At 38.8% G+C, this 144179-nt stretch overlaps 5 protein-coding genes and 1 long non-coding RNA gene across 7 annotated transcripts; all 6 read left to right on the plus strand.

The window, feature by feature from the left end:
- Positions 1-3532: 3532 nt before the first annotated feature.
- On the plus strand, positions 3533-5527 carry LOC116720283 (uncharacterized). Of its 2 annotated transcripts, XR_004339365.1 has the most exons (5): positions 3533-3630; positions 3737-3777; positions 3978-4087; positions 4760-5016; positions 5441-5527. It is a non-coding gene; the product is annotated as an uncharacterized LOC116720283 (long non-coding RNA). The 2 variants fall into 2 exon arrangements; XR_004339364.1 differs by having other exon boundaries at positions 3536-3630; positions 4760-5527.
- Positions 5528-8308: 2781 nt separating this feature from the next.
- On the plus strand, positions 8309-21375 carry LOC116720775 (uncharacterized). Its single transcript, XM_032564196.1, has 12 exons — positions 8309-8592; positions 8888-8926; positions 9160-9275; positions 11001-11752; positions 18807-18961; positions 19596-19712; positions 19770-19886; positions 20292-20408; positions 20524-20640; positions 20872-20988; positions 21046-21162; positions 21220-21375. The coding sequence occupies exons 1-12, from the start codon at positions 8470-8472 to the stop codon at positions 21373-21375; spliced, it is 2043 nt and encodes a 680-aa protein (XP_032420087.1). The 5' UTR covers positions 8309-8469.
- An 8819-nt stretch (positions 21376-30194) lies between these two features.
- commd1 (copper metabolism (Murr1) domain containing 1) lies at positions 30195-36040 on the plus strand. Its single transcript, XM_032564197.1, has 3 exons — positions 30195-30425; positions 32409-32699; positions 35017-36040. The coding sequence occupies exons 1-3, from the start codon at positions 30195-30197 to the stop codon at positions 35122-35124; spliced, it is 630 nt and encodes a 209-aa protein (XP_032420088.1). The 3' UTR covers positions 35125-36040.
- A 1448-nt stretch (positions 36041-37488) lies between these two features.
- On the plus strand, positions 37489-43591 carry b3gnt2a (UDP-GlcNAc:betaGal beta-1,3-N-acetylglucosaminyltransferase 2a). The gene is made up of 4 exons (XM_032564071.1): positions 37489-38037; positions 38113-38178; positions 41148-41270; positions 42100-43591. Exon 4 carries the CDS (start codon positions 42115-42117, stop codon positions 43315-43317), a length of 1203 nt encoding a protein of 400 aa, XP_032419962.1. The 5' UTR covers positions 37489-38037; positions 38113-38178; positions 41148-41270; positions 42100-42114; the 3' UTR covers positions 43318-43591.
- Positions 43592-45436: 1845 nt separating this feature from the next.
- LOC116720832 (uncharacterized) lies at positions 45437-71451 on the plus strand. The gene is made up of 9 exons (XM_032564288.1): positions 45437-45563; positions 46688-47274; positions 48738-49152; positions 50209-50250; positions 50688-50788; positions 50885-50946; positions 68747-68913; positions 69147-69302; positions 70521-71451. The coding sequence occupies exons 3-9, from the start codon at positions 48828-48830 to the stop codon at positions 70883-70885; spliced, it is 1218 nt and encodes a 405-aa protein (XP_032420179.1). The 5' UTR covers positions 45437-45563; positions 46688-47274; positions 48738-48827; the 3' UTR covers positions 70886-71451.
- A 57483-nt stretch (positions 71452-128934) lies between these two features.
- LOC116719760 (homeobox protein OTX1 B) lies at positions 128935-138959 on the plus strand. Its single transcript, XM_032562420.1, has 4 exons — positions 128935-129158; positions 131617-131795; positions 134903-135054; positions 137447-138959. The coding sequence occupies exons 2-4, from the start codon at positions 131699-131701 to the stop codon at positions 138227-138229; spliced, it is 1032 nt and encodes a 343-aa protein (XP_032418311.1). The 5' UTR covers positions 128935-129158; positions 131617-131698; the 3' UTR covers positions 138230-138959.
- The last annotated feature ends 5220 nt before the right edge of the window (positions 138960-144179 follow it).

The following is a 144179-nucleotide window of genomic DNA, read 5'->3' on the forward strand; positions in this document are numbered from 1 at the left end:
TGTTATTATTTTAAAACTTTTAACATTTTCAGAACAATTTGAATCAGTTCGTTACTTCACTAGTGTTACGGCCCTGGCCCTTATGGGCTGGGTTGCAGGTGTCTTGTTGTCTGTCTTTGTGCTCCTCCCCTTTACAGGTGCTGCTGATTTTATTCATTTGGAGCACAGAGCATTTAAACCTGGCTGTCTCTACCTTCTGGGTCGCCATCGGCGTCCACTCTGCCTTGATGCTTGCAGTGTTTTGTTGCCAGGCCTCAGCTCCCCTCCTTTTGCACATTTGAGTTTGTTTTTGTTTTTGCACTTCAACAACTCCATATGCACTCATACATCACATCCAAACATTTGCATTACACCACTGATACTGACATCCTCAATCCATTGTTGTTTGTGTTAATAAATATTCCTTTTTATGCACTTTAATCCCTGCATGGTCTCCCGTTATTGTTATGACCTTGAGCCAGTCGTAACAACTAGTTAAATAGATCCCATGCCTTGTCTTGTTATTAAACAGCTGATTTATTGATTTACCATTATAATAAACCTGGTACTCATAACAAAAATCTGTCTCATTAGAAGACATTGCATTTATATACATCACTGTTTGCTCAAAATGAAAACATAAAACTACAGGATTTCAAAGGGACTATGACGGTAAATATTTCAGTCGATTAAAAATGTAAATAACCACAGAAGTGTAAAACCAGAAACAACTTCATAGTATTTACACAGAAGTGTAAAACCAGAAACAACTTCATAGTACTTATGCAAATACTATAGTAGCAGAGAAGATATAAAGATCTCTATTTTTAAGAGAAAAAAAATCTGTCCATTATCAATAGTCTATGTAAAAGACAAAAGAATCAGGACATAAAAACTTGAGATGGGGTGGAAAAAATCAAAAACCGTCTAGAGACAGGAGAGAAGCAGAATGCTTCAGATGAGCATCAACAGATGAACAAACAAAAAGTACAAAAATCATTAAAAACCCCAGTTATACAGGGAAATAAGAAAATTAGTCACAATTATATACAGTTTGAAAGATTGTCTGATTTTTTCTTACTTTTATGAATTATTGTCAAAATTTCCACTTAACTTTATATTATGGTCCATTTGATGACGTCATTTTTAAATATTAAATGATTGCTAATTTGATCATTTACTCAGTACTTGAGTAGACATTTTACTAAATACTGTTTTCTCTTAATTGAGTAATTTCTTGGACGGCTACTTTTTACTTTTACTTGAGTAAAATTTTTACTTTACCCACCACTGCTTTCATTTAAATGTTTTGTGGGTGAAGGTTAAGGGGTCATAAAGTTCAATAAATGTCTTTTTAAAACCCAAAGACAGAAGAGGAGCAAAAATATATACACAACAGAGAGTAAGGAACATACTTATCAACTGACAGCTGTAGGAACTGATTCTGTTTGTCTATTCTTTGCAGGTGCAAAGCAACAACTCTGGTAAATAACCTTCAGAGTTTTAAAATGTTCAATCATCCTCTTCAGAAAATTATTCAGTTTAATTTCAATTCAGTTTTTACTTTCAATCTATCATCAAATCTTGCTTAGTTTACCTCAACTTCTTTGGTAATCATTCAAAAACAAACAAACATGATGAATGCAGATAAAAGATCTTGCGAAAATGTGTTTTGTACTACAGCTTTCTTGAAGGTCATGACCTCATGACGAAGCATTTCACAATTCATATAGAGGGAAACTGCAGCAACATGCCGTTCTCCGTGCAGAGACAAAAGAGGAAATGAACATGTTGCAAAAGCAGCAACTTAATTAAAAGTCATGCATGAATTTTCTACATATCATCCAACTGTCGACATAAAATCTACACTGATGTTGAAATATATATTAGAAACTTTCTTTTCCTCCCTGGTTCAGTTAAATTAGAATAATTTGCATCCAAGTGAAAGTTGGTTTGTTTTTTTTTATTAAAATATGTTTCTGCTAAAGAAGTATACACTCCAAAACAAGTACGTTAAAAATCCTAACAAAACCCAATATGTAATCCTATATCTCTTGACACTACTGTACACTTTTCTTATTACTGATGGAAATTCACAAAACATGCGGTGAATTAATGAAGAAGCTGCTATCAGCTTTGCACATGAAATGGTGACCACAATGGTGAGACCAAAGAAAAGTTTTTAGTTTTTATTTGACTGATGATATCAGTTTTTTGTGGTCAAACCACTACGCAAATAATTGGTGTAAATGTACATTTACATATAGATATGAAAAATTTGCAATAATTCAGTTCTTTCAAAAGAAATGTTCACAAAATGATTTCCCGTTGTTTAATCTCTGCAATAGAAAAAGATTTAAATGCTTTTAAACAGCAAATTTGTTTTACTCATTGCAGGCATCAACAAATAAAAATGAATTTAGGACATTATGCACAGTAACTGATCAAAATATCTTCCGCTAGACAGTTATCTCAGTCATTCACCATTTTCTTACATCAGTCTTCCAGCTGTTAAATGTTTGAGAGGTTTCATGTTTGTAAAGCTTTTGTAAGTCGTCCATGTTTGGGTCATTGTTATGTTGCAGTGTCCAATTCTGCTTTAGCTTAATAATTATTTCTATGGAAAAAGGTCTCATATTTTCCTTAAGCTCCTTCAGGTGATGGAGAGTTAAGGCCATACTGAAAAATTAAAAAGCAAAATGACAAGAATAAAGTTATAAAATCACAAGAATATAGTTGAAACATTAGAATTAAGTTGTACGAGACTAAAGTCACAATATTACAAGAATAAAATCGTACAAAAATAAAGTCATATTATAAGAATAAAATCATAAAAGAATAAAGTCATAATATTACAAGAATAGTTTTAATGTTATGACTATTCTCATAATATTGACTTTATTTTTTTTATTATTTTAACATAATTGTCCTAATGTTACTACTTTATCCTTGTGATATTTTTTTTTTTTTTTCTTAGCTTAGCCCTAACACTCCGCTGTCCTGATGCCCAGTTTAATTAATGGTGGATTTTATTATGGCGAGTAGTTCAGGTCCGGCTGCAGAAAAACTTCCCCACATCATGACATTTCCAGCGCTGTGCTGTTGGTATGAAACGTTTTTGCTTTTTTCCTGCGTTTGATTCATGCCATGTTCTTTGATCTGGAATGCAAATAAATGATTTTAGACTCAGCTGTCCAAAGAACAGTGTTTCTAAAAAGCTGAGTTAGGTGGTTTGGTGTCAACCACCACCAAAACCTTTTTGTTGTTGCATTTATTTCCACATTCAAACAAAAATATAGAAATAGACAAAAGTGTGTATTAAGATGTAGCTTCACACAATCTGTTTCCTAGATCTATCTTTTTCAATCTCCCACCAATAAGCCAACTAATTTAATATTTTAAATGAATTACATTTTCACAAACTTCTAATACTCAAATGTTCTGAATCATTTTCACATTAGCTCCTGTTTGCTTTCTTATCTACATAACAGGAAGGTAGTGAAAAATAACATTTCATCACATACCGATACAAGCTCCAGCATGGGTTTGCTGTGACTCACAGGTTCCTATAAAATAAAGCTCTTCAATGTGCCACACTCATCATCAAGTGGACAAGTGGAGCAGAAAACCTCTGAACTGCATCTGATAAAGGTAGAACATTTAATAAAAACACTTCTTTTCACTCTTTAAATTAAAACTGGTTACTGTTAAAAATAAACAAAACAGAGGGTAAATCTTATTTGTTTTAATCTTTTAGGGCAGCTGGACCAGCGAATTCAGCTGGCTGCAGAAAGGAAGGTGTAATAATTTTTAAAATATTTCTTTATTATGTAATAAAACAAAAAAGCCTATCTGTGAAATAAGCATCTAAAATCTCAAATTAATTGTCAGTTTCTTACAATGCAATACTAAAATATAAATTTAAAACATTTCTTTTGCTACAGTGGTTAGCTTGTTATGTGAATTCAGATCATTTACTTTATTTTTTCTTTGCTCAGATGAAAGGCCTGTTCTGGGTGACTGTGGTCTTCTTCCTGTCTGTTGAAAACACCTCGGCTGCTGTAGACCAGAAATGGCTTACAGATATTGTGCAAACCATCAAGAATAAGTGAGTAATTGATTTGCTTTGTTCTACCTATAAGCTGCAGAAGTACAGAAAGTAAAGCATAGAAAACCATGGCCTTGAACTGATATGAAAATGTGCCAAATGAAACACATTAATGAAATTTGTAGAACTAGATACAGAACATCCACTCCTCATCCTCATGATCCACTTTAGAAAATATTCAAGCTGTGAGAAAAAGCTTGAGATCCAGACGTAGAAAGGGACAAATGAATTTGATGCATTATCTTTAAAGACTTGTTTGTAATATGGCTCTTTTTGTTTTGTACAAACTCCAAAAAGGGGCACATTCCCCAGCTCACCAATGACTTTTTACCAATGGCCCCTTACACATAATACTTTAGGAAACGCTTGCATCCTTTGTTAAGATAACTCTCTATAGTGACAACCAGTGTTGGGTAGTAACGGATTACATGTAACGACGTTATGTAATTTAATTACAAAAAAAGAGTAACTGTAATTCCTTACAGTTACAATGAGAAAATATGTAATTCAGTTACAGTTACTTCCGAAAATATTAAGAATTACAAATTTAGTTACATTTTTTTTAAAAATATGAACAAAAACCTTTGCGAAATATGTAATGATATTTTTATTGCTTTGCGCCCTATATCGCCGTTTCCCGCTACGGCTCCTTGTCTCTATCATATTTGCCAGCTGCAATGCCACTCTGATGTTCCATCCTGTGCTGGTGGAGCCTCCTGGAGGAACAGCAAGCGAGCGGACGGTTCCATTTCAGCTCAAGCAGCGCATCAAAAATGACAGCCTTCCAGCACTGGAAATATAAGGAGCATTTCATTTACATATGTGAAAATGGCTCAAATTTAACCGTGCAGTGCAAGAAGTGTTTGCCGGCTATCAAGAACTTGTCCTCGTCGAAGCAATCTATGTCAAAGCTGAGGAAACATTTAGAGGTAAGTGCAACTCACTGATAGACGAAGCGTATTGTTTTACGAATATTTGACTGTTTGGTGTTGATGCATGACAAACGTTGGAATCTATTCTTTCCCATGAGACATTGTATGCAATGTGCTAGTGTTATGGTTTTCATGATGAACATAAAGTAAACTAGAAAATTCCTGAAGAAATTTAACTGGGGCCTGCCAAAGTGTGCCCGTCGGTTTGGACCCAGCGTTCTGATGCTAAAAATTAGCATCAATGCTAAGCTTAGCTAAATAGTAGTCATTAGCTTGTGGAATTTTATAACTTGCTTCGCAAGTCAGTCACTGCTCTCCTTATGCATTGCTATGGGCAGGCCCCAATTAATGCTACTTTGAACATATAATTATTAATTATAGTATATTTTTCTTCTATCTTTTTTTCTCTCTCTCTTTTCAGAGGAAGCATCCAGGCGTTCTTCTGAAAGGCACGTTTAGTCCATCTGATACTCGGGAAGATGACCTGGCAGGCAGTTCTACCCCAGCAGCTACTCAACCCCCCTTGAAGCAAGCAAGGATCACACCAGCGTCTAGGTGGCAAAATTTTGACTCCATCTCGAAACAGAATGACTGATAGCCACATGGAGCAGGTCCTACTGCTCCGTTACAACAAACAGATTTCAGATTGACTTCATTCTTGACACTAAATGACACTAAATAGCAGTGTCCAGAGTTATAATGCTGCTACACTCAGGTGTATTTTGTTTCAATTGCATTTGTTTAATTGCATCGAGTGTTTAAATGCAAATGTTAAGTGACTTAACTCTTGACACTACGTCGTAGTGTCCACAGTTGTTTTGCTTGTCTAACACAGTGATTGTGTGATTTTGGAAAACTATTGTTTTTCCCGTTTTGATTTTGAATGATATGTTGCAAACACTTCTATTTTTGTCAACATTCCATTGACTGTTAAATGTTCAATGACTAACTTGACTACCCATCGTCCATCTTAATTCTTGATGCACTGTATTGTGCCATGTTTAATTTTACAAGCAAGGGTGTGCAAAGAAAAAATCAAGAAAAATAAAATGTGATGTAAAAGTCTTACTTTGCTTATTTATTACTAAACTAGAGCACTTCATTGTCATTGCACATGTATGAAGTAATGAAATGCAGTTTGGCATCTAATCAAGTGCAACGTGTGCAGATTGTACAGCATGCAGTATTTAGAGATAAAATGCAGTTATTCACAGCTAGGGTAAGGAAAGATGGTTGATAGATTTGTGCAGCAGAATAAATAAATTACCCCTAGGGAAATGCATGTATGTGCAGAGCCACTGTAGATAGGGCTATACAGGTGTGAATTGAAGAGGAACACTGTACAAATGTTGGGATGGTACAGTAAGGTATGGATAGAGGGGAAGGAAAGACTGGTCTTTGGGAAGAGTTCAATAAGGTGACCGCTGTAGGAAAGAAGTGGTTTCTGAACCTGCTTGTGTTAGTCTGCAAACTGCGTAAATGGTAGAGCCTGGGAGAGGAGCAGAAAAGAGTATGGCCCGATGAGAGGAGTCTGAGAAAATCTTACAGGCCTGGTGCTGGCATCTCTTCTTGTGGACCTCCTGTGATTGCCTGTCAGCAATTGCCTCTAAGCTTAGTGCTCTTTTAAGGTTCCCACTCAGTTCTCAAAAATTAAATGTTGAACATGGGTCAATACTCATTAAAACCTCAAAGTAATCAAAAAGTAATCAAAAGTAATTAGTTACATTACTTTTTAAAAGTAATCGAAAAAGTTACACTACAATTACATTTTAAACAAGGTAACTTGTAACTGTAACGGATTACATTTTTAAAGTAACTTACCCAACACTGGTGACAACTGACTTGTGCTCTACAGGGTTCAGAATAAGCTGATATGATCCATAATTTTTTTAACATTTCTTTCATTATTAAGACTGTAGTTTTAATATCAAAGACTCAGCCTGATGCTTCACTTGGATTCTACAGTTTTGCTAAAGTGAAGCCTCTGCAGAACAACTGAAGGCTCATTTTAAACCGTTTTATAACCCGAAGTAAAAACAACCTTTTCTCTGCCATTGCCTTCGGTTTTTGGGGTCGGGGTCTCGGGTGGAACGCAGAGGGTCTTGGGTGGAACGCAGAGGGTCTCGGTCTCGGGAGGAACGCAGGAGGTCTCGGTCTCGGGAGGAACAGAGAGGGTCTTGGTCGGAACAGAGAGGGTCTCGGTCGGAACAGAGAGGGTCTCGGGGGTCGGGGTCTCGGGAGGAACGCAGAGGGTCTCGGTCTCGGGAGGAACGCAGAGGGTCTCGGTCTCGGGAGGAACGCAGAGGGTCTGGGTCTGAACGCTGAGACACGGAAGTGGTCCAGAGTGGACCCTTGGAGCTGGCAGCAGAGGAAGTCCAGAGGGAAGCCTCGGTGTGAACGATATTATTCACAGTTGTTTTGAAGGGATATTCTTTACATTCTGACGTCATGCACAACTTGAATGACACAATGACCCGCAATGAAAATAAATTTTCAAGTTGAGATTCTGAGCCGTTTTTTGGAACCACCACAGCAGTATTGCAAGCCGGGTCAAACTAAGTGTTGCACAAAATCAATTTCTTTCTCCAGCCTTGCCCTTCACATATTGTAATCCTTCAAAAAATTATCTTGTATATTTTTAATGTAGTTGTAAAGCTAATCATTTAAAGCAGCATTCATATAAGAATGTTTTTTGACATCTAGTATGAGGGTGATTTTATGTTAAATCTGTTGATTCTACAACACACATTTAGTGTTAATTGAGTAATTTTTAATCAGCATGGAGATTAAACTGCTTTTCTAAACAACCAACATGCACAAATGCAGAAGTTTAATGCAGCCGTTGTTGCATTTTAGGACATATTTTGCTGCATCACATGCATTCTGACTGATATTAGTAAAACAAGCGATGTGCAGTAATACTGAAGGTTGCGATCAACAATATGTTGATATGGACAATATCATGTCAAAGCTGATCTGATGGATTGAGATCTGCTGACTAGAAAGACCACTGAAGTATAATAATCCTATTGATATACTCCATGCTATAAAACTTCAAACACATAGCAGATCTGTGAAAATGTCGGGTAATAATATATGCAAACTTATGACCATTAACACTTTGGTGCAAGGACGCCTTTATTGAATGATTTGCAAATGTATTGCTTTAAGTGAAATACTTTTACACCTTTTTAAGTTCCTCTTCCCTGAGTTAAGTGGTACAAAATACAAATAATTGAAAGAGGATTATTCATCGTGCATATATTCTTATTACTCCAAATATACCAAGACCCTGAGAAGGAGTATGATAAAAACTTTTTTTTCTTGCTAAACACAAGTAAGATATTTTTGAGCAATCCATTATTTTAGCACAATTCTAGTAAATGCCTCTATCAATGCTTTAGCCGATTCAAGTGTGATAGGTTTGGCCAAATTTGCAGGCGTTGTTCAATGAGGTGTTCATTTCCTGTTCATACATATAATAAAAAACGCTTCCTGTCCGAGCATCACTATAGAAGAACTGGCAATAGCACCCAGAAAAAGTGGACGACTCCTTGTGCATCTAAACGAGAGGTAACAATAAAAAAAAATAACTGTTTTATTATTATAACAATGTAACAATTTCTTGACTAAAAATGCACAACAGCTTGGATTATGTTTGAGTTGCATACTCATTATTTGTGAAAAAATTAGAAAGCTTTCAATTGCAAAAAAGTAGTTTAAAATTTCATACATTTTTAACCAATAACTCAATTTGCCATTAAATAAATAATCTCTAATACAGATAAATGTGGTCTAACAGGAGTAATACAATATTTTTTTAAAATTTTGAACTATAAAACCTTGTATTTTTATTTCATGTCATCAGACTTGGAGCTGGCAGATTCCTCTGGAACTCAGCAGGAAGGTAAAACTATCAATTTATTTATATTTTCAAATTTATTTGATCAGGGACAAGACATCCCTGGTCAAGAGTTTTAAAGGTTAACCTCTAAAACTGATGAGACAAAGAAACCTATTTAAAACTAACGGTAAAATGATACTTGAATTTACATATCAAAGTATAATCATTGCATCACTTGTCATGAACTTGGTTACATGATTTTATTATTTTCTTAATGTTGGATGTGATCCATTCAGATGGCTGTCCTGTGCTGGGTGGTTCTGGTTCTGGCCGTCTTCCTGTCTCCTCAATGCAGTCTAGCCGCTGTAGACGAGGCCTGGCTAACCGACATTATACAAAATCTCAAAAATGAGTAAGTTTTAAATCAGTTTTCATTGTTTCTTGTGTCTTTTATCCTCAAGAATATGGGATTGCATCAACTTATTTACAGGTTATTTGTAATTCAATTTGTTGAATTAAAAAACCAGAGCAGTAGCGATGCAGAGCCAACTTAGATGCTTGGATTTTGCAAGATCGCTGCAAAAAAGGCTACAGAGTGCACTGAAAAGCATCATAAATTATTATTTTAGGGAAAGTTAAAATTATATAGAGTGACTCTCTCAATTGAAAAACAAAAATAATAAAACTAATATAGAAAAAGGGTCAGTGATTGCGTTTCTATCAACATTTTTTTTACTTGCATTTTGAAATATTGCATTAGAAAAGGAAATGTCAAAATCCAAAATAACTTGCTCAATTTCGCAAACAAATTTTTTACACTCCCTTTTAGTTCTTTCTGGCTTTTCCAAAACAGAGTTAATGTGCTAAAAGATAGACAGAAACACATATGCTGAATAAGTTCTGACATAACGTACTTTATGATTCAGGCAAAAGAGTTGCAGTTCTTTTGTACAGATTTTGTGGAAGAGCAACAATTTAGCCATAAAAGGCCAGAAGGTGACAGAACATTACGCTGAGTTGGATACGTTCTGCACTTAAAATCACAACAATCATTTTTAATGGTTTATCATCTGTCTTGCTTTATCCACACTCCATTTAACTTCAAAGAAAATAGTAATTAAATCACCTACAGTGTTTTGGAGAATCGTGGCTTTAGCCACACTCTGGCCAAATGCCACTGCTCTGATGCCACTGTCCTGCACCTGAATCAAATGAGTTGCTTATAAAAACCTGCTGACATGCTAAGGAGGTAATTAAACCTTGTGATTGAGATGTTGAAGCAGGGATGCATCCTAAGGTTGTAGGACAGAGGCACTGGAAATGTAGACCCCCGCTCTGGATGATACACCTCATTAAAATTTTAAGATGTTACTTTAATTGACGTTTCCGCCACCTGGTGGCATCACGTGGTATTTCAGAACTTTCATGGACTTATAATTTTTTATTTTCTTACCAAGTTTGGGCAGAGATTTGATTAACACAGGAATCTGGGAAGGATCAGCTTTTTTATTTATTTATTTAGCTTATTTCTTAAAATAAACAACCACTTAATTTAGTCCTTGCTATACCATTGTTGATATAATTATGTTTTAAAAAATACAAAGTGCTTTTTAAAACACTTGATTTTGTTTGATGAATATTTTTGATACTTTTATTAATCTTTTTCATGCTAAAAGTAAGTATTTTGAAATAACTGTGTTATGTGCATCAGTTTATCAGGGTCATTACATTTCTGCCCAAAATTAAAAATTGTTGAGATCAAACTCTGAAATTTTCTGTAAAAAAAAAAGTTAGAATATTACAAAAAATAGTTTTGAAACTCAAAAATTTCTAAAAAATTTCAGTTTTTCAAACAAATTTTTGACTTCTGGAACTGTACAATGATCCTTGTCATACATTATAGCTTTGCTATGTAGAAATGACGAAAAAAACTCATCAATTTGACTTATAGTAATGATAATAAACAATTTAAAAACAATATAAGCAAATTCATTTTAATATAATGATAACTTGTAGTTTGCAGGTATTTGCTGCAATAAAATGCAGTTGTCAGATTGACTCAAGGTTTTTTTATCTTGTCAAATTATCAGCTGATATGAACTGGAATATTGATCATTTATGTGTGTCTTTTTGATAGGTATGAATTGGGTGACAGCTACAGTCTGGTTGTCAACATCCCTGTGAACCTAGACTTAAGCAGTCTTGCAGAAGTTCTTAAGGATGACCCTGCAGATGCAGTGAAACAAGCTATTTCAACGGGTCAAGGGTACCAAGGCACGAGGGTTGTTGCAGCTGCCCAGTCTGGAGCGCTGGCCCATGTTCTAGAGAAAATACAGCCCCTCATAAAATGCAGTGATGGTAACGTCCTCATCGTCTACTCTGAAGGCTACCCTGATGCACATGGCATTGACAACAAGATCAGTAAAATTGTTCAGAACTGGAAGAGTTATGCTTTTGTGTTTTCTAAAGTAGCTGATGTTGCTGATGCTGACACGCTTGAGAGGGCTGCAATGTTCAAAGAGCAAGAGGTTTCAAAGTTTGGGCTTGAAAACATATTCCGTTGTTATGAGCAAAGCGATTCTTTTCAGTGCACAAACTGCAAAGCAGGCGATAATGTTGCACCATCCTGCGTTGCAGATACAATGGAATCAGATGTCAACGAAGAGACAGCAGTAGGTGCCACAGAGCCGCCTGCAGGAAGTGATGAAAGCACAATTTCAGGTTTAAATAACGAGTCTGACATAGGCACAATCACTGACACTAACCAAGATTATGAGGGTGGAGGGATGATTGATGTCATGGGTGGACAGGAACCAAGAAAGGGCAAAACGAGGCAAAAGGGGAAGAAAGGTGAAGAGGTGAAAGAAGGAGGTAAACGTGGAAAAGGAGGCAAGATGAGAAAATCACGTAGACGTGGAAAAGGAGGCAAGATGAGAAAATCACGTAGACGTGGAAAAGGAGGCAAGATGAGAAAATCACGTAGACGTGGAAAAGGAGGCAAGATGAGAAAATCACGTAGACGTGGGAAAGGAGGCAAGATGAGAAAATCACGTAGACGTGGAAAAGGAGGCAAGATGAGAAAATCACGTAGACGTGGAAAAGGAGGCAAGATGAGAAAATCACGTAGACGTGGAAAAGGAGGCAAGATGAGAAAATCACGTAGATGTGGGAATGGAGGCAAGATGAGAAAATCACGTAGATGTGGAAAAGGAGGGAAGATGAGAAAATCACGTAGATGTGGAAAAAGAGGCAAGATGGGGAAAATCACGTAGATGTGGGACAGGAGGCAAGATGAGAAAATCACGTAGATGTGGGACAGGAGGCAAGATGAGAAAATCACGTAGATGTGGAAAAAGAGGCAAGATGGGAAAATCACGTAGATGTGGGACAGGAGGCAAGATGAGAAAATCACGTAGATGTGGGACAAGAGGCAAGATGAGAAAATCACGTAGATGTGGAAAAGGAGGGAAGATGAGAAAATCACGTAGATGTGGAAAAGGAGGGAAGATGAGAAAATCACGTAGATGTGGGAAAGGAGGCAAGATGAGAAAATCACGTAGATGTGGGAAAGGAGGCAAGATGAGAAAATCACGTAGATGTGGAAAAGGAGGCAAGATGAGAAAATCACGTAGATGTGGGAAAGGAGGCAAGATGAGAAAATCACGTAGATGTGGGAAAGGAGGCAAGATGAGAAAATCACGTAGATGTGGAAAAGGAGGCAAGATGAGAAAATCACGTAGACGTGGAAAAGGAGGCAAGATGAGAAAATCACGTAGACGTGGAAAAGGAGGCAAGATGAGAAAATCACGTAGATGTGGGAATGGAGGCAAGATGAGAAAATCACGTAGATGTGGAAAAGGAGGGAAGATGAGAAAATCACGTAGATGTGGAAAAAGAGGCAAGATGGGGAAAATCACGTAGATGTGGGACAGGAGGCAAGATGAGAAAATCACGTAGATGTGGGACAGGAGGCAAGATGAGAAAATCACGTAGATGTGGAAAAAGAGGCAAGATGGGAAAATCACGTAGATGTGGGACAGGAGGCAAGATGAGAAAATCACGTAGATGTGGGACAAGAGGCAAGATGAGAAAATCACGTAGATGTGGAAAAGGAGGGAAGATGAGAAAATCACGTAGATGTGGAAAAGGAGGGAAGATGAGAAAATCACGTAGATGTGGGAAAGGAGGCAAGATGAGAAAATCACGTAGATGTGGGAAAGGAGGCAAGATGAGAAAATCACGTAGATGTGGAAAAGGAGGCAAGATGAGAAAATCACGTAGATGTGGGAAAGGAGGCAAGATGAGAAAATCACGTAGATGTGGAAAAGGAGGCAAGATGAGAAAATCACGTAGATGTGGAAAAGGAGGCAAGATGAGAAAATCACGTAGATGTGGAAAAGGAGGCAAGATGAGAAAATCACGTAGATGTGGGAAAGGAGGCAAGATGAGAAAATCACGTAGATGTGGAAAAGGAGGCAAGATGAGAAAATCACGTAGACGTGGAAAAGGAGGCAAGATGAGAAAATCATGTAGATGTAGAGGTGGGAAGCGTAGAAGCAAGAGAAGGGGGTAGATAGCTAACAGTGCATAACAATCTGCTTTGCCAAATTTTGAGCAACAAAAACATTTAATATTAGTTTAAAAAATCAGGTACTTTGCAAAAGTGTTTTTACTTCATTTAATCTGATGAAACCATCGGTTTTGTCTGGCTAAATAAACATAATTCATTTATCTGTATTGACATGATTTATTTGAAAGGATGCTGTCGTGTTTTGCTTTTCTATATCACAGAATTCCAACTATTTATGTGGAACCTTGATATTTTTGCTACTTTTGATTAAAGTTTGCTTTAGCATTTTAATGTCTCTTTCTGTCCATCATACTTGAACTCACATGTGTCAAACTCAAGGCCCATGGGCCAAATCTGGCCCACCATAGCTTTTTATGTGGCCCTCTAGATTCTAGACTAAGCACTAAGTGTGCTTAAATATTATGTTATCAAGCAAATCAATGCAGTTTATATCTGTTTACTGCCAACTTATATCAATTAGTCCCTCCAGTTTCTTGAGAATTATCATGGAATTTCATGCAAAATCAAATTCATGCACTTTTTTTAATACATAATTGCGTTTATTGCAGATTTTTCTCAAACAATTGTCAAAAACTTTCTTACTTGTACTAAACAGCTGCCTCAGCCTTGATTGATGTCAGATTGTAGTTTATAATCCATACAACGAGTGATAAAAAGTCGCATTTACCGTCATAAATAAGCGCAAATATTTCCAAATTAGTACCACAAACACTGAAAAATATGTTCAATAATATTTAATTTTAAGAATTTAAAAATGTGAACAGGTTTTATCAATACATTCCGGCACAACCGGCCCTTTAAGAGAATTCATGATCGTGACTTGGCCCAAAACGAAAATGAGTTTGACATCCCTGCTTTAACTGCTTCACTTGTAAAGTAAGAGTATTTGTTTGCTCAAATGTAATATTTCTGTCAGAAAACAGTTCTTCCTTATACATGCGCTTATAAAATACAGTAATTAAATTCAAACCATCATGGTATATAGGTTTTTGTTGCCTCCTTAATTTAAATATTTCTACCTGAGGTCATCACTCGTCTCCTCTACAGCAAATACTATCACTGAGCTCATGTCCGTCTCCTTCAACCCTTGTCTGTGTTGTTCTCTGCTAAGTCATATGGTCAAAAAAGCATTATATTAAAATTATAGATCTTGATACAGTTTAAAAATAAATAAATAAAATTATCGCTTGGGGTTAAGTAGCTGTTCTCTAACTTCCACCTAATATTAGACCGACCTGTTGCCTTTGCCTGTCTGTCCTGATTCTTCATCTTCTCTTCATCCTCACAGCTGAATGACATTAATTTTGTGTTGAGAAGGTTAAAAAGACAGAAGTCAAACCACAATAAAAAAGTGATCAATAGGATAATATTTGTGGGAAATAGATAGGGCATGCAGATATTGGCAGTCTAACAATTTGCTTTGCCAAAAAAATGCATCCCCCTGCTAACTTGGAGAAATAAAGAGTTAAGAGGGATTTCACCTTTCCGACATAATCACACTTGTTCTCTGAGCTAAAGGTATGAGTTTCATATCAACAGGACAAACCAAGGGGATGCAGATATTGACAGGCTCAGAAATTTAAATGCATCCCCTCCTATATAGTAACACTGGACAGTTAAGGGTGATATAACATTTTCTACATAATGGGTCTCTGTTTTCTCATGCGTTAAACTATTATGGTTTTAAAAGAAAAAGCGGGGAATTGTAAACCACTAGCAGAGAACATATTCATTAGAAACTGACTGTAAAACGTTCGACTCCTTTGTCACAATAAAGGTGTCAAAACCGTATTTATTTCAATTCATCAGCAAAATAAAACCCACCATTTTAGGGCTTACATGGTTAAGAAACATGATAATGTTACAAGTATCTTTAAAAGTTGTCTCTACTGTCATATTTCAGTCAATTTTCTCATCATTATGCGTTCTCAAGCTACCTGTGGGGGAGTGGAGAATGACAGGAGGAGAGGTGAAGAAGTGAGGGGCTTTTAATCATTGCCGTTATTCTATCTGTGCTACCTCGTCAGATTTTCTTATAGTAGCAAGGATTGATAGCTACGTCTGTCAGTGCTACCCGTCTAAAACGTCTACCGTCATGTTTACAAACCGAAAACTATAGCGGGTTGTGTTATTGTTAAATATTATCATTGGTAGGCCTGTCACGATAACAAATTTTGCTTACCAATTAATTGTCTCAAAAATTATTGCGATAAACGATAATATAGAAATGACAAGGGGAGGAGTTAAGTTCGCTAACTGCGGTAGTGAAATTGCTACCGCAGTTGATAAACCCGGTAACTTTTCAGCTGTTCTTCGTCAACGTGACATAAATAGGTTAGATTGATTTTCATTCAGTCAGGACTAACACTAGCCACATCCAATGCAGGTAGATTGTAGTAAAGCATTGATTAATGCCTGGTTTTAAAATGAGTTAACTGGACTTGTAGCCATTATTTTGTGCCCATTGTTGGACACCACACGGCACATCGAACCCAATAGAAACGTTATACCTGGTGGTATAACGGCTAATGTTTGATCTCTCAGGTTTTGAAAATGGGCCGACAATCGGCCGACAGCTCTAAGATCGTGTCTTGTGATCTGAGCATTACACTAAGGAAATGAGGAAGGGAGAGTCAGTGGAGTTGAGCCTTTTTTCATTCAGTGTCATCAACAGAAAGGGAACAAGGCCGGAAGAAACGATAAAGCTGATAATTAAAATGATAGTTTTAATTTATTGTGCAATTAATTGATTTATTATTTATTGCGACAGGCCTAAAGATAACATTCTTTGAGTGACAAGACCGAAGCTTAGAAGTTATGCTTAGCTTAGCATTGGAACAACTTATACACGATAAAACCACAAAAATATCACTTCCTTCGTCAGAATATCCTATCCTTTTAAAATGAAAAGCTATCGCAGTTGTATGCACTAATCTATTTTATTAGAATATCCTTTAAAAATATTTAAAATTCAGAGGTGTTTTTAAGAATGAAACCGTAAACAAGTTTTTATTGAAATTAAATAAGGACATCTACAAATAGAGATCACCACAAACTTTTATTGCGCATTAATACGTTTTATGACAGTCTGTTTATTAAATGCAACACGGCCACAATGTGTCTAGTGAACCGAGCTGTGCAGGTTACTAAATGATATGCTTAATATACACTAACATTACACAGCTTCATATATGTCACATAATATTGCTACCAACATGCTCTATTTAACACACTTTTTGCAGGTTTCTTTATTGAGGACGACCGTTAACAGACAAGATATGAAAGCAACAATGAGCATCCCCATTAATTAACAGCCGTTGCAACACTGAATACTCTTTGACCTGCTTCATAATAAATATTTACAACCTGGCATAAATGAATTATTCCACCTTAGCTCACTTCTAGCACACAAACAATTAAAGCAGCACTGTTCTGTAAGGACAGAAAAAAATCATCTGTTATTTTTCTCTCCATAGAAACTACACCTGGTCTGGCTTTCTGATTAGCTGTGGTTGCTTCCTGGAAAAGGGCATTAGCTGACATGATGCTGCCATCACCTAACCGTTCTTCCTCTCCTTTTGATTTCCACAAACATGGAAAGTTCTCCTGATCAGTTGACCTGTTGTGTCTCTGCTCTGTCTTCTCTCAGCTCCAGTCAATCATGGCAGATGGCTGCTGGTACTGAGCCCCGTTCTGGTTCTGCTGTTGGTTTGTTCCTGTTAGAAAGGAGTTCTTCTTCTCCACTGTCACAACATGCATGCCCTGTTTGAAGGACTGCTGTAAAGTCAAAAATTCAACACAAGCAATTTGCTGTCCCCCCCTGCTGGTCAGGAGGAGTGAATGCTGTAAGTAATGACTCCACACAATCTGCTGGGTTTTGTTTGGTACAAACGCTTTAAACTGCTTTATAATTAACTGGACCTAATAAATTGATAACTTGGACCAATAGTAGTCTGACTAAATTGAAATGACTTTTTGTAAAATGCCTTGACAACATTGTTGTGAATTAACGTTTTGCTTACAAGCTTTGAACCTTTTGATATCTAATTTTGGGGTTTGGATTGTTTTTGGTATCTACTTTTGGGGTTTTGAAATCTACTTTTAGAGTTTTGAATGTTTTGGCATCTACTTTTGGGGTTTTGAATGTTTTGATATCTACTTTGGGGGTTTTGAACTTTTTTGTATTGGTTGCTGGGGTTTTTGTTTGTTTTTTTATATTTTTTGTTGGGGCTTATTTGTTAGTTTGAAAGTTAAATTTTATATATTGCCAATTCACAACAAATGTTGTCTCAATGCACTTTGAAATAATTTTAGTTCAATCATACGTACTCCAATTGCTAGTACAATAAGCTCAGTTCATTATTAAAGTAGTTTAAAAAGTTTATACCAAACAAAACCAGCAGATTGTCTGGAGTCATTACTTACAGCATTCACTCGATCTGACCAGCAGGGGGCAACAGCAAATTGCTTGTGTTGAGTTGTTGGCTTTACAGCAGTCCCTCATACAGCGCATGCATGTAGCAACAGTGGAGAAGAAGAACTCCCCTCTACCAGGAAGAAACCTCCAGCAGAACCAGAACCGGGCTCAGTACCAGCAGCCATCTGGCCATGACCAACTGGAGCTGAGAGAAGACAGAGCAGAGACTCAACAGGTCAACTGATTCGTGAACTCGTGTCAGCCAATGCTCTCCTATAGGAATAAACCACAGCCAATCAGAACACCAGACCAAGTGGAGTACCATGTGGTGTTGACAAGGCCTTAAGTCTGTGGAAAGAAAAATAACTGAGAAAACAAAAACAGTTGAAATAAATAATGTAGTAGAAACAAAAAATGACAAACAGCAGCATAAATACAGACAAATCACAATAAATCAGTCTAAGCCTTTCCATAATCAATGCCATAACCATGGTAACACTAAAATGATGCAGGAAAACATTCTCAAAAATCAATAAACATTAAATTCTAACATTTAACACTGAAATTGGAAGACATTCAATTATCTAAAATAATTATACTAATAAAAAAAATATTTATGAAGTCTCTAGACAAAATTGTCAATTTTTTTTTTTAAATTAAAAATGACTAGATGAGGCCAAAGTACCAGACTGAAGAATTATCCAGTTTTTGGTAGAAAGAGAGAGAGGAAAAAAAAGAAAAACTGAAGTCATTTTGATAAATGTCTTAAGTTCAGCATTTTACTCCGTGGGCCAATGAAGGGCAAAATCTGAGACAAAAACAAGATGATCCAGTAGGTTTCCTGAAGGACAACAAGACAGGTGCAGGTTTAAGGTCAATCCTTAACTCAGAATGAAATTTTCACTTTTTAAAAACACGCAAATATCACTTAACAGCAAAATACCTGCAACATTTCTTGAGGAAGACTGCTGAACCCGATGGCAGGGTCGCTAAGGTCATCCATCAGCAGGGTGGCGATGAGGTTCTTTTCCGTTGTCGTTGGAGCAATGATCCAGGAGGGTTCCTCAAAGACAACAGGACAGGAGAACAGGTTGGATGCAGGTTTAACCCTTTAACAACTCAATGAGTAGTCACTTTTTAAAAACTCACACTTGCAAAATATCAAACAGCAAAATACCTGCAGCATTTCTTAAGGAAGAGTACCGAGACCGATGGTAGGGTAATTAACGTCATCCATCAGCAGGGGAGAGAGAGGGGGGAGGCGATGAGGCCTCTTTCGTCGTTGTTGGGGAGATGAGGGCCTTTTCCGTTGGTCGACGGGGGTCCGATGAAGGGCGAAATCCGAGATGAAAAACCAGATGATCCAGGAGGATTCCTGAAGACAACAGGACAGAAAGACAACATGGCTGCAAGTTTAAGGTCAAACCCTTTAACAACTCTGAAATCATCACTTTTCAAAAACTCAAAAGACCTCTTAAATAACAGCAAAATACCTGCAGAATTTCTTGAGGAAAACTTCTGAGCCCGATGACAGGGTCACTGAGGTAATCCCCTATTCCCCTGCTGATGGACGATGAAGGCCTTTTCCTTCGGTCATTGAAGGGAACAGTCGGGACGTGGCTGGGTCAGTTGAGGTGACCCACCCAAAATTGATACTGCAGTATTAATCGAAATTAATACCTCACCTAACCGAAGGGCAACGCTAACCCCTTGCCCGTCGGCAGGGTTCGTTCTCACACAAACCTGACCGAAGGGCATCGCTAACCCCTTACCCGTCGGCAGGCTTTGTTCTCACACAAACCCCGCCGAAGGGCAACGCTAACCCCTTACCCGTCGGCAGGGTTCGTTCTCACACAAACCTGACCGAAGGGCATCGCTAACCCCTTACCCGTCGGCAGGCTTCGTTCTCACACAAACCCCGCCGAAGGGCATCGCTAACCCCTTACCCGTCGGCAGGGTTCGTTCTCACACAAACCCCGCCGAAGGGCATCGCTAACCCGTTACCCGTCGGCAGGGTTCGTTCTCACACAAATCCGACCGAAGGGCATCGCTAACCCCTTACCCGTCGGCAGGGTTCGTTCTCACACAAACCCGACCGAAGGGCATCGCTAACCCCTTACCCGTCGGCAGGGTTCGTTCTCACACAAACCCGACCGAAGGGCATCGCTAACCCCTTACCCGTCGGCAGGCTTCGTTCTCACACAAACCCCGCCGAAGGGCATCGCTAACCCGTTACCCGTCGGCAGGGTTCGTTCTCACACAAACCCGACCGAAGGGCATCGCTAACCCCTTACCCGTCGGCAGGCTTCGTTCTCACACAAACCCGACCGAAGGGCAACACTGACCCCTTACCCGTCGGCAGGCTTCGTTCTCACACAAACCCCGCCGAAGGGCATCGCTAACCCCTTACCCGTCGGCAGGATTCGTTCTCACACAAACCCGACCGAAGGGCATCGCTAACCCCTTACCCGTCGGCAGGCTTCGTTCTCACACAAACCCCGCCGAAGGGCATCGCTAACCCGTTACCCGTCGGCAGGGTTCGTTCTCACACAAATCCGACCGAAGGGCAACACTGACCCCTTACCCGTCGGCAGGGTTCGTTCTCACACAAACCCGACCGAAGGGCATCGCTAACCCCTTACCCGTCGGCAGGATTTGTTCTCACACAAACCCGACCGAAGGGCATCGCTAACCCCTTACCCGTCGGCAGGCTTCGTTCTCACACAAACCCCGCCGAAGGGCATCGCTAACCCGTTACCCGTCGGCAGGGTTCGTTCTCACACAAATCCGACCGAAGGGCAACACTGACCCCTTACCCGTCGGCAGGGTTCGTTCTCACACAAACCCGACCGAAGGGCATCGCTAACCCCTTACCCGTCGGCAGGGTTCGTTCTCACACAAACCCGACCGAAGGGCATCGCTAACCCCTTACCCGTCGGCAGGGTTCGTTCTCACACAAACCCGACCGAAGGGCATCGCTAACCCGTTACCCGTCGGCAGGGTTCGTTCTCACACAAACCCGACCGAAGGGCATCGCTAACCCCTTACCCGTCGGCAGGCTTCGTTCTCACACAAACCCCGCCGAAGGGCATCGCTAACCCGTTACCCGTCGGCAGGGTTCGTTCTCACACAAATCCGACCGAAGGGCAACACTGACCCCTTACCCGTCGGCAGGGTTCGTTCTCACACAAACCCGACCGAAGGGCATCGCTAACCCCTTACCCGTCGGCAGGCTTCGTTCTCACACAAACCCCGCCGAAGGGCATCGCTAACCCGTTACCCGTCGGCAGGGTTCGTTCTCACACAAACCCGACCGAAGGGCATCGCTAACCCCTTACCCGTCGGCAGGCTTCGTTCTCACACAAACCCGACCGAAGGGCAACACTGACCCCTTACCCGTCGGCAGGCTTTGTTCTCACACAAACCCCGCCGAAGGGCATCGCTAACCCCTTACCCGTCGGCAGGATTCGTTCTCACACAAACCCCGCCGAAGGGCATCGCTAACCCCTTACCCGTCGGAAGGCTTCGTTCTCACACAAACCCCGCCAAAGGGCATCGCTAACCCGTTACCCGTCGGCAGGGTTCGTTCTCACACAAACCTGATTGAAGGGTAACCCTATCCCTTTGATACCTGTTTGTTAGGTTTGTTTTCACACTCACCCGACTGAAGGGTAACCCAAGCCTTTTACACTTTGGTCTGGCTTGCTTTCACACTTTTACTCTTTTGTAACCAAGTTCAGAACCACATTTCAAATACTCTACCGTGTTTTTCTTTTCAATCCATTGTGCATAGAATGGATTGTCCCATTCATTGTACTCATTTGTTACCAAATTCCTTGAACTCATCCGATGACTTTGTAACCTTTAGGATTGGTTACTGGAAGTAGCAAACTACATTTCCTGCCGTTGGATTCATGCTCCTGCCTTTCACAGTCTGAGGCCATCTGGTGTCTTCAGAGTCGTCATTCCATCTCAACAAAAACTGTTGATCGGCTTCTATATCTTCCCAGTCCATATACCATGTCCGAATACCATGTCCAAATCTTCCTGGTCCAAATACCATAGCTTCCCGGTCCATATACCATGTGGTGTTGACAATGCCTTAGATTCTCAACCACGAGCTCAAAACTATCATCCACCACCACAGACACTGAGGATGCATGTGGTGACAGTGGAGTGAAAAAAATTCCCAGCAGGAAGACTCCCCCAAAAGAAAAAACTTCCCTTCAACAGGAAGATAAACTGCAGTTATCAAACTTTGATTAGACGTTATGTAAGCTGAAGCAGACACTCATACTGAAGATGTATGCTGACAGTGGATAGAAAAAACTTCCCTTTAACAGGAAGACATTCCAAATATATATATATATATATATATATATATATATATATATATATATATATATATAAATAAATTTTAAAAAGTGAACAAGGAACCAAGTAAGCTTAAGCAATGCCTCCTACTAAGGATCCATGTGGTAACAAGACTTTCCAGAAGACTTCCCTTTAACAGGAAGATTTTCCAAAATAAGGTTAACACTGCAGCAATTTCTTTAAAAGTTAAGTTAAAGCAATGACTCGTACTGAGGATCCCATCCGGTGACAGTGGAGAGGAAAAACTTCCCTTTAACAAGAAGACTTTCCAAAAGAAGTTCACACTGCACCAATTTAAATCCAAGATACACAAGTAAGCTTAGGCAATGCCTCAAAAATGCATGTAGTGACAGTAGAAAGAAAAAGCTTCCCTTTAACAAGAAGACTTTCCAAAGGAAAAGAAAAACGGTTATCAAACATTCGTTAAAAGTTATGAAAGCTTAAGCAATATCTCATGTTGAGGATACATGTGGTCACAGTGGAGAAGAAAAACTTCGCTTTAACAGGAAGACTTCCAAAAAGATGAATACTGCACCAATTACGTATATTCCATTATAAATAAGCTTAAGCAATGCCTCCTATTGAGGACCCACATGGTAACAACAATGGGAAAACTTCCCTTTAACAGGAAGACTTTCCAAAATAAGGTTAACACTGGACCAACTACTTAAATTGGTTAAAGGTTAAGCTAAAACAATGACTCATACTGAGGATCCGATCTGGTGACAGTGGAGAGGAAAGACTTCCCTTTAACAGGAAGACTTTCCAAAAAAAAACAAAAAACACTGCACCAATTATTTAATTTCATTAAAGGTAAAATGAGCTTAAGCAAGGCCTCCTACTGAAGATGCAAGTGGTGACAGTGGAGAGGAAAAACTTCCCTTCAACAGGAAGACTTTCAAAAAAAAAAAAAAGGCTAACACCTCACCAATTATTTAAATTGGTTAACAGTTAAGTAAGCTAAATCAATGCCTCATATTTAGGATGCATGTAGTGACAGTGGAGAGGATAAACTTCCCTTTAACAGGAAGAACCCTCCAGCAAAACCAGAAGTTGGCTCTGTATGAAAGGCCATCTGTCACTACCCCCAGGGGATTTGAAAGGACAGAATAAAGAGAGAGAAAAAGAAAAAGAGCTGCTCCAGGAGTGTTTCTATTGGAGAAAAGAGAGTTAGTTGTAGTAGAAGCTGCTTTGGTGCTTTACCTATGAGAAAGAAATTGTTATTTGCAACAAAAAGTCTGCCAGTTGCTTAGTCTAGGAGAGAAAATGGGTTAAAAACAAACAAATACTGAAGGACAGGTCCCAGTCCATCTTCTCCAGAAGGAAAACATGGAGTTCAGCTGAAAACCTGCAAATAAGAGATGGTGGATTACAGTGTGAACATTACCTCTGTGACCTCCGGCCTGCAGCTCCAGCAGATCCAGAAGAAATTAAGTCAGCTCCAGCAGATCTCTTTGTTGTCGTCCAGAAGGAATGAAATCGCATGACGAAATTGCACGATGCCACGCATTGTTTCGGCGCAAAAAATTAATCGGTTTTCACGTTTAAACGGAGCGTAAATTTGTTTGACTTATTGAATTATTAAAGTATGGACCCTAAATTTCAAACTAAATATTAAGTAGGTACAAAAATATAAAAAAATATTTATGTTGAAATATAAAGACCTCATCTTCACCCAAAAACGAATTTGATATTCATTGGAAAGATAATTATCCTAATGCAGCTATAATGTCAACATAGCCACATTATAATAGTACTAATAAGTAGGTATGTTATCAAGGTATAGTGGTATTTACAAAGCCTAAGATGAATCACTTCCTACAACCTCTAAACTGTATTTGCCAAGTCCTTGGCACCCATCCTTCTTTTTACTGAACTGACTTCAGATTCTAGTTGCACCTAAACCTCCATAGGTCACAAGACCACAGCAAAGACAGAAGGATTTACAACATCAGAATCCTTCTCAGCTCATTGACTCTCAGCAGAGAATCAAACCAAACCAGGCCTAGCGTTGGCCTTCAACAAACAGCATTAGCATCAGCAGCGTAGCAAAACTCGCAACAGCTCCTACCCTGAGATGTCTTCTGGACCCGCCATTGGAACAGTTCTTTGACTTAACCAACCTTTGATGGGTTGGGCGGATCCGCCAGGCACCTTGTAGCGATTCCTCAGCTTGACGGAAGCGATCCTCAGCTTCATTGAAGGGATCCTCAGCTTGATTGAAGGGATCCTCAGCTTGATTGTAGTATATCCATAATTGATCAATTGCTGGCGATCCTCAGCTTGATTGTAGTATATCCATAAACGATCAACTGCTAGCGATCCTCAGCTTGATTGTAGTATATCCATAATCAATCAACTGTTAGCTCCAGGTGCCATTACATCTCCTCAGATGTTTCAGGGACGCCAGCAGCCTGACAAACCGCCGCTGAGAGGCCGTGGTCGAGTCGCTCCTTGTGTGCTGCTATGTTTAGACACACACAAAAAAAGGTTTCACTAACGTAATCGGTGTAAAAAGATAAAAAACTTAGAATAAGGTATCCAAAAAATCAGGCCCGGCAGGATGGGCGTTGCCCGCCCACAGAGTCAACTGTGCCCTCCCTGGACTGGAAGCTGTTTGTTCTTACCACCTTAAAGTGGCCAACTCTCTGTTATTCCTATATCGATTTGATACAATAGGAGCGCCTGCACTTCCTATATCTGTGCCTCCTGTCACTTTTTTCAGCAGTTAAAACTGTTTAATCTGTTGTTAACACGTCGTAACCCGTTTTTCCGAACTGCTTTTAAACGCAACATGAGTGCTAACACACCTGTGCAACAGCGAAGTAGACCTGCTGTTGCTGTGCAGAGCTACTCGGGTGTGTGTTAGAATCATGGCAGCAAACCAGCAAAACGCAAAGAACTTTGCACATTTCCCCCCCCACACTAACAGACCGAGTTCAGGAATGCTGCTGGATATAGGCAGGGGCGCTGCCAAGAATATTGGGCCCCATGACAAAAAATTAATTTAGGCCCCCCCACTCAGCTGCTGTTACAATTTTTTGAGTCTATCTGACCTATAAAATGCGTCACAATTTTAAAGGCTTGCAACTGCTTTGCTTTCTTTGGTCCAATATTGATAACTAGCACAATATTTACTGCTCATGACTTTTACATACAGTCCACATACAGTGTGCAAGTAGGTTGCTTAAATTTTTTCTATAAGTTTTAGTTTACTGAAATGTCTCTCCCCATGAGCAACAGTCATAGGCAACATGCAAAATATACATGAAGCAATCCAGACTTCTCAAAAAGTACTATGTAGTTGCATTTTATTCAAGTTGCAGTATATAACTTTAATAAAATTATGTTTTCTCCATATTTGTTAAAGCTGTCACCATGTGGTGACAGTTTGTTATGAGACAGATAATCTGTGAAAACAATCAATCTCCTCCACCTGCTCCCTGAGCTGCTATTACTGGCTAATGTAATGCAACGTTCTGACCAAAACAACCAATCAGAACCAGTAAGAGGGTCTTAGTGCCGTCAATCAACCTCATTCACTCACTGCTAAATATGCTAATGGTGGAGAAACAACTTATCATTACAGGAAAAATGTTTATTTGCTGTCATTAGCAGATATGCTAACTAGACTAAGCATTCACAACAGGCTGCGCTAGCTACAGCATAGGGATGAGCAGCCACATGAGATTGTGATTGACAGCACTAAAACTCTCCTGTCTCCGATTAGCTGTTTCTAGATAGTACTGGGAGAAGGCAGAGGAAATTGATTTTTCACAGATTATCTCTCATGCCATACTGTCACAACACAATGACAGGTTTAACAAATATTCTCAAAAATTGTTTTATAAAAGTTACATACTGCAGCTTTAATTTCACTCAGGAGAGGACGGGTCAGGAGGGACGTGGGTTAGAGTTGCTGCTGACTGACTCATCTGTTGTTAAGTGGCAAAAGGTACAGGGACAAACTCAATATATGAATATGTTGATCATTTCTTTTCTTAATTCATTAAATGCTAGTGAAAAGGAGGCAAACAGTAGCCTGTAGCTAAGCTAACTATGCTAAATGGTTGATAATCTCACACAGTCTACCCTCCTCTCTTGGAGAAAAACTGGGTTATAAATCGACACTCTTGCCTTTTGCTCTCTCTCCCTCTCTCTATTTTTATTTATTTTGAAAACCTGATTTTATCATTTTTCTTAGCAGCATAGTAACCGCCACAGTCGTTCTTGTTTTCTACTGACTGCTGCTGATCACCGTCACGGTCAAGCGCTCCAAGCAGGAACAACCATTTCATGCAGATCCAGGGGGGTGTTCAGGGCAAATATGAACATTTTGGCCTGGGAGGGTAACATTTAATTTTTACTGCTAAAAACAATTTTAGAAAACACAATATAATTAATTTTGTAATTGACAAGGCCCCATTTTCTTTTTATTTCTATGACCAAAAAAAAAGATAATAATAATAATTGTGGAGGGCCCCCTGTTGGCCCGGTACCCTTGGAACTTTTCCTCCTATATGGCGCCCCTGGATACAGGTAATGTTTGCTAAAGATGACTAGCTATCTAATACATGAATATGTAGACACCTCATTGAGCGCTGAGTCCATCTTGTATGTGGCAGTAGACTTGTTTCAACCGTTTTAAAATACAAACTGGATTAATTGGCATTACCTTTCACAGGTAAGAATAAAAGAAAACAATTTTTACAAGCAGAATTACTTGACTTTGTAGCCAGAAACTAGCTTCTAAACAACAGAGAAATATTTCCTATGAAGCTAGATTGGCCCGAAGTAACCACTGATTATTATTTTCTTAGCATAGCTAACGTTTTCATGCTGTGTTTTCTAATGAAAACAGGAAGTTTCTAATGAATGCTTTAGCCTGTGTACCAGGACTTCTCAGAACTCATTGGACTTCTCCCAGTTTAAGCAGCAGATTGAATCCCCATCTGTGACCAGTGTTCTCAATATAATATAAATAAATTTGTGTTTTATTGCGCCCTTTTATTCTTTCACTTTTTGTGTATTTTAAAAGAAATATCTCAATCCGAAGTAATAGTGGATTAAGACAGTTTATGTAATGAAATAAAAAATTATTTACTCTGTTAGCTTTGTTTCCACCCTATCTTTGCTGTCCATAACAGAGTTGACATATCATACTGTAATAAATATATTTTTCTGGGAAAAAAAAGTAAGAAAAAATATGTAGCAAATGTTTGACAGTGACTGATTTATCAAAGTTTGTCTTTACAATAAAATATCTAAAAATAAAAGGAAACTATTTTTTTCTTCATATCTCGAAACATTAAATGTACATTAAATGATGAAATCATGTAAATATGTTCTTGAATAAAACACTGTACAAGTGTGTGTCTGTTCATCAAAGTCAATATAAAAACTATTTATCAATCATTACTATCAAATAAAAACATTGTGCTCTTTATTCAGAAATCCCCCAAACCAATTAAATAACCACATCAAAAGTTAGGAACGCTGTCTTTAGTGCTTTCTTTGATTACCAGATATATTAGTGTGCGAGAGATAATGCGTCAGTGACGGGTATTAACTTAAAAGGCTTTGTAGAACGGCACTTTGTAAAGTTCGGTCAATTTAATTTTTATTAGCTTTCTGGCAGATAAGCCACGTTCAATATGGCGGACGCTGTGACGTATTGCAGCAATGGCCGACCCGCTCCATGAGGCGTCTACGTATGCTATATCTATACAGCATGTTAAGCTTGTTAACAAATAGCCTATAGACTACTGTTGTTGTTGTCTATGTTCAAAAGTGGGTAGTACTTGTTACATTAACTTGAGTAACTTTTTTGGAAAGGTACTTATAAGAGTAGTTTTACCGCAGGGTACCTTTTTGTTTTACTTGAGTAATGTCATTATTGCTACGTAGATTCATTTTGCCCACCCAAAATAAGTCGATGTCCCCCTGTTAAACTCGTCTGGAGCCGGTGCTGCGAAAAATAACTTACCGAATAACCAACGTAGCGATTTCAAACATGGCGCTCCCGCGGCCTACTTGCCATCGCTGCAGCCTACTCGTAGGCCAAGTACAAGTCGCCAAACTAGGCCTCGATGAACACTGACACGATTTCAATCGGATCCAGTTTCAGTCATAAGGCTGGGCGTCCACTTCGGATTCCGCGTCTTGGGATCAGAAAATATCATTTTTAATCCAGGTCCCAAAGTTCATGAATATCAGACCGACAGTTTCGTGTCTCTGAGCGGCCAGATGCTAGCCACATCTTTTTTTTTAAAAAACACTCACGTAGAAACTGCGTCATATTTCTATCCAGCACGGCGCATGCGCATCACACTCACTAATAATAGCAATGGCTCTATTCTGTTGCCAGTTTTCACATGCTCAACTGCAAAGAAACAGTAGGAATCTAAATCTCGTATAAAACACGTTAATAGTACTACATGTTTTTTTTAATAATCTATCCCTAAAATATTTTTAGAATAATTCAGAGAAACAGCAAAATTTTATATTTATTTTTCATAATGTAGGACTGAAGATTTTTTTTTCAAATATTTTCAAAGTTTCAAAAGAACAAACTAATTTAGAGAAACAGTAAACATGTATTTATATATGCACATATATAACTATATTCATAGTTTTTAAAACTATATGAGGGATAAACTTGCTTTTTATGTTTTCAAAGCTTCATATCAAACTGCTGCTCCAGTATGTCCTGACTCTTACGGAGAGTGAACAGTGTCAAATGACAATAAATAACTTATGTAATAATTATTTAAGTGTGTCATTAATTTATTAAAATTCTTCACTCTCCATAGATCTGTGTCTTTTGATCTGTCTTTTAAAAAATGTAAGTTTTTTCATAAGCAATTCATAAATTGCTTATTTAAAAATGTACAATAAAGTTTTGTAAAATAACTTTTTCTTTATATTTGATTCATTTACGCAAATATAAGTCCACAGATCTTACTTAAACGTTCAGCTTGGATTTAATTTAAATGTAAATCATGAAATTCTTGTCATTTTGATATTTCTTAACTAAGTACATTTTATTTACTGGTCAGAATCCAGAGCTGTGCAGATCAACTGTGATCTCTATAGAAACAGAGACGTTCTGCCTTCAGCAAAACCACCAGTCAGATCCACTTTTCTGTCAAAATTTCTTTTATAGTTTTAACCACATTTATTATCTTTCAAGTCCCTTATTTAACTGTAAGCCATTTACTTAAAGAAAGTTGTGAAATTGCAAAATCAAAACAGAATTTTCCTCCACTTTCCAATTTTTTCTAATGTGTTTTGAAAAATAAATCAACTTAAAATAACAGTATAGCTGAACTGATAATGTGCAGTCTCTATTTTATTACGATACAATTAAATATTAAATGATCAGATATTATTATCAGGGGCTGCACAGTGGCGCAGTTGGTAGAGCTGTTGCCTTGCAGCAATTTGATTCCCGGCCCGGGGTCTTTCTGCACGGAGTTTGCATGTTCTCCCTGTGCATGCGTGGGTTCTCTCCGGGCACTCCGGCTTCCTCCCACAATCCAAAAACATAACTGTCAGATTAATTGGTCTCTCTAAATGTGAGTGTGTGTGCATGGTTGTGTGTCCAGTCTGTCTCTGTGATGCCCTGCGACCTGTCCAGGGTGAACCCCGCCTCTCGCCCGGAACGTTAGCTGGAGATAGGCACCAGCACCCCTGCCGACCCCACTAGGGACAAGTGTGTAAGAAAATGGATGGATGGATGTTATTATCAATTTCTCTGTACTTATGGAGCCATTTCACAAAATGATTTTTAACTCTTATTTGAGTAATTTCTTGGACGGCTACTTTTTACCTTTATTTAAGTAAAAACATGTTGAAGTAGTGCTACTCTAAACTTAAGTATAGAATATTATTATCTTCACACTCTATTAGTCAATCTGATATGCAATAACTACAACTCCCACAATGCCATGCATCTGTATTTGACACGTGTGGCCTTCACACACTCATGTGACCCGCACGTAAACATGGCGGACGTGGAAGTAGCAAAATCTTTGAGCGGTTTACTGAGTGGAATAGCTCAGATGGTGTATTATAATAAAAGCGAAATTACGGAGGAGTTGCTGAAAAATGAGCTGTATCCGGAAATGCCGCAGGAGGAATTCAAAGTTTTGTTCGAAAAAATGAAAGGGCTCATAAAGGTAAGAGAAACATGTTTTCCTGTCTGCAGATACAAACGAACAGCCCAAAACAAGTATCTATGCATTGTCATTACTATTAAAGGTAGCGAAGAATCTTTTAGTGTTAGAAAAACTCTTAATATTAATGTTAAGATAATAAACTATTTGATTCAGGCTCAACATTAGTCTTGGCTTTTAGTACGATTTTACTGCGCCCTCTTTAAAGCTAGCTTAAAATGAATGGTAAACGTTTTAGATATTATTTGTAAATTAACAACAAATAATGAAGTTATTTGCGTACCCCTGCTTCCTTTATTAATGTTGTCAACTGAGGGCAGCATTGCCTGCTAATTTAAACATTACAGCAACAGTTTTGCCTTAACATCTGTCAGAGCTCAAGTTTACCTTTATTTAATTTTAGCATGTAATTTCTTTTCTCATTAAGAGCAAAAGAACTGATGAGAAACATAAACAAAGTGACACACACACACATGTGTTTGTAATTTAAAATATACAAAGGGGGTGGCAAGATCTCAGAAACGTTTTTCTTTTTTTCTAATTTTTTTGTTTCATTTAAAAAATGTTTAAACAGAGACAAGACTTAAAATAAAGTTGCAGCTCCTGGATAGAAGTTTAGAAATTAACCATCAAGCTAATAATAGAAGTAAATATATTTAAAACTGACTGTAAAATACGGATTCAATACAATCAACAGTTTAACCTGTAAAACTACTATATATTAATAATAATTTCATTACTGGTGGCAAACTATTCCAAATTTGGGATTCTTTTTAAATGATGAGGATGTTTCTTGAAATTATGTTTTGTCTGTCCAATTGGCAAAAAATGTGGTTTAAATGCAGAATTTGCATACATAAATCTTGAAATATAAGTCATTTAGATAACTGTTCTGTTGCGACACCTCCAGGCGCTGCAACCATCTTCTGATGTCTATTTATTTCTCATTTTGTACTATTTATTTCTTTATCTTTGTATATTATGTATATACACATAACCTGCATCTTAACTCGAGTCGAGCAAATCTCAATCTCGTTGTAATCTGTTGATGACGATGACAATAAATCTTATCTTATCTTATCTTAACAATTCTCTATTGATAAATTTTGCAGCTCTACTATATTTCATGTAAACAATTTAAAGAACCACATAAAAAAAGAAGAATTTGATCTTTTTCTTGTAGCAGTCTTCTTAGAAAGGTGATTTTAGTTAGGATGCAATTGGAAAAGCCACAATAAACTTTGACTTTTTGTAGAGATTTGACCTTAAAATAAACTACATTTTCTTACATTCTCTGATTACAGGATTTTTCCCCTGTGGTTTACTCGAGATAACTAGTTAATTTTCCGATTGTTTTCTCAAAATAACAAGTTAATTTCTCGATGGTGTTCTCGAGATAATAAGTTAATCTCGAGAATCATGAGATGATTGGTGTGTCTTAAACATGTGTGTGTGTGTTTGAGAAAACCATCAGGAAATTAACATGTTTTCTTAAGAAAATTATTGGGAAAATGTATATGTGAAAAAGAGAATATAAACTCATTATCTCAAGAAAACAATCGGGAAATTAACTTGTTATTTCGAGAAAATTAGCGGGAAAAATGGGAAATTAACTTATTTCAAGAAAATTAGCAGGAAAAATGGGGAATTAACTTGTTATTTCGAAAAAACAATCGAGAAATTAGCTCATTATCTTGAAAAAACCATTGCGAAATAGTATCTGCGGAAAATGTCCACTCTTGGCTTCTGTAATTGGTTCATCAGGACATTCAAATGATTTTATTTCTTTTTAGAAAACAATTGTATACCTTGGTTTATATGACTAAAGTATTTTGAAATTACTTTAGTAATATGTGGTCAAGTAAATATTGTATAGGGAGTACTTCAGCTTGAATGTGCCAGAAAGGTTGAACAGAAATGAACAGTGAAGTTGCAGAATCCAAACACCCATTTTGATCCTCGTTTTGCTCTCTTCGTGCTCTGAAGTCCATTGCCACGGCAGACATGGACCACGCCCAGCTGGAGGCCTTCCTCACAGCTCAGACCAAGAGGCACGGTGGCAGCGGGCTGAGTGCTGAGCAGGCCACCGCTCTCTCTCGCTTCTGGAAGAGCCAGCGAGTACGGGTGAGGGAGAGCCTGTTGGCTCAGCATCGCTGGGAGCCCACCCTCAGGGGCCTCTCCTGGAGAGTGGACCTCCAAACTGGTGACCGTTATGGGAACGCTGACCACAGAGGGCCAGTCGCCCTGATGGAGCTGGAGCTTGGCAGAGCTGGACAGGTTAGCATCACTCCAGTTTTACGAACATATCAGCAGAAAATATGAGGAATATTTATTTATATTTGTCTGAGGGCTGGGGAATATATCTGAAAACACTTTACAATACAGGCATTTCATATCAGTCAATATCAATAATTATTTCACTGCAAAAACATTGAATCTTACCGAGTATTTTTGGTCTAGTTTCTACTGCAAATATCTTATTACATTTGAAATAAGAGAAAACTGACTTGCAAGTAACTTTTCAACAAGATATATGATCTCACAATAATAATCGACTTATTATTATGAGATAATAATAAGTCAATAAAATTATTGAATTTTAAGTCAACAATTCCTTAATATTGATGAAATACTACTAATTCCCTTGGCAGATTATTTCACTAAAAACATGGGGAAAATATTTTGTTATAAGTAAAATTATCTGCTAATGAAACTAGTACTTTTTTTTATAATTTTTGTACAGTTTTGACTTAGTTACTGCTCTGAGGTTGCTATTCTTTCAGCAAATTGCCTTTTTTGAGTCTCTATACTCCTGTTAATCAGTTACTAAATTAGTTGATAATTACTTCAGTAATCAATTGATCATAACTAATTCAATGAATTATTTCAACAATAGATGTGTTGTTTCTAGATCAAGTTTGATCTAAAATCTCAACTAAAATAACTTGTGTTTAACACAAAGATTACCCAAAAATCTGCATATTTATGTGACCTGGATGCTAACTTTATTGTGATACATTTGGGCTACTGACATGGGTGAAACACAGGGAACATTCCTGGTTTTAGACAGCCTGAATTACAGTAAACACAGCTGACAGACTGGCTATGAGCTGGATTAGAAGACAGATTTTATCATGGCTGGAGGCCTGGATCTGAATGTGATCAGATTACATGTCAATTTTAATAAGCCTCAGCCCCATGACGAAACTACATTTGTTTCTCAATTTCACAGAAAGCAGCTTCAGAGGCTCTCCAAGACAAAAATCTCCCAGAGGTTAACCCCTCAAAGGAAATCCACAACATTAATCTAAAGTCAGGATTTATAAATTACTCATGTTCGTTATCGTAAATGACCAACAGAGGTCATGTTTTCCTCTGGTTTTTACATGGAGATGTCACCAGCTGAACATGGAATACTTGTCGTGCTGTTTTATTTACCTGGATATAAGTATTTTACCATTTTCCTAATCTTTGTTGTATTACAGCACTATGACATATAAATAAATACATTTTCAATAAGGTAATACGGATTATTTTTGCCTGTAATTTGTAAATTAATTTAGTAGTATTATGGGCTTTGTTCATAATTACGGAGCTCCCTTAGGGACATGGAGAATTTTTTTTTCTTTTGTGTTCCCTTGAAAAATTTTTGATCAGTGTAATAATGTATGTTCTTTTGGAAATGCACCACAAACCTATGTGCAAAATAAATCAAATTTCAATCAGTTTTTTGCACTAAAAACTTAAGAGCATAGTTTTCACTGAGGCTTTTTAAATGTGTATATATTTGAAATTTTAAATAGACATTTGTGGCTGTATACAAAATAGACCAGGGTGTATTTGCTTATTGCGCAAAAGAATTTTCTTCCCCCATTAACCACAGGGAGCTCTGTACATAATAACTAAAATAAACCATATAATTTTAATATATTTTATCATACATCCTATTTAATAACAGCAGCTGCGTTTCCGTTGACCATATGATTACACAATTTGACTTTTCTAAAATGAATTTGCTTAATGGAAACATGCCAAATTTAAAAAATACAGAAAAAGTTTTTTGATTTAATGTCTTCGTGGTAAGATGAGGTGCTTTTTCATTGGAATTGGTTTTTCTTGCAAAACGGCAATGGAAACACTTTTTTCACACACAAGTCACAAGAGTGACATGATCAACAACCTGATGTTGCCACTGGTGCAAAACATAAAAAAGAAGACAAGAGGAAGTGATAGGAGGATGATGGCGTGTTTTTGTTTTTAATTACTTACTTCGTGAACAAATTTATTTACGTGTGATTTTTAATTGCATTTCTAATTTGATGGAAGCACTGCAATTAGAAAATAGTTTTTTCTCCGCAAAACTTTGCGCACATTTGTGACAGAAACGTGGCTATTGCATGTCTGCTTGTTTTGTTTCATCAATCTGATATGAATGTAGACACATGTAGCTCTGTCATGGGGCTGAGGCTGATATGTAACTTATCCACTGATGAACAGATATACCACAGCTTTCTGCAAGGGAGTATTATAATAATATGTTTTCTATATTAAAATTACTGTTCTTCCTTCCTCCTTTTTTCTTGTTTCCCATCAGGACTCTGAGTTTTTGTGTCTGGAGGTTGATGAGACCAAGGTGGACCAGGTGCTAAAGAAGATGGCTGACATCCAGGAGAGCATAGACAGAATAGTTCACCGTACATAAAACCCCAGAAAGTTTGTCAGTCTGAGTTACTGGACCTTTGAGCAAGTCCAGCTGTATTTTCTGGTCAGACAAGTGGCTTTATATCAGCCTGAGAGAAATGATTGTCTTCATTGGAAGATTACCTGTAAGTAACGCCACAATAGAGCAACGGCTCCAGCTTCATATAAACTTTGCTGCTGCGGTTCCACAATCGCTTTTTTTTTATTGCCAGAAATGCATCTGCTTTGAATTTGTTAACCAGCTTGATATGTTGTAATATTGAAAGAAGCAAATGTAACACTTAACATAATATCATGTAATTTTGATGTTTTCTGTCTAAATGCAAGTAACTTTTTAAAATAAAAATGTAATTGTCCAGTCAGGTCGTAGGTGTGCTCCTTACTTTTGTGGGAGGTGTGTCATTTCTTGGAGAAGAATCTGTGTTGCTGATAAGAACTGTGATGTTCTTCCGTTGTTTTTATATTATTGTTGATCAGATAAAAGGCATAAAGATTATATACATTTAGGACCATGGTGACATCAGTGAGTCCACCTGCTTTCTTATCAATTATTTATGAGTAGGAAAGAAAAACCTATAAACCTGCACAGTGCCACAGTGTTTGTGTAACACTTCCTCTGTGACAGAAAACCTATTAAAGCAACAGTTTAGTTTTTTTTTTTACCATGATTGAATCTGAACGGTATTTTTAAGCTATTTACAGATGGGTTTTTTTTGTCAAATAAACACAGTTGGTACATGATCATTTATTACCGGATTAAACAAGTGTAGTTAAACAAAGTTGTGTTTATTTTCAACTTATTTCTCTGAAACGTTTTAGGATATAGGTCAGGTTACACCAGAGAACTGAACTGTACATATGTATCATATCTGACAAGCAATAAACAGCTCCTGCAATAAAATCATAAGATTTTAAAAGCTAGGCTGTGTGAACTTTGTTCAGAGCACCCGATTGTTTTTACCAGTAATTATCCAACATCAGATTGATTTAGTAATAAATAAGAAATAGTTACATTTCTGGGAGTATATCTTATCTGAGCTTTTCTTTGACTTGAAAAACTTTGTGAGATTTAGGGATATTTGCTTTTTTCCCCCTGTGATTGCCCTTTATTAACCCTAATGATAGGGTGATAGGGTTGCGACATGTCCTCCCACTTGTTGCTGATTGTGTTGAGGGTAAAGTCTGCTTTTGCCGTCTGTGTACGGTCTGACCCACTGAGGCCTGTGATGGTTTGATAAGATTTCCAGAGGTGAGTGCCTTCTTGATTTACACCTTTGCTGTGTTTTTACTTTAGACATTCATTATCAAAGAACAAACTCTCGGTATTCGAAGCTTTAAATGTGTTGTAGACTGAAATCATGTATGTAACAGCAAAATGCAGTTTATGTGAGTAGTTATTTTTTTAAAACATTAGGCTAACACTGCATATTGATTCATTCTAGCTTAAATAGACCCATATTTTATGAACTACTGACAACATGTCTCTGAAATTCCAAGCAAAGATTTAGTATTTATTTGCAGAAAATGAGAGTACTGAAAAGGATGCAGTGCTTTCAGACCTCAAATAATGCAAAGAAAACAAGTTCATATTCATTTAGATACAATAAAACTAATGTTATAAGTCAGGAAGAGTTCAGAAATCAATTTCTGGTAGAATAACCAGGAGGTTTTCAGTGGGGTTCAGTGCAGTGGGCTCTTAAGTTTTTCCAGAGCTGTATATGTAGATGTTGTAAGTTTCACATTTGTCTCAGTCAAAGGTTGTGCTGGTGGCTAAATAAATACTTCTTTTTGAATTTCAAACTGTTTTAAAGACTCATTGAGTGTGGCATAATCCCCCTGAAGTTTGATCATTTGAAAGTATTGGAACTTTTGAACTAGATTTGATCAAATGCAGTTCAAATTATATAAAAACATATTGAAATAGCCCTTTAATTCATCACCAAATAGGATTCTCAAAGTAGATCTGCTACTGAAAGTTGAACTGCTACTGAATCATTGCTGTCCAGTAACAGCTCAAAGTTATATTTTATTGCAGTGCTTGAGCATAAAACGTAATTAAACAATAGGAAGCTCAAATTGAACCTCAAACTTTTACTGCCTGCAGCAATGACAGCTATATGGTGTTCAGATATGCAATTGCTTTATTGGAAAATGTTCCTGTTGATCTTCATGTCTTTTTCATTGCAACTGAACCCTTTTTATTGTTTAAGTTCCTAATGATTTAAATGTTTTAGCAGAAACAAATTTGATCCAAATTGATGGATGTTGCATATTTTTCTTAATACAAGAAAATCAATTATTTGAACCCCATATGGGCGGCAGTGGCTCTTTGGTAGAGTAGTCATCTTGCGATCGGAAGGTTGTAGGTTCGATTCCAGCTTCCTCCTCCCACATGTCGATGTGCCTCTGTTCAAATTGCCTACTGATCTGTGCATAAATGTGTGCGTGAGTGCGACTGGGTGAATATAGTGTAAAGTGCTTTGAGTGGTCAAAATGACTGGAAAAGCGCTATATAAGTTCAGTCCATTTCCATATGCCATTCAATCTGCTAACTAGATTGATGGAAGGATTTTATAGCAACATTTCTGTTGTGAAGAAAAAAATACTCTATAGATAATCTTTGCAATAAATTGTAACAGAAATTAAGCACATTAAAATATGGAAACAATATGAATTGTTGCACAAAAAGAGAAACTGCACATCCTGCATTGCTTAACTTAAAAACCTTTTGCCACACGACTGTTCTGCAGTTTAGCCCAGAGTCTCAAATAGTTTCAATCCGCGCCTGAAAAAAAATCCAGAGCACGTTGGAGCTTGAGAAAAACCGAACAAGGGAGGAGTCACGAGGCGCAAGACACAGGAAGGCAGGACGTACATTCACAGACTACACTTACGGAGTGGCGGTAACAAAACTGTACGTTTGGTTACGTTAGGTGACTGACATAGAGTTTATTATCCGATTTGGATTACTCACCATCCGAATCTACAGAACCACCGGCCGGTCCGGAGGTGGAATTGGGTCTGCGCCGAAGGAAGGCTAAGGAACCAACCACAGGTTGGTACCAAAACTAAACAATGCTTTTTATTTGTTCGGCTAGTTTACTATTTATAATGTTTAATATGTTTGTACATGAAGGTATTTAGAAACAAGGCCAAATATATATTTTTCCGTAACTCCAGTCGCGGATTTCAGCAAAAATCTATAACAAGTATTCATACCCTTTATATCTTTTTACAGTTTGTCACGTTGCAGCCGCAAAGTTTCATATATTCTATTACGAATTATTGTGAGAAACTGAAGGATAATCTGATAAGCTTGACGTGCGTATATCACCTTTTACTCCGATACCCTTAGATAAAATCCAGTGTAATCAGTTACCTTAAAAAGTCACTTAATTTTTAAACTGGTTCCACCAGTGTGTAATTTAACCTTAGCATAAGTCATCCTGTTCCTTGAATTTGTCAGAGAGTAAGCAAATACGAAGAACAAGGAACACACTATAGGGAATAAGTTTAAAGGTTAGATTATAAATCCCAAACTCTGAACTTCTCTCTGCCTGCTGTTCAATCCATCATCTGTAAATGTTAAAGACTCAGCTGCTAATCTACCAAAACATGACCTTTCACTTAACAAGTAACTCTGTAACTCTGGGAAAGATGTGAGAATCCACATCAGAGGCTGGAGAAGCAAAATAAATAAATAAATAAATAAATAAAAATCATTAGTTTTTCACTCCATGAATATGGCTTTTATGTAAGAGGTGAAAAAAACGAAGCCATTGTTCAATAAAAAAAGCTTAAAATGTTCATCACTTTGAACACAGAGCTCTCTCAAGCATGGTGGTAACAAATGGAAAGGTTTAGATCAAAGCAGTCAGAGTCCAGACTAAATATAATTAACAATTTATGGGAATATTTGAAAGTTGATGTTCATAAACAGTTTCTATACAATCTGACAGAACTTAAGATATTTTGCTAAGAATGGACAAATATTACAGTTTCTAAATGTACAAATCTGGTGAAAGTGCACCTGAAAAGATAGTTCCACAAAGTATTGACACTGGAGGCATAAATACAACTGCATGCCACACTTTTCAGTACGGGAAGCGCCCTTATAAAAACTTGGGCTGATATCTGATATAAATATTGCTGTTTTGGCTGATAACTGATATTTATGTACATCACCTATGTAGATAAATATATCTTTATATTTTACTCCTCATTTGACACCTTGAAACAAACAACCACATCGCTAACTTCACCACTGCTTCTCTGCTTCTGTTAAACTCAGATGTTACTATCAGCCCAGTTTTATTCAGTGGACTGATGCCAATATGTTACACAATGACTAATATGCGTCTCTACTTTTCAACTTTTTCTTGTAAAGCAAATGAAAATAATTTTTGTTTTTCTATCATCTTTACAGTTATGCACTTAAATGTGTGTTTATTTATCACATAAAATCCCAGTAAAATTAAAGCTTGTGGCTATAATGTGACAAAATGTGGAAAAATTAGAAGGCTTGGAATCCCTTTACAAAGTGCTTTACGGAGTTAGAATCGTTTTTTTTTTTAAAAAACTGAGGATTAGAGGTACACAATATATTGAATCATAATCATCATTGCAATACCACTGTGTGCAACTGTTGGGTGCAATATTTGCACTATTTAGTAAGATATTTTTAAGTGCCACGCATACAAATCCTGCAGGCAGATAAAGTCTTTTTATCTGTTGAAAAGGCGACCTGCCCTCACTGCTGACACTTGTGTTTGTTGGCTTAGATGCTACAACTCACAAACAGTGATGTGGTCATTGTGAGTCACAAAAACGTAGATTAATATTATACCAGTAAGAGGTATAATGTTGCAATTATACTTTTTACTGATATTATGCAGCCCTACTGAGGAACTACTGGCCTATAACTCGTTTTGTGACATGTTGACACAAAGGTAAGCCATCCACTGGAGCTACAGGCTTAGCAAAATAATAAAATTAATAATAATAGAGTAATTGTTCTATTGAAAACACATATCCACCAGATAAATGAACAGATAAATACAAAACAAAAGGATCGGCCCAAAAATGACTTAATTAAGGAGAGGATTTCCTCCTCACACAGGTAATGTGTTGCCTGAGATAATGCAAATAAGTAATGTTTTAATAAATAACCCTAAACAAATTACAAAACAATAGCTCCCAATGAGCAGCTGACAGCAGTTAGAGGCAGTTAACATTTGTAAAATTAAACATAGCTAAAATGGACAACCTTAATAATGATAACAGTTAAAGGCGTAAACAAAACATAGCAAAATTACTCATGAAACACTGAATGTTATTAAATTTGCCTAAAGTATATGTTAAAATATAACATTTGTAAAGAAAGCTCAGATCTGATAACAGTTACAGACACAACAGAAAAAGGGGGGAGGAGCTGTCAGTTACCCGTTACTATGGTAACCAGCAGAACTTAAAACACCAATAAATGTCTGAAGAAACAACTTGTTGACTAAACAAAATAAATTCAAAGAATAAATAAACAAATTTTGACAATCTCCACATCTACAATATTGTTAAATAAAACCCTGTTACACTTAGACGTAACTCAGAAGATTTCCGAAAGTTGAAGATTTTTGACCCTGGAGCTTTTTCTAGAACATTTCTGAGATTAAATCTTAAAAGATTTTATTTTCTTTCGACAATGGCCTTAATACGCTGTTGTAATTTCCTCATGTGGTTTATGACTAGACCACACCACGAAACTTTCTACAGGTAGTTTTGTGTCTGTATCTTTTTGCACTTAGTGGCATATTAACAAAATAATTAACCCATTTAACATCAACATTTATGTTGTTTGAATATCAGCCAAACACGTCGAAGATGATGGCACATTTTGCTGTGTGTATTTAATAATAAATCACATTTAACTTTGAATAAACATTTACTAGGTCTACTGAGGATAATATGTGTGATGAATGATCACATTCACTTTAACAAAAACATTTCTTACTGCTTTAATGTTTACAGTTTGAATTCCTGATGGCTGCAGAAAAAACAGAAACAAGCTTCTCCTCGCTGCAGAGCATTCATGTGAAACCGGGGGTAATGTGAGTGACACCCACAACCAGCAAGCTGTCAGCCTATTCAGAGGTATGCAACAAGTTGTGCTACTCTTTGGTACAATACTTGCTCGGGGCACAGTCTATACTGTAAGAAAATGTGTTTCTCTGAAGAAAAAGCACATCTATTATCTTGCAAAATTTATACTTTGTAACTTTTCCACATTTTATCATGTTACTGTATGAAACTTCAATGTGTTTGTTGGGATTGTTTGTGATTGCCCAACACCCTGCTTAATTGTGACAAGTGATGAATTACTCTCTTGTGTAAATGTGCTACACTTTATTTGAACTGCACAGCCACGTAATAAAGTTCTAATATTTTACAAACTTTGTACTTATTACCTAAGATGGAGTAGCTTTCAACAAACAAGCAATTTCCTCTTGGGGCTCAATAAAGTATATTCTATTTTATTCTACTCTATTCTAATATTAATCCCAGCCATGTGGCCCCTTGTGTGTGCAGTCTAAGCCCACTGAGCCACTGCTGTCTGTAAAATGGTGTCATGTGCATGGCTGAATTGGAAACGTATGATTCCTGCTTGCCTGTCTTTGTTACGGAGAAAGTAGGAGGGATTAGAGAAGGGATGAGGAAAAATTGTTCCTGGGGAATTAAGAGGGAAAATGTGGCCTTGTATTCTGCAAGTTTAAGCTCTAAAACCAAACTTCGGAGGATCAAACTTCCTGTTGACCTTCTTGTTACATATTTCTCCCAATCCTTTCAAAGTGGGCTATTATGTTTCTGCATATTCCTATTCATTCTGCCTTTACTGTGAGTCTTGACATGGCACTCCAGATCTTCTGGTTTTTCATTTATTTGCTGTTGTTTTAGTTTATTAATATATTGTCTTTTTTTCTAGATTCACGGTGCACACATGCCATTGGGCCGGAAGAAAGGAAAGGCCCTTTGCATGTTGATGATGATCAACATCTTGATCTGTGTTCTGGTGGGCGTTTCGTGGAAACTTGGGCATAAAGGCGATCCGAAGGGGATTCGGATTCCATCCAAGAGGTTCTGGGGCCGAATGTTAATGAGCAAATCCTTCTGGAACAAGGAACAGCAGCGCTTGGACGTGATTAACAACCCGCTTATCAACTCTGAACTCTTTGGAGGCTCCTTCATTGCTCTGCCGGATTGGCTTAATGATACCGGACCTCTTGACCCATGTGAAGCGGATTACCGGGTCGCAAGGCAGGTTTTGGACTACAACATTCTACCAAAGCGGTTCCAGGACTTTCTTTTACACATGCGCTGTAGGATGTATCCGATGCTGATAAACCAGCCCCACGTCTGCGATGAAAAACCCTTCCTTCTGCTGGTGGTCAAGTCACTGATGCCGCATTTCGACCGGCGCCAGGCCATTCGCCAGACATGGGGACACGCTGGCTTCTTAGCCAATCGGAGTGTGGTGACAGTGTTCCTGCTTGGCAGAACTTCATCTGTGGACAACTTCCCCGACCTGCAGGAGATGCTAAACCATGAGGCAAAGCTTCACAAAGACCTGCTGCAGTGGGACTACAGGGACACATTCTTCAACCTCACCCTTAAAGAAGTCCTTTTTCTAGAGTGGTTCAGCACGCACTGTCCTCATGCTCAGTATATTCTCAAGGGTGACGACGACGTCTTTGTTAACACCTTACAAATCATTGACTTCCTGGAAGGCTTGTCTGAGGGCAAAGGCAAAGATTTGTTCATAGGTGATGTTATCAAGAATGCAGGTCCCCACAGAAACAGAAAACTGAAGTATTTTATCCCTGAGAGTGTATTTGTGGGGCAGTACCCACCGTACGCTGGCGGTGGAGGCTACCTGCTCTCTGGGGATTTAGCAATACGTCTTTCCAACATTTCTCAGGAGGTGGTCTTGTATCCCATTGATGATGTCTACACTGGGATGTGTCTGGAGAAGCTGGGCCTGGTGCCTAAAAAGCACCCAGGATTTAGGACGTTTGACATTGAAGAGAAGTACAGGGACAACCCATGCATCTACAGAAGCCTGATGCTGGTTCACAGTCGAACACCACAGGAGATGCTGGAGATCTGGCCGTGGATTACTCACCCTGAGCTGAGCTGCCAGTGACCTGTTTCAACTGGTTTTAAAGTTGTCAGATAATCTGCTTCATTTTGTTGAGTATTTTAAATATGTTTTTACATATTTGTTAAAATGGTCACTATGCACTGAAATTATGAGATAATCTGAGAAAAATGTTTTCCTTCTCCCAGTGCTCCCAGTTCTTGATGCTCCATCAGAAATAACTAATCACAGCCAGGAGGAGGGTCTTACTGCTGTCAATCGCCCTCATATATGAGCTGCACTCACTCTCCCCCTTTCTCTCTGCTACCACAAAGGAGCATAAATATGCTAGTTATGCTAGCATGACCTAGCATAACTAGCATAATTGGTTATGCTAACTATGCTAATTAGCATAGCCAAGCAGTTTTTCTGTAACTGTAAGTTATTTCTCCAATATTAGCACATTTAACAGAACGTACATGAGGATGATTGACAGCGCTAAGATACTCCTCCTGGCTTTGATTGGTTGCTTTTGACCAGAAACTGTGCATTTATGCTGATGGTGATTTTAGCTTAGAGAAGAGATGGAAGAAATTGATCTTTTCACAGACTATCCGTCTTATGCTGTACTGTCACGACAGCTTTAACAAATATGTAAAAAAGCATATTTTTGCAAAAGATACAAAATGCAGCTTTAAAGTAATTATACTATTTTATTGATTTAAATAGGTGGATTTCATTAAAGTACAAGAATTAAAATGTTACCGTGTGAATTATTGGTTTTGTAATGAACTGGAGGAGGTGACTGAGGATGATGAGGTCTGAGAACATCGCTAAGAATTTCATGTCAGTTGATATAGATAATTATTGATTATTTTTTTGTTTTAAATATCTGAAATACTGCCAAACTGGTGGCTGATACTGCAGCTGTGCAATTTACTCAACAGGTTGTTGCTAGGTAACCAAAGAGTGAATGAGTTAGTTGATACCATCAACCTTGGTCAGCTCAGCTAAAGCATTTACTCTGCTTACATCCCCCAGAATGCCATGAAGTTCAGTGGAATTATTATACTGTCTATCTATTGATATTGATCACAGGTTTATTGTTGTTGATTTATTTCCCAGCCCTAACGAGGCCTAAATAAAACACAACCAAAAACAATAGATAAACAGAAATAAAAGCCACTTAATCAAAACCATAAATGAAATGGATTATGAAGTCTCTGTAAGCAAAACTGCCCTTCAAAAAATATTAATAATCATAAAGGACATAATCAAGCTCATTTTAATTATCATGTGGTTAATTAATACCTGCTTATTGCAACAGGCTTGATAAATAGGCCTATCATGAAAACAAACACTGCTGGATAATACACTGTCCCAATAATTATTGCGATAAATGATAATATTGTTTGTAAAGTAATATAATGATAAAGGCCTAATGCAAGTTTGTTTTCTTAGAGACTAATAAACTTTAATTTTGTAAGGAACATGTAACACTGGAACTGGATAATATTTCAAATAATCAAAATAAACATCACTCAACCAAAAGCAATAAATAAAATTGAAATAACACACAACCGTAACTATAAATAAAATGAATTATGATGTCTCTGTAAGCAAAATTGCCATTGAAAAACTATTATTAATTGCAGTGGAAATTATTGAGAACATTATAATTTATCATGTGATTCGCTTTTTGCGACAATCTTAGCTGCAAATTGTATTTTTATTGAATATTGTTGTTTTTGAATCCCTAAAACCTTTAATTTAAAAAAAGACAATTATTTAATTGTTGTATTTTACTTGTTTAAATAAGTAATTCGACTAAAAACTTCAGGAGTACACATGTAAAGTTCCTAACCTACTGGTTGTGGAGTAAAGACGTCCATCCATCACCGGATCAAATTTGCAATACTACAGCGACATCTGCTGGACGGAATAATCCCAGCAGCCGGTAAAAGGAAATTCAATCATCTAGTTGATGAGGTTCACCTGCGCGGACAGGAAAGGAAAAGGAGTTTGACTGAAACGGAGAAGTTTTCTTTGACTTGGTTATTTTTTTTCTTACTCGAATAAAAAAGTTGAACAGTAAAGGTAAAGGTAGTAAAATGCCTAAAAGGAACAGCTTGAACTTTCCAAGCACGCTGCTGGTGTTCCTGTTGACATTTGGGGAACTTTGTGAAGCACAGGTTTGTTAAGGAGACATTCCTCCGAAAGCGGCTGGTTCTGGTGTAACTCTTCGTGTTACTGTATTTACACGACTGTCTGTTTTCCGCAGGGGAACACAGGAGGAGTCAACAGGCTTCCAGGTGAGAAAATCAAGTTCTTGAACGGTTGGCATTTAGTAATTAACTTGTACAGTAAAAAATATTGTGCATAATTATCTGGTGTAAAAATACAGCTTTTTTTTTAAATACAGTAAAGTTTCTGTTTAATTTAAAGCGGGGTTTACAGTTTTATTGTTGTAAAAATCCATTCAGACTGTTTATTTCTGTAACTGATGGCATGTGGCATAAACCAATGATCTGGTAATATGTACATCAAAAAGTAAAATCTGAATTCTCAAAGATTTGCGCAATAAATTCGGTGTCACGTGACGTTTGATGAGGACAATATGTCTGAACAAGCGCATTATATGAACCATAGGACATTAAATTCATAACAACTAACAGAATCTTAGGCTCCTGAAAATATTTTTTTGTTTTATTTTTAGCTAAATTTTAAAAAAATGTGAAATTACATCTACTACAGTATGCTGTGATGTCTTGGTTGCTTTCCATCTTAACAAAGACTTATTTATCTCAAACCATAACTCTGGTGTAAGCCTGTTGCAATTAATCAATTAATTGCATGATGAATTGAAAGGAGCTTGATGATTTTCATTCTGATGATTACTATTTTTGGAAGGGCAATTTTGTTTAGAGACATGATCCATTTTATTTATGGTTTTGTGTAGTTTTTTATTTCCATTTTAGTTATTTTGGTTGTCATGATAGTTAAAATATCTCCCAGTTCCAGTGTTCAATGTTCTTTACAAAATTGTAGTTTATTGGTCTTTGAGAAAGGAAGTTTTGGTATTATCAAAATTGTCACTTTACTAAATAATGGCAAAGTAATTTTTGCCAAAAGTGATTTATTTTTCTTTTCTTTTTTTGGTGAAAAAAAGTTGGGGATTTTTAAATTTATTTTTTGCCAAAATAATTTTCTGTCAAAAGATTTATTTAGTTTTTTGCCAAATGCACTTTTGGTGACAATTATTGAATAAAACGGTCTCAAAACAACAATGTCATTGCATTTTATCATCCAGTAACAGACCTACATATGTGACAATAATATGTATTGTCACATATAAATATTATGTAAAATGTTACAAAAGCATGAACATTTTGTAAGGCTCTGAGCGTTAATGCATGGTTGGTTTTCTCTTCTTCAGATGGCCCTAAAGGGGGCAGCGGTGCTTTCTTCGCCCTGCGGAGTTGCCACCAGTTGTTGAACAGCGACAGCGGCGAGTTTTTCTCCCCAGACTATTTGTGCTCCAACCCTCCTCTGTGGTGCAACTGGACCATTCAGGTGGATCCTGGGAAGAGGATTCATCTCCGCCTGGAGGACTTGACCCTTGAAGAGGCCTGCTCACTGAAACAGGACCAGATCCATGTGGATGAGCCTGGCGCCCAGTCAGGGGGCCACAAGGTGCTGCAGAAGTGCTGGCAGGAAGCCAAGTACACGTCGTCCTCCAACACTCTGTATGTGGTGCTCCTGATCGGCGGCTGGCCTGACCCTCCTTACCGAGGTTTTTATGGCCACTACCAAGCATTTGGACCACCGGTGGTTTACAGCCCACAGGAAGGCTCAACAGGAAGAAGCAAGAAGTCGGAGCGTTCTCCTGGACTGAGTGAATTTGAGCCGTTAGTGAACAATGTGGAGCTGGAAAACGATGATCTGGCGTATGACTATTATGATCAGCAGTTAGCGACGGCTGGGCTGCCCTGGGTGCCGCTGGGTGGAGACAGAGGTGCAGAGGTGAGTGTTCTCTCACACATCCATGCGTTTTCACACAAATTCAATGGAAAAGCAATGAAACATGTTAGGATTATGTCAGTAGTGACATTGTAAGATGTATCTCGCACTTTTATGTCAAGTTGTATAGAATATTTAAGCAACAAAACAGTTCAAAGTACTTTTATTTCACAAAAATCTAACATAGTAAAGTATGAAACAAGCAATAAACATTATGTTCAGTCAAATGCCTTCATCAAGCAAATATATTAATTAATGCTCCAGTTATTAATCAAAAGCAACTCTAAGCAGCTGGGTTTTAGTTTAGACTTAAAGGAGCTCAGTGATTCAGCTGTTTTGCAGTTTTCTTTTAGTTTATTCCAGATTTGTGGTGCATAGAAGCTGAATGGAGCTTCTCCATGTTTGGTTCTGGAGATGCAGAGGAGAACCAGAAAACCTGAGAGATCTGGAGGGTTGATGCAATGTATCGTGGTTCTAAGCCGTTCAGTGATTTATAAACTACCAGCAGTATTTTAAAGTCTATTCTCTGAGCTACAGGGAGCCAGGGTAGGGACTCTAGAACTGGGTGATGTGCTCTAACTTCTTGGTTTTAGTCAGAACGCCAGCTGCAGCGTTCTGGATCGACTGAATCTGTTTGATAATTTTTTTAGTTTTTTAGGCAGACACAGTTGCAATAGTCAATGCGACTACAGATAAACGCATGGATGAGTTTTTCTAGATCTTGCTGAGACTTTAGTCCTTTAATTTTGGAAATATTCTTCAGGTGATAGACGGACGACTTTTGTAACTGAGACCCAAATTGAAGTAAATTTCATCTTTCAGGCCGATCGCTGACTACAAATTTCTGAATGCGTCTGACCTGCCGATTCTGATTTTGTCTGAACTGTTGCTAAATGTAGCAAGAAAGTTAGTGAAAGTGAGGTGACTATTGTTAACTGCAAACATGCAGACATGACCTTGTGGGCCGACCTGTCGCTCAAACTTCTCACAAAAACGAGGACAGTGGCTGATTTTTAGACCTTGTCCGAGGTAAATAAGATTGATGGATGAGATCAGCTTCACGTGTAAGAATCGGCCGATCAAAAATCTCCCAAAATCTTGGAAATCGGGGCCAAATTATTGGTGCTCCTCTAGCAAAAAGTGAATTAATGGGTCCCCTCAAATGTATTGTTTTCCATCCTAATTTGTGTAGTCAATAACCGAGAAGCATTAATATTCTTGCAAGCCTTTTTTAAAATAAGTCCCACAGTTGAAGTCACAAATAAAATAATTTTGATAAGCTCAGACCTCTATATTTAAATATCCTAGACTTTTGCTAAAGTCTACAACATTATACGCTGTGAAGCTGTAAGAAGAGAAGCCAGAACTACTAGAATAAAAATGTTTTTGGTTGTTTTGAATTTATACTATCTTTACATCTTAAAGATAGTATAAATCTTTAAAGCTGAAATCTTATCCGCTCTCAGGCAGTTAAAAACCTCTATCCATCACTGAAGAACCACTCCCATGTCTACCAGTCTGTGGCTGCACCCACGGCACCGACGTCCACGCAGAGGATGTTCCGGTCAGGAAGAGGAGCCACTCGCAGCCTTTCCAGCCAGGCCGACTCGGCCGGTCGCTCTGTAATCCTGCCAGCACAGCAGCGTGATGAACTCAAACCTGGCAACAACACTCCAATAGCAAGAAAAGGGAAAACGGTGGACACTGTGTCTGCAGATGAGAGCAGCCTGAATGGTCAGGTCTCTCCTGATGGTTTGGAAGAAGTTGCAGACGACAGACTGCGGATCAGTCAGGCGTCAGACCAGCAACCATCTTCTTCTGATGACCACAAAACGGACCACAAGCATCACCACCCTAAAATGGTGGAACCCAAAGGGAACTGTGAGTGGATTAGTCTGTCTGGATTCTGCAGATCTTTGGTTTACGCTTGCTTGTTCACTTATGACGTTGATGTATGGTTATTTGTCTAAATAATCTTAATTTCTCTTTCAATAGAACCGAAAAGGTCCTAAAGCAGTTCTAAACCCTGAAATCAAATTGATTTTCTGCAGCTATAAAGGATTTTAGCTGGACTATTATTTCCTTAAATCTTCCAGGTTTTTGTATTTGATATAAGAATAGAAATGGCTTTTATTGTATAGCAGTATCGGATATATAGGTTCACATCACAGGGCTTCACACCAAATAAAATGTACTCAGTCCATGGGATGTGCAACTAAGTAGGATGCATTTTTCTCAAATAAATTGCACATGTTTTGAACTTTAAAAAACATAACAGACTACTTACAGTACAGTGTATTAATAGCACAGAATCAAAAGTAAAAACGGGTCTGTTGTAACATTTCAGTGTTATACCCCATTTTAAATGTCAAAGTTTTGACAAAACAGTCTCTCTGAGTAGCTTGCTAGCTTCCACTACACAGAGGAGTTATTTGCCATTTTAAAAAAATCTATTTCTGATGATTTCTCTGAACCTGACTTCAGATAATCCAAACTCCCCTTTCATGACCTTCCCCACTCCTGCTGTCGACAAAGTACTGAAGTAATCGTTGCTCAAACTACATTTTAGATGAGCTACCCTGGAGATTTGTGGTGTTGAGTGAATTCTTAACCATAGAAACTGCTTTTACTTGTTTAATTTATCTCTGTACTTTTTCCACCTCTGCACACAAAACAAAAAGATTTGGACTTTAAAACAAAAACCAAGAATCCATAATATGTCCTCGAAAGCTCCTGGTTTCATTTTTTTACTTGACTACTTTCAGGAGTTACTTCTGAGTACAGAGGTGGAGAGAGCTGGGATTTAAACATTTAAACAAAGCATCCTAATGTCAATGTAACTATAAGGTTTGGAGATCTTAAGTTACAGTACAAAAGAACGGACTGTATGTTTAATGCTTTAATCTGACGATGTGTTTTCTTCTGTGCGACTCACAGCGAACATGAAAAATAAATCGGAGGGTCCACATCTGCCTGGTGGTGAGTAGAACTTAAAGTAAAAAATAGCAGATTAAAAATTTGTTCTTCACAAATAATTTTGTAGGATCCTACGACAGCATATTAGAACCATTGTCAATAATTTAAAAAAAGTAAATTGTAAATTTCTGCCCAAAAACCCTGAAATTTTGAGATTAATCTCAGAAATTTTCTACAAAAAACTTAGAAATGTGAGTTTCTAAAGTCTACATTTTAAACTTTTTAAAGTAACATTTTTTTCTAGGAAATTTATGAGATTAATCTCAAAATCTTTTCTATGTGCGATTACTCTAATGCCCTTCTGTAGGATTCTGCTGCATTCTAAATAAAAGCAGCTTCTCAGATGTGTTTTGGGGTAGTTTGACATCTATTTGGGGGTAGTTTAACAAATATTTTGGGGTAGTTTGACATCGGTTGCAGTGTTTTGGGTCTCTTGGCAGATCACCTGTTTGAAGTGGCTGTTGAGGTGAATTTCAGTCACGATTTGGAAGATTCCTGGGACAATCTGGCTCAGCTGCTGCTGCTGTCAGTAAAGACTTTGGTATGTTGTTTCAAAAGAAAAGTTTATGATCTAAACACAAGAGACAGGATTTGAAATGATATGAAACAAGCTCCCTTACCTTTTGTGTTTCTGCAGATCAGCAAACAGCTGGAAGCTCTTCACACACGACTTTCCCTCTCGTCAAAAAGAATTAAGAGGTTTGGTCACAACGGCCGGTTTGGCTACGTTCACACAGCATGTTTTGATGCTCAATTCTGATTTTATTTGTATCTTTTTGCTGAAATCCATTTCTTTATCTTTTTTTTTTTTTTTTTATGGTATTCATAAGTGATGAACTAATTAAACCCGACTGCAATCTGACTTTCTTGCCAACGGTTTACAACACCAAAGCGACTTGCATGCGGGTGACATCAAGAACGTTGATGTCACACAACAGCGCGCTGTTTATGGAAGTTTATAGATAGATTTTAAAGCTTAGTCAACAATGGGAGCCAACAGTATTGTGACAAGATTATAACAAGATAAAGTAAGCTAATAAAAAGAAAGTACAACTATCGGCAATGGCCTTTTGTGGAGCAACTTGACATCAACTTCTGTAGCGAAATCTGTATGAATATGTAGTCAGAACTATGAGTGGTGGGATTTTGATGTGATGCACCTGAAGGTTATCCTGCAATAGTCAGCCCCGCCCACTCCTCACTACTTCACAGGGCTGCCTACTGACCAGTTCTCCGTCTAACAGGTCCGGAAAATCTCTGAGACCTGGGTATTACCCTAAAAGTACTCTATAAGAGATATTCTATTTAAACTGGTGGCGAAAGTGATTCGTCTAGCTCTAACTACCTCCAATCCAGAAGTTATGACCCTTTACAGTTAAGAAACAATCAGCTGAGTAGCCCTCGCAGCTGCATAATTCCAATAACCACTTCTGTTAACGGTAGCCCACTTTCTAAATCATAACTTGCACTTGGAACCGGCTAGATTATGTTTAGTGACTTAGATGTAAGTCCCAGGGTCATTATTTACTCTCACCAAAGGAAATTATGAAGCCTCCTATTTACTGGAATCATGTATATTAGTTTTACCTTAATTGAAAGAACTGGACAAAGATTAAATGACTCTATTAATTCCAATGTCCACCAACCTCATTAGAATTTTATAGTATAAATTTATTAAGCAAGCTTAAGCAGGGATATGCGACATACAAATCAATAATCAATCGTATATAATTCAAAAACAGTGTAATAAGATTTACATGCACAATCATACTACCCTATCTCCTTTCCCTAATTTAAGTCGCACTTTCTGAAATGGAATTTCAATGAGCAGATTCAACTCATACCCAGATGATGGTGGATCTTTTGGCAACAGGAATTTCTTGCATCCTTGGTTGAGGTCTTTGCCTTGTGTGGAAAAACCCTCCTTAGAAAAGAAACAAAGCAGAACGGGTCTGAATCCTTTGCAAAACCCAGTTCCTCATCCCTGAGGGACCTTTGTCCTTCCTCCAAGTCTTGTTGCTGAGTTTGAAGTTGCTGGGTTGAGACGAGACCAACGGTCGAATAAGAACCAGAGAAGGGGCGATGGGACCCAGTCCTTTCTTAGCGGTGTGAAGTTCGAGCTTCCCCGTGGTTCTGAAGTGCGGTCCGTAGCTCAATCTGCTTCTGCAAGTTGTCTCTCCTTCTGCGCCGCTGGACTGAGAACCACTGGTTCCTCTTTTCGGCCCGTTTTTATGCATTTCTCCACCATGTGTGTGTATGGGGAGGTTTGGTCTACGTGACTTTCTTCACATCTGCTGTCTCTCATGAAAAAGTCCTCACATTTCCCAACCTGTTTTTGCTGACCGTAGTGGAAGTTCCCGTACTTCCCTTTTTTCCGTTGCCTCAGCCAAACTCACCACACCACCCATCCTGTGCGCCCTGGCCATCTGTTCAGAACTGCTTGCGACATTTCCTGTTATCAGGGCTCTGCATTCCTCTCTTTTCTGTAACTCACTATCATTTATTATAACTCATTAAACACATTCAACTTGTTGTTAAACCTGTTTGAATTGATTTCAAATGATCACAACTTCACATTCATTGACAATAAATCACATCTTTTTCTTATTGTTAATCCTTAACATAATCATTACATAGTTAAATCATTACAGATCATTTAATCAGAGATTCTTTGCAGAAAGTTATGGAGTGATTACTTATACACATATTATTCAGACTTATTCAACTTAATTAACTTTTAATCAAACTACAGGATTACTTTATTTCTTCCAAGCCATTATGCATCTTTTTCTGCGTGTGCCTGGAAAGATCTCATACCCTTATGCCAGTTTTCTTGACACCCCCTCCATGAGATCGGACGGTGCTTCGCAGAAAAGACAGAGTCCAAAGTCAAAAGAGATCAAGTCCATCACCACAAGTGGTAGTGAGGATATCCCGCTCATAGCAGGTAACCGGAGACGATGAAGGTGTCCAGGAATCCACAACCACATACTCCGTCAGGTTGGACGGCGGAGAAAGCCAGAGTTCTGCGCCCAAGTCGTCGTCTAGTGTAGATCCACCTGAGACGGAAAGGGTGGGATGTTCCAGCGGAGGCTGCAGAGGCGAAGGCAGGTCCATGTCGAAGTCTGGCAGTGTTGATGGGTTGTTGCAGTAGCCGTCCAATTCTGCCAGCAGATCCTGGAAATCCATATCACTTGGTGATGGAGATGAAGGGGAAAGGATGTCCTCAGTCTGGCATGCTTGGGGAGATGAACTGAGGTTCTCAGTTTGGGTACTTCTGTCGTTAGTCGCACTGCTGGCTTGGCATCCGACGTCAATAAACAAATCCGGAGACACGGGACGTGTAGGCGGAAGGTAGTCGCCCACCGCCACAATTCGGCCATCCAACAGATGTAAAGTTGGGAGACATTGCCGAGTAAGTTGGTGTTCCCATAACTTATGAATCACGGGCAGCCGTAGTCCCGTATACAACGGAGATGCTGTAAAGTCGTCGTCTTCCAGGCCAAACGCAGAGGTCCACACGATTTTGTGCACCCGTTCCAGGGATCTAGATGTGGAATCCGCTATGTAGGGCAAATCCTCCAGCCCTGTGGCGCAGAGGATTGCCGTTACATTGCTAAAATGGCTGCTCACGCATTTGTGACACCAGCGGGAAGACGATGCAACCCAAATGAATCCATAAGATTCTGCAGTGATTCCACACCCCACACAGCAGGTTGATGCCTGAGGAGAAACAGTAACCCAGGTAACTTCATGATCAGTGGTTATTGATTAACTACATTTACTTACAACGACGAAAAGGCGAAAGCGAAAGCTGAGAGAGTAGGCTGGTTTAAGCCCGTGTGCCGGCTTGTTTTGCGAGCCAAGGTGAATTAATCACAGGAGCCGGAATGTCATGATCTGGAGCGGGTTCACCTCGATCATAGACATGAGCTGAATCATGGAATATTGCCGCGTAGGTCATCAGCCATACAACAATGGCCAGGTCCGAGGTCTCACGAAGCCAGTAGAGGACCACCAGGATCCCCCAAACCGTTGCCCAAAGAGCCAGAATTATCCACTTTTGCATCCAAATTCGCCGCCCCCGACCCTTGATAGACAAGGCCTGGCGCGCTAAGTAGATGAGGATAGATACTGCGAATAGCCCTTCTAGAATAGCTGTGAGGATCTTAAATGGAGCGGCTCGGGTAGCTTGTCTGCCCCCAATGACCAATTCCAATATCAGGGCTGAGGTATCGGTGATGAGCCATAAGCAGACCACAACACCCCTGCGCCAATTGATACGGGTACGGCCCATCAGGTAACAAGCGAAGAGGGATGAAGCCAACCCCCATTTGTGGAGTACGATGGGACGGAGGATAAGCTTGGCATATCCTTGTAGCGCTACGAAGATCCTCATAGGATGTCCCCTGGGCCAAGGACCGGTGTGGCAGAAGACTACCCAGGCCAGGGTAATCCCCAAATGCTCAAGGGTACTCACTTGAATCGGTGCAAAAAGTGAGTTGGGATTTGACGAGTTGGTTGAAGAGTTAGTTGAAGAGTGGGTTTCCATGATGTGAGATGATGGTCGCTCTGGATCAGGTCCTGTCGGCAGCTGCGGTGAAGGTTGAATGGTCCGCAGGCACACGGCAGCTCTCTCTTATGCAGAAGTAGGCTCCTCCTTAGGGGGGAGGGGCTGGTAGTTCCTCTTTTTGCAACGACAAAGTGCTTTCAGCCACGCCTCCAAGACGATTTTGCCGATGAGTATTGCTACGGCCACGCCCAGGAGGCCCAAAAGATATGGCCATAGCACGCTCAAAGCGTCTAGCAGCCACTGTTCAACAATGTTGAGGCCTTCTTCCACCACATGAGCAACTTCTTCCACAACCTCAGTGGCGACGGCCACCAAAGTTGCTCCCAAAGTCTCATACCAGAAACAGTCATGTTTATTAGAGCCTTCTCCACATTGCTGCCAATTCTCCGTAGTGGTGGAGCAGGTGAGATTGGAATACAACAGGTTGGGTCCTACCCACTCGAACCCTGAGTCTATGTTCCCCTCACACAGACTTTTCCGGAAAGCATGCCCTTCGGCGATGGCTATAAGGGGATTTGGAATGAACGGAACGGGTAGTCCAAGAATGCTCTTGCGCTTCTGGAGATGATATCCAAGGATTGCGTCGGTGCATGTCCCTCCGCTCACTATCGCCCTTCGCCATTGTCCATTGATTTTTCGCCAAGTGACCTCAGAAGAGTGAGTGTCATACTCATCTGCATAATGGTCTTTGCAGTAGCTTTCCCACCCCCGGACAGTTCCGCAGGGTCGTCTGGCCAAACTTATGACGCATTCAAGAATGTGTTTGGTGTTATTCTTACAAGTCATGCGCCAAGGTCTGGGGTTGACATAGCTGTCAGGTCTCCAAAAAACTCCAGGCCAAATCATGCGGTCTTTAGAATAAACCGTGGCGATGTACTGGTACTGGACCCAATAGTTAGTTGATTCTGCAAGGCACGGTGTCACCCAGGCTTCAAACTCATCTTGTTGGAGTCCCCACCACTCGTAGTCCCAATTTCGAGTGTAATCCTCGTACCAGGCCCGCAAAGCCCACTTGGCCGTAGGTGCTTTGTCAGGATCAGGGCAGTTGTACCTCCAGGTGGAGTGAAGAGCGTTTCCAGTTTGCCAGAGGTCACAACGTGGCGACGAGTGGGTTTTCTTCCAACAGGTGTCATTTAGGCTCTCGAAAATTCTTTTGGCGACACATTTGTCAATTTTTGCAAAGTCCGTTTTAGGAGCGCTCAGAAGGTCATCAGGAGTTGGAAGGCGTTGCGTACGCAAGTTGGCAATGTGTAGCTCAGTTAGTCCAGTATGGGAGCGAACTGTCCCCTCTGGGAAGTCTCCCATAAAGAACGTCTGGTCCTTGGCTATGTATGTCCATGGGAATGTGTTGTTCAGCCAGGTTTCAATTTCCGTACGGACTGATCTCACAGAGTGCCATAAATCAGCCCAGGATTCTTCCACGGCCAAAACCATATAATTCGTCCCCACACATCTGATAAACTTGTTCCAGAGGCAAGGGTTCAACCAAAGAAAGTGGTGTTGGTAACAGTGCTTTTGCTCATCCTCATACATAAACCGTCTAGGTCCTTGTCTGATCAGGAAAGCCGTTACGTTAGTCAAATTGGCTGGTGTAGGCGAAATCGTTGCCTTGACTGGAAGATTACCTCGGGAGGCATTTCGGAAGGTCCAGTTCCCCGTTGGTGCTGTTGGAATGGTGTCATCCTCTCTACAGTTGAGGTGATAGTCTCCCCAAAACTCTCCTCGTGGGAGCCAGGCTCGACAGCCTGAGGACCTGTGTGGGGCTGGGTATACTACTTCGGTATCCCAGTACCCTTGACTTGGCAACAATAGCAGCGATCGACAAGCCATGTTGCAATGCCATTGTGGCATACCTCGGTCCGGGTGAATCCAGTTGCATCTGACGGTCCGTCGTTCTTTGTTCTGCAGAACCCGTATCCAGCAGAGCACTCCGGTGTCGAGGAAGTCATAGTTGTAGATCTCCCAGGTTCGATTCAGAAGGTCGTCCAGTGTGGAGTCGTTCAATCCGAAAGCTCGGCGTTCCACGTACTTTTTCCCGTTGTCCTTGGCGAACAGTCCGGTTCGGTTCTGGACAGAAGTTTCGTTGTCCCATGGCACAAAAATAGCCGTGGTGCTTGTATTCCAACAATTGAAGTTAGCGTACTTGGAATGTCCATAGGTGACTCTTGTATGCGTAAGATACCATGGTCCAACTCCGATGAAGTAGAAGATAGTAGCAAGAACAGCAGCAGCAAACAGCAGGGCAAGAAGCGTTAGCAGCCCTTTCAGGCATAGGGATTTTCCGGTTATCGTAGTCGTTTTCCGTAGCAAAGGTTCGTTAGAGGTTTCCGAGTCGTCGTCAGTGTCAGTAGAGCCGTCTGATTCCGATGTAACATCCAGCAACTCCAGGTCTGTAGGCCGACGCTTCATGCCGATAGCATCCATCCTGGCCAGATTAGTGCTTCTCTGGGGTCCGATGTATCAGGCTTTGCACAGATTTTCCTCAAAGCCTTGAGGTGGCCCTGGTTGGCAGGGCTCTTTCCAACCCGTCTGGTGGCCCTTCTCTGCTGCAGGGCTGTAAATATGGGAGAGGGGTAGGGTAAGTCAGGCTCCAACCCCCTCCACACCCACTTCCAGTGGAACACCCTCCAGTAGTCCGGCCGAGGAAACGCGCCTTGGGCGGTGCCAGTTTTCAGCGCCTGGTCATACCAGGATTCGTGTTTGTACCCTATTGGGGCAGGCACTGAGATGTAGGTGTACAATGATTGTCCATGCAGAGTTAGTCTAGTGCGGTACCCCCAGGATGACGGAGTATAAATCCTCTGGTGTGGTGGATTGGGGTAGACCCTGTCAATTTCCAATTTCAATGGAAGCCTGGTGTTATTAAATATATAACATTCTGGATTTATTTCCCTCTTCACTATGGTTCTCGCCATACTTCGTGAAGTGGTCCAAATGGCCATGTCATTGAGCGAAATTTCACAATACAGTCCTTGCAGTGGTTCAAGATAATGGGGACCCCACCTAACCCGTAGCTCGATCCCCCGTACCCTGAAATACACTGTATTAAAAGTCCATGGTAGAGATCTTGGACACATAGGGGAGATTGATGCAAAATTAACCGTATTGTCGGATCCTCTTCCTTGCCAAGCAGGCGGTGCGGTAGGGATAAATAAATGTGGCTTCGTGGAAGGGGGCGTCGTGTATTCTTCACTTTCCCCCACCTGTTTTACGTTTTGGAAATTGGTGGGTCGGAGATATATGAGAAACTTGAGAAAATAGGCCTCGGTGAGCGGATTGGAAACAGTGAAATCTTCTCTTGGCATATCGAGTAGAATGGAGGTGGTAGGGAGTCTTAAAAACGGGCCTCTGTCTGATAGTCCCGATGAGACTCCAACCCCCACTTTGAACAATCTAGTCACAAAACACTGTCTCCCCTTTCGCTTTTTGGTTTTTTGCTGACCTTTAGACTTGACGACTCGTTTTTCTCCTTCCGGTGCGTCCATCAGTTTTGGTTTGTCTTTCTCCATGGAAATGCTGAGGCGAGCTTCTGCCAGGCGTGAGTTTTGGGTTTCTTCTTGGGAGGCTCCGACTCCGTACTGGACACGGTGGCGTAAGTCTGCTCGTCTGGTACCCCTTTGATGGCGGCTCCGACTGAGTAGATCCCTTTATAGGGGACGGTGATCATGCGCACTGACAGCTGGACTTGACAGGAGGTGCTAGGATCAGAGGGCGTGCTCGCCCTGTGAGCCACGCCTCCCGGGTGTTACAAAACTCCGTCCCGAAACTGGGATTCCGCTGTCACCCAGTACAGGCAAGACTTCTCCTTTGGTCTTACCGCATTGCTGCCCCATCCATCCACCTCAGTGGTGTAGTAATACATGTCTGAGCTGCGCACCCCATCTTCCCTTGGTACATCCGGCAGATCTACTATTGGTATTGTGCAGTCATTGATGACCTCCAAAATCAGATGTGCCCAGGTGGTCAGCTCCCAGGGGCCTGTCCACCCACCGTTAACGGCTTGCTCTCGGGCGTCATCCGGGAGTGCACTTAGCTCCTCAGCTGATGGTTGGTATGCATGAGGCCGATGTACCCGGAAAACCACAGGAGAGTGGTTGGCATTCAATGGTGGAAATGACAGGGAAGCTCTAGCAGCGTCATACGGCCAGGCGGCTTGAACAGAATCCCACAGGACATCATGCGGTCCTTCTTCCCTCCTCCACACCCATGGGTCCAGTTCTTCTGGAGTGTTCGGAGGAGCGGAAGGTCCTGGTAATATTATCGGTATGGGGCTCCCATAGTTCGATTGCACCCGCCCGTAGGTTCTGTAATATCGCAGCGAGCTGTAGAACCTTGTCACTTGCCACCCTTCAGCTTCGCCTGTCAGTGTTACCTCTCCGCTCCTCAGCTGTTCCTCGCACACAGGACAGTGGTGTAGCTCATTTCCATCCCACGTGCAATAACAAGTTCTTGGTTCTTCCTTGAGCCACCCCCATTGGGTTTCCAACTTAAGCCGGGGCAGGTAACCCACTCGGCAGTTCCCGCAGATTGTATTGTTCAATACCGTAACCGGGGAGACACGAAGGTGTTGTAGCATCTCTGCGGTAGCCCCCTGGTGCCTTGGCTTCTCACGGCCCGGTCCTTCCCAGATAATGGGGAGATGGTGGTCCGTTAAACAAACCGGACAGCCGCTTTTAGCTTTTTCCCAGACCAGCATTTCCCTCTCTTCTGACAGGACTCCATTTTTAGCCCAATCCAATTTCTTCAGGGCTCGTCCTGCCCAAATCCCTGAAGGTGTTCTTCTAACTACAACCACCCCTTTCACGGTGGCCAGTCCGAGATAGGGTGGAATGGTACATGATCCACTGGCCATTTCACCGGCTTCTGTTTCGCTTTAGTCAGGAACTGGTTTGAGCTGCTCGACTCCTTGAATCCCTTTTCTCTCCAGCAATACTGTGTTCCTATCCAGTACTTGCTTGACGATGTCCGTTGTCTCAAACTTGGGTTTTACTGCTGCATGTACAGGTTGCTCTCTTGCTTTGACCCACACGCGCTGTCCCTCTCGGAATGGCACTCTGGGCGTCAGCTTCTCCTTTTTGTCGCTGGAGCCCCGCCCCACTTCCTTCGTGGTGAACGGCCGTTGGTTGAGTTCCATCGCAGGGGCGGGCCTCTCGGCTCTGCTTCTGTCGTTCAGGGCCTGCCCTATTTCCACCGCTTGGGTGCTCCAACTGTTGGTGTTAGCATTTTTAGCTATCCAGCTTTTTACTAACCCAATGGCTCGTTCCACCACTCCGTTGGCTTGTGGGGTGTAGGGTGGCGAGTAAACTCGCATCACTCCATACTTCTGACACCACTGGTCAACCTGTGAATTACGGAAATGAGTCCCATTGTCCGTGCGCAGCTCTTTCGGGATTCCCAGGGCACTGCATACTTGTTCCAGCATGCCGACAACGCTATTGCCGTTTGCTTTCCTGGCTGCTTTTGTAGTTACAAACCCCGACATAGAATCCACCAGCACTAAGAGGTACTTCTCACCTCTCCTTCCTGTTATCCCCATGGGACCTGCAACATCCATGCAGACTGAGCCCCAGGGGACCGTGCTTTTGATGGACAACCCATCCATCCGCTGCCCTCGGCGACCTGCGTTGTATTGACCACACACTTCACAGTCCCTTAGCACGCGTTGGACTTGTTTCACTGGGATCCAAAGGTCTTGCTCCTCCAGCTCCTTACGGGTAGGTCGCACGCCTGCATGTCCAAGGGCCTCATGCACGCTCCGCACGACCTCGACCACGTATTCTTCTGGGACCTCCCGTCCTCTGGGAGTACTGTCCCACTTCTCGGTACCGACAAAGACGATCTTTCTTTGTTGGACATAACAGTCCACTTCATCATTCCCACGCCAATGAGCTCCCTCATGCGTGTGTGCTCTTTGATGCTCAACATCTATTTCCAACTGCAGTTTTAGCTCAGCAATCTTTCTCCACAAGTCTTTGTGTGCCACTGGTTTGCCCTTTGCTGTCTCGAAACCATTTTCTTCCCAAATGGCCAAGTCCTCTCTAAGGGCCTGAGCACAGTAGTAACTGTCGGTTACTAACCTGGCACTTTTGATTTTCCTTTTCACCAGCTCCAGCAATCCTTCCAGTACTGCCGTCACTTCTCCGGCTTGAGCACTACCGGGGGCCTTTCCTTTCTGACGGCATTTCTCTTTGCCATCCTGCTTCAGAATAAATCCCCAGTATGCCGACTGGTCGGACCCCTTTCTGGATCCATCGGTGTAGATTGTCCATTCCGGTTGTCCTGGCTTTTCAGGCGTTTCTTGTGGTTTTTTCTTACTGGTGGGTTGTGCTGGCCCAATTTCAAGCTCCGGGTCCAGCAAGATGTCCTCCCATCTTCCCCACCGAGTATTGGTTGCTTTAGTACTTTCCACAGTCCCTTTTCTTAGGTACTTGTGAACTTGGCTTTGTGTGATGACTTTAACTGGTTGTCCTTGTGCTAAATCTTTCAGCACGCCCCAATAGCGGGCTAACACCGCTAGCTCTTTCTCTTCCTGCGGGTATTTCTTCTCAACAGAAGTTAGGGTGTAACTCCACAGGGTAACCAAGCCTCCATTTTCGTTACTCACTTTGATCATGGCATCGTCATTCTCGCAGCTGATCTCTGCCACGAGTCTTTCTGATAAACTTCTTGGCTCCAGTCTCACAGCTGCTTGAATTGCCCTTCTTAGTTCTTCTAGGTTCTGTTGATTGGCTGCTGTCCAAACCCAGGGTCTTTTTCCGTCTTTCTCATCGTCCTCACTTTTCCTCAGGCAGTGGTACAAGGGTTTGGCATATTTCTGATAGTTGGGCACATGGTCTCTGACATAGTTGCACAATCCCAATATTTTCTGTAGGTCATTTTCTGACTGAGGTGGTTGAATGTTCGTCAGCTTTTCTCTGTACCCATCCGAAAGTCCCAAGTCTGACGTGACTTGGAAACCCAGATAGTTCACCTGGAACTGTCCAAATTGACATTTCTTGAGGTTTAGTTTTAGACCTGCCTTTGTGAGGTTTTCGACCACTTTTTGTAGTCTTTCTAGGTGTTCTTCTTCTGTGTCATCAGCAATAAAAACATCATCAATGTACACAGTAGCACCTACTTCCCCCAGTACTTCCATCACTGCTGACTGGAACACATTTGGGGAGTTCTTGTAGCCCTGGGGTAACCTTTGCCACACATAGCTTTTGCCTTTGTGAGTGAATGCAGTTTTACCTTGCGATTGTCTGGCGAGGCGTAGAGAGAAAAATCCATTAGCTAGGTCGATGCAAGACTTGAACTTCTTGACTCGAAGAGTTTTCAGCGCTCCTTGTGGATTGATTAGACTGGCTCGGTTTGCTATTGTTCTCCGATTCAGGGCCTTGAAGTTGATAACTGGCCTCCAACCCCCTCCAGCCGATTCAGGTTTCTTCACCGCCTGGATGGGGCTGTTGGTGATCGGGTTGAGTTCCTCTCTGATGATCTCTAGGGCCCCCAGTTCCTTCACGATCTTGTCCATCTCCTCGACTGCCCCTGGGTTCAACGGGTACTGCCGAACAGGTGGATGAACCCCACCTTCGATGTGATGAACAAACTTTGGGCCCAAATCTCCACAATCGTTCTTGAACCGTGCCACCTGCGCCGTAACGATGATCTCACGCAGCTTCTCTTTCCCAGCCGGGGAGAAGTCACTCTCTTCAAGTTTCTGTTCTGTCACCGTTGGTATGTCGACCGGTTTGTACCAGTCTTGCTTCTCTGATCCTGTTTGGGTCGGGCCGACTTTCACCAATCTTGCTTTCAAGCTTGTCAGCCTTCGCTCCAGTCGGCGATGTGTGCCTTTCTTTTTACTGAGTTCGTCTAAGTCTTTAACTGTGAGGAGATTGTAGGGACCTTTCACCCACACTACTCCTTTCCAGGTCCCATATGGCATTTCTTCTATTTTTCCATTAGCAAACTGAACCTTCAGGTGTCCTGCTGTTTTTAGGTCTTTGCGGGTCATAGACACCTCCGCTCCTGTGTCCACCAGGTAGGGTACTCCCTCCACTTTAGCGTAGATTTCGTCCCCCTCCCAGTAGGCATTTTCTAGAATGACCCGCGACCTGGACGCCATTACTTTGATGACCCTCCGGCCCCGGCTTTACGGGACTCACGGAGGGCCGTCCTCTCTTCTGGGCTCAATTTCCTATACTCCTCATCTGTCAGGAACTGACCTTTTCCTGGCTGGTTTGATGAAGCCGGAGGATTGGTCGGTTTCCCTTGTGGTCCTGGTGGTTTCTGCTGGAACGGCCGGTTTCGGAAGTTGGATGGCGGTGCTCCTTGCTGGAACGGTCTGCTCTGGAAGTTGGATGGTTGTCTGATGTTAACCCTTCCAGGTGGCTTTGCCGGTTGGCTAGCCTCCTTCTTCCTTTTGTCCTCGTAGTACTGCTGTTCCAGGTCGAATCCTTGCACTGCTACATCCATCTGAGCGACTGTTGTGCTTCTCACTGGCAACTTCACGAACACGATCTCTCCTCTGCGTCCTTTTGTCACCTCACGCAGTACTTTCACATATCTCGCAGGGGAAACGGTCTGCTTAAGTGTGTGCCAAAGCGGTTCCAACCGGCTTCCTCTGTCCAGCCGTCCTCTGGCCCTCTTCACCTGGGACTCTTCATCATCCATGTCCTCCAATACCAGCCTTTCGTAGTTGCTCTGTGCTGAATCCGTTCCAACCATCGGGTCCGTGGTCACGCTGGTCAGCCACAACTTTTTGGCTCCTTCATGGTTGGTGGTAGACAGCACGGTTGGCCAAACATCTTTCAGATATTCCTCATTGTTTTCGTCTGCGTTTTTACTCCTAATCACCAGCCTTAGATTCTTCAGCTCGGCGTAAGCGTCCTGTCCCGTATTAGTGGCAGGTAGCTGAGCTGACACCCCTGGTGGTCTCGCCGGGATCTGCGGTCCTGGCTCCGAAGACGTCGCCTGAGGTTCCTCTTCATCAGCCGACACTTCGTCCAGCTGCTGTTGAGTTTCCCTGGAGTACTTGTAGGCGGCTTTCTTCAGTCGTCGCAGCATCACATCATACATTATTCCAATGTATGCGTTCCTGAAGTTGGTAGTCAGGGAATAGTGTGCTGTCAGGGTGGAGCAGGATGGTGTCATCAGGATGTTAGCCCATTCTCCGATTGTCGCTTCCACCTCGAGCTGCACCCGGTCTCCCAACCTGCTGGCCCATCCTGCCGGGATCTGGTACTCGGTTTGGCCGACCTCGGGTACGTACGTACGCCGTCCGTCCTTAGCCTGCACTGGACCCCAGGTCACGTCTCTCGCCAGTCTTTCAGAAGATCTCTCGATGTCAAAGGTTTCCATTTCTTTCTTCTTACCCCGGTGTTGTCCAGTTCGGAGTGTCTTATGCTCTGTCGGTGGTTGCTTTGGGTCGGAGAAGATGCTGCCGTGATCACTTTCCTCCTCTTCTACTCCAGGATGTTCGATCTCCGGTTGCTCTTCTCCGTCCTCCGAGTCACTGAGGTCCTCATACTGCTGTTGTCGAAGAGGTTCTCTCCCGGGGGAGTTCAGCGGTCGAATTTTAGCTGGTTTCATCGGTCCTTCGTCTTTCTGGACAGTCGGCTGCTCATTCTTGATTCTCCCCGTTTTGGGTTTTTTCAGTTCACTGCTGCTTCCTTCGAATGTGAACTCTTTGACGTATTTTGCTGCGGACTCTGGTTCAACAGGTGCCTCCTTTATCTGTATCCTGGGTGGCTGCACGGCCTTGGCTTTACCTATCTGGGTGGTGTTTGAAACCTCACTCTGGGGAATTCTTAAGGGATATTTCTTGATCTCTTGTGATGGATGGCTAATGCGGCCTTGCTTCTCCATCTCAGCTGCCAACTTCACCCCTTGCTCAGTGCGGAGTCGATGCAGACGGGGGTCAACCACCACCACCACTTCTTTGAGCACAAAGAAATGACTGTTGGTTCTGGCTATATTCACCACTCCGTTCTCTGCAATTGATCTGGCGGTGTCCCTTGGCAGATCCGGCGATCTTAGTCCCTGTACACTCACTATCACTCTTCTCATGCATTCGTTGCTGGCTGCCGTCAGGCCCCGCTCGAGTCCGTGCCACATCTTCTTCCGATATTCCTCCAGACTCTCTCCTTCTTGGTAAACGTCAATCGGGACTAGGATTACAGCACCATAAGGGAGATTATGTCCTTTCATTATTATTACGTCTCCTCGAGTTGCTGCACTACAGGAAGCTTCCAGCAATTTTGAATCTGTTTTGTAACACTTTCCTGCCTGGTTCTTAAGGTTGCGTCGGAAGTTTTTATTGTGGATCTTGTATCTGTCGTTGGTGAACACAATTAGTCCATCACCCTCAAGATCCCATATCTCTCCAATAAACTGATAAATCATGAGCCCGGATTGCAGTCTTATGCTGACGGTCCCGGGTGGTATTTCGGCCAATTCTCGGGCCATCCTCCAGGTATCCGATTTCTGAGTCTTCTTCTTGGGGCGGCCGGGGCCCCACTGCTCCTCGTCCGATTCCTCTTCTTCCTCATCGGAACTGTTGGCCGCTGGGGTCTCCGTAGATGGCAGTGGATTCTTCCTCTCCGTGCTGTGGACTCGGGGATGAAACCCGGGCTCCAGACCTTGTCGAGGGGACCAGTCCTTGGCCGCCTCCTCCATCACTGCCCACTGTTCCTTAGTGAGACTGTCGACGAGCTGTCCCTCGGGGTCTTCCTCATTGGCTGGTGCAGGTGGGATGTCCTCGTTCCGCGATGGGCCCGGTGGAGCTGAGGGACCTCCGTCGCTGTCGTCGCTGCTGTCACCGCCGTCGTTGTCATCGCTGCCGCCCGTCAGGTCTATCAGATCCCTCAGAGGTTGCTTCTGTTGGCGAGTCGGTGTCGCGGCTCTGCTGGGCATTCGGGACGGAGCCTCGGCCACCTCCGACCCTGCCTCCTCGAGGGCTTGCTCCTTTTCCTTGCCTTCTTTGTAGGTTGAAAGTCTTTTCATGGCCTCGGTGTAGTCTTTGTACTGGCTCACCCCCCTGGCGTTCGGATCCACCAGGATTCCGTCGATGCCCGCCGCTAAGGTTGCTGTTTTTATTACGCGGTCATACTTCTCGGAGGGGCTGTAGACAACCCGCAGCTCACCATCCGTCCATCCTTCAAGGAGTTCAGCGAACCATTCCAGCCATCCTTTAACCTCCGACTTCTTAGTAACCTTCACTGGGCATCTGACGACCCCCAGGCGGTGCCCATGCTTAAGCTGGGTGCAGTAGTAGATGTGATTCCGCACTAGGATCTCCATTAAGTCCCGAGCCATGTCCTTACTGGTTTTGTAGTGAGATTCAAAGAACATCCTCTTATTTATCTCAGTCCAGGACTCCAATCCATCGCCGAGTAATATTAGCTGTACAGGAATTCGTGTTATAGTAGATTGGGAAAGACGGGATTGATGATTTTCCCCGTCTCGGCTGATGTGGCTTGCCCCTTGTCCCATTGCTGGCTTTTGCAGGGGATTCAGTTCCCCTCCTTCTTCTTCTTCACTCATAGTTGTCTTTGTCTTCGAGTCGCCTATCCCCCAAAGCCTCTCTTTGCGCTTTCGAGTAGGGATGGGTCCAGGCTGTGTTGGCTACTGGCTCCACTGTCTGGATCTGGTCATTCTATCCTCAGTAGAAGCTTTCCCTCACCTGTACGCTATACAGTTACTGCGAGGGTTGTGACTGATGGCCTTATCAGTCACCACTAACTCTCTTCCCTAAGAGTTAGTAACCCAAGTGAGCTATTCAGAATCTCACATCTGTTTTTACTGACTTGGTGTCTTTGGGGCCCGCCTACTCAGTTGTGCGCCGCCCCACGTTGGGCGCCATGAAGGTTATCCTGCAATAGTCAGCCCCGCCCACTCCTCACTACTTCACAGGGCTGCCTACTGACCAGTTCTCCGTCTAACAGGTCCGGAAAATCTCTGAGACCTGGGTATTACCCTAAAAGTACTCTATAAGAGATATTCTATTTAAACTGGTGGCGAAAGTGATTCGTCTAGCTCTAACTACCTCCAATCCAGAAGTTATGACCCTTTACAGTTAAGAAACAATCAGCTGAGTAGCCCTCGCAGCTGCATAATTCCAATAACCACTTCTGTTAACGGTAGCCCACTTTCTAAATCATAACTTGCACTTGGAACCGGCTAGATTATGTTTAGTGACTTAGATGTAAGTCCCAGGGTCATTATTTACTCTCACCAAAGGAAATTATGAAGCCTCCTATTTACTGGAATCATGTATATTAGTTTTACCTTAATTGAAAGAACTGGACAAAGATTAAATGACTCTATTAATTCCAATGTCCACCAACCTCATTAGAATTTTATAGTATAAATTTATTAAGCAAGCTTAAGCAGGGATATGCGACATACAAATCAATAATCAATCGTATATAATTCAAAAACAGTGTAATAAGATTTACATGCACAATCATACTACCCTATCTCCTTTCCCTAATTTAAGTCGCACTTTCTGAAATGGAATTTCAATGAGCAGATTCAACTCATACCCAGATGATGGTGGATCTTTTGGCAACAGGAATTTCTTGCATCCTTGGTTGAGGTCTTTGCCTTGTGTGGAAAAACCCTCCTTAGAAAAGAAACAAAGCAGAACGGGTCTGAATCCTTTGCAAAACCCAGTTCCTCATCCCTGAGGGACCTTTGTCCTTCCTCCAAGTCTTGTTGCTGAGTTTGAAGTTGCTGGGTTGAGACGAGACCAACGGTCAAATAAGAACCAGAGAAGGGGCGATGGGACCCAGTCCTTTCTTAGCGGTGTGAAGTTCGAGCTTTCCCGTGGTTCTGAAGTGCGGTCCGTAGCTCAATCTGCTTCTGCAAGTTGTCTCTCCTTCTGCGCCGCTGGACTGAGAACCACTGGTTCCTCTTTTCGGCCCGTTTTTATGCATTTCTCCACCATGTGTGTGTATGGGGAGGTTTGGTCTACGTGACTTTCTTCACATCTGCTGTCTCTCATGAAAAAGTCCTCACATTTCCCAACCTGTTTTTGCTGACCGTAGTGGAAGTTCCCGTACTTCCCTTTTTTCCGTTGCCTCAGCCAAACTCACCACACCACCCATCCTGTGCGCCCTGGCCATCTGTTCAGAACTGCTTGCGACATTTCCTGTTATCAGGGCTCTGCATTCCTCTCTTTTCTGTAACTCACTATCATTTATTATAACTCATTAAACACATTCAACTTGTTGTTAAACCTGTTTGAATTGATTTCAAATGATCACAACTTCACATTCATTGACAATAAATCACATCTTTTTCTTATTGTTAATCCTTAACATAATCATTACATAGTTAAATCATTACAGATCATTTAATCAGAGATTCTTTGCAGAAAGTTATGGAGTGATTACTTATACACATATTATTCAGACTTATTCAACTTAATTAACTTTTAATCAAACTACAGGATTACTTTATTTCTTCCAAGCCATTATGCATCTTTTTCTGCGTGTGCCTGGAAAGATCTCATACCCTTATGCCAGTTTTCTTGACACACCTCTGTTGAACAGACTTCATTCATGCTTTCAGAATTATTTTCAGCCATTGTTCATGTTTAGCTTTCTGGCGTACCGTCTTTCTGGTAGTATTATGTATTATGATTCGTGTTTTACATCAATGACATAAAAGTCTGTTAAAATACGACACGACTGTTCAGACTGCAGACACGTTGAAAACAATTGGATGTGTATTTGATTTTTGGGTTTAAAAAAAAAATCACCCCCTGGAATTGGGGTGGTCAGACTGTGGTGAAAGGGGGGCAAAAAAAGCTGATTTGAGTTGCAACTGCCTGCTGTGTGAATGTAGCTTAAGATGTTGAGTTTCTTTTTAGAGACAGAAAATCTAAAGTCCAGTGAAATAGAGTAGTTTGTGAAAACTGTTTCATGATCATCCTGTGTGCAGGCTGAATGCAGGAGCACTCTACATCCTTTGGCTGCAGATCGGTCATGGGCCTGGAGGCGTGCAGATCCACAGGGCCGTCCACTCAGCCATGCAGGGGCTCCTCGCCACAGGCGTCAACCTGAGAGTCAACCACAGGAGCGCCGTCATCATGTCTGTGTCCACGGCAGGTATCACATCTGGGTTTCATTGAATCTCTGACATGGACTGGGTTTAGATGAGATGCTAAGAAGATGCTGTACAGCTCAAAAATAAATATCAGGTTACTGACTAACTTTCCACTAAAGTTTCTGAAAACTGCTGAATCTTTTTGTAGTAAAAGAGCTTAATGCAGGAAAGGTTGAAAATTGAGATTTTGGAGTTATTTGTGTAATCAGTAGCCAGCTGTGTGCGTTTCTTTCAGATGTGAATGAATGTGGGACCCAGCTGGTTCTGTGTGATGCTAACGCAGACTGTGTGAACCACTTTGGTACATACGCCTGCCGCTGCAGAGCGGGCTTTAGGGATGAGTCCCATCTGGGATCCGGGGGAACCACCTGCATGGAAGCGCAGCCAGCAGGTACGGTTGCTCTGACCGACTGCACAGCCTCGTTTAAAGTTTTTAAACCACAACTGCAGTTTTTATCAATTTACATGATTGGAGCAATCATTAATTTCACCACAAGGAAACCCAAGCTATTATTATGGCTTTGGATCAAAGGACCTTCCTGATGAAGGGATTTTGCTGCTATCAGAGATTGCATCAAAATTTCATCATGAACTTGAAATAGAAAAAGTTGAAGTGGTGTGCAAAAAACTGCCTGAAAAATATGCAAGCTCAGTCTCCTAAAAATGATTCAGCAAAGAAATCCTTTTTGGATTGTGACCTAACAGGCTAGGAAGAGAGTTTTGCACACCGGCCTGGTGTCAAGTAGAACATTGAACATTTTATTGGATGTAATTACTATTGATTTTGATTGCATGTCTATTGTGAAATGTAATACTGAGTTAACTTGTGAATCAAAACAAATTTTATGTCCAGAATTGTTGTTCCATTAACTTATTGATAGTTTATTTTGTCTTTATCAAATACTGAAACATTTAAAGGGGCAGCATTATGTTTTCTAGCCACTTATGCCATTTTATAGCACAATCAAATAACCGTCACCTTCAGTTGTTAGAAAAATGCTGTAAATATGACTTTAGATAATGTGACCTCATAATTTAGCACCTTGAAATAGGGCCTGTCTCTTTAAGAAACTACTGTTCTTTCTGAAACTCCACCTTCAGGAAGTTATCACAACATCCCTCCTCTATTAACCCTTTAACAATGTTTTTGCCAGCGTTGCACTGAGAAATATCTGGTATAAAGAGTTTAGCAGATGCTTTAGCAGGTGTTTGCTAAATGCTGCTGGCTAGTCTGAAGGAGCTGAGTGGGAGAGACACGGGGGAAGCTTGCTAGTTTAGAAACTGCAGCTCTGAGGAGGAGCTGTGTCTTGAAGGCGGGGCTAGTTCCACCTTGGCATTTTGAACAGTTGAATGGTTGCCATGGAGATTAAAGGATTTCTCAAACATGCATGAAAGAATCAATTCAACACTTCAGGTATGTTTTTAATGAGGGAATAACATGACATGACGTGAAGTTAAAGTTTTTTTACATAATCCTGCCCCTTTTAGTTTATGAAAACATAAGTCTTTAAACCAACCATTAAGCCAGACACGAAACATTTCTCCTTAATTGTAGATAGATGTACCATAAACATTTCTGGATATCAGCTGTTGATTTATCCGCCTGCAGGTTGCGGATCCAACCTGTCCTCGGAGACTAAAGGGGTCTACATCCTGTTCTTCCTGCTCAGCTCCCTTATCCTGACGCTGCTGGTGGTGTCCGGCACGCTCTATCACCGCCATCACCGCGGAGGCTTTGTAGTCCGCTGCCCTTCCCCACCCGACCCAAACAACAACCATCTCCAGCCTGACGATAGTTACTCCACTCCCACTGACTGTGACCTACCCCCTCCGCCTCCGCCTGCAAGAGGAGGCAGAGAGAGCTGGGCTCCAGGGAAGGAGCGCTGCCCCCCTGTGGATCTGCCTCTGCTGCGCTTCAGCTCTCTGCTGCCTGCAGACGGCTACATCGATCCACAGGAGAGCGGAAAGTTGTAATCCATAACCAAGTTTATCTGTATTCTTTAAGACGCCTTTTTGTTTTTTCTTTTTTCTAAATAATACTCTTATCCACTCTATGCAACCTGCTCAATTAAAATCACAACAAAACACAATTTCTCTGTTGTTTTATCCGCTAATATACCTGAAGTAAATGTGCAGCCAAAACTGCATGTTGTCTAGGCGGCATTTTGAGTAACTGATGCTGCCTGCTTAAAACTTCCTACCTGGTACCACAGCATGCAGACAGTCAAGTCCAGTTTTCTAACCTGGCTCACCTGGAGAAAACCACTAATACAGGCTTACAGCAGCTAATCCAAAGCAGTGAAGAATCACCTCTCGCCTTATTGTAAGATCCCCAGGAAGTCTGCTACAACCTACGATGGAGTAGTAGGGCCAGGCTAGAAACGAATAAAAAAAAAAAAATTGAGAATAAAGTTGTTACAATAATGTGTACAAGAAAAGTCAAATAAGTCATATTTTGAGAAGTCAGGATTATGAGAATAATCTTGAGATTACAGTAGAAATAAGTCATGTTTTGAGAATAAAGTCAATAATATAGAATAAAGTAATAGAAAATAAAGTATTACCAGAAGTCATTACAAGAATAAAGCTGTATGACATTTGAAACAGTATTCTCATAACTATTTTTTGCAATTTTTATTCTTAAAATGACTTAATTCTCGATATAAACGTTATTCTTGTAATCTACTTGTTTTTATTAATCTAACTAATACTTTGTCATTAAAGCCTGTTCCGATGAATAAAAACAATTCTGACAGAGCAAAATAAAGATGTAATTTCTACAAATTAATTGGCAAACTTAAATGCATAAACACTGTGGTATAACTCATAAGTCTGTGAAAAACAAAATGGAACTTTCTAACGAGAGAATGTATAGTGGTTTATTTATTCAATGGAACTAATTTTAAAATCAGTCTTTTTTTGTAAAGCAGAAATTATGCTGTGTCTAATATACCGATGAAAATGCATCATCACTGCTAAAAAGCTCACATTTACTTCTAAGTATTTGGAATATTACTAAAGCAATCACTGTTTTAACATAGTTCATGTGTGCACATCTGATTTAAAGGAAAACATTCATATTTTCCAAAAATATTTAAGACAGAATTTCTGTGTGAAACAACATTGCTCCTTGCACCGTTAACATTTTGCTTCTCTTCTGTTTGGTTTCCTTCTTTTACATTTTTTGCACATATTTCTACACTTTGAATATGAAATGAAACTATCATCACATCACAATAACATCTCGACATAATCTAATAATCTGAAAAGGAAAAGAGTTAAAAATGACATGCCTTTAAATTTACGATGAGTGCACGTTTATTGGCCGTTTCTATTTCTGGGTCGAGATGTGCTACCAGATGTGGTGTGCTTTGAAAGTTGCTGCTTGTGCACCGAGCTAATCGCTGTCCGAATGCTCCTCACGTCCAGCAGGCAGAATCCCCAAGGACAGAATCCCCACAAAGCTGCTTGCTGGGTGAGGAGTAGATGGTTGCCAGCGGTTGGTCCGCCCTGTAGGCTCAGCTTCCTTCCTCTGCTGGCAGCCTGAGGGTCAGAGAGGTCGGCACTTCCTCCTTCTTCCTCTGCTGTGCAAAACTCTGAGCACCAAGCAGCTCTCGCGTAAACCTCACACCCGTCTCTGTCAGCAATATGTGCAGAATCCTCATCTTTTACTGCCTTTTACAGCCAGATGTCTATTTTTGCACATCTTGCAAGCTTGCAGGATCTCAGATCACCTTGTTTTGTTTATATGCACTGGCTGAAAAAATGCTACTTGCAGCAATGTAAAAAAGCTAAGGCACCAAACAAAAAAAGCCTGTTTTCTGCACATGCCATATCAAATTTATCAAAGATGAAAAAATCTGGAAGTGTAAGAAAATTGCACACATTTTTTACATCAGGTGCTCTTGATTACTTAGCACTGTGAGCAAAGCTTGGCATTTAGTTTCATTTTCTCATAAAACATCCAACACTTATTTATAGGCTATTTTTTTCAAAATAGCCTTGTTGAAACACATTAAATCTGACTGTAAAATGTTCTTGTTTCTGCCTCACTTGGTCCATTTTTTGCACTTTTAGAAGAAAATTCTTCATTTGTACGATTTTAAATTTGACGTTAATTTCATGGGCCAGATAGTGAAGCAACAGGTTTGGCTGATGTTATTTTGTGCATTTATTTGAAGTCGTTTTATATATCAAGAAACATTTGTATACTAGTTAGTATTTTTTAATAATAAGAGTATATTTTGTTTACATTTTTCCCAACATTTGTTGTTCTCCAGTATTCATTTCACAAGCATGCATAGTCAAATATGTTAATAATGTTTAAAATTTCTAAAACATCAGTAGCAGCTTCTTAATATAAGAGACTCAAAAGAAGAATTAAACAATGCGAATAGATTGTAGGAATAATTTTAAACAAAACCGAAAAGTTATTGACCATAAAGACAGAAAAACTGAAAGAAAAATAAATCATATTGTTAAAGATGAACCAAAAATCCATCTGGATTGAGAGAAAAATGAATGTAGCTGATCAGGGGATAGTCTGGATAGATGGAGTAATTATTGATACGTTTCCAGGAATCACAACTGTCTCATTTTGGGTGTAAAATAAGAACCGTCCACTGTAGAGGTGGATGCTGGAATCCACCCAGGTTTTCTCCCTCAGCTGTTCTGGCTCCTCTGGCAGAACAGCTGAGAAATGATGACCTTGCATCTAAAACCTAGATTAGCAGGTGAGTAATCCCACCAGCATTGGTTAACCTGTAACACTTCCCTTCTCTTGTTGAAGCTGGATCTGCTGCAGTTTATTTTCTTATTAGCAGAGCCGAGTGAAGTGTGATTGGGTGGTGAGCCGTCGGAGGGATGGAGGAGCTGCTTGGGCTGATAAGGAGGCATAACCATCACAACATGCAGCTCAGAGCCAGCCTGCACCTTGACGGGAGTCCAAAGTAGTTTCTCACAGAGGTATTATTTTAGAGAACAGAATCCAATCGCTGATGTCGTCATAAATGGATTGAAGCAAGCCTGAAGAAATTAATTATATTTGGCCAAGTGCAAAGGGTCGGAGTTGAGCTTGTCTATTTGTCATATTGCTATAATGAGATCCATCCCTAAAGCTTCCAGATGAAGCATTTAATGTTGTTCTCAGTGGAAGATGTTCGCTGTTTCCCCTACAGGGCGAACTGAAAACTGAGACTTTCTTCTTAAAGCTGCAGTGTGTAACTTTTACATTTTTTAAATTTTTTTAACATATTTGTTGAAACTGTCACTTGGTTGTGACAGTTTGGTATGAGAAAGATAATCTGTGAAAAAAATCAAACCTTCTCCCTTTGCTCCTAGTGCTAACTAGAAACAACCAATCACAGCGAGGAGGAGGGTCTTAGTGCTGTCAATCACATCTCTCTACTACGCTGCAGCTAATGCTAAGGTTAGTTAGCATGACCACAGAAGATGGTGAAGAAACGGCTTTCCTGTAACGGTAAGTTGTTTCTCTGCCTTTAGTACATTTAGAAGCGAGTACATGAGCTTGATTGACAGCACTAAAACCCTCTTCCTGACTCTGATTGGTTGTTTCTCCAAGTTTGGCACAGAGGAGGTGAAAGAGACTGATCTTTTCACAGATTATCTGTCTCATAACAAACTGTGACAACATGGTGACAGCTTTAACAAATATATAAAAAACATTTTTTTAACTAAAAGTTATATACTGCAGCTTTAACCACAAATAAAGGCCAGATTTGTGGATTGTTTGACTAAGAGAGCGTTATTCAGAAAAGCATCCAATTTGCCCAGGTTAACTCGCAGAGATCCACAACTTAGGTTGCTTAATCTGCTAACAGAACAATTTCTGATCATTATCTCCATAAAACTGAGATACGTGGAAAAGTAGAATAAAAACATTGTGGAGAACATGAACAAGGTCACATTTAACAGTTTCTAAATAAATCTGACTCGTACTTCAGTGCGTCTTATAATTTTTTTGTCTTCATGTTGTATTAATACTAGATTAGAACAACAACCATGACTTAAGATGAATGACAACTTCTGACTGGATCTGTGGGTGTTTCATCAAGTCTGTTTTTATAATTTTGGTCTTTTCTGACTAAAAGAATATTCTGATATTATTCTATTTGACGTAAATAACATGAGGTTGAAGAGGTTTCGTGTAAAATGTTTAGGATAACTGATATGAAGAGCCTATAAGTTAATAATTCAGCTCCATTTAGGTGAAAGGAAACAGATGAAAAATTATTTTATGCACATTAAAGCATGTTGCCACTGTCTTATGAATATAAATGTTGCCTTTGAAAGGAATCCAGGCGCCATGAGCATGATTGTCCTACAGGGGGCAGTGTGCGGCCTCTGCTTCTCACTCCATCTCCTTCCTCTGGCTTTAATCATTCGTTAGCCATATATATATATATATATATATAAAAAAGATGCACTTATAATCATATCCCTGTAATAAAGGAAATTTCTCTTTGTCCTCTTTCCTCCAGCACATTGTCACAACCCAGAGCCTTAATCCTACACACTGACGGACAGTTGCATCCTGGGAAAAGAGCCTCACGCCTTTGTTTGAGCTAGTCAAATCTGTTAAGCCCCAATTCTTTTGTGGGTATTTGCATACTCGGAAGTATTCTTTTATTGAAGGGCCAAATCCTCCTTGTATGTTATGCGAGGCATTTTTAGTATCATTTGTGGGGTATCTACATGCACTATTAGCGCTGCATAATACCTTCATATAATACAGCGGCATAATCTTGCAGATAAAGGATTTTTCTTTCTTTCTGAAGTGTAGCGTTACGACAGAATGAAATTCAGTGTTTGCAAGCGGATTCAAAAAGGCTCAAATGTCATCAGAAATGTCAAGCGCCTCTGCAGTGACGGGATATGAGAATTATGCTTTTTTTTATTATCATTTTCATCAGCGGCTTCATTTCTGAAATTCACCTCTTGAGTTGAAAGACCGGGCTTGCTGGGACCCCTGCGATGTAATGGGCCTCGCCTTATAACAGCTATTGCTTACCTCTGATTTACCTGCTTTTCTTATTTTCTACTTCTACCCGCCTATTTCCATTTCCCCGCTCCACTTTTGTCCCATCCTTGGAAAGATTTCCCTCCTTTTCCAGCGGAGTTTCTCTAACCGGCTGATAAACTGTTTATCTGTCGATGGTGTTGGGCCCAGTGTGCTTCACACATTCACACTCTCCACAGGCCTTTTCTCTGCAGCTCTCTGGAGTCCCTTCTGCAAAAGCTCTGATAAGATTGTGAAGCAGAGATGGCAGATGGAGAACTAGAGAGTGAAGAAAGGGTGGTGTAAAGGGAAACCTTTAGAGTCCAAAAATATATCTACCCGTGACATATTAGCTTACATTTTCAAGCAGAAATTGGAAAAAGCGGATTCCATCTTCCAGTTTTCATATTTTGCAGTTTGATTTTATGACACTCTCATGGAGTCTCAATTGCAAAATCTTCTTCTACCAATTTCTAATTTATTAGCTGAAATAAATGTGGAAATCTACCATTAAACTTCTTTGGGAAATAAATGTTTAAAGTTAGTTTTGTCGTCCTTCCAAAAACAGAAAAACAAAAACATACCAAGAGCAAATTCACCAAACAAGCTTAAAATTTTCCAACATGTTAGAATACCATGTAATTAGGTAGAAATTATAATCACAACAACCAGAAACATAACCTGCCAAAAGTGTTCAAAGCCTGTGGATCAATGCAAACAGTAATAAGACAAAATCACCTCCATGTTCAACTATAAATCAGTTTAATTCACTTTTGGTGATCCTCAAGGTTTTGTCCTAAGTCCGTCTTCTTCATGACATATCTCCTTCATCTTGACAATTTCTGATGTGTCATTTCTTTGCCCTGTTTGTTTAGTTTATTACTTTTATAAACGGTGGAGTACTTATTACATTAGAGCAACATTTAGCTTTTATCTTCAATATCAGAGCAAGACCTAGAGAAACTCCTGTTAGTTTACAAACTTTTTATGCACCACTCCATAACAAAAACAACAGAGCCAGGAGGAAGGTCTTAATGTTGTTAATCAAGATTGTGTACTTGCTGCTAAATGTGCTAATGGTGGAGAAACAACTCACCATTCCAGGATTCTGATCTGATTGGTTGTTTCTAGTTAGCGCTGGGAGAACGCAGAGGAGCTACATTTTTTTCACAAATTATCAGTCTCATACCTTACGGTTACGACATAGTGACAGTTTAAATGAATATGTAACAAAATATGTTTTTATAAGTTACATACTGCATTTCCAAGGTGTTTTAAAGTGTTGCTTTGATGGACCAACGAGGTGATTGGAGGATTTTCTGGGGTCTTGAGTAAAAAATGTCTCCTTTATTAGACTGGAGTGAATCTTCACTGTCATATCGCTGACTAGCAGCTTCTCCATTTCTTCTCCTGATAATGGACCACAACATTAGCTTCATATATGGCTAGTACTTATCAACAAAAGTCCCTAAGACATTCATAAACCACCTCGTATACACAGCCAAGTATCTCTGTTGTGAGAGATGTTTCACCGTGTTGCAGCATCACTTTCCTTCCATATCTGAGCAATGTCATGCAGTTAGCCGCTTTGCATCTGTTTTCTGGCTGCTGTTTGCCTGTTTGCTTTTGTTCTGTCCTCCTGTGTATTTAAGCGCCGATTTGTGCCAGCAAGGGATACATGAAAAGAGCCACAGCACGAACGGAAAACAAGCCTTTGGAGACGAAGGCAAAGAGGAGGGGGAAGAAACGACAACACGAGGAACGAAGCAAGGCTCAGAAATAAGCTCTGATTAAATAGTAAAACAATCAAACTGCAGAGATGAGGGGAAGAACAAGACAGAAAAATAGATGCACAACACACATTTGCACACACACTCAACGGTAAAAGTAAACACAACAGGCAAACAAGGAAAACAACATGAATTTAAAAAGACCTGGTGAGGACAAATTACACCAGCTGCTGCTTGTGTTTGGTTTCAGTCACAGAAACAGAAAAGTTCTCCTGGGGATGCAGCTTAACTTTTTACAGTGTGGTTGTCACTTTATTTGTGCTGCAGGATAAATACTGTGCACAATATTCTGATTACACTTTGATATTTGATTTGAGAATGAAGACAAACATAAAACCCGCTGCTCATACCTGTGGTGTTTTCATATTCCCTTATGTCATATTTATGTGCTTTTAGCTTCACTTCTGTCTCAAAGTTGATTAAAAGTCAAATTTACCACTTAGTGTATCTGCCTGTTTTTGATATTTCTTTGAAAAAAGCTTCAGGTCATAAAATATTAAAGTGGACAAAGCTGTCAAAAATAGGAATTTGGCAGCTTATTCAATTGCAAATCACCAAGTTAACTTTTCTAGCAATGCTGACAATTTTGTTTTCTAAGGAAATGGCTTTTTATTATATTATAAATGAAATTTTAAGTCATGAAAATATCCAGTGGCAATTCTGCAACACAAAACAAAATACTTCTATTCATTAGCATGTAATTTACTGCACAATTTTGGAACATGAGCATTATATTTTAATGTTATGGTTCTCAAATAAAAATTCTCAGCATCTTTTCCACTTCTATTAATATTAGGAATTTACCATTAATTATGATATCAGCCAATGCTAGTCAATTTATAACACATTGGTGTCAGCCTGATGAGTAAAATGATATTTATTTTTGGATTTTTGCCGTTAAAAGTGTGGAGATATGTATAAAAATATAATAGTTTACTAAATATAATGAATGCATATATATATTTACATATAGGAAGCACTTTATGTATTTTGAACAGTCAATCCAAATCTATTTATAGATTATGACGATAGGAGTTAGCCATATTTGGACTTAAATAAACCCTAAATCAGTTATAAGTCATGGTTTTTGCCTCCTTCTGCAAATTAAAGTATTGTCTTTCAGAACTTCTATCTTGTTGCACTGGAAGATTTTGAGAAAAGTAGCTTAGGTTGCTGGCGAAAACAATAAAATCAGAAAAAATACAGGAAATAAAACAAAACAACAAAAAAAATCAAATGCTAGAACGTGTGAAGAGGAATGGATACAAGAAAATGCACAGAAAAGTCTAACAAAAATATTTTTTATTAAGTCACGGGGGAAGTAATAAAGTGAAACAACAGGGACAGAAACATACTGTAGATGGTCTAAAATATTTTACATGCCTGTAAAACATGCTTAAGGAAAATTTACTGACATCAAGATGTTTGAAACGGTTAGTTTGATCTGTGCTAAAGGAAAAGTTTTTTCCCCATTAATCTGCTTTGACGTATTTGATTTATCTTAATTTAGTAAATATTTTTATGACTGAACATTTATAGCAAGCCGAAGCATGACAACTTTCTGTAAATCAAGTAATGTATAAAATATGATAATGTACATCTGTTGGTATAGCATTAGCTTGTTACATTATCTTCAGCCACAGTTTGAAGGCCATCCTAAGTTTTGTGGTTCTCCTAAATATGTGCTGACTCTCTCAGCTGTACCGTCAGCCTGCTCATCTCCTGAAGGAAGAAGCGGTTCTGTTTTTTCGTGTTGTTCCAGTCCAGCGACTCCCTGATGTCTCGACTCCAAGGCTTTTATGACACATGGAAGACTTTTCAACCACCCCTGTGCAGAGGCAGTGGACTGGTTCCTGTTAATTAGTACTTTGTCTCCTCTTAGAAATGACCTTTTCTCTTTTGCACTCTGAATAAATTGACTCCCGGTCTTCCACTGTGTGTTTCTTTGGATATTCATGGCTGCTGGTGCGTGCTCTAGTCTTGGTGCTGCAGCAGAATTAAACGACTTCCTTCTACCTCTATGAACCACTTCACTAAGTGATTACTTCAGTTGAATAAATAAATTACAGTTGTCTTGAATCTTTTTCTGAAGGGTCAAGAAAAGGATTACTGAAAAATTGATTGCAATGGCATCTGAGCTCAGAAAACATTTGAAACTCAAAGGTTACAAATCTGTCTGCTGCCCATGAAGCCTAAAGATAAAAAATATTTACACTTCTGATTATTTGAGCATTGTAAAGTCGTTAAGTCTACTTTTTTATATATATCATGTTATTTTACAGTTTAACTCCATAAAATACATTATTATCTTGCTTTGTCATTTGGGGGGATGGGGGTTACGGTAGGATGATGGGTTTCCTTAATAAAACTACAACCAGAAGCTCCGCCCCCGTTTGGAAAATCAGAGATTACTTTTTCATAAATACAGGGAAGTCAAAGCGGATTAAAGCAACAAAACAAAACAAGAATAAATATACATATGTGTATGCATAATTACATGTAAACAGATGCAAAAAACTATGTTTTGCAACATAAGAATCAGTCATTTTAGCTGTCATACTTGCTTGAAAAGGAGTGAGAAGAAATTTACACTTTTCTTTAATTGAAAAGAAAAGTGACTTTTTTGGTCAAAGATGATTTGGTGGAAAAAGTCAAATCATCTTTTCTTTCAAACAGTTTGAGCGTCTCCTACTCCACCCACACTTTGTGGTTCTTTAGGCATTGTTAGGAAAAATAAAACAAATAGGGAACTTGGTTTTGATGTAAAGTAGGAACCGATCTTGTTTAGATTGAAATAAACAAAATATGTGTAATCCCTTTGTGATGGAAGTGCATAATTACTGTCAGTCACTGATGCATTTCACTGGAGACAGGACTATCTGTGGATAATGCTCTTATCCTATATTTGTTATGCTTTATCATATCCATATCTCACTACATGTAAACAGAGATTGTATTTATTAAAGTAAATGATTTGCCAATAATAAACTGCGACAATATAATAGTAATTCTGAGTAGCTGCATCATTCTTATGCAGAAAACGCTGATACTTGTTAGTGTGCCATATGGTTTCAACATGAAATATGTTGAAAGGTTGATTCAAAATAAAAAGAAACAAAACAGATCTACCTTTTTTTTTATCTGTTACACTGTCTACCTTTTGTAGCTGCCTCATTCTTCGGACCAAAAAGGTTTGATTATTTTGGAGCAAAAGAAGCAGTTACTTGGAAGAATGTGTCTTCATTGCAGAGGCAGAATCAAGCTGCCTCCAACGCAGAGCTTACTCAACACTAGCTGCGTTTCCATTACAAATGTTTGCAAATCTTTGCCTATTTTGCATTGATGTTGGAAAAGAAAAACTATTTTTCAATTGCAATGTTTCCATTAAACAGGAAACACCATTAAAACCATTTGTGAATAAGTTTGTTCATGCAATAAGTCATTAAAAAACATGCAACGCCATCATCTTCCAACCACTTCCTGTCTTCTTCTTCTTGCACCAGGGCCAAGAAGAAGAATGTGTCTTCATTGCACAGGCAAATGATCCGGTTGTTGATCATTTGACTCGTGTGATGCAACCCCCCCCAAAAAACAAACAAATAAACAAATTAATAAAGTTTCCATTGCAGTTTTGCAAAATAAACCAATTCTGATACGGCCAAAAAAACCCCCAAAACAATCTCATCCTTGTGTCAAAACTTTTCACTGAAAAACGACAGTTTTTTCAAATAAGGCAAATTTATTTTCGAAATGTCAAATTGCCCAGATATATAGTGAATGGAAACACAGCGACTGAGCTCTATTGACCTGGAAGTTGTGTAGTGCATCAGCTAATGGTGCATGAATTACTGGGACAAGATCTTCTGGAATTTTATTTTGTCTCCACTCATCATCTGTGGAAATATTGTGAATGCTTCAGATGAGTTTAACCTTCTTCTCATACGACCACTGAAAGGTCATTAGCTGTAAAATCAGAAAAAATTGCGAATCCAATGCAGAAATAAAGCAAAACAGTTGATACTATCATACATTATTAATGTATATTATAGAGAAAAATGTGTCTTTTTCAAAGGTTGAATGGTACAATTTTACAAAGTTGTTTTGCAGCTGGTGAGAAGGTAACAGTTCATTTTTAAAATGTGAAAGTCCGCTCAATAATGAAATGCAATTTAGTAAAAATACAAATAATAGTTCTTCTATTTCTCACCCTTTTTCTTTGCACTTTTGTATTTTGTAAGCAGCAAATCTGCCTGGGGAGAAACAACATGACCCACAAATTAGCAAAGACTCAACTGTCTTCAGCTCCCTGCGTCCTTCTCAGCAGACCAGGGGCCGTCGCTGAAAAACTTCCAAGATCACTTACCCAAAAAAAAAACAAAAGAGCAAAAGAAAATTGTGGAGCGGCCAGGCCACAGCGCTGAGGATTATTCTCCTAGTGTTACATGGCTTAGCTGCAGCCCAACCTTTGACTCTTGTTAGGGATGACTTGACTCCTGGCCCTGTGCAGGCAGGGAGGGGCCTCAGGTTTCACTAGTATGTGTTTAGATACACTGGATGTGATGTTTGCTAGGAGCGTTAGCTGGTGAATTTTGAAGGGATTGTTTAGGAATAATGAGGCTAGCTTCAGTGAAAAGGTTGTAAGAATCTGCAGGAAAAAACTCTCATGGCACTGACACTTTTAAAAAAACCTTGAAGGAGTTTTGCTAAAACTGTTTTATGAGTTTCTAATCCATCATAACATTTGCATTTAAAGGTTGGGTATTATGTAAAATGTACTTTTTTGAGCTTTACATCATGTTAAAATGATATTCTGTCATCAAGGTTGAGTGTCGGAAGCAACAGGAGCTTCTTAAAGAGACAGAAACCCAATTTTAAGTCAAAGATCTTTTAAGTTATGTTTGAAATATACTGAATTTTTGTAATAGCTTAAGGTGATTATGTTACAAAATGTCACTATCGTGTGCTTGGAAAATACCTACAGGAAACCAGTGATCTTCCTGTGATCTTTGTTCTGTTCTTTGGGCATTTAAATTTATTTTAGTTTTAGACTTTTAACCTTATTTTGTAGTTTGCTTCACTCTAAATCTGTTCATATGTGGTCATTTTTGGCCCATTGTTGATCTAATTTTCCACTTGTACAACAATTTTTGGGATCAGGCCGAGTTTCATTATATGTTGTGCGTTGTGTTTCTCTGTTTACTCCCTCACTATATAAACTCAGTGTTTCCTCTTTTCTCCATGTTCAGTTCTCCTCATTTTTGCAAGTTTTCCATTTTCATTATTAAATCTCCATATTCAGCTCAGGCACTTGTCTGAATTTCAGCCCAGCTTTAAAGTCACAAACCAGCACAGTTATGTCACAAGAGGCCGATCTTTTTTCACTTTTTGTTGAGCATCACCACATCGTGTTCGTGCTTCATTAGCGGAGTGAGAACAGAACACGATAATGCTCGACTCTTTTGTGTGTTCGCCATGTGGCTATGAGCGCTCAGCTTCATGCTAAGTCCTCCGAGATCTCCCAAATGCCGCTGCACATGTGCATAAACACTTTACAAAGCTCTGCGTAATCTGCCTTTTCTTCGCTGCACTCTTAGTTTCATCTGCAGGGGGATTACTGTAACACTTTCCGTGTGGATGTGAGAACGTGGAATCTGCAAAAGGAGGAGGAACATACAGAATGGTGGGAAAAGGAAAACAAATTGTATGTAATCTCTCCATAGAAAGGACAGTTGAACGAAGGGAGTCTTGCTGGGCCTCCATCTTTTTTTTTTTCTTCTTCTATGGGACAGAAAATCCCATAATCCTCCATGTTTGATGTCTCAAGGCTAATGGTGTTTATTAGGACAGCCCGAAAGGCGCTTTGTCCACAGCACGGTTGCTGTTGAGGTTTTGAATGACATTGCAGGAGGAGAGCTGGTAACTTTAGCTTAATCTTGGCTTAGCTGGCCCCGATGCATGCGCAGGTGTGTGGCCCATAAGCCCAGAGCAGGCCGGACTCTCCTGTGCAAACCAAAGATCAATCCTGCTCCAGGGGCCTAAGATGTCCTGAGAAACACACAGTGCACCTTTAACCCGGGAGATTTTAGCCCCTTCATGAACCAAACTGCCTATTATCACATTTTAATTAAATGACTGCTCTCATTCCGTTTATCTACTCAATAAGATATGGAATGACCTTTTTCTACTGAGTCAGCGTACGTTTCATGAAGTAAGCCACGGAGTTTGAGTTTATGTTTCAGCCACTTCCTTCATCTCAAAACCTTCTGCTTTACTTTGGCCCCTAGAGCGTTTCCCTTCATCAACACGCTGTGTGTTTGTGATTTTAGTTTACGTTCGCACAGCTGGTCTTGAAGCTCAGGTCAGGTTTTGGTTGAAATCAGATTTTTTTGTTTTTTTTGCATGGTCGATGTTACTAATTAAATGCGACCGCTATGAGACTGAATGTGTGAACGACTTATGACTCTAATAATGGATGGAGCCATTTATGGATAAACTTTAAAGTTCATTCAGCAGTTTTGTCACAAGATTATTGTAAGACAAAGGAAGCTAATAAAAAGATAGCACCACCCCGTACGCCTCCCGCCCGAAACGGTCACTGGAGATCGGCACCAACACCTCCTGACCCCACTAGGGACGAGGGTGTTAAAAAATTGATGGATGGATGGATGGATGGATGGATGGATGGATGGATGGATGGATGGATGGATGGATGTCTGTGTCTGTTTTTAGGTTTTGGAATCAATCTGATGTGTGATTGTGATGCGCTTCACTAACACAGAATACTTTCTTCAGCCATTATTCACGTAATGATTAACTGCCTCTAACTTTTTCCAGTGCAGAATTACTTCTCGCATGTCTCACATCAATGACATAACAGCTGGAAAATAAGAATCGGGCCGTTCAGAGTTCTGTAAAAAAGCTGAACATTTGTTGCGTATGGCCATAAAAAGCAGATTTCAGTCGCTTTTCAATCAATCAATCAAATTTTATTTGCATAGCACATTTCAGCAACAAGACGTTTCAAAGTGCTTTACATCATAAAAATACAAAAATACAAAGTCATAGAAACACAGTCAGTAATGGAAATATTACATTTTGCTGTCATTACACATCAAAATGTTGATAAATCTTTCACTGATTATGTTTCAACTCTAAACAGGAGGGTCTTTAGTTGAGATTTAAAGGAACTCAGTGTTTCAGCTGTCTTACAGTTTTCTGGAAGTTTGTTCCAGATTTGTGGCACATAGAAGCTGAATGCTGCTTCTCCATGTTTGGTTCTGGATGCACAGCAGAACCAGAACCAGGAGACCTGAGAGGTCTGGAAGGTTGCTATGACAACAGCAGATCTTTAATGTGTTGTGATGCTAAACCGTTCAGTGATTTATAAACAAATAGAAATATTTTATAGTTTATTCTCTGAGCTAAAGTGTAGGGACTTTAGAACTGGATGATGTCTTCCTGGTTTTAGTCAGACCGCCAGCAGCAGCAGCGTTCTGGATCAGCTGCAGCTGGAGGATAGATTTTTTTTATTCAGACCTATGAAGATGTTATGGCAGTAATCAATGCGACTAAAAATAAATACATGGATGATTTTCTCGAGATCTTGCTGAGACATTAGTCCTCTGATCCTGGAAATGTTCTTCAGGTGATTGAAGGCAGATTTTGCCTGCTGTGTGAACGTAGCCTAAGATTTAATATCCAGTAAGTAGAAAGTAAAGCTTCAACAACTTCCTTTCTTTTTTTTCCAGCAGTTTTATTTTTTTTAAATCATTTTATTTGTTTTTATTGGATAATAAAAATGTATTCTTGACAAAAATGGAATTAAACTTGATACAACATGGAAATGATATCAGTGTGGACAGCTTACATACCACAAAATCCTTTAACTGAGCTCAGCGCTTTTTGCATATTTTCCAACTTTATTACAGATTAACAGGATATTGCTGCATAATACTTAATTTCTTTTTTGCTTTTTTTTGTATGAAGCTTAATAAACCTGACCTGATGAATAGCAAAAACTCTGATGAAGGACTGCTGATTCACTTAGTGGATTTAGAGCCTATTCCTCCAATAAACAAATTAATTTCCAGTAATTTAATAACCAAAATCAGCTCAGTGATCCACGAACACTATGTTGATGAGGTCATGTTTACCTCATGGCTGCATCTTAAGGCGGCTGCGTTAACTTACATAAGGAATCAGGATGACATCAGGTGTGGATTGAAACACTGTGTGATGAACTAATGTGATATTTTTAGACACAAAAGAGTGAATGTGATTCATTTTTAGAATCAAAGGCAAACAGAGGACTTATTGTTTCTTTTTTCAGTGTAATTCCCAAACCAAGGGTTTCTTCTCTGTAAAGGAAACCCTCATCATTTGCCCAAACCCAATATTTCTTCAATTGCTACAATCAACCATCAAATAACACGTTTTGTGGTTTCATTTCCCAGTGGGGAGGATTCTGCCTCCTCTGCCCTGGATTCACCCCGCCTGTGGATTCACTCCTTCTCCACCCCTTTTTTATTTACTCCACAAAGAAAATCTTGAAGCATAGAAGAAAACATCACTTCCTGTTAGGTAGGAAATGCCTCAGCATCATAAACACACAAGGCCATTAATCTTTTCTAACACTCTGTTTGTGACTCAGAGCTTTTTGTGTTGAGTTTCAGAGAATCTGAGAGATTTCTCTGCCAGTTGATTACAAGCAGATCTAAACATGAACACAGTTGACCAATAGGGGGCGATAGCAGGAAGTTTAACACAAGCAAATCGGTTTCACCAAAATCAAAGTTTCTGCTTAAATCCTCTTTTAATCACTTGTTCTTTTTTTTTTCTTCTCATTCGGTTGCTTTTTTAATTTAATTTTATTTCTATTGGTGTTTTTGAACACCAATAAAAAAGTATTTTATTTCCACCAGTGCTTCTATTAATACAAAATATTGATAATGCACAGCAGGAGTGAGATCCTCACTGTATTTAAGCAAAAAAAAAAAAAAAAATATATATATATATATATGTATATAAAGCTTGTAGCTGGATGCATTAAAAAAGAGAATGCATAAAAAAATTAAGTTAATTAGTTACATGTAATCAAATTAAGTTTGTCAAACTTTATTTTTGTTTATTTAACATGACAACTTGAAAAAACTTAATATACTTACATGGATTAACTTAATTTGTTAATTTTTTAAAACAATTTTCAGTGTGGATGCACTAAAGGGTCTTGCATGAAATTCTGAACAGGACTAAGACAATATGCAAAATGGATGCATGCTAATACAACTCTTTATGATTTATTACATGAAACTCGTCACTCATTTAAGGCATTTTGTCTCAGATATGTCCAAAATGCAAACTAAAAGTAATTTGAAAACAGATAAATTATTGAGACTACTCTGAAGAAGAACAAAATAAGTAGAAGGATAATAAACGCTTAACTTTGATACAAAGATTGCTGTCATGAATCGAGGTATTGCTGCTGTTGATTATCATTCCTGCTTCAAAGCAACATAATTAATAACATATCTGACATTATGCATGGATGAGAAGAAATTAGGGTTTATTATGTGCTGCTTCTTCTAGAGAGGCATTTAATAATTTGCTTTTAAGCCTCAGTACACCTGCAGGGGTGTGATGATCTTTATTTTTCTATCTTTTTTAATCACGGTTAACACATTGCATGCATGTTACTTTGGGTTTCAAACCGGGTTGCTCCTCATTGGATGATGTAACAGGTTGGATGAACTGCAGCTCCCTTTGATCCTAAGAAGCTGTGTTGGTTTTTGTGGTTAAATAGCAGTGTGTTAAGACCAGCTTTGTTCCTTAAGACCTTTTTTTTTTTTTTACATAACTGTATTTATATTGTATATTTATATTGATTTCATAAAAGTGTGTGTGTGTGTGGGGGGGGGCTGGTTGACCTATCATGACCTATGGAAACATTTCTTCATATCTTTAAGCGGCACAAACAAAGATTTTTGCTGCACAAACGTTTGAGACCAATTTCGCTAGATTTGAAGAAGGTTGGGGAGACAACTTCACTTCACTCCATCTAAAGTGTTAAATATTGGTAAATAAAAATATAACCATAAGCAATAAAAAACTTGTAAAGAATATTTATATACGTGTGATGATATTTAAGTGATTTAAAAATGATCAAATATAAAGTAATCACATAAAATAAATACATAAATAAACTAACAAGAATGGAAATTGCTGGGTTTCAGATGACGTAGCGCCGACGTCACGCAGTGCAGACAGCGATCAGGAAGTACCTGATCGGCCTGTTTACTTCTGTTGATCCGGCTTCAAAATGCCTAAGGTCTGTGTCACGTACGGTTGTTCCCGCCGCTGTAATGGCGAGAAAGATAAATGTTATTTTCGTGTTTCGAAGGTAGTTGCTCAAAAGGGAGTTCATTTTTGAAAAACTTACCGAAAAAAGAGGAGAAGAGTGGATCAATGATCTACGGCTGAAAAAAAAGGAGGAGCAGAAACCAACAACACCAGATGCGGCGCCCACTTTCTAACAGGTAGCGGTTGCATAGTTTATTTGTATCTTCAGATGTTTTATTGGACGGTTATTTAGAAAGCCAAGCATTCATATGTAAGGTAAGATATATTATTTTTGTGCCCTGGCTTGGTTGAACCATTTTTTAAATGGGTTTTCTGTAGATTGCTGCGAATGGTTGATCTACATTGATCAAATTCAGCATGAATTTGGGTTGTACAGGAACAAAAAGAAAATATTTACAAGTAGTAAATAAGCACATAGTGAGTTAGCTTGTTGTTAGTGATAGAATTGTTATTGTAGCCTAATTACTTAAATTAGCATAACTCACTTCTCACCCAGGCAGAAACAAGTCGACAGCCATTTAATGCTTCTTTTGATCCTAAATGTTTGACTCAACCTGAAATAAAATAACTTTATGCTTCCAGGCTCTCCAAAGCTTTCATGTGACGTGTCCTATAATATGAGTCCTACAGCTCTAGTTAGTTATGTCGATCGCCTGACACCGGGTAAATCCAAGACAATATGGATCATATCCTAAATATACGGGTATTTTTTTAGACACCTCGTCTGTTCCAGCCCATTTGGGCCATTATCGTACTGGTTTTGATCCATTTTGCTCTGTTTTGAACCAGAGAAATCCACTTCCTGACCCCCATCTGAATTTTGCGCGTCACCTGGTTCACAAACCCAGCAATATACTGACCTATAAATAAATGAGTTCAGAGAAAACTGTCATATAATATTATTATCTGATTATATTACATATATTACAGTCAGCTAGTTAAAGTGAATTTCAAAGAAGGGCTTCAGGTTAAAAGCAGATAAAAACAAATTAACGCCTTTTTAGATTTTAATTTCTTCTTATGAATTTTATTCTGCTTTGTTTTGCTCCGTCACCTAGACAAAGTTTGTGATTTAAGCTTAATAAAAATGAGAAAAAGTGACAGGTTAGAAAACCAATGAAAGCTGCTGTGCAGTAAAAATAACATCAACATCCATTCTTGTGACTGAAACACGAGGGTTTTCCTGCCAATTGGTTTTTCTGTGGCGTGCTAATTGCAGCCCCTGGTCGTCCATCAGACCCCCGCTTCGCCGCCTTTTGATGTGACAGCTCCCGTTTCTCTCACTGGCGATCCCTCGCTCCAGCCATGCGTGGGTCACGATGTTCTGTGAAAGTAGCATTAATTGTTTTGAACTATTTGGTGGCCGGCCGCAGTAGGTGGGCTTCATAATCTATACTGACACCAGAAGAAGACGGCTGGGTAACGCCGGGACCCCCTGCTCTGCAGCAATTGATAATTAGAGGAACTGACTTCGAAAGAGGAAGACGATTCTCATCTTTTGTTTCTGTTTTGTGGAGTTAAAAACGTTCCAGAAGCTCCTGATTGAAAGAATCATCATGACATAATGTCTATATTTTGCAATTTAAAGTCTGAGGTCTGAGGATGAAATACGACCTCAGAAGAACATAAATAAATTCAATCAAATGTTACTGAAAGGAAACAAACTTCCTTTCTACAATTATAAGACAATCAAATCAGTAAAGGTTATGTAGGAAAGGAGGAAGAAACTAAATAAAGAATGATGGAAGAAAAAGGGCAGAAAACAAATGCAGGAATTGTGGAAAGTTGAAGGAAGGAACAAAGGAGGGAAGGAAGGAAGAATGAAAGGAAGAAGAAAGAAAAGAAAAGGAGCAAAAAAAGAAGGAAAAAATGAAGAAAGAAAATAAGGAAGGAGGAAGGAAGGAATGAAGGAAGAAAATAAGGAAGGAGGAAGGAAGGAGTGAAGGAAGAAAATAAGGAAGGAAGAAGGAAAGAAAGGAAGAAAGGTTACTATTTTCTTTGTGAAATAGTAATTTGTCTTTTATCACAATCTAATGTTTGATAAAGGTCTTTGTATTGAAATAAGTTTTGTATTTGAAGAAATGTTTACCTAAACCCTCTCACTGCTGACTGTTTTTGTTTTCTGGACTCAGCACTTAAAACAAACTGCTTTTCTGAGCTCTACTTTGGTTAGATAAATGATTTTTTTTCTCTCAGTGGAGTAAAAGCGTGTTTCCAGAGCCACAAAGCGAACGGCTGAGGAGAGTCCAGGTGAGCCTCCTCCTCCTCGTGATCACTGGCATGTTACAATCACTTTAATTGGGCTGTGTTTGATTTTCAGCCACAGCTCCTCAACCCCCCACCACCACCACCACTGGAGGGTGTCTGCTGGAGCTCCACACTCCAGCAGACACCCAAAATACCCTCCACCTCAGTCGCTGAAGTTAACCGTGGCGCTCTGATTGGTCGGAGCTGAGAGTGACCGCACAGCTGGAGGGAGGTGGATGGCTCACAAACTCCTTTCAAATGTCAGAGACTTCTCTCTGGTCTGCTTCTGTTTTTCTGGATGAACACCTTAAAAACAAAATGTCACCTGCAGTTTACTGAGTCGATGAGCGATTCAAGATAAAGCCACAATCAGTTCAAAAGTCATTGAATTTGCTCCCAGAATGACCAAACTCTGCAAAAACACAAAATCTTACCAAATAATTTTGTCTAGTTTCTAGTGCAAATATCTTGGCACACTTGAAATAAGACAAACTATCTTACAAGTAACTTTTCAGCAAGAAATAGCAGCTTGTTTTAAATCAATAATTCCTTAATATTGATGAAAAAGTAGTTGTTATATTGGCAGATTATTTCACTTATAACAAGACATTTTCCCTATTTTAGAAGTTAATTTATCTGTCAATAGAACTAGTACTATTTCATCAATATTAAGAAGTTATTAACCTTAAAAAGCCTCTAGTTTACTAAGATATTTGGGCAACACTTCATTTGACAGTCATGCCAGTCTCTTAAGACTTTTATAAACATGACATAACATCTGTTATGAACATGAACGAGCCTTCATGTTCATGTTGTGTTCTGAAGTGTCATTCAGCAAATAATGCAAAGTTGCTCTAAAAGTTGCGTTGAAAGTCCATTAAAAGTGCCAACTTTGCATTATTTTGTAAATAATGACACTTTAATGCAAAGTTGGCACTTTTAATGGACTTTCAACGCAACTTTTAGAGCAACCTTGCATTATTTGCAGAATGACACTTCATGACAACAGTCATAGACATTCATAAAAACTCGTTCATGTTCTTGACAGGTGTTGTGTCATGTTTATGACAGTGTCATGTCAGTCTTATGCACACCCTGTCAAATAAAGTATTACAGATATTTGCACTAGAAACTAAACCAAAAATACTTGGTAAGATTTCGTGTTTTTGCAGTGCAGCGACAACAAGGATACAAAACTGCATCGATTGAGGAATTCAGTTTAATCTTTTTTGTCCGTTTCTTCTTCTCTTATTCTCATTCAGACTCATCTTGGGACATGCATGTCTTCTCTTGAGACTAAGTTGTAATGTGCTAAAAGATTTAAATAAGACGGTAAGATTAAAGAACTAACTTTCACGTCTATGTTGCAGTCATTACACTTAATTTTCACCAGGAATGTTTTCTCACATAATAGTGTAAAAAGCTGATGTTTAAACATTGAAAATCACTCATTTTACTATTCTGTTTCACATTAGAATAAAAAAAAACTTTAAAAGAGCTGAACTCCACAGATTAATAAATGAATTACTTTTTAAGAACACCACAATACTCTGACTTCCACTTTTCTAATCCAATCAAAACCCATCCCGTTGATGGTGATTATTATATCCATGACTGCTCTGCTGCTAATTGAAGAGGTTTGTCTTCGTAAAGTGATAATAAACAGAACGGCGCGTTGGCTCTGTGCTGTTTCCAACTCATCAGTGCGTCATGCTCGATGGGCATTTTTCCATTTAGAGAGGCCAATTAGGCCTGCAGACGTCCCTGTTCATCACAGACTGATCAGGCTGAGGGCACAAACACAAACACACCCAGGACCCCATTATCCTTCAGCACATCCAGGCACCAGAAACATTTACTCCATTTAACTTGTACTGCACTCTGTAACCTACAACTTTGTTCAGATAGTTGGGCAGGACTGCTGAAATGACTCCTTTTAATGCAGGGGCATCCAAAGTGCGGCCCGGGGGCTGTTTGTGGCCCTTGGATTGAGTTAGTGTGGCCTCTGCACTGTCAAACATTTGAAGGTGGTTTAACTTGAAAATGAAAGTCCACCTGCTGCCTTGGAAATGCAATTGAAGTCAACAAGAAAATTTTACGGGTTTTTACTCCGAAATTAAAATAGTTATTTTAACTTGACATGGTGAGTAAAATAATAGAGAAATGTGGCTCTTTAACCAGGTGAGGGCAGTTTTTAATTATATATTGTGAAATAATTATTAGATTTAAATTGCACAATTCAAATTTAATGAACTTTATAAACAATGTTTAGACAACTTGTCTCTTGGTGTTAAATCAACTTCATGAACTTTAATTTCTGAGTCAAAACCAAAAAACTTTCTTGTTGACTTAAATTGCATCTTCAAGGCAGCAGGTGGACTTTCATTTTCAAGTTAAACCACCTTCAAATGTTTTACAGTGCACATATAAATCTGTCATTAATGTCCTTTACAGCACAAACAATTCTGCTTCTTCCCATAAATCCATTGAAATTAAGGTGCATTAATCACCAACTGAGGATAAATGTAAGAAGTCATTGAGGGAATTTCATGCTTCATCCCAGCTCTCGCTCAGGAATCTGTGCTAAATTAAAGCACATATTTCCTCCGGGGTCCTGGGCGCTGGGCGTTGGACGTGGGGCGGTTTCATGCCGCCCTGTCAGTTACTGTTGCTGAATCAGTTTGAAGAGATCAAAGAGGTTTTTCTCCCCAAGCTGCAGTCCGGTCAGTCGGACACTCGGGCTCCTGCGTGTCGGCTGCAGATTGGACCGTCAGGCGGAGCAGCAGCAGTCTGTGCCCTGTTTGTCCTCTGCTCCCAGGGTTCACTGTGCTTCTGTTCAAAAATAACACGCTTGAGCGACACCGAGATGCTCAGGCTTTTAAAAATAAAATAAAAAGAGAAGGGAAATGGAATCACGACGTTTTTATCTTTTAAAAGTGTTGCTACCCTCAGAAGTGTGTCTATTAAGAGAAATAGCCATCAAAAATAATTAACTCAGTAAAATAAGAACAGCAAACACATGTAGAATGTTGGAAAATGCCAAAACGTGTAGCAATGATTTTCACTTGAGATTAAATAATCCTTTTGTCATGATTAAGGCTGAAACAATTAATCAGATTAATTGATTATTGAAATAATTGTCAATTTAGTACTTCATTAATCAATAACTGCAGCATACAGACTCAAAAAAGGCCAAAAATGCACTCAGAGCAGTAACTAAGCAAACACTGTGCTATATATATAGATATATATGTATATATATATATATTTCATATTTAAAATTAAAAACCCATTTTTTGTGAACAAGTGTCATACTTTTAGCTTCATTTGGTTCAAATTCTGCAAACTCCCCCCAAAACAAACAAACCTCTAATTAGGCACTTTTTTTTTTTATCCAATTCAGTTAATCCAAAATTTTTAGCTTCAGATTTGTCCTTTGCCACAAATCAGACGCACACTAACTGAATGCTATGTTATTGGATTTTACTCAATAAAATGTTTGGTTTATTTAAAAAAGGAACTGAATTATTTGCATTGTTTTATTGTATTTTAAAAATTGTGCATTAAAAGGCTTCAATAGTTTAATGAAAAATCTGACGAATGTGACAAGTTTTTTGTCTGATTGATTGATTAATTGTCAGAGTAATCAACAAAATAACCGATAACCAAAATATTTGTTTGTTGCAGCTCTGATTAATTATCTTTGTCAAATGTTGGAGGTGTATTAATAATATGGACCAATGCAGTTCCTTGGAAAAGTAGCAGGTATTGTGCAACTTTTTATTTAGATTTTTTTTAGTAGTGTAGCGGATTTTCTGTACATGTGTTCAACAGTACAAATATTTACAGTGACCTTTACTGTAAATGCAGTTTGGTGTGAGGCAGCAGTTTGCATTTCCTGAACAACTTACCTGGATTTTAGGCCAACAGAGTAAAAGTTCCACAACCTTTGGTCCTCCTGCAATCTCTCAACATTCGACTCCATATCATATCATCATCCCACACACACACACGCGCACACGCACACGCGCACACACACACACACACACACACAGCATCATAATTATACCATGTAATGCTTTCCCCAAGTAACAGCCTATATTCCATCTTAATTCCTTATCAGATGCATTGATCGTGCAGCTTGTTGACTGATCTGTGGCGGCTGTCTGGAGCACAAAGATAAGCCGTGTGTGTGTGTGGGGGTGTGTGTGTGTGTGTGTATACTACAGAAAGAGGACCACTTTCACTATATTCACCAGTAAAAGGAGGTCATTCTCACCTTTTCTCAGTCCTCACGTTTTTGCAGTTACACTTCACTAGTTAGATTTAAAGATTGGATGTGAATTAAGTTTTGGTTTGGGTTAGGAATAGACTAGTTTAAGATTAGAAAAAATGTCTGGATTAGGCATAAATACAGTTACTAAAATGGAAGGAAATCAATACAAAGTCCTCAGTTTGCATAGATGTACAAGGCTGTATGTTGGTGTGCATCAGCTATGGATTAGCACCGTATTATCGGTCAGTCTTAACCCTCCTGTTATGTTCCGGGTCAAATTGACCCGTTTTAAAATTTACAAATTAAAAAAAAATAAATAGAAGCATTTTTTTTGCATGAAACGTTTTCTATTTGTCTTAATAGGTGCACTCTAGACATAAGTTGAAAATTTATTCATTTTACACATTTGTACCAAACCCTAGGTCTACTTTTTACATCGATACTGTTCGGGTCAATTTGACCCGGCAGTCAGGTTAAAGTGCAAAAAAAGATTTTATAATGTCCAATTCTATATGTTTCCTTGCAGTTATGAACCATATTTCACCACACACACACTCACACACACCCACACGCAACCACACACACACAAGCCCACTTTCTCACTATTCTCTTTACTTCACTAGGAAACTGCGAGAAAGCAGGTGTTCACACAACCTTTGACGGGAATCTTTTCTGTTCCTGTGGACAAACTCCACCCACTCTGAGTGACACTCAGCAGAAGTGGAGAAAAACATAAATACTCTCTGCATGACTCATTTATCTTGATTTTAATCAGCGGGTCAATTTGACCCAGAACAGTATGTGTGTCTCAAGTTCAATTATAAAGATCACCCTTTGGTAAAAAAAAAAAAAGTATAATATAAAATAATTTACCAAAGGTCAACTTCAAGGAAATTATTGTTTTTTTGTGTCTAGGTTTTTTTCATTGGACATTAAAAATCTAAATTCCATTTTTTATGTCCAAATGAGTAAATGAGCAGGTTGTCGTCATTGATCCTTAATTTCTGAGAAATAATAAAACATCATTGCACAAATATTGATTGAAATGGTTAGTATTGGAGTTAATAATCAGATACAAAAATGTTTTGGAGGAATTTTTTGGTTTCTGACACTATTGCATGATTAAACACTCCCTGGGTCAAATTGACCCACGAACATTTTTGCTGTACCCTAGAAACGAACATAACAGGAGGGTTAACTTTTGCTAACAAAGCTGACACCTCTTTGCCAAACAAGCTGGAAGACAAACACTCAACAAGAAAACCTGCTCAGGAAAACTGACTTAGAACCGAATATGGAGAAGTAGCATTCAGCTTCTAGGCACCACAGATCTGGAACAAACAGCTGAAACACTGAAGCTGTGCTTCCATTACAAATGAGCACAAATCTTTATCTGTATTCTGCTAATGTTGAAAAAACACAATTTTGCAACTGTGGTGTTTCCTTTAAATAAGAAAAGAAATTAAAATCACATAGGAATAAGCTTGTTCAGGAATAAGTCTTTAGAAGTCATATAAACAGCTACATGATATACTTATATTTGGCACTAGCCTTCATAATCTATCAGCCATCAGAGGAAACGTCGGCATCTGATCCGGACCTTGGAGAGACATGCCTCTTATACCATGTGGCGTTTTGGGGAAATTGTAGTCGGCCATTTTACAGAAGAGCTATAGATTCAACACGTTTGAATGACTCTGGAGGAGCCAGCTGTGCCAAAATCCCCCAAAACAAATCATCCTCCTCCTAACACTTCCTGTCTTCTTCTTCGTGGTTTTCACCAGTAGTAACATCCGGCTATTGATCACTTGATTTGTGTGATGTGAAAAAAGTGTTTCAATACGTCTAATAAAACACCTCATCCTACCACAAGAACCTTTTATCAAAAATTTCAAAATGGGCGCGTTTCCATTACTCAGATTTAATTTTGTAATTTCAAATTGCACATTTCCACAGTTCCTTTAAATCAAAGCTAAAAACTCAACTGTTGCCTTTAATTAGTAGTGAACATTGGTCAACTTATTTGATGTGTATTGATGATTTCGGTGATAACATTTCAGAAAATGTAATATTTACTGCTTGTTTCACAACTGATGACTGTGTGAAGCTTTTATGACGTGAACCACTTTGAACCTTTGGTTGCTGAAAACACAAATCAACTTGACTTTACTTGTTAGAAAGAGATAGTGGACAGATTTACTAATAATATTATAACAAAAATATGGGATATAGAGTTAATACACAGCCCAAGTACATAGAAATGATCTGGTGTAGAAAATGGCTGGTGTGAGTGTTTGGTTTTTTTATGGACAGGCTGGAACTGACCAACTGTTGCACAGTGAGAAATATTTTTATTTTATTTCTATATTTTCTTTGCATTATTTTGTTGTTAAAAACATACATTAATCATATTCAGTTACCATTAAAATTTATTTGAAGCTCCAAATGAATCATTTTTACAAACCAGATTAGGAAATCGCCTCCATTCGGGGTTGATGGATAAATATGATCAGAATCACACAGAAGCTTAATCTCTGTGTTTATTTCTGCTTGTCTTCATTCTTATTAGTTGTGACCTGCTGTTTCCCCCCCAAACTCTCACATTTATCCAGAAAAAGATTTGTTCCCGAGTGAGGTGGGAGGGGGTAACGCAGCTGTCAATGGACTCCCATCAGGTCAGTGTTATCATAAGCTCCCCATTAGCATCTCTGGCTTTTCTCTCTTTCAAGAATGGCAACAAACAAATTATTTACATGGAAATGAGTGAAATGTACCTAATTAGTTTCTCTCCTGGCATTGTTAGGCACCATAAAGATGGTGCTGAATCGCTTTTGAGTTTCCCAGCTTGAGCTCAGCAGCTGCTCAGCAGTGAAGCTGAGGAATTCAGCAGGAAAAAGTTTTTAGATGTTTTTATGTTTACAGCTTAAATGAAGAATCAAAGCTGAGGACCATCCAAAAGCTCAAAGCACAAAAACTGTACTCAAGTAAGAGTAGCACTACTTCCACATATTTTTACTGAAGTAAAAGTCAAAAGTAGCCGTCCAAGAAATTACTCAAGAGTAAAAAAATATTTGGTAAAAAAGTCGACTCAGGTACTAAGTACTAACTGGTCAAATGATCAATAATTTAATATTTAATCATTAAGTCATCAGACGGACCAAAATGTAAAAGAGTTAAGTGGAAATTTTGATATTTTAATAATGAAGATGACAATAATTCAAGTGATACAAGTAACAAAAAATTATAAAATCAGGCAAAGAAAAATTTTTCCAAGTCATTTTTCTTTCACTAAAAACTTATGAAACTTTAACAGAAACTGCAGGTGTGTCTCTGTGTCTGGTGAATTTTTGGTTAAAACATGTTTGTTTTTCATTCAGTGGGTAGAAAATACAGAACATTTACTCAAGTTGAGAGTAAAATTTATGCTTTCTTTTTACTACGTTTTACTACGCTGTATGAAGTTAAGTGTAGTAAAAGCATGCCTAAAACTGCTTTTAAAAAAAAAAAGTTACTCCAGTACATGTAATTGAGTAAATGTAATTAGTTACTACTTTATTCTGACTTAGCATGTTAGCAATTACGTTTTCAGAAAGAGGGAAGGAAAGCAAAGGTAATACATCTTTTAATAAAATAATTTTTGGGATTAAATGCACATAACGTGCCCAAAATAATGTCTAATCAACTGAAGCTGATACCTCAGCTATACTATAGATCTAAAATTGAATGTTTTACATTTTAGCAGCTTCACAGACGCCCAACATCATGCTTTTACTGTCACATTACAGCTTTTTCTGAAACCAAACGATACTGAAGTTGTTTTATAGTATAAATTGTGTAAAAGCACACCTTGTGGTGGGGGTGTCTGTATGCGCTTGTGGTCTGCAGCAGGTTATGTTTTCATCCCTGAAGCCTTTAAACTGAGCCTGGATCAGAGCCTCCAGAGCCTGATCTGGAGAGCAGGATTAGCCCTGTTCACAGGCTTTTCTGGGCTTTAATCTTTAATCCAAACCATAATATACACTACACCACCAGTGGCTGCCGCTCATTTCTGCATAAGATGAAACCATCACAGAGCACTTGGATGTCAAAGGCCACTTAAACAAAAGCTGTTTGCTTAGAGTCTCCAGAGCCACCAGGTTTTGGTTAAACCGTGTGATATGAATCCTCCATGGATGACAGTTTGTTTTTTTCACTCATTCAGGAGGAATTGCTGATCATAGCACAACTTCACTTTTGCTGCAGCATTGAATATCTGTAAATTAATGAATCAAAAATAAATCAGTATCTATTTTAAACCAAATGGTATCAAAAAAATCTTGATTAAAATATTGAGACATGCATTTCTATCTGTCCATCCAAACCCACTTTACCTTGCAGGGTGTTGGAGTGGACGTGTGTACTTGTACATATAGAGGACCACTGGGTTTATTTTCACCAACAAAGGGAGCTATATGTGGAAAGTAAGGACATTTTCCCAGTTCTCACTTTTTTTTGTTCAGTTGGAATATTCTCTAATAGTTAAATGGTATAAATTCACTGCAAAAACATGAAATCTTACCAAGTAATTTTGGTTTAGTTTCCAGTGCAAATCTCTTAATACACCTGAAGAAAGACAAGATAACTTATGATTAACCTTTAAGCAAGATATATGAGATTGTTTTAAGGCAATAATTCCTTAATATTGATGAAAATGTTCTAGTTCTACTGGCAGATTATTTTACTTATAACAAGATAATTTTCAAATTCAAAATCAAAAATACTTTATTAATCCCAAAGGGAAATTAAATGTTGTCGTAGCTCTTCAAGATTTTTCCTGTTGTAAGTGAAATATTTTTATTTTTTGTTGCTTACATGAATTATTGTCATTTTTTGTCCTTGAAATACCAAAATGTACATTTAACTTTATATTTTGGTCCATTTGTTGGTGTTATTTTTAAATATTAAATGATTGATAATTTTATTTGTTACTCCATACTTCAGGACAATTTTCACAAAATACTTTTTACTCTTGAGTAATTTCTTGGATGGCTACTTTCTGCTTTTACTAGAGTAAAAATATGTGTAAGTATTGCTACTCTTACTTGAGTAATTTTTTTGGGTACTCTTGGTTTAGATTAGTATTAAGGTGTGACGTGAGTTTGATGTTAGACATGGTAATCTCTAGGTATAGCGTAAAGGTTGGGTTAGGCTGCAGAAATTATTTTTAAAAAATGGATGAAAATCAATGCAAAGTGCTTTTCCACCGGCAGATTATTTCACATATAGGAAGACATTTTCCCCATGTTACCAGCGATGTAATCTGCCAGTGGAACTAGTATTTTTTCATCAACATTCAGAAATTATTGACTTAAAACAACCTTTTATTTCTTGCTGAAAAGTTACTCGTTAGTTTTGATTTATTTCAAGTGTACTAAGATATTTGCACTAGGAATTAGACTAGAAATACTTTGTAAAACTTTATGTTTTTGCAGTGTATCTTTTGCCTCCAAGATGGTGAAAATATTTCAAATAACTGCATCCAAATGGCCCACATTTCACACACAGTCCGTACCGTTAACATCCCTCCAGATTCATCAGATCCTTTGGTTTTTCTGCCCTGTACTGGGAGGAGGCTGGGGAATTTCCCGGCTCTCCTCTGCGCTGCCGACCCGGGGTTAATAGGTGTTCAACCCTCCTATTATCCCGGAGCGTTTGTGAATTACCAGCAGAGTGATGTTTACCACTGATATCATATATATATGTTAATGTGGATCCTTAATTGGGTAGGAGGCGCTGTGGGCGGAGGGGTTGCAGTCAAGTGTAAAATTGATTTGTGAGGGCCAATATTTTATTTGACGGTAGCGGCCGAAGTTGTTGGCAGGAGTCCGGTGAAAAAGTAGCTCTGTTTCAGAAAGATAGACTAAAACTATCGTATGCCTGATGGATTAATGTGTTTAATATGATACAGCTCTGGAAAAAATGAAGATATAGGATATCAGGAAAATGTCAAGAAGAGTTCAGAAATGTTGATTTCTAAACCCTTCCTGAGTTGAAACATTACTATTGTTGTTTCTAAATGAATATGAACTTGTTTTTATATTCATTTGAGGTCTGAAAGCACTGCATCTTTTTTTTTTTTTTTTGTTATTTTTACCATTTCTCATTTTCAGAGACATGTTGTCAGTAGTTCATAGAATAAAACAACAATGTTCATTTTACTCAAACATAAATCTATAAAAAGTAAAATCAGATAAACGGATCATTTTAAGTGGTCTCTTAATGTTTTGCTTTTTGTTGCTTTTGTTGCTTTTTCATCTGTCTGCCATATTGGATTTAACAAAAATCTTCTTGCACTTGCAGTGGATGGCCAGTAGTTGGCAGTGTATTGTGTGATGCACTAGTGTCCACTTCAGTGGTCTTTATGCATGTAGAACATAAAAATCCACAAGAAACATAAGAAAATGCCTTTTAGATAGCTGTCCACTGTAGTGAAAGGGATATTCGAACCGCACCAGAATTCACTTGAACCGAACCGAAACCAAGAATTTTAGGCCGACCAGAATTAGCTTTTTTGGTCTTCACTACAGTGTGATTGCGCATTCACTCCTCCACAAACAAACCGGACTTTGAAGGCAAACAAATTAGAGCTTGATTTAAGTGGACTAAGCAGGGCTGGTGTGAATGCACACTATGACACCAGAAGTGGTGTTTTTTATTTGGGTGGCTGCCCAGGGTATCATTAGAAAGGAGGGAGGAAGCAGCCGGTAAAACAAAATTTAACTTCTGTTATGTAATATCTGTCACTTGCACCCTAAGCTAAAGTTCTGTTGCATGTGGCGGTTGAGGATTTGGATCCCCTGCTTAATGCTGAGAGTAGTGTGACCAGGTTATGAGCCTTTTTCCAAACCACGCTGCATTTTATCCCGCCTCAGTCTCAGATAATTCCTTTCACTATGGTTAGTTTGGGGTTTGCAGAAGGAGGAGTTTGCCTTAGGCCCCATTTATAAGAACCACAAATGGACACCAGGACCCTGACAGCAAAACCTAAAGAAACAAACTTCATCTGATACCTCAGCTCTTTAAAATCTGTTTGAAAATCCAAGAGTTTCCCCCGTTTTTCATGTCTTAGCACCTAATTGTGATTCTCAGTGTGTAAATCAAGCACGCTTGGACAAATATGTTTTCCTTTGATAAGTTGAATTTCATCTCATGTGCCAGGCTCCGCTCCCTCTTTGTGGCTCAAGCCGAAGGTTTTAAGCTGCCGTACGTGAGCCGCATGGCTGAACGTCTGCGGGCTTTGAAACAAACAGCCTGCGAACTCTTTAAGTATATTATCGTCCACGTTCTTTTAAGAGCACGTTGCTAAAGAAGCTTACCATTTAATTAATGTAACTTCAGCAAGATTACACCCGGCCCAGCCTTGTAAGCAGAGGCAGAGTCTTATTGACCTTCTATGCAAGAGCTTAAAGATGCAAGAATGGCGTTTTTACTCAACTTTGATGGGATAACTGGTATAATCTTACATAGGAAAGGGAAGAATAAAGTGTTTTAAACATAATTCCCATCCAACCTCTGAGAGGCCCTGCGTGACACTCAAGTGGCCAACTGTGATGTGAAAACTTTCCTGTTTCCTGAAGTGAAGCTTGACTCTTTGAAGCCTGTTTTTGTTTTTGTTAAGAAAGATTCATTCTGGGCCAGTTTAAGCTCAGAAAACAACATATTCTGTTTATTAATTTTAATATAAATTGATTTCTGAGGATCTAGAATATCTAGAAAAGATTCCAACTTTAATATAGAGATAATGTTGATTTTATTTGATTAACTGACCAGTTGTGACACAAACTGGTCAGTTAATCAAATAATAGCATAAAACAAACACAAAAGTGTCATCCTAATATTTGTTATCAAAATTAATTATTCCCCTTAAGTTAATAGAGATTTAATACAATTCTTGTTTTTTTCATGAATTAAAGAAAATCTGATTTTTAAAAATGTTTTTTTTGTCATTTTCTCCACCCAAAACCTTCCTTCTCAGACCTAATACTATCCCAGATGTTACCAACAACCCCCAAAGCCTTTTTCTGTTTTTTCTTTCTTTTTTTTTTGTGTTTTGTTTTTGGTGTTGCCCTTTCAAACATTCTTTAACAGTGGGATAAAGACGACGGGAGGGATTGGGGGAGATTAGACTACGGGATCCTGCAGGCATTGTCTGAGAAACTGGAGATAAAAAAGGGGGTGAAGAAGAAGAAGAAGAAAAAAAACGTTGGTTTGGTTTTGATTCTGAGGTCTGGGGGGCAGGGATGGACTGCTGAGGGAGGGGGCGTGATGGCGGCGGTGGGGGCGTGATGGCGGCGGCGGTGGGGGCGGAGCCAGGAGGCTCAGAGTGCAGGTGGTTCTGCTGGCTGGGCGGTCAGCTGCCATGTGGGCTTCAATAAAAGGATATGGACATTTTGGAGACGCCCGGGCTTTCTGTTTTCTCATTCTGATTTTGTGTGACAGAAGAGATTTCAAAAGCTTAATCTGATCTACATTTTTTTCCCAGATGTCCTGATTCCCCTTATGGATCTTGATTATTGGTATTTTTATTTAAAAAAAAATAAAACACCACAAAAGATAAGTGAATAATTTCAGACGGAACATTTTCAACAAATGTATTTTATAAAAAGTCACAACAGACATGTTGGCTTTTCATCCTAATATCCATTTTTAAGAACATTAGTGGGGTGATCCATTTGCTTAAAAAAACAACAACATGTAGCTATAATATTAAATATTGGCCTTGTGGTTAAGACTAAAGTAGCAGGATATATTAGCAGCATTTCCATTTACCATATAACTGCGCAATTTGACATTTTGAAAATAAATTTGCTAAATGGAAACAGAGCAATTTTGAAGGATTTTTGCTAGGATACGGTGGTTCTTTGGTCGTATTGAAATGGGCTTGTTTCAAAATGGAAACACTTTTTTGCATCACACAAGTCAAATGATTATGTTTTTTAATAACTTATTGCGTGATCAAACTTTTCCATGTGTGATTTTTATTGCATTTCGTGTTTAATGGAGACGTCCTAATTGCAAATTTGTGTTTTGTCAACATTAGAGTTTGAATGCAGCGGATACACAGAATAACAGAGTTCAACAAAGTATATTACATATTTATATCACTTTAACAGTTTTCCTTCAACAATTATGAGACGTCTTTTAATAAGTACAAATTTTGCAGATATGATTGTTAAAATGACAATAAATAGGAATGTATATTTCCATGTTATTTTATTTGCTTGAAGAAACATCTAAAATAAAACAAAAAAGTATTTTTTTGTCACTGCAAAAGTGGTTTCTTGTTACTGTTATTCAACATCTTACTTCATCTTCTGTGATGCTCTAATTCTGCCAAACTCACCTGCTAAGCATTAATCAGAGATGAGAATCTCTGATTACACACTGCAAAAACACAAGATCTAAACAAATGTTTTATGCCTAGACTTTACTGCAAATATCTTACTGCATTTGAAATAAGACAAAACTAACATATAAGTAACTTTTCAGCAAGAACTATGAACTTGTTTTATGTAAATAATCCCTCAATATTCATATTTGCAGATTATTTCACTTATAACATGGGAAATATCTTGTTATAAGTGAAATAATCTGCCAGTGGAACTAATATGTTTCATAAATATTAAGGAAATATTGACTTAAACAAGGCTCCTATATTTATGTGTTTTTGCAGAAAAAGAGAAACTATTTCATTGAGTTTCTAGGCCTTTTCAAAACTTGGCAGTTTTTAAAAATTATTTTCTTTTGTCCAAATGTTTTGTTTATGAAATGGAGACATAAACCTGAGGGTCGTTTCTCATCTGCTGCAACAACTGAGGATCATTTTCACTTTGCTTTCTGTGAGCAAATGTTATGTAACTCTTCCCATAAAGATTTATTTCTGAAAGTTTCAGGTTTCACAGTAGTGCCCCACATTTAGAAGAATTTGTTTCGGAAGGATTGAAACTGAGACAGGATTCTGATTAATTATTTACATTTTCCTCAATCGTTGTGTGTACCCCCATCATGTTGTTCTCTTCTATTTAGGTTTTATATAAAGGATGTTGATTTAGAGAATTATCCAAACAAATAATAACACACTTTCAGTCGTATTATTATCCTTTGAGTTAACCCAAAGCTTTGTCTTTGGTTAAGAATATCAAGAGGCTTCAGCCAAAATTTCTGACCTGATAATAAATTTTATTAAACGTCACAATGAATTCAGCTCAGAAACATTTAGTGTGAACAGGACATTATCCTCAAGCTTTAAAATAAATATTTTTCTTAATAAAACGCAAGAGTCAGATCAATGTAACGCTCTTCCATCTCAGGATACAGAAACAAGCCGCTAAGCATTCTGGGAAATAGTTCCCACTCCTGTCTTTTTCTTCTTTCAGTTTTGCTAATCTAAAAACTCCAGTTTATTCAACTCTCAGAGGTTTGACAAAATTAATAAAAGGTTACTGCTGTATAAGTTTATCTTTCACAAACTCACATTTAGGTTCAAAATCTAAAACTGGATAAATTTATTTGACTTAAAGAGCAGAAGACGGAAGACACAACTAAATGTTTTACAGTGTAACGGCACTAATGCTGATTAATCTGCTGGTCTGTTGGATCGGCGGGGGGTTATCAGCTGCTTATCAGCTGCCTGTTACAGATCCGATTCAGATGTCGGCTAATTAACACCAGCTGAATCTCTAATCTGCATCCATTCATGTGCTAAAGTGAACAGGCCTTAATTGTTATTTCCTTTTGTCTTTAATGTGTTTTGGTTTCAAAACATCCACATGACAGGAAGATGGATGAAGCTGACAAACGGCAAAAGTTATTGTTTAATTTGATGCCTTTGGTTACGTCTCACCGCTTGTTTGTTTGTTTTTATTGTTTCCTCACTTTAATATTTCAATGTTTTCACTGGCTCAGAGTCAGAGGAAAGACTTATTTCAGTTTATTCTCTATCCTCTTAAAACTGATGCCACTATATATTTAAAAAAACTTATTCCTGCAAATTAATAAACAAGAGCTTTTATTGTGAAAAGCTGGATTAGATCAGCAGAAGTGGTTCAGATTCATTTTAAACGTCCCATTTTCAAATTAAATTGAAAGATTTCGCCAACGGGCTGAAAACTCCCGGCCCGGTGGGTTCAGTCGCCGCCAACGCCTCCTTGTCAGGATGGAGTCAGCTCAGCCATTAGCCAGCCAGATTGATTCATTACACTAATGTGAGTCTAACCCTGTTGGCCCTGTTGAAATGCGTGCAATATGACACTCCTCAAATTTGTTCTAACAGATGCCCTGGGGAGCCAAACAGAGCCATCGCTAATGGGGGAGGTGGAGCCAATTATGCAGAGCAGAGCTGACTGTCAACAGATATTAGGACGGTATCTGTTGTGAGTGCTATCAGCAGGACCAGCCTCCTCACACACAACACATCCACATCTTCTCCCAGAATCCCCCTCTGTTATGCAGTTTGGCATTTAATGATGCAGCAGGAAAAGCTGCAGAGTCTAAGATGGAAAAGTTGTTCTTAAAGTGAATCTTTAAGGCATCCAGGTCACTTTGAGACGAGGATTCGAGCTTGATTATTTATCTGATATGTACAGTAGTTTTACTTGAGTAATTTCTTTGAAAATGTTTACTGTTGGGAGTATTTTTACTATGATGTACTTCTTACTTTTACTTGAGTAATTTTATTATGAAGTATTTCTGCTCTTACTTGAGGAAAATGTCTGGACTTTCTACCCACTGAATGAAAAACAAACATGTTTTAACCAAAAATTCACCAGACACACAGACACACAGCTGCAGTTTTTGTTAAAGTTTAATAAGTTTTTTTTATTGAAAAAAACTTCAATAAAAGTTGAAGTTTTATTTATATATCAAGCTAAATTTTCTTTTGCTTGATTTTGTTATTTTTTGTCACTTATGTGAATTATTGTTCTTTTTTACCCTTAAAATACAAAAATTTCCACTTAACTTTATATTTTGGTCCATCTGATGATGTAATTTTTAAAGAAAGATTAAATGATTGATAATTTGATCAGTCACTCAGTACTTGAGTAAACATTTTACCAAATACTTTTTAAAAAATATGTTGAAGTAGTGCTACTTTTACTCGAGTAAATTTTTTGGGTACTCTGCCCACTTTTGGCTTCGTATCACAAAATGTATTAGAACTTTTAAATAGCTTATGGACCATTTTCATTTATTTTCAATACATAATTCATTTATTTTTTAACCCGAGCTGTGCAGCTTTGTAGTTCACATCTTAATATGAAGACCAATTTACTGTCTTGACTCTTGACACCTCAGATGTTCTTACTTTTATTTTCAGTTCATCAATTCATACACATGTTAAGAGTTTGTGTGATTCCTGAGTTTTGTTCCCACTGAAACTGGAACATTATCAAAGCCTTTTATTCCGAGACAAAAAGTAGCCCATACCATTTAGAAAAAGATCAAATTAAATAAAAACAAATCAAGTAAAAAATAACACATCCATCACAAAGCAGATAAATAATTATTCCAATATTTTAATATAAAAAGCCTTAATTTGCAGTTGTCAGAGCTCTTAGATAAGTTTATACACAAAGCAAAGCATGAAAAGTTTGTATGTTATTCATGACAAAAAGTTTTACTTGCAGATGTTCATCATGAAAGTCTGGAGGTTTCTGAAAGCGTCCTGATTGGTTATTTCCAGTTTCTTCATTATACCTTTACTGTAGTTACACCACAGCCGTGATTAGATGTTTGTTTATCTAATCCAACATGAACTGATTAGATAAATGAAGCAATTTATTCATCATTGATCTCCAGATTAAAAAAAGATTAATAAACCTCACAATTTGTTTCAAACACAAATAACAGAAAATCCATATATTTGATTCATGAAAACAGATTTTTCCCAGTCAAAAGTGCTGAAACACATAATATCAGTGAGGTGTAACGCATGCTACTTTTTCATCCTTAATGAAGATTATTTCCAAAACGCATCTGTCACTGACTATTATTAGTTACAAAAGCAAGGTCGTTGATTAGAAAAAATATTTTCATCTTTATGTCAAATTTTAACTGAGTTTTGCTTTGAAAACTTTTCCAATCAGAATTAATTTTTGTTTTTCACCAGAATCTGTTGCTGAGTTCAAACTTTAAAAAAAAAAGAAACCTTGAAACTTATCTCTAATAAATGATGATCTCCTGTGAGTGAAGCAGCATCAGTCTGGGTGGTCTTTATTTACCTGAAGCTGAGGGAGATTTCTGCCCCCTGCGAGCCGCTGCCGTCCCCCGAACCGCCCTAAACTCTGTCAACACTCGTCCAAAACTCTGGGCCTGAAATAACCCGCTCGCCCAAATGATGACTGCCATCAAAATGCGCTGACAGCTGCATCAGAGTCTTTCTGTAGAAGCAAATGGTCATGGGAAAAATCCTTTTTTTTTTATTTTAGATAGGTCTCCTTTAAAGGTTTTAAGAAAAGTGCAACAAATATGCTCAATAATTTCCATATAATGGGTCGGATACCAAATTTTGTTTTGTCAAAGTCAGTTTCTAATTTTGAAAAACAATAAAAAAAAAGATAAAATAGAGATCATTGCTATTTGTTAGCATCTGCGCTCAGCAGATCAGACTCTGCCACACAATGGAAAAGGATTAAAAGACATGCTGATGTAAACCCTACACTTGTTAGAAAAACAGTTTTAGATAGATCGATGGCTGCTGTTCAGCTTTAATTTAGGAACATTAATTTAATAAAAATGAAGTAAACCCAGATAAATGTGGAAAGCCGTTTCTATTCTATTCTGTTATAACTACGCATCAATCAAGCATCCATGTAGATACATCCTTAAACACAAAACAGGCAATAAGTATACATATGAAAAGTAATAATAATAATATTAACAAAGAAAAAAACATATAATATCTTTGTAATATCTCCTGAATTAGAGAAGTGATGAGGTAAAGCTCAGATAAATTGATTCTGTCACCCTTATTTTGCACATAAACTGTGAAATCCAGTAGTTCTGTTACACAAGTCAGGTTACCACAGCTGGAGTAAATGAAGCACATCTTGGATACTAGCTGCATTTCCACTAGCAGTATGCACAAATCTTTGTCTATATTACGCAAAGATAAAAAATAAATAAATAAATAAACAATTTTGCCATTGCTGTGCTTCCATTAGATAAAATATGAAGCTAAAATTACAGGTGAATAAGTTTGTTCAGATCATAAGTCATTAGATATATTAATATTTCAGTCTTGGCTCTGGCACTCATCATCTATCAGCCATCAGAGGAGACGTCGGCATCTTATTCAGTCACCTGAACGACAGACCCCTGTCGGCTACGTCTGCGGCGATGTGGGGAAATTATAGTAATTTTACAGAAGAACTTTGGATTCAACATGTTGGAATAACACACAACTTTTTATGAACTGTGCGATGCTGTGAGAGCTCTGGAGGAGCCAGCTGCACACAAACAAATCATCATCCTCCCACTACTTCCTGTTGTCTTCTTCATGGTTTCCACCAGTAGTAACAGCCATCTGTTCGATGTGAAAAAAGTGTTTTGATGCAGCTGAAAAACCACCTGATTCTAGAACAAAACATGAGACTTTTTGAACTTGACTTGTTTCTATTCAGCAAATTTATTTTTGTAATTTCAGTTTCTGCACTTTTATAGTTAAGCTGTAATCTCACATCAAGAAGATTTTCAGTTACTCTGAAAAAACTGACAAGAATCTGTTGTAAAACTTCACTGAGATTGTTGGTGTAAACTCTGTCAGTCAAGCCAGTTTAGTGGATGAACTGTAAAACATCTGAGCCACATTTAGCTGTCTCAACTATCTTCGGCTCTTTAAGTCAAATAAATTTAAAGTTTTATATTTTGAACCTGAATGTGAGTTTGTGAAAGATAAACTTACAGCAGTAAGTTGTTTTAACGTTTTATTAATTTTGTCAAACCTCCAAGAGTTGAAGAAACTACAGTTTTTAGGTTAGCGCTTAAAAAAACTGAAAGAGGAAAAATACAGGAGTGGGAACTATTTCCCAGAATGCTTAGCGGCTTGTTTCTGTATCCTGAGATGGAAGAGCGTTACATTGATCTGACTCTTGTGTTTTATTAAGGAAAAAGTTTATTTTAAAGCTTGAGGATAATGTCCTGTTCACACTAAATGTTTCTGAGCTGAATTCATTGTGATGTTTAATAAAATTCATTATCAGATCAGAAATTTTGTTCATACAATTTGAAACAAGAATTTGTAAAGTAAAATAAGTTGTTATTTAAACTTGATATTGTGAGTAAAATAATAGAGAAATGTGGCTCTGTAGTTTTTTTCTTGCATGTTGTGAAATAATTATTTGGTTTAAATTACAACATTAAGTTAAAACTCACAATTCAAGATTAATAAACTTAAAAAACAATGTTTAAACAACTTGTCTCTTGTGAAATCAACTTCATGAACTTTTATTTTTGAGTTAAAACCAAAACAATTTTCTCAGTCGACTTTCATTGCATTTTCCAGGCAGCAGGTGGATTTTCATTTTCTAGTAAAACCACCTTCAGTTGTTTTGCAGTGTGAACTCTAAACGAGGTGTTTTATTCACATTTATGAAGTGCAGGAGGAATTAAAAACTTGTAACCACGCTGCCTGACAGCTGCTGTTTTCCGTGCCGTGGGCCTGGCAGCCACACCGGTGCCACTCCTTCCCCCCTGAAGGCCACATTCTTCCATATCCATGCTGTCTGAGCAAACTGCCCTTCTGAGGCATCCTGACTGGCCACTGCCTTGGCAACATGCATTGTTGCTCGATGCAAATCTGCTCACACTGGGACAGAGGCTCGGGGAGGGGGCATCCCGGGCTCAGGAGCCGGGATAGCGAAGGGAGGCAGGCCAATAAATGAAAGTTTGCCTTAAATCCTCAGGATAATAGAGGCAGAGGTTGGGGCCGAGGCTCGAAGCCGAGATAAACAGAGGGATTACTCCTTGGTTTTGCATCACTCGCTCTCCTCTGGGTGGCCCTCAGCCATCAGGAAAGCACAGAGGGGAGAGGGGCTGGCGAGAGAAGAAAAAACGTTTAACGCATGGACATTCTCACAGCACATGGGGGAAAAGGAGTGAGCCTAATTCCATCAAAGACTGAGAAATTAGCAATTAATTTATTCCAACCTCCCTGGCCCTGCTCCTTTTCTATTTTCAGCCCAATTGTTGGTTAGTTCTGCAACATCTGGCCCAGAACAGTCAGCGCGCCTGATGACGGATGCACCATCCATTAAAGTAGAAAGGCAGAGAAAATCTTCCCCTTTTCATTCATTTCTTGTCCATGGGAGATTAGTTTGGTATGAAGAAAGTAATGATTAAAAATGTTGCTCCTTTTGCAGGCCATGCATATCCACCACGGGCAGTGCCTTTATTTGCAATTGTAATTTAAAGAATAATTAAAGAAGTTAAATGATTTTGTAAATGTAGAACAACTTGAGTCTTTGTACTCAAGGGTGCATGAACCTGCACCTTATGGCTGGTTGCTCCGATAAACCCGGTAATGAAAGAATGCAGCACAGCACTAATGACAAATTTTTCGAGTGTATTGGATTTGCTCAGCCTGCAGCTCACACTGACGCTGATGAACAGCAGAGCAGGAGACTGGTAACAAACATTGGGACCGATTTTCACAACAGGACTTCAGTTATGTAATTTTTTATTACAAAGCAAATGCATGAAAAAAAATAATTTCCTGTTATCTCTGGCTAAATTAGATGTGTGCAGCAACCTGCAAGTTTTTAAAAAACTAAATATAATTAAGTGTTTTTTAAAATCCAATTCAGCTTTTCAAAATATTTTTATTTATTTAAGTATTTCTATCTTTAACAAAATTTAATAAACACATCTAATTTGTAACCGAGCACCTTTAAATTAAAGCCTAAATATTTTTAAAATGTATAAAATAAAAAAGACTTACAGTTGAAACCATTCATTTACACCAATGCATAAAAGACAAATAATTTCTATGTGTTACTGTCAAAATTATGAGAAATGTTGTTTTTTTTTTAATAAAGAGAGAAATAGTTTTCATAATCATATTATCTTTTTAAATTCTGGGAAAACTCAAATGATGATGTTTAAGTTTTGCTGTAATTTGATTTTAATCAAATTTGAGTTTGATTTTGAAAGAAACTTTCTACTAATAATGATTTTTAAAGTTTTTCTTTTGCCTGTGTGTTATTTTGTCATTATATTATTTAAATGAATTATTAAAATAACAAAATTTCCACTTAACTTTAAACTTTGGTCTGTTTGACGATGTCATTTTAAAAATGGGATGATTGATGTTTTAATCAGTTTCTCAGTACTTGAGTAAATCTTTGACCAAATATGTTCGTACTCTTTCTTGAACGGCTATTTTCTATTTTAAATTCAGTAAAAGTGCAACTCTTACTTGAGTTCAACTTTTGATTCTGTGAAAACTGAAAAGGAACTTGAATAAACAACCACAGAAGGACAAACTAGCAAAGAACTGAAGCAGCAACTGATTTTTCTATTCTTACGATAAACTGAAGAGGAACAGGTGGGTAGATTGAGAAAAGCTCAGGCTGCATCTACCAGTAAGAAAAATCAGCAGCAGTAAAATAGAAACAGGGAAGGAACAGAAATGGAGGAGAGAAACAAAACACAAAGTTTAACAAATATGGAAAAAAATTTGAGAAAACCCCCTAGTACTAAGATATTCATGTCTGACATAAAGCTTGTAGAATGACTTATGCAGCAACAACGATGAACGAAATAAAACCATCTGGGAAAGCAAAATGCTGAAATCATTGTTGTTCTATATTTACCAAATGAACAGCAGCTGTTCGCTGTTTTGAGCTAACCTGTTAGGAGTAGTGTTGCCATGAGGAGAGAGAAACACATGAACAAGAAAGGCTGATCCGATAAACTGATCTGAAATGCTTTAAACGGAAACCAAGACCTGAAAGATGTAAAAGAAAACGAAAAACTACCATTACAACAAATCAAAGAGAAGCAAAGACTCGAAGAATAACTCGGTTTTAAAGTACAGCTCTGGAAAAAAAACACTTAAAATGATCAGTTTCTCTGATTTTACTCTTTTATAGGTTTATGTTTGAGTAAAATTAACTTTGTTCTTTTATTCTATGAACTACTGACAACATGTCTCTGAAATTCCAAGCAAAAATGTATCATTTATTTGCAGAAAATGAGAAATGGTCACAATAACAAAAATTATGCAGTGCTTTCAGACCTCAAATAATGTAAAGAAAACAAGTTGATATTCATTTAGAAACAACAATAATAATGTTTTAACTCAGGAAGAGTTCAGAAATCAATATTTGGTGGAAAAACCAGGAGGTTTTCAACGCGACTCTTAATTTTTCCCAGAGTTTTATGATCTGTCTTTTACCAGCTTCTGAAACCTCCATCCATCCATCCATTTTCTGTTCACCCTTGTCCCTAATGGGGTCGGGAGGGTTGCTGGTGCCCATCTCCAGCTACGTTCCAGGCGGGAGGCGGGGTACACCCTGGACAGGTCGCCAGTCTGTCGCAGGGCAACCTTCTGAAACCTGAAATATACAAAAAACACAGATTTAATAAACACAGATGAAGCCAAAAGATTGAAAATGTGTGAAACACTAAGCCAGTTCCCAAACCTGTAGCTGTATATGAGAAAAAACAAAACAATAACTTAGATTAAATCTCCTAAGGAAGAGAACAAAACTATGAATCTTATATTTGTAAAACTCAATTTATGTTCTCAGATGTTTGAGCTTTTTTGGGTTTCCTTTACATTTGGGACAGAAAATAAAGAGTTAATTTCGTAATGAAATCAAAGTCTGATCTTGGCACTATATTTTATTTTCCCATGATTCTCTTGGCAGCATCTCAGCGAGGAAAACAGCCTGACATGACGGAAATAAAATAGTAGCATCCGTCCGGCTGTCGATCACGTGACTCGGTCGATGCGATAAAAATGTTTCAATACGGCTGAAAAATAACCTCATCTGAACGCAAAACATGACTTTTTTCTAAATTGGCTTGGTTCTGTTGAGCAAGTTTACTTTTGTAATTTCAATTTGCGCATTTTTAAAGTTAATGGAAATGCAGCTGTAGTCTCACATGAAGTAGCTTTTCAGCTACTCTGAATAAACTGTTAGGAAACTGCAGTGAGATAGTTGCTGTAAACTCTGTAATTCATTTTAGTAGATGAATCCTAAATGAGGCGCTTTATTCACATCCTTAACAGCAAGAGGAATTAAAAACAGGGGCGGACTCGTAACCACGCTGCCATACATCTGCTGTTTTACGGGAAAATATAAAGTTTGTTCATATTTCTTTTCTTAACGTAATCAAAAGTCTGACCTTGGCACTATATTTTATTTTCCCATGATTCTCTTGGCAGCATCTCAGCGAGGAAAACAACCTGACATGACGGAAAAAAAACTTGAAAGAACACAAAGGCACAAAGAGGTGGAGGGTGCAGCGGCTGGAGGCAGCCGTCTTGGGCCCAACCGAGGACCCGGCCCTGCCATAAAGCCGGGCCACTCCATTTCTGAGCGAATGCTAATGAGATTGCTCTGATCCTTCTGCTGCTTCCCATGTTTTCAACACCTTCAAGGACCACATGGCGCTCACAGCATAAAGACAACTAAATGAGAAATCTGAGCGTTTTTTGTGATGCCGGGGGCCTCCTCGCTTTTCAACCCGGTCGCCCATTCAGCCAACCCTCCCCAAGATGGGAGGATGAAAAAAAGACGGTACTACAGGGGGGCTGGATGGGTAAATAATAAAAAAAATATAGCATTTTGTGAATGAGAAGTAATAATCAATTTATGGCTGTGTGAGGAGGACGGATTGTCGGATGGGAAAGCTGAAAGGGAGGGGAAACCAAGGAAGAGAGATGCTCACGTTTTGATTCTCTTTCTCACAGCCGCTGTAATGAGATCACTAACATCTTGAGCCGGCCTTCACTATGGCCGCCAAACAACGGGCCACCAGATGAAAGGTGAATGGGCGCAGGTTCCCGCTGACTGGCTCAGAAGCGCTTTAATAGCGCAACGCTCTAAGAAAGGTTCCTGGGCAGTAGCTCATATTAGCAGCGAAGCACACTGCTTAATAGGATGATGCCTTTTGGCTTTTGTCATGAGATGATTAAGGGCTTCGTTGTCACCGCTGCCTGCAGAGCACAAGGCACTAGAACCCACTCTGACTGGCTTTATTGTCTGACTCCGTGTTGCAGAAAGGAGAGCTTTTGGTGAAAACACCTCTCAGGCAGCTATCAGGTGAGCTCTGCCTTTCAGGCTCACATACATGGCCTCCTTGAGCATATCTCAAGTGCTTTGTTTTCCTCTAAAGACCCTTAAATGTGTCACCATGTCCGGACGACGACAAATGCCAAAATGAGAGCAACAGACACACATGAGGCTGCACTGCAAAAGCACAAAATCTCACCAAGTTTCTAATGCAAATATCTTAATACGCTTGAAATAAGACTAACTTGTAGATGACCTTTCAGAAAGAAATAGGAGCTTGTTTTAAGTCAATATTTCGTTAATGTTTGCAGATTATTTCACTTGCTATAAGTGAATTGATCTGCAATTAGAACTGGAACTTTTTCATCAAAATTAAGGAATTAATTTTCATATTTCTTTCTGAAATGTTCCTTGTAAGTTCATTTCATCTTATTTCCAGTGTACTAAAACATTTGCACTAGAATCTAGACCAAAACTACTTGGTTAGATTTTGTGTTTTTGCAGTGTAGCCTTTAATTATCCCTGAACAGATTCATCCCGTTTGATTTGTGTTGCTGTTGATGAGAACGGATCATCATTTTTTTTCATTACAACTTTAAATTAATCGTTATTAGGAATGTAAGTTCGCTAATAATGGGCAGCGGTGGACAAAGATGTACTCGAGTACATTTACTAATCTAAAGTTGATCGATGTTATCAATCAACAGATTTTCTCTTGTACCAAAAGGGCTGGCCGTCCTTCCATAACATAAAGTTTTCATAATATACAGAAACTTAAGAAAAACATCATTACATTTTAACATTATTTTGTATCAGCTGTACTAAATACTGACTGAATAAAAATTGTAGTCTTCTCACAAAAGAGCAACCTCTTACGATCAATGAATCAGTCGAGTTTATTTGTGTAGCACATTTCAGCAACAAGACAATTCAAAGTCATCATATAAACATTAAAAACACATCATATGGTCAACAGTTGTGAAAAAAACTAACAGACATTGCATTGTAAAAATCAACGATACACATCAAAACATCTTATTTTGCTGAATAGAAAAAGAGATGAAATGCATCAAATATAAAAGCATATTAATTCACATGAACAGAAAAATGTTCATACAACTTCTCTCCATGAAGTGCATTAACTCATTACAACATTCTGGAGATTTAAAAATGATGCACACCACTAAATATATTTAAAATAGGATCCACTGTGACAAAATATCTGCAAATGTTGCAGCAAAGATCGCACAGTACCACCCAATCTCATAAAGCCATTTACTTGCCTCCAGGTATCTTAAATGACTGAAACAATCCCCATTAAAACAGCAGCCACACCTGTTTCCTGATGAAATTACTGATAATTATGTGACCTTCTGGGAGTCTTGATAGAACTTGAATATCTTTAAATATGGGGGGGAAAACAAGACGGTGGCAAAACGGAAAAAGTAACAAACTCCGCCATGATGCAGTTTAACGCTGATGCTGGTATACTCCTCTCTGCAGGGCCTGCAAAATGGGCATTTATTCAATAAGATTCATCCTTAGTTAATTACTTTATAGTTAAAAAACTATTAAACAGTCTAATCAAACATAAATTCACTGTAAAACATGTGAAGGTGTTTTAAGTTGAAAATGAAAGTCCACCTGCTGCCTGGAAAATGCAATTTAAGTCGACTGAGAAAATTGTTTTGGTTTTAACTCAGAAATAAAAGTTCATGAAGTTGATTTAACAACAAGAGACAAGTTGTCTAAACATTGTTTTTTAAGTTCATTAATCTTGAATTGTGAGTTTTAATTTAATGCTGCAATTTAAACCAAATAATTATTTCACAATATGCAAGAAAAAAACTCTCACCTCCTGTCTTTTTCTTCTTTCAGATTTTTAAGTGCTAACTTAAAAACTCTAATTTATTCAATTCTTGGAGGTTTGACAAAATTAATAAAACGTTAACACAACTTACTGCTGTAAGTTTTTGCAAACTCACATTTAGGTTCAAAATCTAAAACTTTCAATTTATTTGACTTAAAGAGTAGAAGATAGTAGATACTAGTACTACTAGTAGATAGTACATCTAAATGGGGCTGAAATGTTTTACAGTGTGGGTCCTATATTTCTTCTGCAATGGTTTAATGTAAACATCCATCAGATTTAGATCTGTCCTGTGGCACAATGTCACTGAAAAGGCATGAAGTTAGCTCTACTTATGCTCTAAATAAAAGGAATATTGTGTGTTATACTGTCATCACAATTTAGCACATCTTGAAGGAGGCTGAAAAGAATGAAAACTGGCCAGTCTGACGTTAAACAGAGAATGCTCTATTTCCATTTTTTGCAATCAATGCGGGTCTTTTCAATCAGGAGAGCTTTATACTCAGGATTAGTTTTGGTGACTTAAGAAGCTAGACCAGCGCCGTACCCCCACCATCTGCAACTGCTCCGCACTCCTTAACCCCCCTTCCACCCTCCTTAACCTTCCCCAAACCCCCCCAACCCTCACAAAAATAGCACAAGGATACCGCCACCCTTTTCACTCCTGCCTAACAAGGCAGCTCCAAAGCACAGGCCCACTCCAAGTAATTAAATCAATCCCTTTGTGTTCCCCGATATTCCCCTTCAGTGGGTGACTGCCCAAGATCTGATTACGACTCTTCATGCATATTCAAGCTACAACTTGACAAGAACAACTGCATACTTTTTTAAAAACAACTTTTATCAATATCCTCATTTTTAAATAACGTTCCGGAGGTTTTTTTCTGTTATTGTGCAGTTTGTAAAGTCAAAGATTTGATTCTGATCCACTGTTGAAGTAGGCGCGGTCACCAACTGTCAAGGCCTCGGCACATTTGGGGGAAAAAGGCGTAAGAAGAGAAGTTAAAGTCGAAGCCCGAAAGACAAATTGGATTAGCAAGTATTGGATTAAAGGTAAAACGGAGGGATAACAAACAAGAAAAGCTGCCTGTGATCACAGGCTTTAATATATTTCTTTTCCTCTTAGATCCCTTTATTCTCTCCCTCCCCCTTTTTCCTCCTTTCTTTCTTTTTTGAGTACAGATCCCAGGCTTAAGACAGACTTATTAAAACTGGGATTAATTTGTAATGCTCCCCTAACCCTCGGGGTCAACCGAAGATTTGTTATCTAAAGCAAACAGGAAAAATGTACTCCAACAACACGAGGGCTTTAAAGCCGTGTCCGTGGGGCTTCGGGGAGACTTTAGCTTTGTGTGAAAGGTGTTATCCTGAGATATATAAGAGAGGAACGACAGCTCATTAGGGCACTCAAGGTGTGGATTAAGATGATAATTAAATTTTACAATTATATTAGGGATTTTTTATTTTTTAAATCTGAGATATTCATGTAGAAATTGACAAGTGACGTAAGAAAACTCTCACTAACCTCATCTCTTTCATTTTTATTTAGTTTTTGAGAACTTACATCATCCTAAAATTATTTAAATGTTATTTATATTTTGTTTTCTATGGGAAACCAGTGAAGGGACAAAGCTGACCAACTTCCCAGCGGACAGACCCACATCTACACGTTTATTGTTGGTCCTTAAAACCAAAATCTTCCTTTATCCTCTTATATTTCAAAGGATCATTAATCAATTTTTGTATAATTTATAATACATGTAAGAGATGCTACATTTCACCAAAAACAAGCAGCTTTATCCATAATCTTTTTGAGTTGTATTGCCTTCAAATCTCACAGCACTTCTGAAAGAAAATTCCTTTGAGTGTAATTGTTTTGTTCTGTTTTTATATACTAATACTTTGCTTTGATTGCCTGTCACTTTGCTGCTGTGAGACATTAAATTATGTTTCTGTTACATTTTAGTTCAGTTGTTAACACTGAAGATAAAACAACATGGGTGAAAAGGACGACACAAAAGCAAATATTTAATTTGATGAGCATATAAGTTATCTTGTGTATTATTACAAAGATCTATTAGAGATACTTTTACTACTATTATGATGGTGGTACATGAACAGATTTACTGTGACGCTGAGTTGTTTCTCCGCCATTGGCACATTTAGCAGCGCATTCACAAGGATGATTGACAGCGCTAAGACCCTCCTCCTGGCTCTGATGGGTTGTTTTTGACGGGGAGCTGTGACATTTCTGAATTTCATTTCATAGAACATTTGTCTCATCTTTCACTGTCGCGACACGGTGACAGTTTGAACAAACATGTAAATAAAATACTTTTTTTTAAAAGTTACATTCTGCAGCTTTCAATCAACTTTAAAGAATCTGGAAAGGGAGGAGATTCTTTTAGATTTATGATTCTGAGAACACAAATCCCAAAAAAGTCATATTTATCAGCAGAAGTTTATCAGTATTAGTTTAAAGACGACTGAACAGTTTCTTTGTTCACTGCTGAACTTTTTGACACGCCTTTCTACTCTTATTTTCCTGTAAACTCTTTTGACATTATATGAAAAACCTAAATTGAGATTGATTAGATTAATTTAAATTGAAACATTACAACCTTTATCCTGAAAAGCAGCAAAATGAAGACATATCTTCTTTTAAAGTGAATATATTGATTTCAAATCGTTGCTATGGGGGAATGCAACATATATTTGAAAGTTTTCTTTTCTCATAAAGACAAAACATTGTAAAGTAATAGTGTTGTTTTTTATTTTTTTTGTAATTAACATGATTTCTATTTAAGTGTTTTTCTTTTTACAAAGATCTTTGACCTTTACAAATAAAGAAAAAAGTTGGTCTGCCATGTGATCGGTGTCTCTCATGTCCGTTTTCCGATGGTAATCCTCCACAAATTGCCCTCCGCTGCCGTTTGTGTATCTATTTGCACTGGATTACTGTGAGTCACTGGTGGCAAGTGTTCAAATCAATGTTTATTAGTGGTTTCTTTAAGTGTTTAAAGATTAAGTCATTAACATATTGATGAAGTTTTTAAAGTTGCCCGTGGAGAGAAAAGGAGCCGGAGCTGGAGAGGGTTAGACGAGGTGCCAGGAACCAGAAAACGAGGCTCTGAGGAGGAAGAAGACAGAAAAAAAAGAGGAGCAGTAAGAGTCGGGTGATTCATTGAGCAACAAGAAGTGACTGTGTTCCTGCACAACATACATCCACATTCCTCTTTTCTTCAAGATTTCCACTAAGACCTGCAGTTCTGGTTGTTAAAGTGACTGAAACATCCAGTGAGAGCTGCATTCTCAATGCGATGCAGCTCGGTCAATTCAAATTGATTTTGCTGTTCAAGAATGGCCGCCGCTGCCCTTTTGCTCGCCACTGTAATTCCCTCCCTCGCCTGATAAAGGAGCTGATCCATAATAAATCAATTTTAATTAGTTTTATGTTTGGAGGGAAGAAGACGGAGGGTTAGCTCGTTGCTAACGGGACTCTGCTGTTGTTTTTCCTTTCTATCCATCAGTCATCAGCACACTTGATATCACTTAATCTTGTGATAAGTGTGGATTACTGATGGCTTTATTTGCTTATGCTTCTTGTATCAAGGACATGAGAGCGTTCTTTCCTCCAAGCTCTTTTTTCTTTAATGATTTTGTGTCAAACAAAGGGACCAATCTTAACAGAATGTATCAAAGTTGTTTCTGTTTCTTTTAAAGGTGATCTATTTTGCTGGATGGATTGATGGGCTATTTAAAACTTGTCCACTACATGTTCATTGTCATTTTTAGACAATGAGATTTCAGTCTGGTCAGTTCTGCCTACTCTGATCTCCTTTAAGGTGTTTTAGGGCTTCTTGTTCCTTTAAATCCGCGTAAGCTGCTGCTGGCCACACCCTCCAACTCAACACTTACACTCGAACTTGAAAACCAATGCGCAAATATACAACTGCTTTGAAAAGCAGACGAGGAGCCTCCTGCACAACCAACAAGAATGCATTAAGTGGCTTCTAGATAGTAAGTCAACAACAAAACACTTATCTTTTCCAGCAGCCATTACATACAGCAGTAAAACCAGCTGACCAGACGTGCTGGAACTTCCCTGGGGTTGCTAGGTAACGGCCTCGGCTTCGGTGGGGTTGCTAGGTGACAGGCAGTGCCTGCTGATTTGTGACGTTACATTCTTAAGTGATTGGACATTTTTTTAGAAACAGTAAAAATATGCAATACAAATAAACTTGACTTGACTTTTGAAAATAACAACGTTTAAGCAGGTACAGGATAAACCTTTTTATAAAGCCCACGTTTCTTTACTAAAAATATCTAGTTTATAGGTGTAATACTCTTAATATATCTTAATATACTCTAATAATCTTAAAAGTTGTAGTTTCATTGGCTGTAAGTAGAAAATTGTCATAATTAACAAAACTAAATGCTTGAAAACGTCACTCTGTACATTTAATCTGTATGATATGAAATAATTAACATAATTTTAATTTATAGGAAATAACTGTACATACAGTGTGTTTGTGATCAGTTTTAAATAATGACTAAAGACAGACAAAAGTGTTGCTTAACATAGGAAAGAGATAAATATTTGAAGATCCTATTTAGGAAAGTTTCAGAGGATACATTTTAAAATAAACAGTAACAACATGCAGAACTAAACGCAGAGCTATCCGTCCCGCTGCTCAGAGTCTAGTTGCAATTCTGAACTTAACAATGTACCGCTCTACGCCTACCATTGATTTCTCCGCCATTTATTTCTGTTTTGGTTCATGCATGGGGTCTCTGCATTTGAAAGTGGATGCTCGTCTCTGAAAGACGGATCCATGCATAGACTCCACTACTTTTGTAGTCTGCTGCGGTTTTATATGATAAGGTTTCTTAGACGTTCAAAATCAATATGTAATCCTGTGCAGGGGCTTATCCCCAGGACTGGGCCATTTGTGGGGCTCTTTGAGCTTTGTTACAGGTCTTCTGGGCACTCCGTGCTGCAGATTGATTAGCTTCAGCACCAGAATCCTATCAAATAGCCAGCTCTGATGATGGAGCAAATTCTCTCGCCGCCTCTAGTTGACTGGACCTGGAGATAAGGACGGATGGCAATTCCTTCCCTTGTGAAGGCCGAGGTGCAGGGAGGGAGAGGTTGTGTCTACCCTGACCTCCTGCATGGCTCACACAGAACCAGGCGCTGCTTAGGAACGTGTGTATCAGTAATATTAGCAGCTGTGCTTAAACCTAGATGTTTACTCTGAAAAGCATTAAAGGTTTCATTACAATATGTCCAGAAAGCATGCAAAGTCCCTGGTCAGGGCTTGATGCTCAATTCCAATTTGTGGTCATTCATACTTATAAATTAATGTGACTGAAATTAGACTTTTGTGCAAACTGTTTACGACCAGAAAGCGACCCACATTTGCAGAAGAAGAACTTTGACGTCAACCAGCAATGCATTGTTTACAAAAATAAAAATGGATGCCTCTATGCATTAGATCAATTTCAAAGTTTATTCAGCAATGGGAGCCAATCGTGTTGCCACAAGATCATAACAAGACAAAAAAAAAAGCTAACAAAAAGAAGGCACAACTATAAGCTGTGGCTTTTTGTGGAGTATTGAAGGCAACTTGTGTAGAGAAATCTGTTTGGGTGTTTAGTCAGAACCAAGAGTGGTGGGATTGTGACGTGATGAATTTTAATCATAATTTCATAAATATATATATTTTTGGTCATTGTTTACGTCTGGTATGGCTTGTCTGCAGTGACGCCCCAGAACATGTTCTTAGGGATGGCCAGACCAGATCAGGTCAGTAAAAATTTTAACAAAAAAATATCTATTTATTTTTTATAATTTTTATAATTTGGGGGGTTTTACATTTCCGTCTTTATTGAAGTACATGACTCTGTATGCCTTTCTATGACATGAATATGATTATTTGGGGGGCTAGAGGAGTGGCAAACATTTTTCAACATGGGGCAATGGCCCCTTTTCTCCCCCCTTGGAGTTGCTCCTACTCTTGTGGTGCAGAATTATGATGCATGTCTCAGGTCACATAAAAGTTGAATAAAATGAAACTTGTTCATTCAGGCCACAGAGTCTTTGAAAATCGGATACATATCCGACTTAGTACCACATATGGAAGTGTCACAAATGCAATTTTTTGGGATGAAAAAATCTTAATTGGGCCTTTTAGACTTCCATCACTGAGTAATTTTATTGTAAAGTATACAATACTCTGGATTCTCCACAGTGAGAAACTTCACTGAATGAAAAACAAACATGACACAGAAACACACCTGCAGTTATTGTTTAAGTTTCATAAGTTTAATTTGAAAGAAATTGATTTTTAATTTTTTTTTATTTTGCCTGATTTTATTATGTTGTAATTATGTTACAAAATTTATTAATTTCATTTTGGTCCTTGGTATGATGATACAATTTTTAAATATTAAATGATTGATAATTTGATCAGTTACTCAGTACTTTAGAAAAACATACTTTTTTACTCTTCCTGGAGTAAATTTATTTTTTTGGTTGGCTTTTACTTTTACTTGAGTAAAAATACGTTGAAGAAGTGATACTTTTACTTGAGTCCAACTTTTGACCTCTGACATTAAAGTCTTGGTTTTGCATTTGGTTTTTTATCCTTCCATGTTCAGATGATTGCTTGAACAGAGATATGTGATGTTGTTTTATTACTTAAGGTTGCTTTAAACTTTTCAACAAGAATTTTACCATTTTCATCAAATCTAGATAAGATAAGATAAGATAAGATAAGATAAGATAAGATTTATTTGTCATTGTCATCAACAGATTACAATGAGATTGAGATTTGATCGACTCGAGTTAAGATGCAGGTTATGTGTATATACGTAATATACAAAGATAAAGAAATGATTTCATCAAATCTACAGTAATTCTTATCTACATCACTACATCAATGTTATTTTTACACAGGTTTCAAGATGACGACAACTTTTAAAAAATCATCTTTTTGGCACATTTTCTTCAACTTTGTTGAAGTTACCTTTAAAATCAAGTTTACATCCAGACAGATGGGAAAAATCTTATCATGTTTACTTTATTCCTCTTTTTTCTTGCACAGAGGATGCCAGGGAAGTGAATTTGTGCATTCCTGCGTGCCTTGCCAGCGCTCACATGGTTACCGGTGCTCCGCATTGTAAGAGATATCTGAATGAGCGCTGGCCATGTGAGTTTTAAGGTGATTGCCCGAGGGGCAGCAGAGTGAAAGAGCGAAGAACAGAGCCAGAGAGGAGAGGAAGGGGGGCATAATCCTAAAAGGATTGGAAGTTCACCCCCATACACACACCCCAACACACAAACACACACCTTAGTAATTCCCTTCACACAGTGTGTGTGTGTGTGTGTTTCAGGGGGTGATGAGTACTGGATGGGTCAGTTGGTTTCGTGGCTCTGGTGTCTGATTTCTCCGTCCTTGTCGTTCCCCCTGCCTCCCTTTATTGTTTGCCTTCTTAATGAGCGGGGCCGGGCCGAGGGCCTCTGATTGACACCTCCAGACTGCTCTCTCTCAACTCTCCGGCATTGTCTCTGTCTGGACTCGCTTCCTACTGTACCTGATGCCAAACGACGAGTTGCTTCTTATTCCCAATGAGATACTAGCAAGTCTGCATTTTTTAACACTTAAAACCTATTACACTTCCTTGAACAGGTTAGGATAGATCTATTTGATATACAAAATATGGTAATTTAATTAGTTGCAGAAAAACCTTCTTAGATAATGACATTTTAGCCTGGTCAGTTCTGCCTATTTTGATCTCCATTCAAAATTAACTGTTTTTTAGCGTTTTGTCTCTTTAATTCCAAATAATCTGCTGCTGGCCACGCCCCCCAACTCAGCGTTTACACTTGCACAAGAAAATGGCTGCAAACAGATGCGAAATTATACAAAAAGAGACTCCTGTACAACCAACAAGAATGCAGCAAGTGGTTTCTGAATATTAGGTCAACAACAAAACATTTGTCTTTTCCAGCAGCCATTGTAAAGCGCATAAAGTGGTAAAACCAGCTGACCAAACATGCTGGAGCTCTGCTTGGGTTGCTAGGTAACAAGCTGGACTTTGCTGGGATTGCTAGGTGAAGGGGCAGTGCCTGCGGATTTGTGATGTTACATTAAAGAGGTTTTTGAAATGGCTCATTTTTCAGACACCAAAAAGGATTAACTTATGCCACAACCTGTCTGGGGTTTTTTAAGCGCTTGGTCTGTTTTTAGAAACAGTAGAAACTCAAATGGAAGAACAAAAATGTGAATTTTGTGTACATCCCACTAAAGTAAAAATACACAAGCCACTCTTGCACCTGGGTATTATCTTCAATCAGTATTTTTAAGAAACGCTCAATATGGTATAATTTTAGACTGATGTTCTTCCTGTTGGAAAGACAATGGAAAGAAAATTTCTACAGTACTTAAACATAGGTTCTTCCTCCTGACAACTAATGATCCATAAAGTTGAGATATTCAGATGGTAAAATGTTGTTTTTTCTTTCTTTAAGTAAAACTAAAATATAGCAAGAATATTTGACGAAAACCTGAGACTTTCAAAGGAAATTTGCTTGTTTTCTGTACTTAATCAAACACATAAGTGCATTATTAGTATGAGAGTCTGAATAGTATAAATTTACACTAGATCCCAATAAAAATATCTAATTGTGCGAGTGTGTGATAAGATCTGTCAAAAATAAGAACCACCTGACTTTCTAAATATAAACTGGGTTCAACCAGATGAGATGGTTGCCTCTTTAAATTGCAGACGGTGCTATTTACGCCTTCAGTCAATCTCCTCTCCTTTCTGCAGATGTTTGTTCCTCACACACAGCTGTACACACAGCCAGGTAAGATGACAGTCAGTGAAGTGCTGTTATCTACTCCGCCAGCCTCCAGTTGCTCCACTGAGCCCAGTTCATCATTACTGGGACGGCGTGTGCAGAGAAGACGCGGCAGCCGGGTCAAGTGACTGCACTCTGCAGAGAGAAACCTCTCCTGTCCTCTGTCCCATCCGCCTCATCAAACTGCTGTATCACTTCTTGAATTTATAAATGACAACTATCTACCTACCAAGCTCCTTTCTAAATTATCGTCATATATTTGGTCATGTTCTTCCTTTGAAATCGTATACATCGATTCGTTTTTAAGTAACAAAAGGACACTGTTTTGTTTTGTCATACAAATGCATTAGATTTGTGTTAAACAAAAAGATTTAAACAATATTTTTGGAAAAGCTCAAAACTTGTATCATGCTTGTTTTATTCTAAGGTGGCATAACTAATCAACACATTTCTAGTGTCTGGACTGCAAAAGCTGAACATCCTACAAAGTATTCTTGGTCTAGTTTCTAGTGCAAATATCTTGGTACACTCCAAATAAGACAAAACTAACCCAAAATGAACTTTTCAGGAAGATATAGGAGCTTAAGAGTCAATAAAAAGAGGATTTAAACTGATCATTTTTACATATTGAACTTACTGGTTTTACATCACCAGCAAATGCATTTAAAAGTTAAAGTTTACTAGACTTTTTTTTAAATGGTGCATTTATTTATTCACCAAATTTCTATAACTTTGATGCAGTTTGTAAAATAATTCTAGGAAATGTAAAAATCTAACTAAAAAGACAAGAACTCACACATTTGCTACAGTTTCCACTCTTATGGAAGCAGATAATAGATATAAATGCTCATCTATGTTTGTTTGTGTCTTTGAAAAAATTCAGAAAACAAATTAAACTATTACTTTAACAGCATGCTGGATGATAAACTGTGACAGTCTTTTTATGAACTTTCACAACTCAAAGTGAACATTTTTCATTCAAAATGACAGAATAAAGTTTGTTCTTACCTGTGAGTCGCAGTGAAACAGAAGCGTTCAGGTCAGAGCAGCAGCAGTGTGTGTTCGCAGTGTGTGTTTTCACCTGCGTGCTCGGGATAAACACGATCCCTCTCTGGACTCGGCTGGTTCTGGAAGTTCTGCTGCATGTCCGGTTCTGTGTGGCGCTTTAAAAGGACGGCAGTGAGCAGCAGCAGCCTATGGGAGCCTGCAGGAGTCTGTGTGCTTTCTGACAACCTGAGATTTTATGCATCATGCTTTTAATGACCACCAACAACACAGACAGGAAAGCCTCTGCAGACTTAACCCCCACCATCTCCAACACACACACACACACACACACACCCACACCCACCCACGCCCACACACACACACGCCCACACCCGCACACACATGCACGCACACACATCTCATCAGGCCGCCTGATCCCTGGATTTTCAGGCTTAGTATTAAGAAAATACTCCTGCAATTTGGGATTAAATCCCCCCAAACCCTTTCCAACAACAATGACTCTGTCCGTTTGATATCTTGATACTTGTCATCAGTTGCTGGTTTTATTGCTGTCAGGCACCTGAAACTTTTAATCTCTTCATCTGAGAAAATATTATTTCTTTTAATTATGCATTTTGATGTTAAGACACCTTTAGTGGAAAAGCTGAATATAAAATGTGTTTCTGACTTTTCTTAATAGTTGGGCTGCCTTGTTTGGCTTGTGGTATAATTACTTTTTTTAAATGTTTGTTTCAAACTTGCACACATTTACCTGTAAATGAAAGCCTTTCCTAGGAATAAACTGATAAACAAACCTCTTCCGTTTAGATTATTGACATTTACCTTTGGACTTACGTCGCCCATCATTTATGTGCTGAGTTAAACCAAACTTTAGCTTGGAAATTCATGAGAAGCAGCTTTGTCTTAGAATGCAAACATTTTAGTTAAATTGGCTAATTTTGTGTTTATATTTCAACTTTTCTGTCCTAAACCAGCTGTTTGATGGTATTCCTGTCATAAATAGTTGGAAAAACTGTAGATTTTTCCTATTGCACCGTAAGAGGAACAAGTTCAAGTAGGTTCAACAAGTTAGCAGGAATTATTTAGTAAAAGTGGAACAAATCCATGTATTTATGCAGAAAATTAAAACAAATGTCACTTTATTTAAATGGTTTTCTTTAGCAAATATTCTTATTGCTATAAAAATGATGGTTGCTGCAGTTATAATGTGACGTTTGTGTTTTCAAGTAATTGAATGACTGAGTCAGCTGACAGGGAGTCAGCAGCAACAGGTGGGAGAGGGGCAGCACCGGTAAGTACTGATCATTTGGACGCATCTCAAATTTGTAGTTTTGATTTAATTTATTATCCAAAATTGAGAAACCTGCTGCAAGAGTGAAAATGTTTCCCAACTCTCTGATGAGCAACGACTTAAATAAATGTGTAAATTTGGGAATATGACTCCAGGAAGTATTATTTATCAGCAAATAGTTAATTTAGTATAATAAGGGATTAGCTCTGTCACTTTTATTTATTTGAGTCAGCAAAATGAAGTGAAACTGGAAGCTTTAGAGAGTTTAATATGCAGTTTAATTCAATTACATGTAAATACAAATACTGATGAGAATGATTTGATCAGGGCTCAGACTCTGAAACCATCTCATTAAATCTGACGGATTGTTTTCTTTCTTTTAAAGTGAGCTTTAAATATTTTTTTAATGGCTTTTTGTTATCCTCCCCTGGGTCTTTGTGATTTTTAAATCTTGAAACATGCTTTAAACTTTTACTTCTTCTTTTTTTTTTTACTAAGCAGCTGCAGAGTTTTCTTACAGCTCTGGTTGGCATTGCTCTTATTTATCATCCTTCATACACTGAAAAAACCAAATCAGGTGATCCAACTTTTAAAAATGAGCTAATTTGTTACAAATGATGTTTATCCAAGTGAATATATTAAGTTGCCATGTTAAACAAATGTAAATAAAGTAAGTTTAACAAACTTAAATTTGATTACATGTAACGAATTAACTCCATTTATTGAAGTTGAAGCTACGTTCTCTATTTTTGCATTAATATAATAAATACCTCAGTTAAATATTGACCTTTATTTTAAAGTTAAGGCAGCTGATTTATTCTTCCCTGTCCTGCGGGCCGAACGGATCCAACTTTCAGACCTAAACTTTTCGACTTTCAATATGACGTGTTGCGCCCTGATTGGTCCGCTTCCCCGGCTGAGCGCTGTGATTGGACGGCAGCGGTGGGGGGCGAATCTGCGGCTGCTTGATTCATAGAGCAGCAGGTTTCACAAACCTTCATCAATCTCCGTCCGTCAGCAGCAGCAGGAGAGAGAAGAGCCGCGGATCTCTCAGCGTCCTTAGGCTTTTATTTTCATCTTTCTTTAACGTCTCGGCCTGGAGGCTGGTGTGAAATAACACAAGAGGATCTGATCTTCAAAATAACCGAATAAATCTTCCCTGATGTGGATTTATCTTCTAAATATATGGACAAATATCATTGGTTTAATATTTAACGGGAATCTACAGAGGAGATCAAGAAAGGTGAGACCTGGGAATTAATTGATTCTTTCTTTCTTTCTTTCTTTCTTTCTTTCTTTCTTTCTTTCTTTCTTTCTTTCTTTCTTTCTTTCTTTCTTTCTTTCTTTCTTTCTTTCTTTCTCTGTAATAAAAAGTAATGGCATGCGGCTGGAATTACTGGAATATTTTTTTTGTCCATTTTTCTTCAACCCTAAAAATCGCGCAACGTGTTGGATTGCGGTAACTGCAGAGGCGTGAAAAACATATTTGGGTTGCGAATTAAACAAATTGATATAATAAAACTGTTCACATGGCAGCTTTTCTTAAAGCCTAGTTCTTTAAATTGCTTATTAAACCAGTAACATTAAAGATGATTTATATATATATAAAAAAATAAATTACATTTTATGGGAGGAAAAAAATTCTCACATTTGAATTTATCGCCATTTCGGATGAAATTTGTTGCAGCTAATTTCGTGTAAATTCACTCAGGTCATGGATCAACTTTTTACAGTTACCTTTACGCAGTTTAGCGTCAAAACGGACGAAGAAATGCGCAAATCAACAAGCTATGAAGTGAAAGTGTTCCTCCGGATCTCAGCGGAATCTAAAAGTGACATTTAGCTTCACTGTCAGGTTTATTCCGCATGCAGATGTAAACTTCCCAGGTGGAGACGGGCTGAAACGCAAACACTCCGCTCCGATAAAAACTCGCTGCTAATTGCCGCCTGTAGATCTAATCTAAATTGTAATGGACTTCATTTGCACACAGTTTTTGGTGCATTTACATCGCGCAATCCGGGCGCCTCCCGCGGTTTATGGAAACAAGCGGAGCTTTATTGGGAGCGTTGATGCCTGAGTTCAGCTTTCAGGTTGAAACAAGCTTCACTTTGCAGAAGATTAGGGAAATTCTTACCCAAATATACGCTGGTTTACACCCAAAATAATGACAATTACAGCGGGTTTTAAAGCATTAAAAAAAAAAAACAATTCATTCGCAAATAAAATAAATACATGTAGAAAAATATCAACCTTCTTTAAAGAATATTTGTCCGCAATTACGCGTTTCCAGATGCAGTTGAGCCGCGTTTGGATGCGATATAAAGCCTTCCAAAAACCGCTTTTGTTTGAGTCAGAGGCGATAATAAACAGATTTAAACTGCGGCATTAATCCGTAATGCAATAAGCCGCGTCTCGGGCTGAGTGGCTCTCCAGGAGCGCATTCCCTCAGAGGATGCAGGAAATCCTCCAGCGGCCTGAAATTCAAACGCGAGTCTCCGCAGGTCCGTCTTAATGACTGAATTAATGACAACATCATGCAGATGAAAGCTGGGAGCGAGATGGGGAGGCCACACGTTCAGGGAAATTAAACAATAATTCAGCCTTAATTTCCTTTAAACTTCTAGTTTCTTTAATTCTCTCGAAACTGTCGGTTGGTTTCCATGTCACACAATTGTCCAAATCATCAGCATAAAAGAATAAAAGCAAAAATTCTAAACTAAATTATTACAATTCAGCCAAAATCAGGGTTTTTTTTCTATTGAACGTTACAAATAAGGCTTTAGAGCCTCATTAATATGGGATTTAAGCTGTTTATCCTCAATACATTAAAGTTTTAAACATCTTACACTTAAAAAAAAAACAACCGACTGGAATACAACCAATGAAACGTGTTTAACATTTGGCGTAAATCTAGTTAAAGGCATTGCAACCAATAACTCATTGGAATAGTTACATTTTTATAATAACTATTTTTCTCTGCCTTGTCTCACCATAAAAAAGAAACAAATAATGAGAGCAGGGCTTGAGAGAGAGACATAAAGCAAAGTAAAAAAACGTTTAAAATCTATTCTAACGAGGCGGAATGAAAATGTTTTTCGTAACAACAATAGTTAAGCTTTGTGCTAATTCTGCAAACAAACTTCAAATTTGAGCTCAAAACAGAAACTTTCTCAATTCTTAGCTTTCTAACTTTTAGGGACTTGTTAAACTTTGTTAATTTATTTGACTATTTTCTGCTGAACTTTAAAACACTTTAAAAACAAGGATCAGATCTGAATGAACCAACATATTCAGTTCAATTCTAATCAGAAAGTTGATTGGTGACCAAAAATAAATCAGCTACAGTTGCTAGAATGGAAATGTTGTTTAAAATCATGTTCATGAACAAACGTGCTTGATTGAGATCGCGATGTGTTCTAAGCCAACATTTAGTTATCTTTAAAAATAAAATAAAATAAAATAAAGCTCCCGTTTGGAGGCACCATCTGATCGAGTTCAATTCAGAATAAAATGGGAATATCAGCTGTTACTTTTTATATAAAATCAGGAGTTATTCTTATTTCTTACATCTATAGCTCTAAAGAAAAATATTAAAAGGGGTTTAAACAGTTCTTGGTTAATTTGAGGGAGTCAGCATTTTAGACAATTACCTGACGTAGGTTTTGAGTTTTGTGTGTTTTGTGTGTTTGTGTTTTTGCAGGAGCCGACGGTCCCAGTCGATCACCGGGGACCCGCACCTGTCCAGTCCGCCCAGAGTCCGGTCTCCCCTCGCTGCTTCTAGCATGATGTCTTACCTCAAACAGGCCCCGTACGGCATGAGCGGGCTGGGCCTGAGCGGAGCCGCCATGGACCTGCTGCACCCGTCCGTGGGTTATCCCGGTACGCACGAAAACAAACACAAAATAATGCCCGAAATGGAAACCAAAACCTCCAAAGATGTGTTGTTCCCATTGTTGTTTCACTTCCAGGTGCTTGTTTTAAAATATATTCTTACTTTTATTATGAGTTTTTGCTAAGCCGGTGTGTTTGTTTTACTCTTCAAGCTGAATCCTACCTAAAAGCACTTCATATTCTTAATTTGACTAAAATTAGCGTAACTCACCGGCACCAGTTATCCACTTTACTATGAAGATAAATGACTTTCACATGGTATTCAGTATTTCACATTAAATTGTTTGGATTTCAGTGTAGTAAAGTTTAAAGACTAAATGTAAGAATTAACTCTAACAACATCCAGAAGTGAGTAGAGTAGCCAAACATTGTACTCGAGTAAGAGCAGCCCCAAGTTATTTTTACTCAAGTAAAACTAAAAGGTAGCTGTCCTAAAAATTATTCAAAAATATTTAGTAAAAAACTCCACTCAAATACTGACCATAACATCTGATTTAATGTTAAATAATTTAAAAATAATGTCACCAGACAGACAAGAATATAAAGTTATGAGCACATTCTTGCATTTTACAGATTAAAATAATAATAAAAACAAATAACAATCACAAAATAACACATATAGGCAAAATGAATGCTTTCTCCAATATATATAAATATATATAAAGTTAAGGTATTTCCAGAAACTAGTCAGTGTTTACTGTATCTTTGACCTCTAAGGGACACAGCAGGCTCAGCAAATGGAAAATAACTTTGCAAAGCAATAACACTGCAGCTTGTGTTCAAACACAACGTCTCACTTTAAGATAAACTGGAGGTTTCTGTCGTGCATTACTGGTTAAAACAAGCTTGTTCTTCATTCAGTAAAGTTAATTGCAGTGGGAGCATCCAGACTTTTTACTCTAGTAGTGTCACTTCTACTAAACTCCAGTAGTGACACTTCATAGTAAAATTAGTCAAGCAAAATTAAAAGGTGTGGTGTCGTAAAACTCGGAAAGGGACATTTTTTTCTAAAATTTACTCAAGTAAATGAAACTTATTACCCACCTCAGACAATATCTACTATTTGTTAACTAATGCTGAGTAAATATGAATCAAAATCTTATAAAATCTGTTCTTGAGAAAGTTCCTGCACTTTCTTTTTGCTCGTTTAGCCGCAGCGTTAACGCTGAAGTCCAACCTGCTAAACTGAACTTGTGAAGCTAAAGGCAATTGTTGCCACTGAGTGACGCATCTCAGCAGAGGCTGCCAGGATAAAAGGTTCACATGCCAACGTGTTAGGATATATTTGAAAAGTTTATTAATATTTCTCTTAAGTTTTGGTCCTTTTTTTCCCAACTAAATGAGCTAAATAATCAAATAGTTAGTAAAAAGGAATTTAACTCAGTATTTAAATTTATGACGTTATAGTTTCTGCTCAGACAAAAATCCACACAAATAAAAAAAAGCACATTATTTGATCTTTTGGGTAACAAGTTCCCTCAATTTGAAGCTTATTTACAGTGAAGTCAATGACAATAATTTACAGATTTAGTTATTAGTGTAAAGTATGTTATAGTTTAACAAATTTATTACAGAAAATGCTTTTTTTTTAGCTTTTGTGAAAAATGAAAGAATCAAAACAATGTAATTAGATGCAAATCAACATTTTTTTAATCTAATTGTGCAATTCAAGCAATAGCACAGTAATAATACACTAATAATAATACACAATTACAAAGGAGTCAGCAGAATATGAAGCAAAATGTCATGAGGAGCAAACGGTTTATGACAAGCTGCAAAACAATAACAGTTCATGGATGATTAAAACACATTTTAACAGTTAAATAACACTTCATAATGTTTCCATTTGTAACTTTATGTCAAATTAAATAATTAAAAGAGCAAAATGAATAAAGTACACCAAAATATAGTGACAGCTCAGCCCACAAAATGTTTATAATTTTCCAATCTGTCATGTAATTTGCATCATGCTCGAGTTTCATCCAGAACATTTCTGCAACAACATGAAGTAAACAGGGCAGAATCTTTAGTGAGATACAGGAAAGAACTGTTGTTGTTACAGTAACTTAGTGAAAAACAGATCAAATTGTTTGCAGTGTAATTACACCAGGATGTGGCAGGTTTTTAATCAGGCAAAATGGCTCTCTGCCCAGGACTGCAATCCATCAGGGGGCAACACAAGCGCTCCGAAATTAAGATTTTGTCATTTGCATCTGAAATTAGTTTTCTGCTGCTTGCATGTCCACTGCTTGCACACCAGTGTCATTTTACAGTGCAGAGTGCAAGCACTGTAAAAAAAAAAAAAAAAAAAAAGCTTATGGTTCTGAAGTTAGTGTCTGATTTGAAGATTACTTGGTTCTACATTTTGGTCTTTTTCACTGCTTTTTTTTTTTAAAGGAATTTGGACTGAAATTGACCGTAGGTAGCTCAAAATCTAAATGATTAAAACTGAAGTTGACAAGAGAGTCTTTAAAACACAGTTTGAGATTTATTCAAACTTAATTTGTTTTGTAAAAACACAGAAAAGAGTTAAACGTTAAGCACTTTTTCAGACTGAATCAAGCATGTAAATCCCAACATAGAGTATAAGCAGATCAAACATGGACTCAATTAATTATTCATTGCAGATTTTAACTAAACAGCAGATTTAATTTAAGAAGTTTTTAACATGAAGGTGATTTTTTGTTTAAAAGTCTATCAGTGTCGATGTGCAGAAGGAGAGGCTCACCTGTTCATTCACTAATCTCAGGAGAAAAACCACCAGGTTCCTTTCTGAGTGTCTGCCAGGAAAGTTTTGAGTAAACTGGGTTTGTGCAATTTTTGTTCATCACTGTAAGTTTTGAATTTGGTTGTTGTTGGTGTATTTTGCAACTTTATAATTAAAGTTTTCCATGTTTATAGATTGATTATTTGTTCTTGCATTGAAAGCTGATTTTTTTTTTCTTTCCTTGAGGGAAAATCATAACAAGTTTAGAACTAATCTTCATGCACATTTAACTTTAGGGTCTTATCAAGTTTTTGAAGTGTCCTGGTGATCAACGTTCTGGCATTAACACTTTTTTTGTTATTTTTTATTTATTTTTTTGTTCCATCAGCCAACCCTCGAAAGCAGCGGCGGGAACGTACAACCTTCACCCGGACGCAGCTGGACATCCTGGAGTCTCTGTTCGCCAAAACGCGCTACCCAGACATCTTCATGAGAGAGGAGGTGGCGCTGAAAATCAACCTGCCAGAGTCCAGAGTGCAGGTCAGCGAGAATAAACACTGCAGCTACAAAAAATACACAACTTCTCATCGGGGTTGGGGATGGGGGGGATTGCTGATTTGGCATTTTTTTAGTCTGGAGTCGAACGTTAAATTAAAACTTAAATGCGTTCTTTGAAGCTTCCAACTTCAGGAAATGCATTGTAAAGTGTTTAATAGGATTCAGCATCACTTCCTGTGAGACTTATCTGTGTTTCACCTCGGCCTCGATTAACTTTGCTGTGAGCAAGAAATGTTCAGCGACTTTCAGTCGAGTTTAGACAAGTCTTCAAAGAAAGGAGAGAATTTGGCAGCTTTTGATACGATGAGCTTTCTTTCAAAAAAGCTCCTCAGAGATTTTCCTTAGCTAGCTTTAAAAATCCTCAGCCAGGATTAGAGCTGCAATATTGGCTGCTTTTTCTTATTTTATCTGAGAAACGTCCAAGTTTCAACATTTCTATATTCATTGTGGGTTGTATTTTATAGACCCCACATATTATTTTAGCAAAATGCAGCAAATATATATTGTTGTATAACTTCATAACTACAGTAAGTTACAAACTGGGAAGCGTTTTTGTACAAAATTAATTAGGAAAATAAAAAAAAACAACAACTCTCTTATCTTACAGATTTTTTTTTTCTTCAAAAGAATTTAATTAACCCAAAATCTGAAAGGTGTGAAGATGAAAAGATTGTGGCCAGATTTGGCACATCTCATCATCATCTTTTAAGTTTTATAAATAGTAATTATTTGTCATGAATTATCTAAATCGTAGAAAACCTGACATGATAGCTCGGGAGGCTTTGCTACACAGTTATAACCAGGTAACATCTGACCTGCCTGTGTTGGCCCCTTCATTTGGTAGAAATCCTGATTATTCGCCCCAGAGGTTGAAGTTAACTAGACCAAGATCTAAATGGACTTTTACCATCCACACACAACTTACTTCTCAAAAACAGTGAATATTATTTTTATGAACATTTAAGCTTTCACCACACACAGTTATTTACAGAAAATCTGATGATTATTTACACAAATAAGGGAAGTATGAGGCAGTGCTTCACAAATGATCTGCCTGTGATAAAGGAAAGCAAATGGAAGATGTAAAGAAAAACCACTTAATAAAAAAAAAAATCAAAGCTGAGTAGAAATAAGCTTTAACCTTAACCGCTATAGTATTGTGTTTTTTTGCTTTTTATTATATGTTTTTGCAAAAGACTCAGATTTCCTACGTAAACAATCATTGGGTTTTGTGTAAACAACCACCTAATGCAGCTGTGACAATAGTTTAAAAGTCTGCAAAATGCAATTCATGAATATTTTTAGACTAGAGTTATTTTTGGAAGCTAGAAGTTCACTTTGGTCTCTTGGTCCATTTTGAACTAGCCATTAGCTTTAGCCTCAGGGATCAATTACTAGTGAAAAAAGTCTGAAGGTCAGATATTAACTGAGTACAAGATTTTAATAAAAGACACTGAAGTATCAGTATCAGTATCAAGTCAAACACGTCAGTTCATGTAGAAAGTTTTGCTCTATTGATCCAGTTTGGAAATGAGACACTAAAATAGAAATACAGGCAGAAGTCAGCATGTTGCATCTTCAGTTGATGGTGGTTTGATGCTAGAAAAGTTTAACTAAGAAGAAAATATTTGGACTCACTGTGTTTCATGTATTTGACGTAGATGTATTTTAGTAATTGATTATTCTGATGAGCAATCGTGTAATCAAGTTTTAATAATTGCACATTCTGCAGATTTTTTCTTTAACCACTTAAGCTTATTTCATACAATATCAAAATAATTGCAAAAATGCAAATAGACAAATAATTCAATTGATTTTTTCTAAATAGGAAAATAAAAATGTTATTTCCTAAAGTGCAATAACATGACATTCCTTTGAATATGGTAGATCATTTGTAGCAAAGGATGGATCTTCAGCTAAAAAAATATTAATCTGTTGACTATTTTTCAATTAACCAATTCACTTTATGTTCCTTGAGAAGTTCTGGATAAAACATGTTTACAAAGAAGGTTTCCATATAAAATGCAAAATGTATATAATTTTGATTGATTAATCGTGATTAATCACGATTAATCAGATTAATTACACCTTAATCACACCGTCAATGACGTGGAGTGTGGCTTAATTTATGCTCTGAGAATATTTTTTATTCAGCAACTGGCATATTTTAAAGTTTGTATAGCCAAATTAGTGATTATTTGATTACTAAATAAGTTGATAATAAGTCCATTAATCAATTAATCACAATGAATCCGACTAATTGCGATTAATCATGATTAATCTCAATTTCGTGATTAATCACAATGAATCAGATTAATTGTTTCAGTTCCAGTCTGATGTACAGTAATGACCTTTTAACATCTTCGTTCCTCAGGTTTGGTTCAAGAACAGGCGAGCCAAGTGTCGGCAGCAGCAGCAGAGCAACAACAGCGCCAAGGTAAAACCAATGAAGAAGAAGTCGTCTCCGACCAGGGAGAGCACTGGATCCGAGAGCAGCGGCCAGTTCACTCCACCGGCCGTGTCCAGCTCTTCCTCCTCCACCTCTACCTCCTCCTCCTCCTCCTCCTCTGTCTCCTCTGGTCTTGGCGGTCCTGCTTTGATCAGCACTTCTACCTCCGTCACCGCTCCGGTGTCGTCCATCTGGAGCCCGGCGCCGATCTCCCCGGCCCCGGCACCGGCCAACCTGCCCGACCCGGTCGCTCCAACCAGTGCATCCTGCATGCAGCGCTCCGCAACCTCCTCCTCGAACGGCGGAGCAGCTTCATATCCGGTATCCTACAGCCAAACGGCGGCGGCGTACAGCCAGGGCTACCCGGCCTCGGCGACGGGCTCCTACTTCAGCGGGGTGGAGTGTGGCTCCTACCTGGCACCCATGCATTCCCACCACCACCCACACCAGCTCAGCCCCATGACAGGCTCCTCCATGACTGGACACCCACACCACCATATTGGCCAGACAACAGGTCACCACCACCACCACCACCACCACCCGCCACATCACCACCAGACGTACAGCGCGCCCGGCTTGGCCTTTAACTCCACAGACTGTCTGGATTACAAGGAGCAGACTGCAGCTTCAGCCTGGAAGCTCAACTTCAATGCTACCGACTGTTTGGACTACAAAGACCAAGCCTCTTGGCGCTTCCAGGTTCTGTGACTTCTTTTGTCCCTTGCTTAGTATATTCAAAGACTTTCTTTTTGTTCGTTTTTGTAAATTGAAGATCCCGAATCTAATAGGAAAGACATTTTTAAAGGGGCAGTGTTATGAAAAATTTAGGATTTTTTTTTTTAGCTTTTCATCATGTTATAATCTTATTCCCTCATTAACACCATACATGGAGTGTTGCTCAGATTCATTCATGCATATTTGAGAAATCCTTTTATCTCCCCTGGATAGCATTCAGCTGCACAAAACACCTAGGTGGACCTAGCTCCGCCCCCACTCGGCTCCTTCAGACTAACCAGCAGCAATTAGCAAAAATCTCATGTAACTACAGATTTGCTGAACTCATTATACGAGCCATTTCTCAGTGACATTGTTAAAGGGTTAAAGAAGAGCGATGGGTAACACTTTATTTGAAATAGTGTGCATAAAACTGGCATGACACTGTCATAAACATGGAGTGTTCATGAATGTTACGACCGTTGTCATGAAGTTTCATTCAGTACACATAATGCAAAGCTGCACTAAAAGTTGAATTAAAAGTCCATTAAAAGTGTAAACTTTGCATAATTACCCTTTTTAATGGAAAGTTCTAATAAAATTACCATAAAAAGTCATTAAAAGAGTCAACTTTGCATTAAAATGTCATTACTTACTGAGTGACACTTCATGACAACAGTCATAAGCATTCATGAACGCTGTTATGTCATGTTTATAACACCGTCATGTGGTTGTGATGACTTCCTGAAGGCGGAGTTTCGGAAAGAGCTGGAGTTTTTAAAGAAACAGAGACCCAATTTCAAGGCGTTAAATTTCAAAGTAAAATTTCTTTTAAAGCATATTTGATATATAGCATTTTTTAACGACTTAAGTAAACATAGTTACTTATAGTTGTGGGGTAAAAATGGCACTATGTGCCTGGAAGACACATAATACTGCCTCTTTAAAAACGGATCTGTGAATGAACTGAAAACATGCACTAAGCAGCTAAACCTTGAGTTCAACCCTGCTGTTACTTGTGGATTATTTTTCTACTCCAGAATTTGGGAAAGAAAAAAAAAGGACTTATTTCCAACTGAAGACCTTTAACAGGAAAACTCCTCTGGAGATACACACAGTCTGGGATCACCTCAGCGATTGTTCCCTGAAAGAAAGAAATAAAAGCATACAAGATGGGGAGAAACAAAGTCACCTGTTGGACATTACAACGGGCTAAGATTTTATTTTTAACAACAGGATGCTGCTAGGATTTTCAGCCTGAATCTCAGAAACTCCATTTTACCGGGGAGTGTCAGAGAACGGTTTGCAGCACTTGTTTGGGATTGTCACACTTTCCTAGTTGCTCTTTGCAAGGGAAAGAAAAGCAAAATGTGAATTTGTATCACAGTCAGAATACTGTAGATTCTAAAAATGTACATTTGTGTCTTTATAATAAAGTCTTGTTTAAACCTCAAGAAATGTTTGTCATTTCTAAAGATAAGTGTTGGCTTCACACAGTGCAGCAGTAAGTTGTGTTAACTTTTTATTAATTTTGTCAAACTTCCAAGAGTTGAATAAACTAGAGTTTTTAGGTTAACACTTAAAGATCTGAAAGAAGAAAAAGACAGAAGTGGGAACTATTTCCCAGAATGCTTAGCGGCTTGTTTCTGTATCCTGAGATGGAAGAGCGTTACATTGATCTGACTCTTGTGTTTTATTAAGGCAAAAGTTTATTTTAAAGCTTGAGGATAATATCCTGTTCACACTAAATGTTTCTGAGCTGAATTCATTGAGATGTTTAATAAAATTCATCATCAGATCAGAAATTTTGTTCATGCAATTTGAAACAAGAATTTAAATTATTCTAAAGTGAAATAAGTTGTTATTTTAACTTGATATTGTGAGTAAAATAATAGAGAAATGTGGCTCTTTAACCAGGTGAGGACAGTTTTTTTTTCTTGCATATTGTGAAATAATTATTTGGTTTAAATTGCAGAATTAAGTTAAAACTCACAATTCAAGATTAATTAACTTAAAAAACAATGTTTAGACAACTTGTCTCTTGTTGTTAAATCAACTTCATCCATCCATCCATCTTCTTCCGCTTATCCGGGGTCGGGTCGCGGGGGTAGCAGCTTCAGAAGGGAGGCCCAGACTTCCCTCTCCCCAGCCACTTGTTCCAGCTCCTCCGGGGGAATCCCGAGGCGTTCCCAGGCCAGCCGAGAGACATAATCCCTCCAGTGTGTCTTGGTTCTTCCCCGGTTCCTCCTCCTGGTGGGACGTGCCCGGAACACCTCACCAGGGAGGCATCCAGGAGGCATCCTGACCAGATGCCCCAGCCACCTCAACTGGCTCCTCTCGATGTGAAGGAGCAGCGGCTCTACTCTGAGTCCCTCCCAGATGACTGAGCTTCTCTGAAGGCACTCTACCCTTTTCTGGCTCAAGACCATGGCCTCGGATTTGGAGGCACTGATCCCCATCCTGGCCGCGTCACACTCGGCTGCGAACCGCTCCAGCGAGAGCTGCAGATCACGATCTGATGAAGCCAGAAGGACCACATCGTCCGCAAAAAGCAGAGATGAGATCCTAAGGCCACCAAATCGGATCCCCTCAACACCTTGACTGAGCCTAGAAATTCTGTCCATGAAAGTAATGAACAGAATCGGTGACAAAGGGCAGCCCTGGCGGAGTCCAACTCTCACCGGAAACGAGCCCGACTTACTGCCGGCAATGTGGACCAGACTCTGACACCGGTCATACAGGGACCTGACAGCCCGTATCAAAGGGCCCGGTACCCCATACTGCCGGAGAACCCCCCACAGGGCTCCCCGAGGGACACGGTCGAATGCCTTCTCCAAGTCCACAAAACACATGTAGACTGGTTGGGCGTACTCCCATGCACCCTCCAGGACCCTGCCGAGGGTGTAGAGCTGGTCCAGTGTTCCACGACCAGGACGAAAACCACACTGCTCTTCCTGAATCCGAGGTTCGACTATCCGACGGACCCTCCTCTCCAGGACCCCTGAATAGACCTTGCCAGGGAGGCTTCAGAGTGTGACCCCCCTATAATTGGAGCACACCCTCCGGTCCCCCTTTTTGAACAGGGGGACCACCACCCCAGTCTGCCAATCCAGGGGAACTGCCCCCGATGTCCATGCGATATTGCAGAGTCGCTTCAACCAACACAACCCTACAACATCCAGAGCTTTAAGGAACTCCGGGCGGATCTCATCCACCCCCGGGGCCTTGCCACCGAGGAGCTTTTTAACCACCTCAGCGACCTCGTCCCCAGAGATTGGAGAGCCCAACCCAGAGTCCCCAGGCTCAGCTTCCTCAATGGAAGGCATGTTGGTGGGATTGAGGAGGTCTTCGAAGTATTCTGCCCACTGACCCACAACATCCCGAGTTGAGGTCAGCACCACACCATCCCCACTATAGACAGTGTTGGTGCCGTACTGCTTCCCCCCCCTGAGACGCCGGATGGTGGACCAGAATCGCCTCGAAGCCGAACTGGAGGTTTTTCTCTATGGCCTCTCCAAACTCCTCCAAATTTGGAGGAGTTTGGAGAGGCAGAATTTTTGCCTCAGCAACCACCCGAGCCGCATGTCGCTTCGCCTGCCGGTACCCATCAGCTGCTTCCGGAGTCCCACAGGCCAAAAAGGCCCAATAGGACTCTATTGGACTAGGACAAATAAACCCTTAAAAACAAACAAACCCCTAAAAAGCTGCACATAAATCTGGGCACATGAGATTCCTGCTTCTTACCTGTTGAACATATTTTAAACGCAATCAGAATCATATAAAAGATCAACAACACAAAACTCAGAAGATGACAATCAAAGGTCTCAAATCTTTTGTAAAAGATATTATCAAAAAAAAAAGAAATATTTGCTGTAGCTCAAAGTGGGTCAGTGTAAATGTTATCTCTGGCACCCAGAGGAAAACATTCAGCGAGGATGTCAATAATCAAAGCCATCCCCCTGAGGAGCGCTGGGCCAGGTTAGCAAACATGTACACTGGCATTCCCCATGTTTGTTTGGCTGTGTCGACCGCAATATACAACTCATTTGATCCGAGGGAAAAAGGAACGAATCACGATTTTAATTAACCACTGCCCTGCTTCCTTGCTGTGTCCCTCCAGCAGCTGGACAAACAGTTTTTTTTGTAAACATGGCGTCTGCACCACGTGTTTGCCCGCCCTGCATCCAGCCGGGTTTTACCAGCATGCACCGCTGCCTTGTGTAAACACCGACCCAGATGTACCACATTGGGACAAACTAATCTGTAGGCCATGTTCAGGCGATGAGCAAGCCTCCCTGAACGGCTGCTTGTTTCTTATCTCTGTAGTGACTGAATGTCTTGCCTAAATAAATTTCATGTTCTTTTAGGAGCTTTTTTAAGTGAGTAAAATGAAAATAAAAAACAGTAAGAGAAGTTCTACTGGACAAAGATATTTCCAAAAGAAGATAGCAGCAACGAGAGAAAGAACAAATCCACATTTTGATAAAGATGGTATTTTGATTCATTTTTGTTCTGCAAGGGAGAAAACTGCACAAATCATTAACAATATAATTTTTTGTTGAGTCTGACTGCTTGTTTGTAAGATTAATCAAACATTTCTTGACATATTTGCTCAATGTTACCATTAAGCAAACTCTAAGGAGGTCTTCAGACTGCTCCCATTTCTTTTTTTTAGCAAGAAGTCAGAAAAATAGCAAGATTTATTTATTACTTTTGTCACATACTGAGAACAGAATGTGTAAAGCATTATTTGATGGAAAAAACAGAAAAAAAACTCGTTTTTTGATTTTTTAAAAAAAGTTTCTGATGTAGGATGAGATGTTTTTTCGGCTGTATCAATATAAATGTACTTCACAAAACTAAAATAGGAACACTTGTTAAAAAAAATCTTTTAATCACAAGTCGTCTCAACAGCCGGACATTACTACTGGTGAAAAAAACAAAGATGCTGACGTTTCCTCTGATGGTTGATAGATGATGAGCGCCAGGACTGAATTATGAATATGATCTCAAGTAGCTGCCATGATTTTTAATGATTTACCGCATGAACAAGTTTATTCATGTGCAATTTTAATTTAATTCTTTATTTAATGGAAACACTAAAATTACAAAGTTGTGTTTTTTGACATCGGCAGAATATCGACAAAGATTTTCTTGCGTTCGTAAAGGAAACGCAGCTAGTGATGCATCATCTTCCATCCACATTCTTAGTGAGAAACATCATTTTAAAGGTAAAGGTTGTCAACATGTTTTAAACAACCAGGATGATTTTGAAATCAACTTGTAGGTAAGATAAAAGCTCCTTGTTACCTTTTAACCCAACATCTTTTTTCCTATCAGTGTTTGGCTTGTGGATCTTGGCTGCTATAAAAAGTTCTGAATTAAACAAAAACGCAGAAAAACAGAAAAAAGTATAAAAATAAAAAATGATGAGTTATTATAAGCCCTTCCAGCATCTCTGTGTGTTTGTAGTTTCATATGGAAATGGCTTTCACACGCCAGCTAAATAGATTACGATACAGTGAGGGATTAGGGGTTGCCTTGCCACCGGCCCGCTAATCCTAAACGCAGACTGTCATCAGCCCTGACATGTCCGGGACTCCTTCTGCACAAAATGGCTCCTTGGCTTAAGAAGCCAATCTAGTGACACACACACACCCCCCCACACACACACACACCCCCACACACCAACACACACACACACACACACACAAAGACAATCCACTACCTCCTCCTCCTCCTGCATGAATATTCCTATCAGGCCTGTCAGCGACAGGAAAGACAATGACATTCGTCTTCAAAGCAGGAGATTAGATGCTGCACGAGACAAAAGCTGACTCTTTGAAGTGATTTTAGTTCACATTCCAGCAAGTTAACCACACGACAATAACAGTTCGGGAGTTTTTTAAAAACTTCGCTCAGACTTCAGGGATTTCAGTTTCTG

This window comes from Xiphophorus hellerii, chromosome 5 (assembly GCF_003331165.1).
Source record: "Xiphophorus hellerii strain 12219 chromosome 5, Xiphophorus_hellerii-4.1, whole genome shotgun sequence".
NCBI classification, from domain to species: Eukaryota; Metazoa; Chordata; class Actinopteri; order Cyprinodontiformes; family Poeciliidae; genus Xiphophorus; species Xiphophorus hellerii.

Coding starts and splice junctions, on each gene's coding strand:
- LOC116720775 (XM_032564196.1), top strand. CDS start 8,470: ATGAGGTGTTCATTTCCTGTTCATACATATAATAAAAAACGCTTCCTG. Junction 8,593..8,887: donor CTTGTGCATCTAAACGAGAG/GTAACAATAAAA, acceptor TCATGTCATCAG/ACTTGGAGCTGGCAGATTCC. Junction 20,409..20,523: donor ACCCGTTACCCGTCGGCAGG/GTTCGTTCTCAC, acceptor ACCCGTCGGCAG/GATTTGTTCTCACACAAACC.
- commd1 (XM_032564197.1), top strand. CDS start 30,195: ATGCATCTGTATTTGACACGTGTGGCCTTCACACACTCATGTGACCCG. Junction 30,426..32,408: donor AAATGAAAGGGCTCATAAAG/GTAAGAGAAACA, acceptor CGTGCTCTGAAG/TCCATTGCCACGGCAGACAT. Junction 32,700..35,016: donor AGCTTGGCAGAGCTGGACAG/GTTAGCATCACT, acceptor GTTTCCCATCAG/GACTCTGAGTTTTTGTGTCT.
- b3gnt2a (XM_032564071.1), top strand. CDS start 42,115: ATGCCATTGGGCCGGAAGAAAGGAAAGGCCCTTTGCATGTTGATGATG.
- LOC116720832 (XM_032564288.1), top strand. CDS start 48,828: ATGTTCCGGTCAGGAAGAGGAGCCACTCGCAGCCTTTCCAGCCAGGCC. Junction 49,153..50,208: donor GGTGGAACCCAAAGGGAACT/GTGAGTGGATTA, acceptor TGCGACTCACAG/CGAACATGAAAAATAAATCG. Junction 50,947..68,746: donor TCGTCAAAAAGAATTAAGAG/GTTTGGTCACAA, acceptor TCCTGTGTGCAG/GCTGAATGCAGGAGCACTCT.
- LOC116719760 (XM_032562420.1), top strand. CDS start 131,699: ATGATGTCTTACCTCAAACAGGCCCCGTACGGCATGAGCGGGCTGGGC. Junction 131,796..134,902: donor CCCGTCCGTGGGTTATCCCG/GTACGCACGAAA, acceptor TTGTTCCATCAG/CCAACCCTCGAAAGCAGCGG. Junction 135,055..137,446: donor TGCCAGAGTCCAGAGTGCAG/GTCAGCGAGAAT, acceptor TTCGTTCCTCAG/GTTTGGTTCAAGAACAGGCG.